Source organism: Pelobates fuscus, chromosome 3, assembly GCF_036172605.1.
Source record: "Pelobates fuscus isolate aPelFus1 chromosome 3, aPelFus1.pri, whole genome shotgun sequence".
In the NCBI taxonomy this organism is placed as follows: Eukaryota; Metazoa; Chordata; class Amphibia; order Anura; family Pelobatidae; genus Pelobates; species Pelobates fuscus.
In genome coordinates, this window is record NC_086319.1 from 353512756 (window position 1) to 353656934 (window position 144179).

Below are 144179 nucleotides of genomic sequence, written 5' to 3' on the forward strand. Positions count from 1 at the left end.
ACACCTGTATAATTGAAAGAAATAAACTTTGGTTTCAGTGAAACATAAATAGTAGAATGGTGTCTGATTGCTGGAAATGTATCTGCAGCTGGTAATATACTTACAATCCTGAAGAGGGCAACATGATGCTACTAGATGATATGCTTAATGGCTGTCTCTCTAAGATGTCTTTAAAACATCAGCTCACATCTTCTGCCTTAGAAACAAATCTTGCTATAAATCCAACAGATTTGCTCACTATGCGAAGACTTTATTTTAAAAGAAAAGCAAGCGCTTTGGAAAAAAAATAAAAAAGAAATTAACAGTTCAGATACTGTTGGTTTCCTCTGTTCAAACCTGGTTGTCTATCACAGAGACTAGCAAAACACAGAGCGCATTTGGAATATATAATGGTCTCATCCATCCAGATAACCATAAGACTGAAATCACAAAAAATACAACATAAACGGTTTTGCATCTCTGCCACCTGTTCCCTTTATTTTCCATGCATGTCAAAGGTTTTAGAGAGTAGCAAAAATGTCTCCAATAGGCTTATGAAATGGTCTGTTCAGACACCTAGAATGCAAGAATTAATCTGTAAATACCTAGTACCAGGTGCGTAGTTTTGTCACATAACTTTTGGAGTTACATCAATCTTTAGTGTTTTTGCGCTGTAGGCCATTCAACTTTTCTTTTAGTTTTGTTTGAACGTCCCAACCCCTAAGAAGCTTAGTGGGCATTGGGAGTAAAAATCATAGGCAGAAATGAATGTGCATTAACCATCATCTCCTGACCCTTTCATCTGTGGGTTGTAAGGTCTAAGGTAAACAGTTTAGTGTGTACCCAGAAAAAATTACAATGTTTAAGGGTTACTACAAGCATTGTGACTGTTTCAGTGATTTGAAGTGGTCATGGTGTCCGGTGTCCGTATGTGCAACGAGTTGCTCCACAACCGGCAGCGTCATTGAGATGTCATTACTACGTATTAAAAAAATTAAACAGAATTATTTTCTCCTGCAATAGTTTCTATAGATATTAGCATCTGTTAGCATAGGTTAGGGTGTTATAATAAATGACACAGAATAAAAAAAGCTGCTGGTAATTTCATAGAATGTTATTTTTATTTTTTTATTCTATTGCAAAAATTATATATATATTTTTAAGTAGAGATATTTTTGGGGGGTTTATGTTTGGTTCAGGCTTATATGTCATCCCATTGTTGGGTATTAAAGAGATTGTCTAGTGCCAGGAAACCAAACCTGTTTTCCTGGCACTAGAGAATCCTGGAGTGCCCCCCTCCCACCATCGCTGTTGTCCCACCCATTAAGACACTTGCCTGAATCCAGCTCCGATATGTCCGCTGGCGGAGACTTCATGCGCATGTGCAGCAATGGCCGCTCACGTTCATTAGACCTCCCCATAGGAGAGCAATATTCAATGCTTTACTATGGGGATTCTGGCGACGCTCTACCAGACAGTCACTAGAGGGACTTCCGGCTTCTGGTCATCTAATCGACGCTGGACATCCTCACACTATGCATGAGGATGTCCAGCATTGTTTAGATGACCAAAAGTGGTGTAAGAAGCCGGAAGTTCCTCTAGTGGAACTAATTATTGCAGTATATAAAAACTACAATAATTACATGCTCAGGGTTAAGAGTGATGGGAGTTAGCACCCAGACCACTTCAATGAGCTGAAGTGATCTGGGTGCCTACAGTGTCCATTTAAGCATTTTGGAGGGATATATAATGTTTTTTTGTACTGTTCCACTTTGAATGTATAGTATTTCAGCCTATAGGTTAATAGGCTGAAACACATAGTTCATATACTAGATAATATATGAACGTCATATAGATTTTCCATTTCCAATATCAAACATTAGGATTACTACCTGAATTGCGTTTTTACATATTAGACACAAGCAATTTGTTTAGTTCCAAAATCACTACCAAATTTGGCAGATTCAGAAATTCAGAAGTGTCAGAATTTTCGTATAAACAAAAAAGTAAATGAAAACAAAAAAATCCGTAATGAATGAAAACACTTAATTTTGGATTTGTTTGCTTTGATAAGGATAGCAAATTATTTAAGTTCTCTACTTAAAGGGGCACTACAGCAAAACAACTTTAGCTTACTGAAGCAGTTTTTGTGTATAGATCATGCCTCTGAAGTTATACTGCTCAGTTCTTACCCATTTAAGCTTTAAATCATTTTGTTTCTGTTTTGCAACCATAACCACACCTCCCCTTGCTGTAATTGACACAGCCTGCATAAAAGAAATGGTTTCATTTTCAGTCATATGGTAACTTATTTTAAAAGTTTTTATCTCCTGCTATGTAAATTGAACTTTAATCACACACAGGAGGTTCCTGCAGGATCTAACAAGCTATTAACAGATCAGGAGAAAATAAATTCTAAATTAAACATAATTTACAATAAAGGAAGTATAAACAGATGACTTTTACAGGAAGTGTTTTGGAAGGCTGTGTAAGTCACATGCAGGGTCGTGTGACTAGGGCTGTGTGATGAAAGCACCTTCGTCACGGGGATTTGGAGAGGGCTCCTTGCCAGTCTCTTGCCCTGTGACTATGGCCCCTGGGATATGTTGCACTTTAAAAACACTATTTGGGCACATTGGATTTTAAAGGCACTGTTTCTGCGCCTTGGACTTATTAAATTGTCTTTAAATTAAATTAAAATTGTAAAGTGTTTTGCCGTCGAGTGTATGGAACTGTTTTGGACATGGGACCATGTGCACAGTGGGGCAAAAATAAGACTTCCAGGAAATTCCTGAACCACCTGAACCAATCTGGGTGATTTTTGGATATGTTGTTCACCCAGATCGGGGCTATCAGGGGGTGACTTTTGTGGGCATATGTTGTATTTTGGGGTACTTTTGGGGGTTAATTTTTTTCTGCTTAGAGTTAATTGAGTTAGTTCATTGTCTTAGTTAATTGTATCACAGGCAGAGAGGAGGGCTTGTGTGCTGTATGTGGAAGTGTTGGACATTGTTGTATTGTTCTGATTAGTTTGTGTGCCTGTGTTCCATCAGGCCCAGGGGGTGTGCCTCTGGCCTGAGGAATTGTATACATTGTGAGTGCTGGCTTGCATTAAACAGACCTGTTCTACCCTTCATGAAGTCTTGGCTCATGTTTGGGGGATTGGAGAACTACACTCTGGGGATTGCTATAATCACTATACTCCCCAGAGTATAATCACTAGCTCTTGTAAGTGCTGTTCCTGTTTCGCTCTCTGGACTAAGGAGAGGTTCTGGAGCCCAGTCTTGGGTCCAGGGTGGGTGGAGGACGGCGAAACCCCAACCAAGCTGCGGCAGTTCGTGGGGTTTGGGGGGGTTATGGTGTAGATTACGGTGCTGATGGTGCTTGGCGAGCACTAGGAGCATCGTTCGATGGAGGCACCCAGTCGGGGTGGCAGGCGGTCCGTTACAAGCTGTATAAGCAAAATGATTCAACTCCTAAATGGCAGAGAATTGAGCTGCGAGACTGCAGGGGCATGATCTATAATGTCTTTAATGTTACATTTTCTCACTATTTCTATACAAAATAAGATTTGTGTAAATTTGCACAATTTTTATTTTTATGTTCAAACCACAATCTATACACATAATTACTATTTTGTCATACATTTCTAGCCAGCCATTTCATGTTTCAGATAAAGGTTGTGATGGAGCTCCTGTACTCTGAGTACCTCCGCCAGGTCAGCTTCCTCTCTACTACAAGGAACTCTGGACGAGTCTAGTCGTTCTCCAGAGGTCTCCAAGTCTGGTTGGCAACAGGGATGTATTTACCACAAGGCAAACAAGGCATTTGCCTAGGGCGGCACTTTCAGGGGGGGCGCCAAAAAATGCCACCCCAAGCTCCCAGACAAATGCCTTGTTTGCCTCGTGTTCTGGGACTGTTCACCTTACTGGGAGTGAGTGTAGCTGTCAGTGTGTGTCGGTGAGTGAGAATGGGTGTGCCTGTGAGTGTGTGTCAGTGTGTGAATGTAATTTTATGTGTAGCTGCCAGTGTGTGTCTGTGAGTGAGTGAAAGTGTGTGTGTGTCTTTCAGTGAGAATGGGTGTGTCAGTGTGTGTGTGTGTGTGCCAATGACTGTGTATCTGTCAGTGAGTGTATATCAGTGCATGTATCAATGAGGGCATATGTCTGTCCGTCAAAAAATGTCCGTGACACGAAATGGGGTGGGGGGGGCAAATTTAGATTTTGGGGGTGCCCGAATTTAGTTGTGCCTAGGGCAGCACAAATCCAAAATACACCACTGGTTGGCAATCACAATAAGCGTCCAGAGCCCCCTATACCCATCCCCACATTGACAGCAGGCCCTTTCAGGGGCTTGTAGGACGAGGTCCATAGTCTGTGGGTAGGGGGCTGGCTTTCAAGCCTCTCTAAAATTCAGTGGCACGGAGGCTTCCATTACAAAGGTAATTCTAAAATTGTATTCAGACTAAATTGCTTGGTAGTGAAAGGGTTAAAAAACAAACCATGGAATTGTTTTTAATTTCGATATTGAATGAATGATACAAAAAGGACTACAAACTGCAGAAACCTAGAACTGTTTAGTGGGTACCAAAGGTTTTGTTTTCGTAAACATCAATTTTTACACATGGAAGGGCTCAAAAACTATGATGATAACGAATCAGTGCAATGATTGGGGGTTGCTTTGATTTTCTAAGGCTGTGTGAAATTTTAATATTGAACACAGCAACAAAAATTAACCTTCTTGAAATAGAACTGCTAAGAAAAAAGTGTTACTTATACTTGCTTTGAAGAATAAACATTTCTGGCATCAAAAGCCACAAAGCTAAAATCGGTTTGTTTTTAGTAATTGGCGGTCAATGCTGGTTCTGTGGAAATTCTCTTCTGATTTGTGCATACAAGTCATATAAGACACTCTGAGATTCATCTGAATTATCATCCTCCATATATCAGAAGATACATACCAGGATACAAAGAGAGATCAGTCAATCCATGAAAAGCTCAAAGGGACCTTGCAACAAAGAAACATTGCGACACTATCAGGGTGGGCCTTGGAATTTGGCTCACAGTTGGCTTCTAGCTGCTCACTATTAAATATTTATGCCCCCACCTACGCCATGGGGTTAAATACACATGGGATGTTTTTGTAACCACCCTATAATTAGTTGGGCGTCAAATTGACCCCCATTGGCTTTTTTACTTTTTATGTTTACATTTTTAAATGTAATGGATAGCAAGCAGGTGCTATCCAGCTTCCGTGTGGTTAACCCTCGCACCACCAAGGTTTTTTTTAATTTTTGTTTTTTGACTATTAATTTGCTGTCAGCACTGCCAAGAGACAAATTGTACTTAGAATTATTGCTCAATTGCAAAGAACAGCTGAATGATAATTTACAAATATGCATCCTACTGGATGCATTCAGTCCTGTTTTTGTTTATAATGAGTGCTTTATTAATGTTATGTATCCAATAGTTTCTATAGGAAGTGGATGTGAAAAGCACTGATTTAAACCAGAAACCAAATGCATCTGGTTGAATAGAGCAGATTTGTACAAGGAATGGTGCAGATTTGTATAGGGCAGGGGTAGGCAACCTTCGGCTCTACAGATGTTGTGGACTACATCTCCCTTGATGCTTTGCCAGCAATATGGCTGTAAAAGCATTATGGGAGATGTAGTCCAAAACATCTGTAGAGCCGAAGGTTGCCTACCCCTGGTATAGGGGGAGCAAATTCCAACCGGATTCCAAGCCTGATTTTAAAACTTACCCAGCCCAGCAAACAACTCAGATCTCCATCAGCTGGTCCAACAGGTAGCCTTCTGGAAAACCAACATTTCATTATATTTTTACAAACCCTGTTGTTATTTTTGGTGTGTGTTTTTATATTTAGTGATTATTTTTTTTTCAATGTATATATTTCCATGTCTTTGTAACTACAGCCTGTGCTAATCATACTTTGCATTATCCTAGCACATTGGTTATTTTATCACCTTTGCCTTGTCCACTATGTTAAAAGTTAGTTTAACCAGCTCAGGCCCATTTATCTTTCTTGTTATTTAATGGTTTTATTTCATTACATGAATATCTATGTCTTATCTCTGTAATTTTCAATCTTTCCCTTTGTTTTTGCTTAAATGACCCTTAAATCAAATGTCTATAAAGCTTATGGCCTCCCAGAGTAATCTCTACCTTATCTCTACCTACCTTACCAGACCCTGTCTCTTGCTCTCTCCTCCAGCTCTGCTTCACTCCTACTTGATATTTCCTGTCCTAATGTTTCTAATACCCCACCTCCTATTGCCTGTAAGCTCATTTGAGCAGGGTCCTCTTCAACCTACTGTTCCTGTAAGTTTTCTTGTAATTGTCCTATTTATTGTTACATCCCCCCCCCTCTCAAAATATTGTAAAGCGCTACGGAATCTGTTGGCGCTATATAAAAGGCAATAATAATAATAATAATAATAAAAGCATCTCCCCATCCTTTAGCCCATCTGACCCTAATATATCTCTCTCCTTAAGCTTTATTTTAAAACTTACCCAGTCCAGCAAACAACGCAGAGCTCCATCAGCTGACCCAGCTGATTGCAACAGGTAGCCCTCTGGAAGACCGTTTTCCACCCACCCCATGCTCATTTCCTCATTTATAGATAGTCTCCCACACAACTTTCATTCTCCTGAAATGACAGGTGCAAACACTGATCAGCACATTCTTCCAACCTCATAACCCTATAGAATACATACCCTTTCTCCCTACAAATAACTATATATAGGGTGAGGTAGAGGCAAAAAATGCCTACAAAATTCAAAATATAAACAAAGAAAAAATTAGACCTGTGCTGCAGATACTCCACACTGAAGTCCAAACAGTGTATATACAGTCAACAAACAAACAAACACGAGTCCTGCGCATCCACTATAGGTGTGCCCACCCAGCTACTACCACAATTTATTTGAGGACAAAGTTAAAGCAGCAGTTATTCTTAATAACACTTTTCTTACTCCAATTTTGTTCACACCACTACCACCATAAGCACACACCTCAAACTGTAAAACAAATGATTGTACACCATGGCCTGCTCTGTTGCTGTAACTTATCTTCTGAGTGCTGGTGGAGAGTTATAAAAAATAACCCTCCTACGCTCACCTCACAAAATTATAAAGGGCAAAGGTTTAACAATTATTTCAGGAAGTATCACTTTACTGAGAGTGTAGTGGACGCATGGAATAGCCTTCCAGCTGAAGTGGTAGAGGTTAACACAGTGAGGGAGTTTAAGCATGCGTGGGATAGGCATAATGCTATCCTATACCTAAGATAAGGCCAGGGACTGATTAAAAGTATTTTGAAATATTGGACAGACTAGATGGGCCGAATGGTTCTTGTCTGCTGTCACATTTTATCCCATTAACTACATGGCCAAACAAAAAATGATGTCCAAATTCCTATTCCTTATGTTACTTGCCCTTGCAAATGATGTGGAGTTTAACCCGGGTCCCCCTGCTAATTCTAGTCCTTATCTCTCCACAAAAAAATGCCTCTCTTATGTGCACTGCAACAGCCGTAGCTTGCTTCCTAAACTGGATGTACTACAAGCCTGGTGTTCCCATTACAAACCAAAAATCATTGTGCTCTCAGAATCATGGTTAACAACTAAAATACCAGACTCTGCCATTGCAATATAGGGTTATTCATGTTTTAAAAATGACAGAGCAGAGAGAGGAGGAGGCATTGTTATTTATGATGACAATCCATAAAATGTACTCCTTTAAAAAAAAAACATAACTCCCTTCTGCCTTTGATTTCCTTTCTAGCACAATTGAGATCTCTTTCAGTAAAACTATCATTGTTGCTGGAATCTACCGCCCACCTTGCTCTCCGGTGGTGCTCAACTACTAAGTGAAACTGTAACTCAAAACCAAAAAAGTGAGCTGCTGGTTTTTGGAGATTTTAATATTGATTGGCTGAATCATCATGTACGCTGTTTAAGACTTTGCAGCTAACAAAATTAATTTCCTCCCCAACTCGCATTAATATTAAAAGCCAGAACCATACCTTGCTAGATTGGATCCTCTCCAGTTGTCCTGACAGAATCTAGGAGATGGGCGTTCTCCCTAACAGTTTCAGTGACCACTAGTGTACTGCATACGCAAAATAAAAGGCACTAAATCCCCTCCCAAGATAATCCCAAGATATAATCACCAGGTCTTTCAAAATTCTTGAATCCCTTTTAAACAATCTGAAGAACATGCCATGGCACTGTCAGGGTACCTGAGGCCTCTACCTCTAAGGGAGGTAGAGACTTGGTGGTTTATCCGTCCAGGCGAGCTGTTTCCTCCGTTCCTCGCGGTTCATCCAGCCACTTAAACACCGGCCGCGAGGAATCCACGTCCTTTTCTAGCAGGACGCTCAATACGTGACGTCATGACGCTATCACGAGCGACCTGTCACTCAAGTGTCCGATATCCAATCGGCACTTGTCAGAGGCGTGCTTACCATCCGGAGCCAGGGTATTTAAGCTTACTTCTCGCTTCTGCTCATTGCCCTGTCGTGGTTCTAGCTTGTCTAGTCACTCAGTGCTCTGGTATTCTAGTTTGCTCTATTTGGTTTTGACTCGGCTTGTTGTACTTCCCTGCTTCTCTGTTCTCCCTTGACCCGGCTTGTCCCTCGCTTATCTGTCTTCCCGTTCCCTCGACCTCGGCTTGTCTCTGACTATTCTCTATTACTCTCGGTACGTTAGTCCGGCCATTCTAAGGCCCGGTATACGTACCTTTCCACTCTTTGTACTCTGCGTGTTGGATCCCTGTCCCGATCCTGACATTACGACAGGGCCAATGGATCCTGCAGGTACAAACAGTCAGCTTGGTTCTTCTGATCCCAGGTTTGACGCCATGGAGCATAGGATGGATCAGATGGCTTTAGCACTACAGGCACTTTTGTCTCGTGCTAGTAACCCACCTGAGGAGACACGTACTCCTTCTATTTCTCCTGCAGTCTCAGGTCTAGAGGTAGCCACTGTAGGTGCTTCTTCCCGTATTACCCCACCAGTACGTTATGGCGGGTCACCGGAGAAGTGCCGTGGTTTTCTGAACCAGATTAGCATCCATTTCGAATTACAACCCCGCTCTTATCCTACAGATAGAGCGAAGGTTGGATTTGTTATTACTTTACTCATTGAGAAAGCTCTGAGATGGGCCAATCCTTTATGGGAGAATGATAATCCACTAGTCTATAATTATAATGCCTTTGTAGCTGCGTTTAGAAGAACTTTTGACCCTCCTGGTAGAAAGGTCAATGCAGCTAGATTACTGTTGCGCCTTAGACAGGACAATCGAACACTTGTGGACTATGCACTAGAGTTCAGGTCCTTGGCGGCAGAAGTTAAGTGGAACGAACAGGCTTATATAGATGTGTTTCTGAATGGGTTATCAGATGTAATTCTTGACGAGGTCGCTACTAGAGAACTACCTGAGAATTTGGAGGATTTAATTTCTTTTATATCTCGTATTGATGAACGCATAAGAGAGAGGCAGAACACTCGAGATAGGACCCGTAGACCCTCCTTTAAACTAGCGCCTACCTTTCAAAATTCTGAGTTCGAGGACTTACGTATTTCTGAACCTATGCAGATAGGCAGTACTCATCTCACAGAGAGAGAGAGACAGTACAGAAGAAGGGAGGGTTTATGTATGTATTGTGGAGTCAGAGGACATTTACGCCTAAATTGTCCTAATCGTTCGGGAAACGCTCGCACCTAAGTTTCTCTAGAGGACAGGCCTTGGGTGTTTCTACTTTGTCCTCTATTCACAACTACAAAGAGTTCAGGCTTCTGTTACCCGTTTCTTTGAGGTGGGAGAAGGGAGTAGTAAAGACTATGGCACTAATCGATTCTGGAGCTGCTGAGAGCTTTATAGATCAGGGTTTTGTTGCCAAGCATACTATCCCATCCCAGTTAAAAGAGACACCACTGGCTGTTGAGGCCATCGATGGTAGACCGTTACTTGAGCCTGTTATTTTCCATGAGACCATACCGATTAACTTAACTGTTGGCATCCTACATAAAGAGGATATATCCTTAATGCTCATTTCTTCTCCGTCTATTCCCATAGTCCTGGGGTACTCCTGGTTGAGGAGACACAACCCTATTATTAATTGGGAGTCAGGGGAGATAGTTTCGTGGGGAAAGAATTGTCAAGAAAAATGCTTGCGGAAGGTCTTACCTCTCGGATTAACTAACACGTCGACTACCTCTGACAATCCTACAGAGACACAAATTCCGCCTCAGTATCTAGATTTAAAGGCAGTATTTGACAAAAAGAAAGCCGATACCTTACCCCCACACAGGTCCTTTGATTGCAAAATTAACCTCCTCCCTGGTACCATGCCTCCCAGAGGTCATGTATACCCATTATCTACTAAAGAGAACTCAGTTCTAGAGGAGTATATTCACGAGAATTTAGACAAGGGATTCATCAGGAGGTCCTCCTCCCCTGCCGGGGCTGGATTTTTTTTTGTTAAAAAGAAAGATGGTTCTTTGAGACCTTGTATTGATTATCGAGGCTTGAATAAGATAACCATTAAAAATGCCTACCCGATTCCCTTGATCACCGAACTCTTCGATCGTTTGAAGGGCTCTACAATTTTCACCAAGTTAGACCTCAGAGGGGCATATAACTTGGTGAGAATCCAGCAGGGACATGAGTGGATGACGGCATTCAATACTCGATATGGTCACTATGAATATACTGTTATGCCTTTTGGGTTATGCAATGCGCCAGCTGTATTCCAGGATCTGATAAATGAGGTTCTTAGGGAATTTCAGCAAGATTGCGTCATTGTATACCTAGATGATATACTCATTCATTCTAGTGAGATTGAGACTCATCACAAGCAAGTCAGGAGGGTTTTGCACAAGCTTCTCCAGCATGGCTTGTACTGCAAGTTGGAGAAATGTAGCTTTGATCAAACCCAGGTAACCTTTCTCGGCTATGTGATCTCTGGGGAGGGATTTAAGATGGATCCGGATAAGCTCCAATCCATTCTAGAGTGGCCTTTACCCAAAGGTCTTAAAGCCGTACAGAGATTTATTGGTTTTTCTAATTATTATAGGCGCTTTATTAAGGGCTATTCTTCCATTATCGCACCTATCACTAATATGACCAAACAGGGGGCTGATACTAAGAATTGGACTACTGAAGCTCTCCTTGCGTTCAAAACTCTCAAGGAGCTTTTCGCTTCCGCTCCAATTTTAGTTCACCCCGACACTTCTCTGCCTTTTCTACTTGAGGTAGACGCATCAGAGACTGGTTTAGGTGCTGTCCTATCTCAAAGGTTGGGGGTTGATAAACCATTACATCCATGTGGATTTTTCTCTAAAAAATTGACCGGTACTGAAAGCAGATATGACATTGGTGACAGAGAATTACTAGCGGTTATCAAGGCTTTGAAAGAGTGGAGACATTTATTGGAAGGTACATTACATCCTGTTACCATTCTAACTGACCACAAAAATTTGTCTTATATCGGAGAGGCTAAGCGGTTGTCCTCCAGGCAGGCTCGTTGGTCGTTGTTTCTTACCCATTTCAATTACGTTCTGACTTACAGACCTGGGTCAAAGAATTCTAAAGCCGATGCGCTATCTCGCCAATATGAGCCCTCTGCTTCAGTTGAACCACTTATGTCCTCCATTGTACCCAAATGCAATATTATTGCTAATACCAGTCTCAAAATTCATTCTCCGCTACTTGACCAGATCTTGAAGTCACAACATCTAGCTCCCGGAAACACTCCTGAGGGAAGAAACTTTGTTCCTCCTGAACTTCAACTGGAGCTCTTACAATGTTTTCACGAAAGTAAAATAGCTGGTCATCCTGGTATTCGCAAGACATACTCTTTGATATCCAAGGATTTCTGGTGGTCTTCACTTCGAAAAGATATTGAGGAGTTCGTCGCAGCTTGTGAAACTTGTGCCAAGACTAAACTACCTCATGCATCTCCATGTGGCCTGTTACACCCCTTGGACATTCCTGAGAAACCTTGGTCCTGTTTGTCCATAGACTTTATCGTTGATTTGCCTGCTTCCAAGAGACAGACTGTTATTCTCACGGTGGTGGATAGATTTACTAAGATGGCTCATTTCGTGCCATTACCTAAACTTCCGTCTTCTCCTGAATTGGCGGAGATTTTTGCAAGAGAGGTTTTTCGCCTACATGGGATTCCTTCGGAGATTGTTTCTGATAGAGGCTCTCAATTTGTCTCACGTTTCTGGAGATCCTTTTGTTCTCAAATGGGCATCAAATTGAACTTCTCCTCGGCCTATCACCCTCAGTCTAACGGAGCTGCTGAACGTACCAATCAAAAGATCGAACAGTATCTGCGTTGCTTTGTTTCCGAACACCAGGACGATTGGGTCGGTCTGATTCCTTGGGCGGAGTTCGCACACAATAACCTTGTTTGCGATTCAACTCGCTCTAGCCCTTTCTTCATGAACTATGGCTTTCATCCTTCGATTTTTCCTTCGGTTTCCTCTTCTCAGGGGATACCGTCGGTTGATGATCATGTCGCCAACCTGAAGAAATTATGGGATCAGACTCGGCAAATTCTGTTACATAGTTCCTCGTTGTTCAAAAAACACGCTGACAAGCATAGAAGAGCGGCTCCTGTTTTTGTTCCTGGGGATAGGGTATGGTTAAGTACTAAGAATATTCGACTAAAAGTTCCATCTATGAAATTTGCTCCCCGCTACATAGGTCCTTACAGGGTTCTCACTCGTATCAATCCGGTTGCGTATCGCCTTGCTCTGCCACCTGCCTTACGCATTCCTAACTCTTTTCATGTCTCCTTGTTGAAACCTCTTATTTGCAACAAATTCTCCTCTAAGGTCTCCTCGCCTCGTCCTGTTCAGGTGGAGGGTCGGGAGGAGTACGAGGTCAGCTCCATCGTTGATTCCAGAATTTCAAGGGGAAAATTGCAATATCTGGTCAACTGGAGGGGATATGGTCCTGAGGAGAGGAGTTGGGTACCTCAGGAGGACGTTCATGCTTCTCGCCTTCGCAGAGCATTTCACCTCCGCTTCCCATCTCGCCCCGGTTCCTTCCGCCCGGTGGGCGTATCTGAGAGGGGGGGTACTGTCAGGGTACCTGAGGCCTCTACCTCTAAGGGAGGTAGAGACTTGGTGGTTTATCCGTCCAGGCGAGCTGTTTCCTCCGTTCCTCGCGGTTCATCCAGCCACTTAAACACCGGCCGCGAGGAATCCACGTCCTTTTCTAGCAGGACGCTCAATACGTGACGTCATGACGCTATCACGAGCGACCTGTCACTCAAGTGTCCGATATCCAATCGGCACTTGTCAGAGGCGTGCTTACCATCCGGAGCCAGGGTATTTAAGCTTACTTCTCGCTTCTGCTCATTGCCCTGTCGTGGTTCTAGCTTGTCTAGTCACTCAGTGCTCTGGTATTCTAGTTTGCTCTATTTGGTTTTGACTCGGCTTGTTGTACTTCCCTGCTTCTCTGTTCTCCCTTGACCCGGCTTGTCCCTCGCTTATCTGTCTTCCCGTTCCCTCGACCTCGGCTTGTCTCTGACTATTCTCTATTACTCTCGGTACGTTAGTCCGGCCATTCTAAGGCCCGGTATACGTACTTTTCCACTCTTTGTACTCTGCGTGTTGGATCCCTGTCCCGATCCTGACAGGCACAGATTAAGTCTAATACCAGATCTAGACTCTGTAATTGCATTTATTCAGTCCGAGCTCTTGCTTGTTTGGAATTTGCATGCCCCTCTGCGTAAAGTGCGACTAAAAGGGCCCTGGGCTACAGCTGACCTCATTCAATTATACCAGGTTAGAGATTCACTGTGGTCAAATTTCAAGTGTACTGGCTCCATGAACGCTCACTGTACCTACAAACAATGGTGAAATGCATGCACAAAACAAAAATAGATGTGAACAACAACCTATCAAACCCAAGAAACTTCTGGAAAATCATAAATAGCATACAAACCCCCACAATCCACTCCCAACCCTCCACTATTTATCCAAAATGGATAACCAAACACTGCAATATCCCCTCGATGTAGCACATGCCTTTAATAATTATTTTGTTGAATGTGCTACCACCCTGGTTGTTAAGATAACAAATGACACTCACTTTCAGAATAAAGATCAGGCCCTGTCAAATCTTCCAAATGCTCATATAGAGAAATTCAATTTTAGACCTGTGTCTGTTAGTGTCGTTTATAAACATCTTAATAATAAAATAAATGAAAAACCAGTGTGGACCAGATCAAATCCCAGCAATGTTGCTGAAGCTCAGTGCGCAAGCAATTGCTAAACCTGTTACTAACTTTATCAATGAATCCCTGGTGTCGGGATACATACCCAAACTTTGGAAGACTGCAAAAGTTGTACATATCCATAAAAGTGGTAACAATACGACGGTATCTTACTATCGCCCGATATCATTGCCCCCTGTATTGTCAAAAATCTTGGAAAAATGCGTCCACACTCAATTATGTGAATATTATCAATGATCAAATTATCTGACCACTGATCAATCAGGTTCTTCCAAATCACTCAACTTCGACTGCCCTCTTAAAAGTTTGCAATGACATCCAAATTGGCATGGACCAAGGAGACTTAACTGCAGTTATTTTCCTTGATTTTGCCAATGCCTTTGCCACAGTAGATCATGGCATTCTTTTGCAAAAACCTAAAAATTAAGGCATTGGTGACAGTCTAACCTGGTTTCAATCGTATGTTTCAGACCGATTGCAATATGTGGCCATTTCTGCTAGCACTTCCCTCCCTCTTCCAGTCACGTGTGGTGTTCTCCAAGGCTCTATACTCGGCCCCTGCTATTCACATTATTTATAAATGATCTGCCTAACGTTTGCAAATCCTCAACTGTACACATGTATGTAAACGACACTGTAATCTATGCTAGTAAACCCAAGCCACTACAGCTTAACGCTGTGCTCCAAAACCACTTCACAGATGTAGAAAAGTGGATAGTGGAAAACAAACTCTTCCTAAACACTGACAAAACAGTTACAATGATCTTTGAAACTGTACCTAAATTACGTAAATTACAAAATCAACAACTGTGTATCAGAACAAATTCAAATAGCACACTGACAGCAGTCTGCGCTTTTAAATATCTAGGTATGTTGCTAGACCCCAATCTATCTTCTGGCTTTCACATTGAAAAAAATCTCTTTAAAACTTTACCCAAAACGAGGTGCCCTGTACAGAAACAAATGCCTAAGCCATACAGTAAGGAAATAGATGCTAATGTTAATGCCGGTCATTGATTATGGGGATGTAGTGTATGCACCCTCACCGCAAACCCTCCTTAATAAACTTAATACATTATATAATTCATTCTGCCGCTTTGTACTAGAATGTACTTACTTTACCCACCACTGTGACATGTTGAAAGAGCTAAACTGGCTATCGCTGGAATCCCAATGCATTCTTTATCTTTCCAGCCTTGTGCATAAGAGCATTTCTGAGAAACTCCCACCCTACCTGAGTAGAATGCCCTCCCAGCTGTTCCCACCTCCTATAACCTCCAATCCAGTACTAGCACGATATTTAGCATACTGCAATACAAAAATAAAGTGGCTCGATCCTCCTTTTCCTACAGAGTACCACAATTATGGAATAACCTCAGGGACACAGTCAAATCTTCATTCAATCTAAAATCTTTTAAGAGCTCTATGGCAATACACCTCAGCACAGGATGCACATATATTGTGTGTATGTGTGTATATAATATATAGTATTTTTGCAATATTGTATCCTATTGTAACAATGCAATGTTTTGTGGACCCAGGACCCAGGACATAGTTGAAAACGAGAGAAATCTCAATGTATCCATCCTTGTAAAATATTTTATAAATAAATACATTTGGATTTAGTAAATGTGAGAATTTGCTAAATGAATTTATCTCCTGTGTTTAGCACGTGTTTAGTACTCAGCCCACTATTCCTTGTTTTCAAACCCATTATTTCTTGAAATTGACTAACTCATTGCCAATGCCAACTGTGTTTAAACTCACATGGTCAACAGGTGGCCAGTTAAAATGTTTGCTCTTTCAACCAGCCAATGCTCTTCCATGCAAATAAACATTTAGGACTGAGCATGGTGTGTCTGTGTCTCAAATGGAACAATTGTAAACTTTCTGAGCAGAATAGATGTAAATGTTCTTCTGTGGAATCTGAGGCATATGTAATACATTAAAGAAGGCAATGCTTGGGAATTTCTTGAGTATATTTTCATTATTCTGTAAAATGAGGACAACTTGTATGCGTTAATGTTCATGGGCCGATGGTTGAAATGTCCCTTTAAGTATGTATCGTATTCCCTGATATGCAAATATATTCTCTGTTCTGAAGGTGGCCTTGTCAGTCACAGAATGGATGACGCATCTACAATAATAGCAGAGCAGAACATTGATGACATCTAAAATTTACAATATGAATCTCTTATGCCAACCTAGTCAAAGGGGCTTGTACTTCTATAACCTTGCTAATTACAGATGTATATAGAAAGCACAAGTATAAGTGTAAAGTTTATAATGCAAAAAGTTAAACTAAACGTCATTTTTTCCTACAGCATCACCCTATTATTGTATACATTTTCTCATTATAACTCTTCAAATTACTCCATAAAAGCCCTTCTATTACTCCATATAGCCTATCCCTACAATACCTCCCACTACTCCATATAACCTATCCGTACAATGTCTCCCACTACTCCATATAACCTGTCATGCCCAGTTGCATTCACTTGTCCCTGTGCACTCGCAGCATCCAGGAGGATGAGTCTGTGACAGATCCCTCTGTCTGAAACTATCTTACTATTTTGTTTATTTAATGTGTATTCGTGGAATTACCTGCCCGTACTCCCCCGTTCGTTTATTTCTTAAACTCCCGAACACTACCGAACGGCCGGCCACCCAGAAGAGAAGTGTGCTGCTGGTTAACCTCTTGGCCTCATTATAACGTTGTGGTTAACCGCAGACATCTCTTAATTGAAACCGTATGCTGGGTGGTCATCATTCGTATGCCGACCACAAGGCGGCGGCCATCTTAGACGCACGAACTGACACTTTCTCCTGAACACCACTGAAACCGCCAACCTCCCTTCTTTGTCATCTAGCATACGAACGCTGGTCTGTTCGGGACTTTTATTTCACGAATGGACTTAACCCAGATAGCCATCCCATGGAGCCATTCGTATACCGAAAGAACAGTGTAAAAAGACTTTGGCTCCATGGTGATTGAACTGTGTGTATTGGATCTGAGCGCCATTCTGTAATAATGTGTGCTCAGATATAGGCTATCTTGGGATACGTTATATGTACTGAATGTATTTGGTAGTTTTCCAGTTATTGATTTTTATGTATTTTTATTGTCTCATGTAAAATGGCGTTTTGCCTCTATCCATGGAGATAATTGGATTTCTTCCCAATTATCTCCAGGATAGAGAGGAGAGGTTTGCTCATACAAAGGGGAGTGTTTATGCCTGAGCCACTGTGATTGGCTACTGTACTATACTTGTCCCAGTCTAACATCTGGTACCCTAGGGGAGTGTCCACCAGGTGGGATACCTGCATAAATACCAGGCATGTAGCCCTTAATAAACCAGATTCCTGTTTGACCCTCAATATGGAGTTTGGTCTCGTGATTGGGGGGATTGCTTCTGTGGAGTATTCTTTTGCCTTTTCCAGGAGAGAAGGATTTTGTATGGTTCTCCATTCGGTGAATTAAAGTGTTCATGAGTTGCTGGTCCCGTATCAAGGGGTGGAGGATTTTGTATGTTTTTCCTGTTCGGTGAATTGAAGGGTTCGTGAATTGCTATTCCCATATCAAGGTGAAGCCCTTATTTGGTATTAAACCACGAAACCCGGGTTATACCTTAACAGGGTCCACCTCCAGTCTTCTCCTAAGGGTTGTGTTAATAAAGGTGTGCTGGTCCCTGCATCTGAGTCACACCCCTCCAGCCAGACCCAGATGGGTCACCACACTCTCCCTATAACCCCTCCCTTCGCATCACGTAATCTCCATCTATTTCTCTTAATATTACTCCATATATCCTATTCTTATATCTCCTCGTATTACTGCATATAACCTGTCCTCATATTTTCTCCTATTACTCCATTTACCCTCTTAATATAACATCCTCTATTATCGCATATATAAGTTTCCTAATACTAGTATTTGTCTGGGATTTTTGTATATGCAAACCCCTTAGTCTAGTGAGTTTAAAGCATCATGCTGCTGCAGTTCTAACTCTCCCTAAATCAGAAATTAAATATATTCTTTGGCAGAGCTATTGCTTCGCTTTTTCTATTTTCCTCCCCATTCAATCATCCATCTAAACATTTTCTGCTTTTTTCTTCTTGACAAACACCTTGCTTTTTCAAATAGATTGTTTCAGCTGTATTCATATTTCCTCAGTATCATTCCACACTAGACATGGAGATTATTTGTTAGGCTTCTATCTCTCTTATTTTCAGAGAAAAAGGAGAAATAAAAAAGAAACATCACATTTCTGAAGAATTTGCTGATTTTCATTACATCTTCACACTTTTTTATTTTTCAGATCTGAATGGTGGAAAGCTCGGTATAGAATCCAAAATGTGTCTGCAAGATGTAAAACTGTCATTTTAGTGTAAGACTAGTCCTGTGTATGACAAAGTAGGCTTAATAACTCATAAATTTAAACAAGAATGCATACAGTGTTGGAGCAATCATTGCACATAATTTTACTATAACCACCGCAGCAGTAACAGAAGTTATTGTAGATTAGATTCCATGCTCATTGGAGCCCAACAATGTACACTTACAGCATATGTAGGCTTATTCCCTAATTTTCAGAAAGGTGCTAGAATGCTCATTTTATAACATGACAGGAGGCTTCCTATTTTGCATTAACTCTCTTTACTAAACTCCACAGCAGTAAAGAAAATGTAAAGAATAACAGTAATTCAATGAGCAGCATAGTATATATAAGGGTCATGCTGCCTAAACACTCCCTCTTTCTTTACTGCTCCATCGCAGACAGGTCAGACTTTTGGCTCTCCCAGAGCCTCATACCTTTATTGTATTTTCTCTGTTATTTTACCTTTCAATAAGTATATTTCTGTTGTATTTACTTTGTTATTTACATTATCTACTGTTACTGCTCTTACTGCAGTGTGTTTATTTAGTTAGGCTTCATAGGGGTTTTCCTCCATCTCCCTGCCACTTATTTTGGCCCTGGGACCCTGGTTTCTACCTCAGTTACTTCCCTTGAGTTTGCCCCATTGCCCTGGGATCTGGGGACTACCTTCTGTACACCCTCATTCTCGTCCGCGATCGTTCGCGGCTCAGGTCGTGCCAGCCTTTTTTACCGCGACCGGGTTTTAATTTAGTCCCCGGCTTTTGCGGCCTACACACGCGGCGGCCATCTTGGATCGTGCATCTTGCGAGATCTGTGCGGCCATCTTGGTTTTGCCGCGTGTGTCCCGCGAATGGATTTCTCACCCTCCCTGTATACCCCTGCTCTCCCTGTAAGGAGCTGAGCTTAATTTCTACTGCCCTACCTTGGTGCTCCTGTGCCTCTGTGCCTACTACAATATCAGAAGTTCCCTGCATTCATTTGGCTAGGTCAGTCAGGTCAGTGCTGCTGCCTGTGTATACTTGTGATCTGCACTTAAGGGTTCCAATCCCTGTGCCCCCATTATATGTACCTAAGTAATGTGCTGCTTATTGGGAGACTTGCTTTTGCAGTTCTCTCTAACTGGATGAGCCCCAGTTTATTAAGGTCACCAACTATACCCTGCTGGGGTTTTATTGGACGGATTTATTCTCTACCATAACCACTACATTAGCGGATCCCACGCCACACTATCTATACCTAAGACCTGGGTGCCATTACTATAGTGCCTATCAGTGACGTGTATCACAAGCCTACCCTATATTATGGAAGACTCCCATATGGACTTCCAAGCTATGATTAATGCAGCTATCGCTGCTTCTGTGGAGAAGGCACTTTCCAAAGTGCGAGCTGCGGCTCCTGATTTACCCAAACCGTCCCGCAGACGCCCTCACCACAAGTCTAACTCCGATGTCTCAGACTACCATACCAGGGAGGATTCACGCCCACATAAACGCCACTGGAAAGGCGAGGGCACTACATCTAAGCCATCCAAGGGTAAGGCGCCTGCCAAACATAATAAATCCTCCAACCCGTGTCAGGACCACTCTTCTGAAGAAGACCAAGCATTGTCACACTCCATGTCAGTTCTGGATGAGTGGCAGTAAGACCCTCCTGGGTGCGGCCCAGATGGAGAGTTGCGAGGATCCTGCGGATGCAGAACCCCCTCTTGACTCAGACACCATTCTGGACCCTATGGGTCAGGCTATGTTTGACCCTCGCAACATATGCCATCATATGGTCACCACCGGAGCACCTCTCTAGGTTCGTGCACCTACAGGGCCGGTGCAAGGATTTTTGCCGCCGTAGGCAAAAAGATTTTTGCCGCCCCCCATATGTCCTGCCCACCATGTGACATCACAATGCCCCGCCCAAATTCTCTGCCATATGGGCCAACGCCAGTCTTCACAAAGTGTCTTTTATCTGAAAAGACTGTGTTTACATTAAAAAGCCTACAGGCACAGGCTATAGACACCAGAACCACTACATTATGCTGTAGTGCTTCTGGTGACTATAGTATCCATTTAATGTGAGGTAAATTAGAGATTAGTGCCAGTAATAATATATTGGATTGCCTACTTACCACCAGATGAGGACAAGAGGCTGATGATGGGCTCAGTCTGGCTCCACAGGTCTGGTGTAGAAGAGGCTCTCTGGAGACTGTTTTTAACAGTGCTCACAACAATTAACGAACAGGAAGCAGCTCAATTTTTTAGGGCCCCTTACACAGCTCAAGGTCTGGGCCCCCAGGGGGCATACGCCTACAATGCCCACCCATAAATGCACCTACATGGCCCATCCATGAGTTGGGGATGTTTTATGTGTGCAATTTGTGTAAGGGATGTAGTGTGTTTATAGGGATATAGTGTGTGTTTGCATGTAAGGAATGCAAGGTTTGTTTCTGTGTATGTAATTGAATGCAGTGTGTGTCTGTAAGGGGTGCATTAATTATGTAAGAGAACGTAAGGGATGCATTGTGTGTTTCGGGTGTGTCTGTGTGTGAGTAGGAATGCATTGTATGTTTCTGTGTGTGTGTGGGGGGGATGCATTGTGTATGTGTGTAGTGTAAAAGGGAGGATAGGGACTGAGAGGGGAACAGCACTTTATTTTTTTTAAAGAAAATTCATAGTGCTCTCCCCTCCGGTCAATTATTGATTTCCCCTTCCCCTCTGTCCCTCCGTGTTCTCCCCTTCTGTCACTTAGTGCTCTACCTTGGCCCCCTGTCCCTCTGCAGTCCCCCCTTGGTGGTCTTCTCACTCCCCCCTCCCCTCCCCTAGTGGTCCTTACTTCCCCCTCCCCTCCCCTAGTGGTCCTTGCTCCCCCCTCCCCACCCCTACTGGTCCTTACCTTCCCCTCCCCTAGGGTCTTTACTCCCCCGTCCCCTGCCCTAGTGGTCCTTATCCCCCCTCCCCTAGTGGTCCTTAGGTCCTTATCCCCACCTCCCTCCCCTAGTGGTCCTTATCCCCCCTCCCTCCCCTAGTGGTCCTTATCCCCCCCCTTCCTCCCCTAGTGGTCCTTATCCCCCCTCCCTCCCCTAGTGGTCCTTATCCCCCCCTCCCTCCCCTAGTGGTCCTTACCCCCCCCTCCCTCCCCTAGTTGTCCTTATCCCCCCCTCCCTCCCCTAGAGGTCCTTATCCACCCCTCCCTCCCCTAGTGGTCCTTATACTCAGTGAGCACTTCCTGTCATTCCGCCGATGGCCGGGTACAGGAAACAAAGATTCCTGTCCCGCGTTCCGTGCCGCCCGGCCACGCTACATGGAGAGACCGGCAGGAGGGAGCGCTCTGCGCCTCCCTCCTGCCGGTCACTCAAACCCGGCTGCCCTCCATGCAGCAGTGCTGCGCCGCCTGGGGCTTGTTAAAGCGCTCAGGCGGCGCAGCATGAGGAGGCGCAGCGGGGACAGGGATCCGGCGCCCCCTGGTAAGTTGCGCCCTAGGTGGCTGCCTAGGTCGCCTTACAGGTGGCGCCGGCCCTGTGCATCTATGGCTCCGTAAACCTCTGGACAAAGAGGTACGTAGCCGACTTAGGTCGGAATGCCCACCCCCTTCCCTTCCAGACAAGATGGCTCAAACCCCTGAGTTTGACAAGATTATGACAACCTTTATGATGCGGAGTGGACGGGACCCTCGCAGTGGGGTGGAGAAAGGTCTGTGGGGCGCTCAAGACAATCTGCTGGACTCCGTAGGCCCCCTTTCCAGCATCATGTACTTGGCGGACGATGCCAAGGCCGACTCCTTTACGGCCGACAACATCAGGGAATGGGCACATGACATGCGTGAGTGGGCACAATGATGCTTTTGTTTAATTGGAAACACTAATGTTACGCTCTCTTCTGAGAGATAAAAAGCAGTAAGTTGGCAGAGCTTGGCACAAAGGAAATAGGGCCCCAGACACAAGGGAAACTGTTTGGCGAACCGTTCCCCAAGGAACTCAACAAACACGGGAATGTGTTTACCTCACTCAACAAGGCGCAGTCATCTATGTGTAGAGTCTTCAGGGGAAACCCCATGAGAGGGTTTTTTGGAAGGGCTGGCCGGCAACGGGGCCGTGCCGCCAGCCGATTCTGGCCTCTAGGTCCCCGCACCCAACCAACATCATTCTACCCATCCAGGTATTACAGGCAACCGCCCTCCTACTCCAGAGGCTCGAACAGAGGCCCCCGGAACTAGACGCTACCTTTCAGCTTGGGCCTTCTGGTCTACTTGGTGCATTTTTAATCCATTTTTCCTGACGACCCGCAGCTCTGTGTGGTTTCTACTCTTCGCAGATACGTCACGGTTACCTCCCCTCTTCGGAACTCGGCGTCTCGGTTACCACACTGGCTCAATGGATTCGCTGGATCCTTCCTCTCGCCGCTATAGACCCCTCATTCGGTGCCCATTCCGTACGCGGGGCAGCGGCCTCCTCAGCCTTCTTGGCGGAAGCTGTGGTAACTTGTCTTCCTTGCATGATCATTTATCTTCCTTTCAGGACTTCCTTAAACAAAGACTAGATGGGAGGGCTAAGAATCTTTCCTTCCCTCCCACAATTGCTAAAGGAAGTGAGGCATGAACAGGATGTGATGTAAAACACATCATCTCAACTAAGGGCATATAACATAAGGCCAGGCAGGAAATCAGTCTATTGCTTCCTTTTCTTCCTTGGTGGATGTGATGTTGGACTTGCAGCAGTGAGCCATTACTAGATGTGAAGGCCTAACCGTGGGTGAGATCAAACGTGTGGGGAAAGGGGTTACTATATAGATAGATAGATTTAAAAGGGTTGTTGCTCTGTGGGTCTGGGCTGTGTGTTATACATTTATAGTATTGTGTGTTGCCTTCTAAATAAATACCTTTTAATGTAGACGAACCTTGTGTAATATTTATATTAATTTGGTGTTACACCACATCTGGCGACCAACGAATTTTAGACTTCTACAAAAGGTTATTTATGAGGTAATAACACATTAATAGATAGTCAGATTTATTTATTTTTGGGGGGGAGAAAAAAAAAAAAAAAAAAAAAAAAAAAAAAAGTACTTTGTTTAATTATCCTCTGCAAGGGAAATCAAGGGCTGATTGTGGTTGGAGTCTAGTTCAGGCCTCCATTTTAATATACTAGCTTAGGCATTAGGCCTCAATTTTGAATACATTGTTTTTAATCCTTTATATTGTGCTAGGTTATTTTGATACATAAAACAAAGGTGTATAAATACAGGTTGTTTTTGTGGGTTTCAAATATCTGAGTTGAGGTATCAGAGTACAGGCCTAGCCCTGCATTTTAATACACTATAGAAGGCTTCCATGCGGCTAATTTTTGCATTCGAATGCTGATTTGATTTTTCTTTGTATCCTAGTGCAGACCTCTATTTTAATATACAAGCTTAGGCATTAGGCCTCAATTTTGAATATATTTGTTTTTTTTGTGTGTTTCAAATATTTGAGATTGTTTTAATACTTTATATTGTGCTAGCTTATTTGTATCCTAGTGCGGACCTCTATTTTAATATACTAGCTTAGGCATTAGGCCTCAATTTTGAATACATTGTTTTTAGTCCTTTATATTGTGCTAGCTTATTTTGATACATAAAACAAGGTGTATAATACAGGTTTTTTTTTGTGGGTTTCAAATATCTGAGTTGAGGTATCAGAGTACAGGCCTAGCCCTGCATTTTAATACACTATAGAAGGCTTCCATGCGGCTAATTTTTGCATTCGAATGCTGATTTGATTTTTCTTTGTATCCTAGTGCAGACCTCTATTTTAATATACAAGCTTAGGCATTAGGCCTCGATTTTGAATATATTTGTTTTTTTGTGTGTTTCAAATATTTGAGATTGTTTTAATACTTTATATTGTGCTAGCTTATTTGTATCCTAGTGCGGACCTCTATTTTAATATACTAGCTTAGGCATTAGGCCTCAATTTTGAATACATTGTTTTTAATCCTTTATATTGTGCTAGCTTATTTTGATACATAAAACAAGGTGTATAATACAGTTTTTTTTTTGTGGGTTTCAAATATCTGAGTTGAGGTATCAGAGTACAGGCCTAGCCCTGCATTTTAATACGCTATAGAAGGCTTCCATGTGGCTAATTTTTGCATTTGAATGCTGATTTGATTTTTCTTTGTATCCTAGTGCAGACCTCTATTTTAATATACTAGCTTAAGCATTAGGCCTCAATTTTGAATACATTGTTTTTAATCCTTTATATTGTGCTAGGTTATTTTGATACATAAAACAAAGGTGTATAAATACAGGTTGTTTTTGTGGGTTTCAAATATCTGAGTTGAGGTATCAGAGTACAGGCCTAGCCCTGCATTTTAATACACTATAGAAGGCTTCCATGCGGCTTATTTTTGCATTTGAATGCTTTGTATCCTAGTGCAGACCTCTATTTTAATATACTAGCTTAGGCATTAGGCCTCAATTTGGAATACATTGTTTTTAATCCTTTATATTGGGCTAGCTTATTTTGATACATAAAACAAGGTGTATAATACAGGTTTTTTTTTGTGGGTTTCAAATATCTGAGTTGAGGTATCAGAGTACAGGCCTAGCCCTGCATTTTAATACACTATAGAAGGCTTCCATGTGGCTAATTTTTGCATTTGAATGCTGATTTGATTTTTCTTTGTATCCTAGTGCAGACCTCTATTTTAATATACTAGCTTAGGCATTAGGCCTCAATTTTGAATATATTTGTTTTTTTTGTGTGTTTCAAATATTTGAGATTGTTTTAATACTTTATATTGTGCTAGCTTATTTGTATCCTAGCGCAGACCTCTATTTTAATATACTAGCTTAGGCATTAGGCCTCAATTTTGAATACATTGTTTTTAATCCTTTATATTGTGCTAGCTTATTTTGATACATAAAACAAAGGTGTATAATACAGGTTGTTTTTGTGGGTTTCAAATATCTGAGTTGAGGTATCAGAGTACAGGCCTAGCCCTGCATTTTAATACACTATAGGCTTCCATACCTTATACTTTTTGGGTGTCTTGCATATCCTAGTTCAGGTATAAATTCTACCCTCCAAGCCTTGCTATTATATTTTAATATGCTAATTTAGGCTAATTTACTGGTTTTGCAGTTAATTAGCAAGTATTACCTTCACCATACTAAGGTAAATATAATTTGCATTGTGGGTACTAGTCTATATTGCTACATATAACAAACTGGCAGTGTGTTTAGGGCATATCCGAAGTCAAGCTTCACAGTAGAGTTGTGGTTATTGTGTTACCCACCCATTGTGTTTAGCATACGAAGGTAATTGAGTTTTGTTTTGTTTTTGTTTGTTTTTTATTTACACCTGGCCTACTGAATAGTCATCAACTATTGTTGGCTATTCAGAAGCGTGCTACTTTAGTCGCAAATTGATTGGATTCTTACTTGGGTGAGTAAAAGAATAGGAATGTCTTTTCAAGGTGCCAAATACTTTTCCACAGAAGTACGTGAGTACTTTAGGAAACATATTCAAAAACATGATGGTCCATATGAGCTTCCAGAGCCAGCAAACCCAGACAGTGAAAAAGAGGAGAGATTAATGGATGTTCTAACACAAATTGTAAATAACAAAAAGTATAGAACAAAGAAAAGAAAAAGTTTGGTCACACAAGCTGTTGTAGCCACAATAGGAGGCCTAATAGACTTAGTTGTAGAATTACGGCAGCATAATTTGGAAACAACAAATAAAATGGAGGAAGCAATGGACAAAAGGGATTGTTTAAAAATTGCAGCTTTGAGAACAACTACAATTGTTGGGGAACTAGAAAAGGAATTAAGAGAAATAGAAGAGCAGAGGGATGCTTATGGAATAAAAATAACAGAACTTCAAAACATAATAATGGACTATAAAAATAAAACAAAGTTAGAAGGGATAAAAGAAGTCAGAGACATTGCCAAAATATATCCAGATCTGGATATGTTCATGGCACAAAATAAAGAACCAGTGCCGAAAATGAGCCAAAATAGAAAAGAGTTCTTATGTTATTCTGTTCCACAAGTAGATACCATACCACAAGCACCAGTTATTGTATCAGAATTATTCAATGCAAGGCAAACACCTACAGGATTTTCTATGCAGACTCGACCGATGTCTATGGCAGATAAAGACAATTTCCAGAAATGGTGGGGAAGTATGCCAACTAACAACTTTAATACGTTTACACATTGGTTTATGAGGGGAGCAGATAGAGCTAAAAAAGGAGGTCTTAACTTAGAGGAATGGACAGAACTGTTAGAATATGCTATGGGTCCTTTGGCTAGTAGACTATTGGGATTCAATAACAGTGTGTCTGATCAGGCAGGAAGGATTGCTGCAACTAGTTTCTATCTACTTAGCATAGAGAAGGAAATATCAAATATTACCATGAGGCCAACAGATGGTCCTAGAGAGGTAGCTCAAAGGATATTTTTCTGGTACACTCTACGCCAACCTCAACAGCCTCTAGTGCTGGGCTCACCAGAACATATAGCAAAAGTAATGGAAGCCCTTCCCCGCGAGTGTCAAGAATTTGTCAGGCTTTTTGATCCAACACCAACAGACTTGGAAATGGTACTAACTAGAGCTGATAAGTGGTGGATCAAGCATCCTTTCACAGAACAGGCCTGCTCTGTTTCAGCCGTAAGAACATTTAAGGTTGAGTCTGGTAGAGATATAGATGGTAAATGGAGAAACCAGACGTGGGATGTACCCCAGAACAAGAAGGATGATCAGAACTGGAGACCAAAACAGAACTTTGACAAAAGATGGCGAGATTCACCGAGGGACTATAGGAATAGGGATGGTAGCAATTGGAGGGCTAATCAGGAGGGAGAGAGAAACGGTAACATAGGCTATTGGGAACTCAGGAGACAGAAGGACAGGACAGAAGAGGAAAATCGCATACTTAAAAACAAGGTAGCTGAGTCAGAGAGGAAATTGAAGGAAAGTGAGGCAAAGATGCAATATAGTGTTATAAAAGAGGGACAGAATACAAGTGAGTCACAATGACAAATCCCAACCCCTGCGCCTCAGCATCTCATTCACTCAGCTAATTTAACCATGGATGAGGCAGGTCGGCCTACCATTTATACAGTCATCGCAGGGGTAGGGAAAAATATGCTGGTAGATACAGGAGCAGCAGTTACAATGACCAATAGGGTCAAAAATGGGGATTCTTCGGTAAGTATTATGGGAGTTACTGGGAATCCACAGGAGGTCAGAGCAGGTCCAATTGATGTAGCAGTTGGAGGAAAAACAATACAAGTAGAAGCAATAGTGGGTTGGCCAGAGGAAATATTGGGAATAGAAGCTTTAAAAAAAGGAAATTTCATTGTAGATCTTGCCAATTTTTGTTTGTGGAAGACAGAAAAGGTTAATCAGGTAAGTACAGAATTGACGAAAGGGGCTGTGCTCCCAATGGCATATATTGTCTCTCCGATAAAAAGTCTGGGAAAAAACAAACTGAAACTAGAAGGACAACCAGAATGGCTGCAGAAGTTAATCCAAGACATACCTGTTTGGGCTACAGATAAACTAGACTGTGGAAGAATGAAAGGAATGGTCTTGTTGGAAGGAGGAGACCCACAATGGCAGAAGCAATATCCAGTCCCAAGAGAATCAGTGGCATCAATCACCGAGATGATAGAAATGCTGGAGAGACGTGGAATAATTAAATCTGGAAATGGGTATGCATGTAACTCGCCATGTTGGCCTGTGAGAAAAGCTGTGTTAAAAGGGAACGGTGATGGAAAAGCAGCCTCATCATGGAGACTCACCATTGATTACAGGGCCGTGAACAAACTTGCAAAAAGAATGGCCCCTGTTGTTTCTGTTTATTGTGAAATGATGTCCAAAATTTCACCAGAAATGAAAGTATTCAGTGTAATAGATGTGGCCAATGGATTTTGGTCAATTCCCCTGGCTGAAGAATGCCACTACCGGACAGCGTTCACCTGGGAGGGGCGACAATATGCTTTCACAGTACTACCACAGGGATATTGTGACTCCCCAGCTATTTTTCACACATACATGAAAAATGCATTGACAGCTTTCCCACGTCCAGATCGCATCATTCAATATGTTGATGATGTCCTTTTACAGTCCCCGAACATGGAAGAACACAAAGAAGACCTGGCAATATTATTACAATGCATACTGGAGGCTGGACTTAGGCTAAATGGGGCAAAGGCACAATTGGCATGCCAGAAAGTCAATTTCTTAGGAGTAACCATATCAGGAGATGGACGATCAATTGATCAAGACAGAGCCAAAGTTATTGCTCAGTTACCCATTCCTACAGACCGTACAGCGCTCCAATCATTGCTTGGAATAATGGGATTTTGTCGTGAATTTTCCCCACGATATGCTCAACTGGCACAACCCCTTTATGAAATCCTGAGAGCACAGAATTGGGATTGGACAGAGGAACACACATTGGCAGTACAAAAACTGAAGGCTGAACTAGGGAGTGCACCAACTCTGGCATCTCCAGACCATGAAAAAGAATTTAGACTATATCCGATTACAATGCCAGATTCACAAGGAGCAGTCATCACTCAACTGTGGGGACATGCAGAACGTCCAGTGGCTTTTGGATCTCAGATGCTGTCTGCCGTAGAGCTGAAATTCGGATGGTGTGAGAGATTGATCTTAGCAGCATACTGGGCAATAAGAAGATTTAAATACCTATTTGGCACACAGACAATAATAATATGTACACATCATACTCCATTGCAGGTCCTCAGACAAGGCAGCCTGGCAATCAGCCACATCAACAATGCCCGCATTCAGAAATGGACTATGGCACTGCTCGCTGATAACATTTCAACTCATGCCTTAAGAGAACCAAAAGAATGGGTGGCTGGAATTTGCATAAAGGGAGAAGCTCATGATTGCCAAATTTATCCTGAATCAACATGCCATGCGGTGTTCAAAGATGCCACCCATCTTGTGATGACCTCAGATCCTGTATGGTATACTGACGGCAGCTGTCACTATGCACAAGGAAAAAGAATATCAGGAATGGCCGGAGTAAAAATGTTGGGTAAAGATATCATAAAAGAATTTGGATTTAGAATCAAAGCATATTCAGCACAATATGCAGAACTGGCTGCAGTCATTGAAGTACTTCAGCAAGAGTCTGGAAGAAGTGACATATTGACAATTGTTTTGGATAGTGACTGGGTGTTCCGAGGCACGTGCCTTCTGCTAAAATGGTGGGATAGTAACCAATTCCTTGCCACAGATGGATCCCCTGTTAAGTTCCAAGATCTATGGCAGATGGTAGAAAAGCTATCGCAAAATTTCAAAAGAATTAACATGATCAAAGTACGGGCACATAAAAAGACAGGGCCACATCGAGAGGGAAACTACCTTGCTGACCGGTATGCAAAAGAGGCAGCTGTCCAAGCAGAAGACTGGAAACCACCCACAAAAAACACATTACAAATAGCTTCTACTACAAGGAGCAAATCTACATCTATTCCAATTAGGATGAAGCAACTACAGGAATTACAAGATCAAGATGAGGAACTAAAAGAGATTCGGGAGAAATTACAAAAGGGAGAAGAAGTGATATACGGGGGCAAAAAAGTGATAGAGGAGCAAGGGCTAATATGTATATCAGAAACCGGGGAACCGATTTGGATTGTACCACAACAAGTAAGAAAAGACTTACTCCGATGGATACATGGATCACAAGCAGGAGGACACCCAAAGATAAGAGAAGCAAAAGAGAGGATTCAACATTTGGGATGGTGGATTGGGCAAAACAAGGATCTTGAAGAGTTTGTGGATAGTTGTATTATATGTGCAAGATTTGACCAGTCCAACAGGAAAAGAAGGGGAGAATTAATGAGACAGACACTTGTTGGCCCATGGGAAAGAATTCAAATTGATTACACCGGACCATTGCCAACAACCACAAGAGGAAATAAATATATTCTCATGATAGTAGATAGCTTCTCAAGATGGATGATCGCAATCCCAACAAGAAACTGTACAGCACTAACCACAGCCAGGAAATTAGTAAGTGATGTACTGACAGTGTGGGGAATTCCAAAAGTCCTTGATTGTGACAATGGAGCTGCATTCATAGGAAATGTAATGAAGGAACTTTGTAAGATGGTGGGTATTGAACTGAAACACCATATCCCATACCATCCACAGGCAGCAGGTCAAGTTGAGCGAATGAATGGCACCATAAAAAGAGAGCTGAAAAAGCTGGTGGCAGAACATGGGCAAGCTTGGGACATATACATACCTTTAGTATGTGCCCGACTTAGATCAAGGCCCTGTAGATCAACAGGATTTTCACCATATGAAATTTTAATGGGTAGACCAATGCCCTCCTGGCAAAACTGGATGACAATACCTCCACCTGTAGCATTACAAACCGCTGCAATCACAGATCAATGGGTAAAAGAGTTGGCCACACACTTGGAAATTGTTCATAAATCTGTGGCTGTGGAAGATGAAGAACAATACCAACATCGAAAGCGATGGTATGATGCCGCAGGGGATCTGACATCATATGAGGCAGGGGACCGAGTTATGGTGCAGAATCAAGATGAACACCTTCCTTGGGGAAGAGCAAAATGGAAGGGTCCATATATTGTAGTAGATAAATTAGGGACTTCTGTATACTTGATTGATCATGCAGAGAAAGGAGAAGTCTGGCTGCATGCATCGCAGCTTAAAAGATTCAGGAAGGACAAAATATGGAATAGAGGTTAAGTACAAATTGAATAAAAAAAAAAAAAAAGAGAAATTCATTTTTATTTTACTATTATTATTATTATTTTTTGTTTTGTTTTGTGTATTTATGTATATGTTTCTAATGATGGAATCTAGTGTTCCCACAGAGCGAGGAAAAGCTGGATAAGAATGAAGATGCGTGTCAACAGAAGATTGTGGTGGATCCTTGTTACAGGATGGATAAGTATAAACTGTATCACAGTAGGAATGGGGAGACAGGCAATAAGGCCAGAAGATACCGCAAATAAGGGAGAGAGTTTAAAAAGATTAGAGTCACATTACGTTCAAGCAGATAGATTTATTTGGCCCAGGGAATTGGAAGTAAAAGAGGGTGGAGGGTTACAAGTAAACATTATTTTGCCACATAATAGTACCAGGGGATTAGCTCTTAGAGCTCCAATAAAAAGTACAGAGGGACATAACTGGGAATGGGTTGTAAGATATGGACAGATAATGAACACAGGAAACTTTAAAGGAAGGACTAAAATAACAACAAAGGTACAAGGGAGGTTTACAAATACTACAGTAATAGTGAGTAACCTCACATTAGAAGAAGGTGGAGAATGGGACGCCGCAGTTATAGCTGCCCAGCCTGACCTAGAGGAATTCTGCAATTTTGATACTGGAAAGGGGTGTGTTCTAACAATAGATGAAGTATTTGTCTCTGTAAAGAAGCTGCAACGTTGTAAAGATCATGAGAGGGTACCATGGCCAATAGGCGGATTGGTGGTGGTACCAACACATGAAACAGTTGTGCAAGGGGTTGGGTGGACTTATTACCCAATAATTCTAAATTTTAATGATTTTTCTATTCCTCCAAAGTGTCCGGAACCACAGCGGCAGTGGTTTAAGCAAAATATACAAGAGACCATCACTGAGTGGACCGGAGCAGGGAGTCGAGAAAAACGGGACACACTTGCAGCCCTTCTAGGAGGAGTCGGAACTGGATTGGGAGTATGGAATTCAGCAGACATCATTGGACTAAACAGCAGGATAAACTCCCTTACTGATGGCATGGGACATGCTATGAAAATAGGTGGAGTAGCTGACTCCCTTATAGTGAGTAGACTGACAGACAATGTTGATGACATACACACCATTGCCAACAACCTGCATCTAGTTGAGGAAAATATTGCTTCCATTGCTAACAGCATTGAGAATGAAATAGTAGGAACTGCCATTTTCTGTTCTATGATTGGAGGAAAGCTGTTGGCAGATTTAAAGGAAACTATTAAAGACATTCAGGAAAACAAGTGGGCAAGACAAATCAATGCAACAAGGATTATCACGTCATTGAAAAGAAAAGGAGTGGACATCACTGAGGACAATCTTAAATACAGCTATATTGAAGGCCCAGATCAATGGATGCCGCATGGACTAGAATCTGGGACAATAGGACTAATCCTGGCAATTCCTCGTTGGGAGGGGCAGGCAGAGCAACTGAACTTTATTCATAGCATTGGCACTTTAAGTGATGGAATCTACAAGCAACACTTCCCATCTAAAAGACTGGCCACTATTACAGGATTGGAGATGGATGAAAGCTGTTGCAGGAAATCTCAACACCGATGGCTGTGTAGTTGTGTTTGGGAGAAAGGAGCCGAGGAGGATGGCTGGGTGCAGTTGATAAAAGCAAACCTGGTGCAAGAGGTGATCCGTATTGGGGATATTGCATGCTTTATAGGCCACTCTAAATATAGGACAGTTGATGAAATATGTTTGGTGGAAGAAGGGTCTTGTGTCATGGTAACCACTACTATACATGTAGGAACTCATACACTATTTCCATCAAGAAACCTTACCACTGAAATGATCAATTTTACTGCAAATGCAGATTGGACAAATTTGACAATGAAGCTTTTTCCCCCAATTCCAAAGCTTACCTTGGAACTTCATGAGTTAGTAAAACGTACCAAACAACAACTACACCCCATCAGCTTACTTCTGGAACAACAGCAAAAGGAAATAGAAATTACTACAAAAAATGTTGAGCATCCCTGGTGGGGAATTCTTACCAATGCAGAGACACATCCAGTCCTACGAACACTGTCGCTAGTACTCATGTTCATTCAATTATTAACGACAGTTACAATAATATACTTTTGTGTGGCAATGAAACAGATGAGGAAGAAACTGGCAAGGAGGATATATAGCAATGAAATTTAAATGTTTTTGTTTTTTTCCTCTATTTTCTCTCTCTCATACATTTACATCTTGCACATACATAAACATTTATCACACACACTCACCTAAATTCTATAAATTCTGTTTTTGTGTAATTTGTGGATTGACAGCCATAGGAAAGTACAGGAGAACTTATGTCGCTGAGGGAACTATTCCGGAGGGACGGTGGGTTGAATTTCTCCTGTATATCAGGTTTTTGCTCCCACTAGGTTCTCCTGTGCTAGAGGGATAACTAGAAAACTGAGCAACATAGAAGAAGAAAAAGTGAGGGAATGTGGTAACTTGTCTTCCTTGCATGATCATTTATCTTCCTTTCAGGACTTCCTTAAACAAAGACTAGATGGGAGGGCTAAGAATCTTTCCTTCCCTCCCACAATTGCTAAAAGAAGTGAGGCATGAACAGGATGTGATGTAAAACACATCATCTCAACTAAGGGCATATAACATAAGGCCAGGCAGGAAATCAGTCTATTGCTTCCTTTTCTTCCTTGGTGGATGTGATGTTGGACTTGCAGCAGTGAGCCATTACTAGATGTGAAGGCCTAACCGTGGGTGAGATCAAACGTGTGGGGAAAGGGGTTACTATATAGATAGATAGATTTAAAAGGGTTGTTGCTCTGTGGGTCTGGGCTGTGTGTTATACATTTATAGTATTGTGTGTTGCCTTCTAAATAAATACCTTTTAATGTAGACGAACCTTGTGTAATATTTATATTAATTTGGTGTTACACCACAGAAGCGCCATTGCCGGATATTCTGCGGGTGGCGGATTGGTCTAGGGAATCTACCTTTCGTACCTTCTATTTCCGCACTCCTCCTTCTGCTGGGTTATCTCTACTTCAGCGTTAAAAGTGCAAAATAGGAAGCCTCCTATCATGCTATAAAATTGAAGATTATGCTAGCTTTAGTGTACTAATAATCTTAATTTTAATAAGGACAGCAGGCGAGTATTTTCCCTCCTTTGTGTTCCCTCCCCTGACGCACCTCAGGGGGGGTGGATCTCGATGTGACGGATGTTTGCTATCACAGGTTAGATTCGTTGTTTTAACCCCTTTTAACATATGGTGGTCTACTCTGGTTCCCGTTTTGGTGCAGATTGTAGGGACCTGAGTTTAAATCGTTTTCAGGAACATGGTTTAGTGTGTAATATCGTTATTGTGGTCTGCTCTGTATTGTATCCATATACTATGCATGCTTATCAAGGCTCATCTGCTTGACCAGTTACGGTTCAGTACCTAACCTGTTTTAATACCTAACCCTCTCCAGGACCTCCAATGGAAGTAATTTAGGGATAACCCACGACTCCGCCTGTTTGGTTGATGACTTTGTTTGTCTCTCATCCTCTTCGTTTCGATGATCGGGAGTCTCCTCAAGTTCAGTGCTCCCCGGAGGATGCTCCTACTGGTTTAGTTTGGTTTTGTTAATTCAGTGTTCAGTCAGGACTTGGATGTCGCTTAAAGAAAGAGGAAGTGTTTAGGCAGCATGACCCTTATATATACTATGCTGCTCATTGATTTACTGTTATTCTTTACTGCTATGGAGTTTAGTAAAGAGAGTTAATGCTAAATATTCGCCTCCTGTCCTTATTAAAATTAAGATTATTAGTACACTAAAGCTAGCATAATCTTCAATTCTGTCAATTTGTATGATTTTCCTGACACGTTTACAGAGATTCTAAAATGGTTGCGATAAGTCCATGGCGGCAGGCTTGAAAGGGGCAGCACAGCCAGTGGGGTGCAGTCTCCTGCAGTGGAGTCAAACCAACAGGGAGAAGATCTCCTTAGTCCTACTCGATCTCCCCTTCCAAACTTGATCTATTGCATCAGAGCATTGCTGCGGATTACTGTGGATTAACATGGCAAGGCTCTGACACATTTCCTGGCACTGGCCGGAAGGACCTGCCTGCATCCGCAGGGGTGCAGAAAGCAACATCTCCCACCAGACCACCAGGGTCAGAATTCCACCCCTCCCTGGTATGGTAAGCCTCAGGAAGGATGGAAGAATATATATATTTTTTTAACTTAACATTCCCATCCCCCCTCCAATACAGCCCTTAAGCCTGTATCCCACCACTTTACTATCAGTATCACCCCTATACCCCACTACAGTCACTACTCCACCTCTGTTGTCCCCATTCCCTCACTACAACCACTATCCCACCCACTAGCCATTATCACCCCACTATAGCCCTTATTCTCCTACTAAATATACTATGATCCCCACCACAGTCTTTATTCCCAATACAGCTTCTACTCCCCAGCAACATCCACTATATCCCCACTATTGCCACTATTCCCCCACTGTTGCCACTATCCCCCCACTATAGCCACTATCATCCCACTGTAGCCACTGTCCCCCCACCTAGTTTAGTCACTATAACCCATCCACTGTAGCCATTATGTCCCCACTACAGTCTCTACCCCCTCACTACAGCCCCTATCTCCCCACTACAGCCCCTATCAATATACCCTATCTGCCACTACAGCCTTTATCCTACAATGCAACCACCTATCCCCCTACCACCCTATCCCTCTCTGCAGCCTCTACACCCCTTATCTATAGTTTCTAACCCACACTACAGTCCCTATCACCCCACTATAGCCCCTACTCCAGACTATGGCAACTTATCCAATACTGTAGCCCAATACTGTATCCACCACAACCCATATTCCTCACACTACGGCACCTTTGTTCTCCTCAATACAAACACTACAGACACTATCACCTGCACATATACACACTGTCCTTATTCCCCCTTACACATACACTACAATTTCTCCACACACACTCTGCAGCCTCACTTTTCTATCTAAACACACACTATAGCCTATATCCAATTGCACCTATCTCCCCATATATATTGTACTCCTCTTATTCCCCAAAACATATCCTGAGCCCATATGCTCATCAACACCCACATTACAGCTCCTATTTACATTTACATTCATCCCCTATTTACATGCATACACACATACTACACCACAAACATACCTACTGACACATACAACCCCACAACAGCCTCTCTCCTTCACATGCAACCCTACAAGCATCATTCCTCCACACCCACACAAGCAATCTCCCCATATACACAACCCTACAAGCATCATTCCTCCACACCCACAACCACGCAAGTAATCTCCCCCATATACACAACAGCAAAAGCAGCATTCCCACTTGTGTACACAACCCCATAAGCAGCATCTCCAGAAACAAGCAACACCACAACTAACCTACCCTCACAAATGCATCACATCAAGCAGCCACCCCCAAACATGCAAACCCTCAAGCAGCATCCCCACAAACATAAAACGCAACCTACAGCATCCCCACAAACATGCAACTTCACAAGCAGCTTCTTGCCACAAATGCAACACCACAAACAATCTTCATGTACTTATACACACACGCGCTGTGACAGACTGAGATGCAATGGACTAGTACATGTCTCCAAACTACCACCTTAACCCCAAAAGAACTACAATCACTTGCCTGATCCTCTTTTCTACTGTGCCTCCCCAGAGTCCCAGGGATCTGCAGAGATTCTGCCTTGGAGGACCATTGAGGCTAGGCAACTCTGATCTGCGCACACTTTTGGGGGGATAGTTTTCTGGAAATGCTACAAGTTTGGGGATGCAAAGGGAGCATATTATTTTAGGATACCTTATTGCTAGGCGCCCAGGTGTCTGATTGTTAATAAAGTTATTCCACTATGCCCAGACACCCAGGTGCTAGGGTTCCAAAATGTATTGTGCAATACCATTGTACCATTGTTCTGTTGTGAACCCTTGTTGGGGACCTGTGTATAAAAAAGTGAAAGTTGCACAATAAAGTATGTGCTGTACCCTTACAAAGCCATGGCTGGTGACTAGTGGTAGAGCTATAATCACTCTAGAGGCTTTCACAGAGGGAAAGGGAATCATTGACAGTGGTACTACAGCTGTCTAGGAGAGGTCCACCACAAACACCCAGCACTTATCATCCACCCACTCACCGGTTACATACATTATCCAATTATACCCCAAACTAGCCGCATTAATGCATATATATAATCTATGGGGAGGTTGCATTGAGGAAACTTGCCTTGAGGCAGCATGGAGTGTAAATATGGCTTCTAGTGCATATTAATTAGTGGTGTACTGCCACACTCATGGGCACAGTTATTTTCTGTGCTTCTAGTGGTGCAGTGCTAAGCTTTTGCGTGTAAACAGGCTCTAGCGACAACATCATGATAAAAATACAGTAAAGCACTGTTTTTTTGTTACTAGTGAAGTTTACTGATCCTGAGCATGTCTAGTCACTTCACCTTGATGCAAAATACAAGGTTAAACATTGTCATTTTGCAGATACTATAATAATAGAGGCACGTCATTATGTCTGCATGTCATTATGAATGTGTGTATGTTTGTTTGTATGAATGTCTGTATGAATGTATGTCTGTATGTCATTATGAATGTGTGTAGGTATGGATGTCAGTGCCTGTATGAATGTATGTCTGTATGTATGTATGTCTGTATGCATGTATGTATGCATGTATGTCTATCTGTATGCATGTCATTATGTATGTCTGCATGTCAGTATGAATGTGTGTATGTCAGTATGAATGTCTGTCTGTATGTCATTATGAATGTGTCTGTGTCTGTATGTCCTTATGCATGTGTGTCTGTATGTATGTTAGTATGTGTCTGTCACTATGTACGCCTGTGTGTCTGTATATGTGTGTATGTCTCAGTATGTGTGTGTCAGTATGTATGCCTATATGGGTATCAGTATGTGTGTCTGTTAGTATGTATCAGTGTGTGTGTGTGTGTGTATCTGTGTCCTTTTGTATCAGTGAATGTGTTTGTGTCTGTGTGTGTATTCCTGTGGGCGGGATTTGGAGGCGGTCTCTGTGGGCGGTTTTGGAGGCGCCCAGAGGGGCCCAGACCCTGAGCTCAGTTAGGGGTCCCAAAATTTCTGGTGGCGGCCCTGGGTAGAACCATTGGGTCTGCACGTTAAGGGGCCAATTGGGTGGCCTATGCTGTTAGGGCCACCCGATGGCAATGAATATCCAGGGGGCCCGGTCAGCACTGGGGCCCTTTAACTGCGTGACAAGGCCCAATGAGATGACGTCAGCCGCTGGGAGGAAGTGACAGCCTCGGTCACTCCTCCCAGCAATCACACAGAGCCTGCCTGCGGAAGGAGGAGGGAGTCAGAGTGGGAACTCTGACTCCCATCTGGCTGAGCCACCAATGGACCCCAGGGAAGTTAAAACATTTTGTATATTTGTTTGTATGTGTGTATGTGTGTCTGTATGTATGTGTGTGTGTATGTCTGTCTATGTGTCTGTATATGTGTGTCTCTGTGTATTTGTATTTGTGTATGCATGTGTGCCTGTATGTGTGTGTCTGTGTGTCTCTGTATATGTGTGTGTATGCGCATGTCTGCATGTGTATCTGTTTGTCTGCATGTGTGGAGAGGGAATGTATGGGAGGGGAAGGATAGAGGTATGGGGGAGTGATGAGGGACGTATCGAAGGGGGAGGATAGAGGTGTGGGGGTGGCGGGGGAGGGAACGTATGGGAGTGGGAGTATAGGGGGGATGGCAGGGGGTAGATGTATGTGGGGGGGGGGGGGGGCAGGGCAACTTTTGGTTTCTAGTTACGTCTCGGATTGCTTCTACTATAATGCTTCTACTATAATAAAGCATGGATTCAATGCTGGGTGTCGGTTCAGCTTGGCCGAATGTTAATTCAGTTCCTGAATTAAAAGAACAAATCAAAAAGGGGTAAAAATAAGCCAATCGGTGTAATGCAAAATATATACATAAAGATTTCCCCATCATTTGGTTCACAGATCAAAGGAGAAAAGTAAACAATAGAATGTAAAACAGGAGGAGCAGTAAGAAAATGAAATCTATATCTATATATTCCATATATTTATCAAATATGTAATATATAAATATCATTTTTTTTTCTTTATAACTCACTTCTCACTTGATCTGTGTAAAATCAACATTTAATGACTGTCGTCTAGCCATCAACATTCTGAATACCAGCAGGAAAGCTCAGAAAAATAGCGCTATCCTTTCCAGGGAACATCTTACCCTTCTAAAGTAACAATTCCAAGTTACAAATGATAAATTCTATATTTACATCTATGCACAAAATAGCAATCTATTGACTGTGTGGACTCATAACCATAACTCCCGTCAGCAAAAAGACAGAAGGTGTTTATGTCTAATTCACAGTGGAAAAGGCTGGAATAGAGAGTCTCAAAATTGATTTATTATTCACATTGCCAATGAGAATATTACTGGAATTTAACCTCAAACAGAACACTGTTTTTATATGTGTAGTGTTAAGTAACACAACGTTTGCTAGTTAATCCGAGTAAATCCTGTGTTTAACATAGGTTAGAGATCTCCAGTAATAAGGAGTAAAACATAAGGTAAGAAGTTATGAAATATTTAATTACCCATGTCTGGCAATGGAGCTGTAAGGTGTATATGAAACTTTAAATCAATTTAAAAATGAATGAGACGGTCATCAAATTCTTAACTATTTATTGGTATTATTGGATTACCAGCCAATATCAAAGGAAATACTACTTAGTCAACCCAAAAAAAAATAAAAAATCTTGATACTAGAAAACTAATCTAGTGAATCGATATGACACAGCTATGAGTGATGGAAGTTATAATATATTGCACTAGGTCATGATGCTAAATGACTCGGTTATGGGTAACATTCTAAATCCCTTAGCTGAAAGTGCCAACAGATACACAATTTTATAGAGTATTGTCAATACTTCAGCTGTGGACAAAAGCAACTCCACAGCCTACTTAACCATGTGAAATTTATACAAGGACTAATGTACTATGATCACTTTTTTTTCCTTTAATCATCCCTTTTTTTGGCGCCTCTGGTGTTTTGTGGTTCGTGTTTTTGGATGAATTAGTTTGTGCTTTAATTTCACAATAACTATTGTGTTAAACTTTCAGGAGCACCACGATGGTTGCCAACTATGTGCTTCAAAGAGCATCAAGATGGCCACCAGTTATGTGTCATTATGTAACCTAGTTAAACTAACAATAGACATCACTTAGTTACATTAACAATAGAGTTAAAGTGGCACTGTCATGCTGAACTTACCTTTCCTCAGTCACTTCCTCTTCTCTCCCTCTCTCAGGATCTGTTCTTCATTTCTACTTGTCTACTCTTGTTTTCTTTAAAACATAAGAAAGTCTTATGTATTTCTGCTACACTTGCCCAGCTTTGACCCAGGGGCAAAGTCTGCTCCATTTCCTGTGGTCAAAGTAATTTCCTACAATTCTCACCTTCCTCCTGCTGCTTCATTCGGCGTTCGAACGCCGGCTAAACTACCGAATTTCATCCTAATAGAATGAGATCAGTTTGTCCATTCTTGTTAAGACGAAATTCTGGACTTTTGTTCGGATCGGAATTTCATTTGAAAGAATGAAACTCCGATACTATTCGTGCCGCGAGTAGATAGCTACCTAATTCCCACAGTATTAAGGAGCTATCTACTAAAAGGCTGAAATACCTAAATTAGTCTTCCAGACAAATTCACTAATACTAAGTAAATATTACTTAGTATTAAATCTGCCCTTACTCGCTATACCACCAAGCTGCGCCTTTTACTGTTGCTGTTCTTGTGATTTTTACAACAAAACTGTAAGTTTGTTTGTTCAGCATACATTGGGCCACACTAGCCTTCTACTAACTATGGTGGCATTTGCAGTTTGGTCCGTATTCATACATAGCATCACAGTGATACCTCAATTCAGTTCATGTATTATTATTACTGTATTAGGGCCTTATTTGGCATATCGTATTTTATCACTTTTAATTCAGGTAGTCACCTTAATGTTAATGTATAATAAACACAATGCCATATTCAGTTTTTTTCATATTTGCAGCTTATTATTGTCAGCCCACACAGCCTTGGTAATACTTCTCAGCTTAGAGAAGATCAGACCTCTTACAGACCTCTTAGAGCCTCAATACATATATGGTGTATATGTATGCCCTCTGGGTATTCTGGCACTCATTGGTATTCTGGCACTACAATGTTTAGTAATTAGGTGTTGCAACTGATGGTCTAAATTTATGCCCGGCTCAAACTTGGGCCTAAACGTAGTTAGCATTTATGGTACTGCTTGTTAAAAATCTGTCTTATTTCACGGTCCGTCACTACTTACAATGTTTTAAGCCCTTTCTGGGCTCCCCAGAGGCCTAGTCAAGCACACAAGCATAAAATTATGTTGATCATATTATGTCTGTTTTATGGTTATACGGCCATATACACAGCCCTTATCTTAGTATGTTATTGTCACACTTCAAATCAAGACATAACAAGAACCAGGTCCGCCACTTGTGTGTTACCAAATTATCTACTCGAATAGAAGAAATATACTAGTAAGGAAAAAAGCCTTATGACACAAGAAGTAAATACAAACGTATTGGGCCGAAAATGACGTTGCGGTGAAATCGAAAATACAGGAAATCGGAAACAGATGAAGAAAATGAACTGTAGATGGACACTGCTATAAAAACACTGGAAGAAGGCTATACTTGCCAAAACGCATTTGCTGCTTATGCACTTTATATTTATTTCTGTTTGGGTTACTAGTAGGTTGTAAGTGTAACCAAATGTGTATTTTTTCACTACCACTCTATTTATAGTACCTAGTTTTATATATATTTTATATATATTATTTACTTGCTTTTCTACTCAAACTAAATTTGGAGATTATTGAGGATCCATCATAGAGTTCTTTTTGGTGATCTTGGGAAACTGGATCGTATAGCCCTTAGTGGCACCTTACAGCATATAATACAGAGCCTGGGACAGCTCTGAGTCATGTGAGTGGAACTACTATCCCACCCTTTTTATTGTATGCTTTTAAACAGTTCACACTATGTTGTGCATTTTCTGTTTTATATGTCTCCTGTGAAAAATATGTTTGTATTTACTTCTTGTGTCATAAGGTTTTTTCCTTATTGGTATATATATTTCTTCTTTTTGATGTTTTATTAGGTGTTTGGGGAAAGCACGTCATATACTAGTTGTTTACACCTATTCACTTTTGAAGCGGCTTACACACTTATCTGTTTTCCATTTATAATCTCAAATATTTTCCACATTCACTAAACCCCATTTAAAAGCTAACAAGACAAAAAAAAGGAACAACATTTCATGCAAAAAAAATATAAAAAATTAATTAATTATATATAATATATATATGTGTACCGAGTGGTACACAATGGCTCCAATAAAGTGTGCAAGTAACTTACTTTATAGCCCACCCTCGGCTCTATGTTTAATACTTAGTAATGGATATGGTGGTCGATCTACATGTAAGGTGAAATTATTAAGTTCCCACAAGCGATGCAGGACATCACACATATATGTTTATGTTAGTCCCTCACCTGGTCTTCCACAATATATGCTTCATACGGCCCTCAGTGGACAGCCTACTACAACCATCATATTAGGACATATATGTGTGTTGTGGTCAGTGTTACCAGGTTACTCAAATGTCTCATCATTATCATCTCTAATAGTCCTGCCATTATGGCCCTGTCACTGGTTAAGTTGGTTATATACATGTTATGATATAGAGCAGGTCTGCCATTTTGCTTCACTATGTGTGAATTGCAACTACTACACAGCTCAAAAACAATTAATCAACCCACATCCTATTTTTTTCATACATCCCTTACGTGGCAACTCCGCTACACATGAATTGCAATGAGCTCTCTCAGTCTTCAACTCGTCTATCTTGACACATAGCCCTCACTAGGCCTTTACTACATACACTTCTTATGCCCCTTGGTTGGCCTATCATACTACATTTACATAAATAAAAAATAAATACATGAAAAAACAAACAAAAAAAAACAGATGGACAAGATCGAACACCAGAGCATCACTACTGTCCATATGCAATTCACAGTCCATTTTACAACTCTTATAACCTACATTTTTTCATTCCATAATCTATACATCTCATACAGCCTATTATCCACCAGGCAGCTAAAGACTTACATTTGACGCTATCGTCCTTCCACTGCAATACCTCCACACACGGACCTCATTATGGCCCTCTGCGGGCAATCCACTAGTACACAATTTCAGCCCTGCATTTGGTCTATTACATATGACATAAGACTTACATTTAGCACTTTCAGCCTTCTGCTGCATTCCTTCTACATGCGGCCCTCAGTAGGCCTTCACTAAATACAGTACGAACGGCACCCTGTGGTCCACTATGACACAATTTCGGCCCATCAGTTAAGCAATAACGTATGACATTTCCTGCTTTACAAGGGTCTACTACAACCATATGATACTATGCTGGACTATTTATCTCTGTCTTGTTAGGCCCATGCAAGTCCTTCCTATTAAATCCTCTCTCTACACTCTTGATAACCTAGAACCCCTTATTACACATTCAACCATATTCAGACTTCCTCAGTCTGTCACGGGTTTACCTAAACCTATAATTCCCAACTCCTGTCACTGGCTATTACATATTTCTCTTCCTGCTAGTAAACTATATATGTTCCTATTTCATACATACTTCAGGTCCTACTTGTGGAAGGATGCACAGTGGGAACTCTTAATTAGCTGCAACACTAAAAGGTATCTCTCTTTCATATCCAAATTGATTGGCCTAGGTTTATGCTCATAATCATAATTTCTATTATTATCTAGGATTCTACTATCCCTGCTTATCATCTTGTTGTTAAAGTTTTAATCCTTAACCACAGGTACATTATACCCTTTTCTCAATTATCACTCTCACCATCTTGGACATATTCCCATTAGTGTTCCCATTGTGTCTTTAGGTTCCACTCTATGATATTGCTTTCTCAAGCTCAACCACACACTAGTAGACATGTGCAATTCGGACATTCGGGTACTTCCTAATACTAATAAGGGGGGGCACCTAATGTCCTCCCCCCTGGCCCCCACCCCTGAGCGGCAGGTGGGGGCCCTAAATACCAATAGGGGGGAACCTATTGTCCTCCCCCCGGCCCCCACCCCTGAGCGGCAGGTGGGGGCCCTAAATAAAAATGTTACCTCCCCCAGGTGACTAGGGGTTCCCAAACCCCTTGTAACCCCCCCACAAAAAAAAATAACCCCCTACCTACCCCCCCTCACCCTAAAAATAATGAGGGGGGGGACCTTTAACTAAGTACCTGTAAAAAAAAATAAAACTTACCATTCAATGCTTTCTTTCTTCTAAAATCTTCTTTTTTCAGCCCCAAAAAAGGGCAAATAAAAAATCCATAATAACCGACGCAAAAAAAAATAAATAAATAAACGAGCGCAAAAAAAAATAATCCATCTTCACCCGGCGAGGGCTCCCCGCAGACTGAGCTCTGCAGGGCGGGGAGCCCTTATTTTTTTTGTCTCACACGTCACTCACATGTACTACCACTACACCTTCCCTTAGCACTCCAGCTGTGACCCAGCCCCTTTGTCTCTTTCTCCCCTTCCCCTGCCCTTCTGTTAGTCTGTTTCCCAGGCTGCAGCACCTGTGTGTTTCTCTTTCCCCACAGCTCCTGTGTGTGTCTCATTCTCCCCTTCCCCAGTCCCTCTGTGTGTCTTTTGTTCGTCTTTCTCAGCCCCTCTGTCTCTTTCTCCACAGACTCTCCATGTGTCTTTTTACTCCCCTGCCCCTCCATGAGTCTCATTAGTACCCTAGGTGTCTCATTAGTCCCCCAGACCCTCAAGCATCCCATTTGTCCCATTAGCTCCCTCCCAGACTTGTATGTGTCTCATTAGCCCTCCCATGTGTTTTAGTATTCCCCTCATTTGTCCCATTAGCTCACTCCCAGCCTTGTATGTGTCTCATTAGCCCTCCCATGTGTTTTAGTAGCCCACCATGTGCACCGTTAGCCTCCCAGCCCTTGATGTGTCCTATTAGCCCTCCCTCCCAGCCCTTCATGTGTCCCTATCCCCCCTCCCGGACCTCCATGAGGGCTAATAAACCCTGTATGTCTTATTAGCCCTCCCATGTGACCCATGAGCCCCCCATGTGTCCCATTAGCACCCAGCCTATGGTAGAGGAGTTTCTGTTCCCTTACCCGGTCTGCCAGGAAGCAGTCATGTGCTCTCTGTGAGCACTTCCTGTCAGACCGGGTAGGGGAACAGAAGCTCCTCTACCACGGTCTGCCTGCTCGGCCACGCTACACTCTGTGACCGGCAGGAGGGGAGCGCATCCCCTCCTGCCGGTTACTGTGTAATTGCAGGCCGGTGCGCACTAGGTGGCCGCGCATGGGCCGATAGTATGCCGGCCCACCTGGAAATTTCCCAGTATCCCGGTGGGCCAGTCCGGCCCTGATTATAGCTGTAGTTGTATCGCCTTTTCCCCCCATACATTAGACGATTGTTAATGCTGGAAGTAGAACTAGTTTATTAACTCACAGTACACACATATACATACATAACGGAGAAATCACAATAGGGGGTCATCAAACAACACAATATAAGTTACTTCCTGGCATCTTGGTGTCTAGGACATAATTAGATTAAGACTCCATAATTGAATTACCATCTGGGCTAGCTACTTTAGGCTGTTCCTTAGCTCCAGCACGCATGGCACGATCAGGTGCCCCTCTACCACCCCTCCCTTTCCCTACCCAGTATTCATGGATAAGGTCTAAAGGTCCTCTCATCTGCCTCCTGGATAACAACTCAAAGGGTTAAAATCCACACCCTTAAATCTCTCATGTGGTCTTCAGCCTTTGTTATTGCCTGTCCCCACCCTGCCTTGTCAGCACAGTACTACATTCACACTAATGTAAACCAGAATGGAAGTTAATCAGGTTATTGTATGATTGTGAAACAATTATTGTGCAACACTTCTTGGTGTCCGGCAGATACTATGATGACTTTGAATTTGAGGTATTTTTAATAATTTGTATTCTTCGTGTCCACTGGGAGTGGTGGGCAGAGCTAAACCAGGAGTAGTGTTGCTATGGGCATGGCCAGGAAATATATATAAGCACACACATTTTGTATATTTGCATTTTGCAGACTGACCAACTCCTATATATATATATCCGAGTTGGTGAGTTGGTCAATCTAGAAAATGTAAACTGCCCCACTCTCTAGCAGATTGAAGAGACTGTCAGGCAGAGTAAGGGAAGTAATAAATCAGGGAGGAGTAGCAGACATTCAGTGGCATATCCTACTGTGCAATGCAGAAGACTGATTAAAGGCTGCAGTGTTTGAGATTGAACATTAAGATAGGTAATTGTTTAAGGAATTGCAGGCAGACCCTTGTGTTTAAGGCTTGCATACAGATGGAGGTGCAGTTCATGTTTTAAGTTGTGTTTTACTGTTAGGATATTAAGATTTGCTACATGTTCAAACATTTGATCATCATATCATTGATTGAAACAAGACACTTTATCGAGATGAACATCTCACTGTTTAGTCAATATAGTTGTATAGGAAAACATCTTGGTTCTTGTCTTGTTTATTTGACCTATTTTCATGGCTCCTTTTGATGAATATAAAATACCACATTTTCAGAACATAGTATATACTGCCATAATGCTTAATTCAGCTAGTCATTTTTAAAAAAAAATTTTAACACCCCTCCAATAAGAATAATGACATGCGCATAGTCACCTTTTTTGGCATATGTCAAAATAAAATTGTGACCATACATTCTCTCCCCCAAAAAGGACACAGTCACCAACATTAAAGTGGAATTAAATATCACAGCTTTAATAATATATATATATATATAACGAACTGTGTCCCCCAAAGAGCGCTCTACCTGGGTTTTTGTGTGTCGGCTTCCTGGTTACCAATAAATAAGGGATGGTTTAGCTAGTATTAGTGTTTGTGTAGCCCATGGACCAGCAAAGCTAAGGGAATGGGCCCTGGCAGAGCAAGGAGGCAGGCATATGTATTTACAAACATGTAAGGGGTGTACTCACTTTTGTGAGATACTGTATGCAAAGTAATTTACACCTGACTTTTGATGTAATTTGTGGCTAGAATAAAAAAAAAAATGTGTCTCTATAATAGTTACAGTTCAGCAAGCCCACATACGCACAATGGATGCTGTCTGGAGAGGCTATTTAGAAGAACCAGAACCAGAAGAATCAGAGTAAAATGATAAGATGTTAGTGGAAAAGTTAGTCTCCTTTAACCCATTCACTAATGAAAACTTTTTGGTTGAAATATATTAGCATAACATTTATTTGAAGCAAGGGATGCATAGCTATCACATCAACATATCACAACACAGCCATTTTGTGTATAGATAGTTAAGCAGACAAAATTAAACATGTAAATTATGTAGATTTACACAATGTTTATTATTCACTTATTCATATATTCGTTATAAAAAAACAAATATTTGGGAAATGAACAGCTAACAGTATATTTCTTATCTTGCAATATTTCACATAGGACCCTGAATGCATTTGTAGCAGTGCAGCTCACTGAAAATAGCAACATAATGGAAATATAGTATCTGCATGCGAGAATAATGTCCAAATACAGTAAAAACTGTTAAATCATATATATCTTAAAAATATTTAAAACGCCTGTATTTATCAATCTCTGGACTGGTATTGTAATGCTAACAGTGAAATGGTAGAGTCTGGTCACTTCTACACCCCCACCCCCCCCACCCCCACTCCCCCCCCCCGTCTTCCACTCACCCCCCCCCTCCCTCCCCAATCTAGTTGGCAATATATCACCCATTTGAACTTCCAGTTTGAAAGCAAGGGATAAGTTTACATTTTCATCAACTGTACATACAATACATCAGTGACTAGAGGCTCCTGGCAGAGAAATATATTCCTTTATAGAATGACAATCATAACTAGGGTATAAATGAGGCTGAATTATGTTTTATGGACTAGATTTCATACTGCAAAATAAATGAAAATAAAAATGTTTATATTTGATTTTCATATTGAAGGGATTAAGAGAGTTCAATCAGTCACCTATTTATTTGCCACAGGGATGTCTGATCCTGATGCTCCAGAATAGAGGAATGCCATAATTGACTCGCAGCAGGACGAAGAAGGTTGAAGGGACTGAGGCTGCAGTTAGTTTTTTTTGTTTTGTTTTTTGGGGGGGGGGGGGGTCTGCATTTTTACACTTTATATTTACTAGTTTAGATAAACCTGGTCAGATGAACATCGCATTGACAAGAACACACTACTCACAGTAACTGAGAAACACTGTACTCTAAAATAAAAAAAAACTCATCCACACTATATTCACTACAAAACCGCAGCACTGGACACATTGCCAGTGGATATTTAGCCCTCATTGAGCATTTAGAGCACTCTTACTGCACTAATACAGTTTACACCCACTGTCATTTCCCAAGCCACAAAGTCAAAGGAGTGCTGCACACAAGTAAGTTTACGTAGGAGGAGCTCTGTGGAGGGGGGTCCGCAGCCCACCAGGAACAACAAGTAGATTTCCACAACGTCACAATGTAGGGTGAAGGCAAAAAAATATTTATTGGAGATCAAAAAAGGACTAAAAAAGATACAAAGTTAGTTTTAGCCTCTAGGCCGAGACGTTGTATCTTTTTTTGATCTCCAATAAATAATTTTTGCCTTCATCCTACATTGTGATGCCTGTGGCACTCTACTTCTTGTTATTTCCCAAGCCATAGCAAGCTTCCTTATAAAGGAATATGCCAAGCACCATAACCAGTACAACCCACTGTAGTGAATATGGTAGTTGGAGTGCTCTGGCACCCTCCTGAGAAAGTAGTCAAATCATTTGTAAATGACCCAACAGCTTACCTGTGGTCTGCCGGTTTCCACTTTCTGCCTTACCTGCTGTAGAAGCACCACTGAGCTAAGCCCTACCAGGCATGACTGGCTCCTCAGCTGAATAGCAGCTCAGTGGTAGCATTTGCAAGTACCTGGTGGATGCTATGTAAATTGGCAAACCACTCTTGTATCATAAAAATGTTGTTTATGGTGCTTGAAGTGTTCCATTAATCAACAAGAAGATGGTTGTTTGAAATTAAGAAAATTAGTATCACTCTGTTTACAGGCAGTGAAAGAAATCCTTTTGCACACATATCTAAAGGGATTTACTTTTCCCTCATTTAAACAGGCAGATCAACATGTCACATGGGGTTTGCAGCAATAGGAATTTAGTCAAATTCTAGGGGGGAGTATAGCTTTCTCCCCATCTTTATAAATTATCACTACATTTGTCAACATACAATCCAGGCTACAGATCCTACAATGTAAATGTATTCAACAATACTATTGCCATCCTTTACTCTAACCTGATAGACAGTGTACAAAGCCAATGAGGAAAGGGTGATGAGAAACAAGAAGAGGCTCTGGGGACTAAGCTAGGCCTCAGCTGTGCTCTCAGACAAAATGTCTACAGCATCTCTGAGATCCATCCTGTACGAAATAGGTGTCCTGATCTGCAGAGATACACAGTATATGGTGCTGTTAAGTTCCAGTATCTGCTACAAATAAAGTCTGTTGACAATAACAGAGCCGAGGAGTGTTGCATTGATGACCAAGAAATCTGATGAGCAAGAGCTATCCTAAGTGACATGTGTAGTCTCATCCTTACTGAGTTACTAGAATAAAGGAAAACATACTTATTTTCCTGGCTTATTGAGGTTTAAATATTTTTTTTTGCCACTAGCAACATAAAATCCAAAGGGTTAGCGCTATCTACACCAATGGTCCCGACATTGTGCACCAACTATCTTGTGGGACACAAGGTATGATTTACAAAAGCGTTTGGTAGGGCGGGGGGGGGGGGGGGGGGTTGGAGGGGGGGTTGTATGCTGAGCATATACAGAATGTTTGTGTTGCAGAAACTACAGACTACAGAGGACTGAGACATTACAGCAGTAGAGTTGATCATGTTACCTCTTATTTTGTCCTGTTTATGTTCATTTGCATTTGTGTATTTATCTTAATTCAATATATTATCTGCTCTTATATATTTTATTTACCCTCTGTGTTTGAGAGATGTTATTTAGAGTGGGATCCCCATCTAGTCAGTAGGGTGTATTTCTTCATATGCAGAATCGCTGCGTTAAGTCATTGATTACAGATTTCGATCTCCAGATTTTGGTGGAAACTCAGACTTCCTGTTAGTGTCAAAGTTAAATGTAGATGCTGCCTATACTTGCCTCCTTCCAAATGCAGGAAATTAAGGGGTTACACCAATATGAAATTTTCACCTTGTGTGGTGGAGCTCCGATACCCCTACTGAGTATCCCCGCCACACAACCCACCTAATCCCACAATGTATTCAATGATTATAGCAGACTCACCCAAACATCAACTGATACTTGATGAAGGGTGAAGATAAGGATTCTTTATTAGAGACACATGCATATTTATACCCTGACTCACAGCATGGGGTTGGTAACTAAAACAGTAGTAATCCCATCCAGACACCTATTTTAGCATGTTAACAGGGAAGGTCCACCTGAGCCTCTCATCATTGCACCGAGCCACTACATAGGTGGTGTCGCTGAGTCCAACCACCTGGTAGGGCCCCTGCCAAGCTGCTTGAAGCTTGTCCTGTTGGGAAGGTTACCTGCAAATACTCACAGATTAATTTCGGTTAAGCCCTGCAGACAGTCTCATAACTCCAGACGATAGGGAATGATCGAGGTCCCCTCCTCGTGGTGGCTGTGGCAGGACCGCTGCCTGTTCGTGCATTGCCTTGTTATTAGCTGTGTGTTTCTCCTGCTATTTCGTATAAATGTACCTGCTCCCAGTTTGGGAGGTTTTCCACAAAGGGAATTCATTCACCTCCCGAACGGGGACCACCCCGATACCTCATTTACAATGTTGGTTTAGAACGTTCGCACCACGTAAGAGGGTGTCAAAACCACAAACTGCAAGGAAAGCCTCGGCGCGTGCCTCCCCTGCATGGCAGCGATTTTGTATAGACAAACGCCATCCAGGAGGAGCACTCGTGGATTGCTTCCCACCTCGTTCGGTCCCCGAACGAGGACCTCCCCCGTGCCCATTGGAATGTTCGCACCAATCAATTAGAACGTTCACAACTCGCAACATAAGTGTGAAACTGCAAGGAAAGTAATTAATGAGTGCTTCCCTGGGTTGCCACCATTCGTATAGACGAACGCCAACCAGGGGGAGCATTCGTATGCCGAAAAGAGACGCTTCCCTTGCCTGGTTTCACACGGGGACCCTGCGAAAGGAGGCTGTGCGAGGCAGGTACCATCACACGGGTCTCTGGGGTTTGGTGTGGACATCCTTTGGTGGCTATGGTGGGTTTGCAGGGGGAAAAGTATAGAGCCGAGTGTGACCAATAAAGGTGTTGTTGTACCCCCTGGAACTGTGTGTCGTCCAGTTACTGGGGGAAGAATGGCTCTCCACATATTTTAACCGGTTCCATTCCAGGTGAATGCAGTATCTTGGCTTAGGTAACCGAACGGGTCATCCCTGGAGCTACACTGGCTCCTTCTCAGTGTTTTCTCACTAAGTCTAGGGGCCCCCTTATCCTTCTCCCTTAAAGCAGTTCTAACAGGGTGATGTCCTTAGGACTTCCCTATAAGCAAATAGTAAGTGAGGAAGGAAGGGCTCCCAGTTCTCACAGGTGGCTGTGAACATCCTAAGCATTTGTTTAACCCCTTAGTGACCAGACCGCTTTTCAATTTTCTTACCGCTTGGGACCAGGGCTGTTTTTACAATTCTGCGGTATTTGTGTTTAGATGTAATTTTCCTCTTACTCATTTACTGTACCCACACATATTATATACTGGTTTTCTCGCCATTAAATGGTCTTTCATCATATCATATAATTTACTATAAATAAATTATAAAATATGATGAAGAATTCAAAAAAACACTTTTTCTAACTTTGACCCCCAGAATCTGTTACGTATCTACAACCGCCAAAAAACACCCATGCTAAATAGTTTCTAAATTTTGTCATGAGTTTACAAATACCCAATTTTAACATGTTCTTAGCTTTTTTTGCAAGTTATAGGGCCATAAGTACAAGTAGCACTTTGCTATTTCCAAACCATTTTTTTTTCAAAATGAACGCAAGTTACATTGTAACACTGATATCGGTCAGAAATCCCTGAATAACCCTTCACATGTATATAATTTTTAAAAGAAGACAACCTGTTGTATTACACTTGGGATATTCTGACTCTTTTCATGCTCTCTTCATTCAACCATTTTACCACAAAGCTATGCCAAATGTAAAAAAATAATAATAATTGTTGAGAACTTTAAGGGTTACTGCCAAAGAACACCCAAATATCTGTTCAGTAACATCTCCTGAGTACAGTGATATACCACCGATGTATAGGTGTGGCCGGTTCTCTGGGGGCTAAAATACCATATTTGGATGGTGCGCATTCCAGTTTTCCAACTTGGAATTTTCACAGCTGGTCATCATGCACCCATGTCCTATTTGGGACATTTTTGAAGCTGGCCAATGTAATTTATCCCCATCAAACCATATATTTTTTTTAAAGTAGACAACCCACGGCATTCAAAATGGGGGTTGCCCATTTATTTTTTTTCATTGAAATTTGCCAAATTGGTTATGTTGCCTTTGAGACCTATGGTAGCCCAGGAATAATAATTACCCCCATGATGGCATACCATTTGCAAAAGTAGACAACCAAGGTATTGCAAATAGGGTATGTCCACTCTTTTTTAGTAGCCACTTAGTCACAAACCCTGGACAAATTTAGCATTTATATATTTTTTTTTGCATCTTTTACACATATACTGCCATTTCACCAATGATATTATCAGTATAATACATTTTACGGCTCTAAAACACTCATATTTGTGTAGAGTAATGTCTCACAAGTAAAACTGTACCCCTCAAGTATAGGTTTGTAAATTGCTTTTTGCCAGATTGGCTATGTTGCCTTTGAGACGGTATGGCTGCCCAGAAATGAAAATAAACCCCACTATGACATACCATTTGAAAAGGTAGACAGCCCAGGGTATTCAAAATGGGGTATGTCCAGTCTTTTGTAGTAGCCACTTAGTCACAAACACTGGCCAAAGTTAGCATTTATATTTGTTTGTGTGTGAAAAAATGCAAAAAACTAATATGAACACTAACTTTGGCCAGTGTTTGTGACTAAGTTGTCCCTTCCCAGTGTGTATAATTATTGAGTGATAACACTTTCCTGCAGAATGTACCGCTGTCTCACCCAAGCACTAGCCGAGCACTAGCCGAGTGAAGGGTGACAATGAACTGGTTTTATTGAGCAAAGCACAAGAATTTATATCCAGATCCCCAGCATGGGGTCTTCAATCATTGTAACACAAGCCCATCCAGGCACCTCTGTGTCTGGGAGATAATTGAGTCAGCTCTCGGACACAGAAAGTGCAATACAAAATATGCCCCAAAACATACATAAAATAACTGAGCACCTCCACATGTCATAGAATTAGATGAAAGTCCAAAGTTCAGGGGGATGTGGTTAGTCTCCGATCCGGAGCAAAGTTCCAGAGGGCTGGGTAGAGTTCCCTGGTCACCTAACAACACAGCTCTTTCCATGGGTACATAGAGCTCCCCTATGTCCATAATTCAATGCATTGCCATTCCTCTGTTAATCCTCCAAAAAATCTCCATGACTGATGTCCTGGGACCGAAAGCGCTCTAGTTAAAGTTTCAGCTTTGGAGTTCCAGGAGAGTTCAGATTTAGAGAGTGTATGAGATAATGTAGGTATGTATTTGCATGGAACCAGGGCTTCCATCAGAAATTTTGGGGCCCCTGACACAGTTCAAGGCCTGGCCCCCCTGGGACCTGCCCCCGAGTTTCCCGAACATAGATTTGATGGATTCCCTGCTCTGGTGAGCTTGTCTATGTTCAGGGAAATTTCCACGAACGTGGAAATAAGAACCAGAGCAGGGAATCCCTCTAATCTATGTTCGGGGAAAATTACCCAAACATAGACCAGCTCTCTAACATGGGGAATCCCTTGAATTCCCACACTAGAGAGCTGGTCGTAAGTGTGAGCTGTCACAAAACACGTAGGTTGCAAAGTGAGGACCACCTGTCTAGCGAAAATCGCTATAAATATATGTGTACATAGGCAATGTGGGGCCCGGAACTCCCAGAGTAGTCTGGGCGCCCCAGGACCGCGACAGCCATCATGATTATCATGCCCTGATGGCTGCCCTGCATGGAACACTGTTGTGTAAGTGTATGTGATTAGTATTGAAGTGTATTTGCATAGAGTTTCAGGATGTGTGTGAATTCAGGATAAATGTTAATGCATGGAGAGTTAATGTGTTTCCCTTTTACTTGTCACAAAACCACCCACTCTAAGGGTTAGCAGTTTGTTTTCTATGATCCTCCCAATAGCCCATTCTCTCCACATCTCTGTAGTCAGTAAGAGTTTATTCTCTCCATGCCGAAGAGTTATTTATCACCCATTGTGATGGAAGCTTCTGTGCTACAGCCTTCTGAAAAGACATACAAGCTTGTCTCCTGCCCACAGACTATGGACCTGGTCCCAAGAGCCACTAAAAGGGGCTGTTGCCTCTGTGGGCCCTGGCCGCTTGTTGTATTTGTAATAGAATCCCCAGGCTCAGAGGCACATGCATGGTCTGCTGTTTTATATTGTGTTATTATGAGTGCCTGTATGTTTCCCCATATGATTTAGTTATACGTATTAAATTGAATGTATTGATTTAATTGCATGTGCCTTTCCCCTTCTCATTTTTCCTGTATTATTGTTTTACCAGCAGAGCATTGTCCCATTGTTCCAAAGACCCTTCTAGACCAGTTTAAACTAGCTGCTCTGTCACTCCTTTAAATCACCTACGTGGGGGTTTTAAAAGCCCTTGTTTCTATCACAATGTTCCAGTCACACTAATTATAATATAATATAATATACTTAAGCTTTGGATTGTAATTGCTATACTGCTATTGGTGGACTTCTGCTCACTCTGCTGTTTCGGATGGCTTATGGTGGAGGACCTGAAGGGGAACTTTGTGTTAAATTGCAACCCTATTGTATGTAAATGAGGATGTTGGAGGTGTAAATGGATGTGCTGTTTTCAATAAAGGTTGTTGTTCGCCGGTCGACTAAGTGTCGTCTAGTGTTTGGGGAGGTGGGCTATAATCACTGAAGTGACATTTCTTCTAGCCTGAAAGGACTCTGCTACACTCATTATCATAATCTCCCCTCAGAGACCGTGACTAGCCTATTATTTTGCTCTTCCCTCTTTATAATCATGAATAGCCCATTATTTCATCCTCCTCTCAGTCAGTTATAACTCTAACTTATGCCTTCCAATTGATTATGAGGCGTACCTGTTTTACTTACATAGGCTGCATTGTGACGTGAGAACAAGTTGCACAAAGTTCACTCTATGAAGTACTGATCAATGTAGTTCCTTGTGGAATGTGCTGTAGGATGATGTCACACAAAGTTACAGTACAATCTGATCAATGCTACATGGAACACACTCCTTGTGGCTCATTTATACCAGCAGTAGTTCTGGTAGTGGAGCTGCTAGGAAGCAACCACTGACTTATTTCAGACCCATCATCACATCTCCCTGCAGACACAATGTAGCCCATTGGACCAGTTTGCCAGGGTTCACTTTCCAGTAGTAGAAAGTTTGAGCCAAAGTTAATCAAGCATGTTTTTTTTTAGAATTGTTTAAGGTTTTTGATGCTAATTAAACTCTGTCCTGGAATGAACTAGGTCAGCACTCTGCCAGCTTTTCAATCAAAATAAAGTAAGTCGATTTTACTACAACAGCGGTAAAAGTTGATGAAATAGGTACTGCAAAAATGAAATTGTATAGGATTTAAAATATGTTTTTGTTTTTTCAATGTTCATGTCAGTAGCATTATCCGTGGTAATGTTGCATGTTTTGCAATAGCAAATGAAATAATGTATTCTGTTTAAAATGCTCAAGAAAAACTAAATTAAATACCGGTATCTTCTTTTTTTACCCTGCTGCACCTGCATCATCTTTTCATTTTGCCTTAATGATGCTCATCTGGACTTATTTATGTAGTAAATTGTTGTCCCTCGAATACAGAGGGTACATCTGTTCTTTAATATTTCTTCCAGCATTGAGATAATGTCTGCAGTAACTATATTACACAAAAGTTCTTTATATATTTTTTTTTTGATCATTTGAAAGGGACACTGTAGATTGATCAGTTCACTAGCTTAGAAACAAAGGCCTTCAAAGCCAAAGCACACCTTAAATAAAAAGAGCATGGAGTTTCACAAATAAATTATTGCAACCTCTCAGTATTTTTTTTTTTAAGAGTAATTTTCTTTCTTAATGACACTTAATTCCGTTCCTATTAACTCTCACCTGTGTTGTGTTTAATTGGTGAAGAAGTCTCAACACTAGTTTAAAAAACAAACACACACACACTAATACATGGACCGGGATAAACACATTAGTGGAACCTGCACGCCAGTTAGACACTCCATGGATGTATCAGGGACTCACCCTAATTATAAAATTGGAAGAAACAAAAAAGGGCACTTTTTCATGTCACAAGGATAGGCGCGACCTGGAATTAACTTAAGTATCCTATACTGGGTGAAACGTAGCAAAGACTCATATATGAAGATATCTGACGGAAGAGAATCTCCATCAGAATAAATCAAATTTCAAAATAATATTACTTACTGTGAAACTAGCTTTATAAGGCTACTCCTAAACCTTACCACCATTTCACCCAGTAGGAAGTATATTAGAGAGTCAACTCTATGTTTAAAATTGCCCAAAAGTACTTTATTAACTAAGCCTATTTTTAGCAATATTGTCGACAAATCAATGCTGTTGATATACTCCCAACTATATTGCTGAAAAAGTCTAGTATTTGCTCAGCAGTGAGAGGGCTAAACAAATCTCTATAAATGAGTAAGTGTTACAATGTTCCTATCCTTATTCCTGATTAAAATAAAAAGTATCTATTTGCAATTATGATGGGGTTATGGAATCACATACATAGGTTATGCAGACATTTCCATATATGTAATGTGTTTTAAAAAATGCATTATAAAGTGATAGAAGAATTTGTGACAAGGAAACGTGCCTTGTTTCCCCTCAACAGTAGTTTAGCCTTGCTTGACAGAAAGTCAGGTTATCATGTCACTCTATACACAAAACAAAAAAACTAAGTTCTATCATGTCAATCCCTGTTATCCTTTGACTTGAAACATTTGCCATCCATTAGTAACCTAATAAAAAAACAATAATTAGGAAAAGTAAAAGACATCTGAGCATATATTACAAAAGAGAAGTGAACTTGATGGTAGACAATTACTTAATGTTGCCTCTGAGATATGTATGAAACTCCTCTAAAGTCAGTTAATGTAATCTAAAGAGCACAAGAATGGATGACAGTTAAGATACACAGAGGAACATTTGAAGAGAAGAGTCAAATATACAGCTCGTAGTAAAGTGACATTGGGAAATAGGAGTCACTCGGCATGAATAATCAGACACGGTTATATATTAATGCTGCTATCCTAGATATATTGTAATGTTTATTGTCTTGAATTACGACAGGGACACACATTAACACATTCAGCTAAGTTTAATGATTCTCCCTCGAAAAGCATAATTTCTCCCACTACTCTGTAAACTTTTGAGAAATGTTGTTGGCAGGCTGGAAACAGTAGGAACCCACAGGCAGATATTAGTAAAGACGCTGTAAAAGTAGTGGTCACTGGGAAAGACGTGTAGTGTCAATTTAACCAATTGTTAGAATCTCGATAACTGAATGAGAGGTTTTCTGGGCTTGTAACACATGAGTGTCAAAGGTTTGTTAGGAATTAAAAGGGAAATGTCACTTCTCTGGAATTTGCACTCTTAAATAAAAAAAATCAAAATCAACAATAACTTGTGTTAACCTTTATTTCATGAGATAAGCCATTCTTTTTCATTTGTATTAGAGATTACATTTCAATCCAATTCTGGAAAAGGCAAGGTCAGAGCAAAAAGCAAATGAAGAGGAGAAATAGATTACATTGTTTTGTTTTTCTACATATCCACTTGTCTGCATGCTTTCTATATACTGACGGCCCTGAGCAAAGCATGGACGGATGTGCTCATCTGCAAGATAACAAAGTGTAGATTTCTATATTTAAATTAATGTAAATGTTAAATATAGAGATAAGTACACATCATAGCAACAACCATGGGAAGTGACAATGGCCCTTTCACAGATCATTATATTTAATTATATTGCTTCCACCTAATTTGGTGCTGTGTTGCCTAGGTGGTACTATTATGCCTTGTTTCCACTGAGCGGTATGGTTTGGTTCGGAAGGTTTAGAATGGTCCAGCCTATTCAGATAAGCATTTCCACTGCAAGTCTGACTGCCAGGGAGCATGCAGGGTTTAGACCAAATGCCTAGTGTGTCATTTGTCGCAAGCATTGACCTTTTCCTGGCCGCCAATCAATGTATTGTACAGTGTGCAGCCAGTAGCTCCACCCTAACCGTACTGTACCATTTCCTATGGACCTACATCTGAAGGGGGCCCAGGAATGGTGCAGTTTGGTTGTATGGGCCACTTTCATAATGGAAACACTCAAAATAGCGTACCAGACCGTACCGACCTGAACCGAACCGCTCAGTGGAAACGGGGCATTAGTAACACTGCATTTAACATCCTGTATTGGGTGTATTATACTGGAGTAAATCTTATTGGGCAAAGTGTGATTCCATGACACATTAAGACATTTTTACAGATGTGATTAAAAATATATAATCAAATGATGTATATAGCTTTAACCCCTTAAGGACCAAACTTCTGGAATAAAAAGGAATCATGACATGTCACACATGTCATGTGTCCTTAAGGGGTTAAACTGTAAACCATAAAAACAAAAGGCAACGTTATATCATAGCAGGTTGCCATTCCAGAACTTACTGATGAGCCAACTTTCGTTCTTTGCTCTTATAGCAAGATGTTTACAGCGGAGGACCTTTTGCTTTCATAATAAGGACTGGAATTGTTTTGAATTGCAGCATTTCTCAAGATTCTCTAAATTGTAAGGTGTATTAAATCTATTGCACATCATATTATGCAAAAGCATCCACATGCACAGTCAGGGCATGCTTGGCTTTGAATGATGGTGTTTGCAGTCCCAAGACTGTGAATGCAAACAAGTGATATTAACATTCACAATCCACTGTGTTTACAGTCAACATTATAGTGAAAACTAAAAACCGACTGTAACCCCTAGCTTAACCCGTAAATCTTTGTAAGCTGGGCCCCCATCTACCTATTGTTCCTGTGTCACTGTGTAATTGTCTCATTTATTGTAAATTTACCCCCCTTTCATAATATTGCTAAGCGCTGCAGAATTAGTTAGCGCTATATAAATATCAATTATAATAATAATAATAATAGTACCCAGCACCTTTCACAGCAGATGGAGTTAAACGTTCCTTATTCTTAATAAAAAATATACATTAAAAGTAACAGTGAAATGCACTGACCTAAAATCATTGTGACATTTCAAAGTGGGCAGTTTGATGCATGAGGTTCAAACATTGACATATGGAAAGAACATGTGTTGACCAGCTAGCTCCTGAGCGGAAAGCTGCTTAAGCAAACTATAGTTTTATGGCAGCAGATTTTAAAGCCAGTTTCAGCTACTTTTTAAGTCACAGTGACTCAGGATATTTAAAAATTGCTCTGTTTTTTTTCTTGGATATAAATGAAACCTAGGTTAGTTGGACCCTGTAGAAGTGGAATTCAGAAAGGTGTCACATCACAGCTTTACTGAAAGACACTTAAATCAAACAACTGCATTAGGGTTCTGAATTATGACTGTTTTGTAAGAATCTATCTGCACATTTCTCTGAATTTTCCTACATGAGATTAACTTCACTCTGGTAGCTGAACGGCAGTTCTCCCAATAATTATCTGTCTGACTCTAAAATGGAGAAACAAACTGTTACCCCATGCATTAACCTTTACATTCTTAAATATTTTCTCTGCGTTTCCAAAAAAGTAAGCACACATTTATAAAATTGGGTGCATTATTTGAAAAAAAAGTCGATGACCTCTTGTCCTTGCATGGACCTATTAATGAACAGACTGCCTGCGAGATTTTTATTCTGGCTGTAGCGGAACCCGGTTACTCAGCTTAAGTACCTCCACTAGCTTCCCTCCTCACTACTGCACAATGCAGTTTAATAATTATAGCCCTTCACCCAAACACCAGTCGAGACTTGATGAAAGGTGAAAACAAGAAAACTTTATTGAGAAAAAAACAAAACATACATATTTACATGTATGTTTATATGCTTAGAATGCTTGTGTACTGAACCTGCAGGAGATTAGGTGAAAAAAAGTGTAAACCCTCACATTTGCAGTCCAGTCCAGGGCTAAAGACATCAATTACTTCAGGAGGTAATGTAATATCTCACCCGCTGGGGCCTCTGGTTTCTGGCACCAGAATTACTTGTTCTACTGCTACACCTTCGTTCACTGAATGCCCATAAATCAACATGCCCCCACACTGTTCACTCTCTCAGCTGCCATCTTCCCAAACAGCACCCTGATAGTCCGTTTTGTGTCCAATCATCACACGGTGGTCAGTTCTCAGTTCTTTTTCGGGAGTCTGTACCAGGATAATTCTACTACTGGGTATGGGTCATATTGGGCACTGTGCTCAGCGAAGCCTGGTAAGGTTAGGGAAGATCTATGGTTGGGGAACATGTTTTTATAATCCTGTTTAGATGTCCTTTGTAATGCTGTCCCTATATATATATATTTGTATATTGAATACAATGTTTATCCCCTCATATGTATCCTCATATGTTCATCCTGCAAATCAACATGCATTTGAGTGCATAACAATATCTTACTCACCTTACCCGCTGCTAACGGACTTCGCGTGTTGCTACCTAGGCTGTTTCCTATAACTATTCCTAAATCCTTTTCCTTTTCAATTATTGTTTCTTCTAATTGCGGATCATTTAGTAAACGTTGCTTGTGAGTACCTCATCTCAAAGTGCAAATCTCATCTGCCACTTTACTGCCCAGTCCTCTAATGTAGCCCAATTCCTTACCCAGTACTGTGTATCAACCGCAAACACTGAATTGTGAAACTTTTTCTACTTCAGAATTCTCTGAATTCATTTCATTTTCCTTGCACGTTGCACTTTGGAGGTTTTAATCAGTGCTACCAAAATGCAACATGATCTGATATTTTCAACTGACAATTCCAGGACACAAATAATATGCCGCTATCACCCACGGCGATCCCGCTAGCAGGCTTCAAACACTGTGTAATTTACACAGCAGCTTCCCACCTGAGGCTCCATTCTTAATAACGTTTGGCACTCTGCATGAGTGGAAGACATGCTGAAAGCATGATGTTTTTATTAAATGCGCAGCTCTTAATACGCATATGCACGCCAACACCCTACGCATGTTTTTATATATCTTCATTTTATACTTTTCACAAGAGTAATTTACAAAGTACAAAACTGTAGTTTTCATGATAATTTGCATCAGATATTGCTACACTATTAGAACATTTAGTAACTATAGGATTTTATTCCTAATCTTTTACAAACACGTTGCGTGAGTCCATTATTTTGTAACAGTTTAATGCTTTTATTTAAGTAAAAAAAAAAACCAGACAAAAACATGTAGCCTTAACATGTACCATAAAATAAAACAGATAGGACATGCACATCAAGTGGACAGGATAAGAGAGCACTATTGGGTCTTTGTGAGTAACCTCTTTATTAAGGTAAAAACAAGTTATTAATCATAGTCAACATTTCAGTCCCTGGGACTTTTGTCTGACTGAATCTTGACTATGATTAATATCTGTACTTTGTCTTAATAAAGATGTGTTACATTTGAAGACTTGTGAGTGCTAACCTATCTACTTTTTGTATCTGTATCTTGTATCTGTATTTTGTATCTGGACTTTGGGGTTAAACTGTTAATGAACATTTTAACCCCTAAAGGAAGCCAACACCACGGACCTCCTGGCACAATAACAATTTCATTCTTGTTAAAGGGACACTCCAGGCACCCAGACCACTTCTGCTCATTGGAGTGGTCTGGGTGCCAACTCCCACTACCCTTAAAGGGAAACTCCAGTGCCAGAAAAACGATCCGTTTTTCTGGCACTGGAGGGTCCCTCCCACCCACCAATCCCCGGTTACTGAAGGAGTGAAAACCCCTTCAGTCACTTACCTGGGACAGCGGCGATGTCCCTCGCCGCTGTCTCCGCCTCCGCGACGCTCCTCCTAGTGATTACGTCGGCCGGTGGGCGAGACTAATCTCGCTCACCGGCCGAGGAGACCTAATGCGCATGCGCGGAAATGCCACGCATGCGCATTACGTCTCCCCATAGGAAAGCATTGAAAAATCATTTCAATGCTTTCCTATGGGGTTTTGAGCGACGCTGGAGGTCCTCACACAGCGTGAGGACGTCCAGCGACGCTCTAGCACAGGAAACCTGTGCTAGAACCCAGGAAGTGACCTCTAGTGGCTGTCTAATAGACAGCCACTAGAGGTGGAGTTAACCCTGCAATGTAAATATTGCAGTTTATGAAAAACTGCAATAATTACACTTGCAGGGTTAAGGGTAGTGGGAGTTGGCACCCAGACCACTCCAATGAGCAGAAGTGGTCTGGGTGCCTGGAGTGTCCCTTTAACCCTGCAAGTGTAATTATTGCAGTTTTTCATAAACTGCAATATTTACATTGCAGGGTTAACTCCACCTCTAGTGGCTGTCTATTAGACAGCCACTAGAGGTCACTTCCTGGTTTCTAGCACAGGAAACCTGTGCTAGAGCGTCGCTGGACGTCCTCACGCTGTGTTTCCGCGCATGCGCATTAGGTCTCCTCGGCCGGTGAGCGAGATTAGTCTCGCCCACCGGCCGACGTAATCATTAGGAGGAGCGTCGCGGAGGCGGAGACAGCGGAGAGGGACATCGCCGCTGTCCCAGGTAAGTGACTGAAGGGGTTTTCACCCCTTCAGTAACCGGGGATTGGTGGGTGGGAGGGAGAGGGACCCTCCAGTGCCAGAAAAATCGTTTTTCTGGCACTGGAGTTTCCCTTTAATTTGGTATGGTGCCCGGAGTGTTCCTTTAATTCTGTGTCTGCTTGTTTTTTTATTTTTTTATGATATACTGGTAGAAAAAATGTGGACCCCTGCTCTTAAAAAGATGCCTCAAATAAATTGCACTGGCTTTGCCCAAAGTATCAAAATGTCTAAAAAAAAAAAATCCTGCTCGAAGCACAGATTTATTGCTCCCCCTTTTTTCCCTTAATAAATCACCATTCTATCTTTAAAGAAAATCTCTTTTAGTTTAAAAAAAAAAAAAACATGCGCGGTTCATATTGTTTTGTGATTGGTCTATGTGGTGGTTCAGAAATTTGGTAATTCAGATGATCACCTGATCGGAGCTTACTCAGATGAATTGCAGTTTATAACAAAAATATTCTCCAAATATGATATAAATAATTATGAGGTGGGTGGAGGGGGCATGAGGCTGAGGTGGGTGGGTGCTGGGGGAGATGGGGGCTGAGGTAGGTGAAGGTGAGGTGGGTGCAGGGGACATGGGTGCTGAGGTAGGTGGAGGAGGCATGGAGCTGAGGTGGAGGTAGAATTGTATGGGGGGTTTACAGACCTGCTGTTTCTGTCAGGCTGCTCCTCAGCTTCAGCCACTCAGCAGATTCAGGAGGAGAGGAGGAATTCTGGAAGTGATGTCACTTCCCCTCTCCCAGGCCCCGCCCCCTCCCCTCACATGGAGCTCCGCACCGAGAGGATGGAGGAGACCTGGCAGCAGCAGGATTGCTGCCAGGTATCACTCAGTAGGTGAGAGGACACATCGGGGCAACAAATCCTTTGTAATTGTGCCGCTCTGGCTGGGGAGATCTCTGATCTCCCCAGCCAGAGTGAGTGCATGGCTGTTTAGCCGGCCGGCCCCCTGACTGCCTAGGGCCCTCGGTCATTGACCGATCTGCCCGAGTGGTCAGTCCGCCCCTGGTTACATAGCTGAAAAGAGACTTGCGTCCATCAAGTTCAGCGTTCCTCACATATGTTTTTACTGTTGATCCAAAAGATGGCAAAAAAACTAGTCTAAAGCGCTTCCAATTTTGCCACAAACTAGGAAAAAATTCCTTCTTGAACCCAAAATAGCAGTCAAGCAACTATTGGATCAAGCAACTATTACCCCACTAATTAGACATTATATCCCTGTATGTTATGTTTTTGCAATTATTTATCCAATTGCAGTTTAAACATCTGTAGTGACTCTGACAAAACCCCCTCTTTGGGCAGAGAATTCCATATCCTTATTGCACTTACTGTAAAAACTTTTCTTTGACTTAGATGAAATCTCCTTTATTCCAGCCTAAATGTGTGACCTTGTGTCCTATGTATAGCCCTGTTTATGAATAGAGTTCTTCCCTATTGTCCTGGATGTCCCAGATTTGTAATGCATCAGAACTTCCAAACACAATCTTCTCCTCAAATACTTCAAACAATAGGCCAGGGCCATCATTGTCCTCACTGTCTGGAAGGTTGTCAAATGCTAGCAACGGGTATTCCTATTGTGCATACCACCTTAAGGCCCAGTTAGCATCATGCAGCCACAATTCCTTCTGGACAGCATCTGTAGTTCAAACATCTATTCAACCAGGGGCTGCTCTCCTAGGAAAGGCATCCGCAAAGCCAGTTGAGCCCAAAATAGCTGCTCTGTGGTTGGGAGGGATTCTCTCTAGAGAACCTGAACTTATTTGAGGACCTATTTCAGAGTTCCTTTCAGGTCACGTCCCTCCAGTCCAGCTTTCCCTCTGCCTAGAAGGGTAATTGAAACTCTTTTGTACTCCGCTATCTGCCACTGCTGGCCAGGAAGATCCACCTCTCCTGGTCCATACCTGTATGCACATGCTCCCATATCTGTTGCATCCATCTCTGCTGAGAGATTTGCTCCTAAGCAATCCAATCTTTCTTATACTCTCCTCTGGAACTCCTCATCGGACAAGGATGCTGCACGGGTGCTTGCTCTATCCCTTTCCATGAGTTTCAGAAGATGTCCAGGGGTCCCAGTCATGGTTTAAATGCTTCCCCAAGAGCTAAGAAGCCCACTGCTCCCACCAAATGTGATGAAGCTCCTATACTCTGACTGAGTACTTACTGTCAGGGTACCTGTGGCCTCTACCTCTAAGGGAGGTAGAGACTTGGTGGTGTATCCGTCCAGGCGAGCTGTTTCCTCCGTTCCTCGCGGTTCATCCAGTCACTTAAACACCGGCCGCGAGGAATCCACGTCCTTTTCTAGCAGGACGCTCAATACGTGACGTCATGACGCTAGCACGAGCAATCTGTCACTCAAGTGTCCGATATCCAATCGGTACTTGTCAGAGGCGTGATTTCCATCCAGAGCCAGGGTATTTAAGCTTACTCCTTACTTCAGCTCATTGCCCTGTCGTGGTTCTAGCTTGTCTAGTCACTCAGTGCTCTGGTATTCTAGTTTACTCTATTGGTTTTGACTCGGCTCGTTGTACTCCCCTGTTTCTCTGTTATCCCTTGACCCGGCTTGTCTCTCGCTTATCTGTCTTCTCGTTCCCTCGACCTCGGCTTGCCTCTGACTATTCTTTACTCTCGGTACGTTAGTCCGGCCATTCTAAGGCCCGGTATACGCACCTTTCCACTCTTTGTACTCTGCGTGTTGGATCCCTGTCCCGATCCTGACATTACGGCAGGGCCAATGGATCCTGCAGGTACAAACAGTCAGCTTGGTTCTTCGGATCCCAGGTTTGACGCCATGGAACATAGGATGGATCAGATGGCTTTGGCACTACAGGCACTTTTGTCTCGTGCTAGTAATCCACCTGAGGAGACACGTACTCCTTCTATCTCTCCTGCAGTCTCAGGTCTAGAGGTAGCCACTGTAGGTGCTTCTTCCCGTATTACCCCACCAGTACGTTATGGCGGGTCACCGGAGAAGTGTCGTGGCTTTCTAAACCAGATTAGCATCCATTTCGAACTACAACCCCGCTCTTATCCTACAGATAGAGCAAAGGTTGGATTTATTATTACTCTGCTCATTGAAAAAGCTTTGAGATGGGCCAATCCTTTATGGGAGAATGATAATCCACTCGTCTATAATTATAATGCCTTTGTAGCTGCGTTTAGAAGAACTTTTGACCCTCCTGGCAGAAAGGTCAATGCAGCTAGATTAATGTTGCGCCTTAAACAGGACAATCGAACACTTGTGGATTATGCACTAGAGTTCAGATCCTTGGCGGCAGAAGTTAAGTGGAACGAACAGGCTTATATAGATGTGTTTCTGAATGGGTTATCAGATGTAATTCTTGACGAGGTCGCTACTAGAGAACTCCCTGAAAATTTGGAGGATTTAATTTCTTTTATATCTCGTATTGATGAACGCTTAAGAGAGAGGCAGAACACTCGAGATAGGACCCGTAGACCCTCCTTTAAACTAGCGCCTACCTTTCAAATCTCTGAGTTCGAAGACTTACGTATTCCTGAACCTATGCAGATAGGCAGTACTCATCTCACTGAAAGGGAGAGACAGTACAGGAGAAGGGAGGGTTTATGTATGTATTGTGGAGTCAGGGGTCATTTACGCCTAAATTGTCCCAATCGTTCGGGAAACGCTCGCACCTAAGTTCCTCTAGAGGACAGGTCTTGGGTGTTTCTACTTTGTCCTCTATTCACAACTACAAGGAGCTCAGGCTTGTGTTACCCGTTTCTTTAAAGTGGGAGAAGGGAGTAGTTAAGACTATGGCACTAATCGATTCTGGAGCTGCTGAGAGCTTTATAGATCAGGGTTTTGCTGCCAAGCATGCTATTCCATCCCAGTTAAAAGAGACACCTCTGGCTGTTGAGGCCATCGATGGTAGACCGTTACTTGAGCCTGTTATTTTTCATGAGACCATACCGATTAACTTGACTGTTGGCATCCTGCATAAAGAGGATATATCCTTGATGCTCATTTCTTATCCGTCTATTCCCATAGTTCTGGGGTACTCCTGGCTGAGGAGACACAACCCTATTATTAATTGGGAATCAGGGGAGATAGTTTCGTGGGGAGAGAATTGTCAAGAAAAATGCTTGCGGAAGGTCTTACCTCTTGGATTAACTAATACATCGAATACCTCTGACAATCCTACAGAGACACAAATTCCGTCTCAGTATTTAGATTTAAAGGCAGTATTTGACAAAAAGAAAGCCGATACCTTACCCCCACACAGGTCCTTTGATTGCAAAATTAACCTACTCCCTGGTACCATGCCTCCCAGAGGTCATGTATACCCATTATCTATAAAGGAGAACTCAGTCCTAGAGGAATATATTCACGAGAATTTAGACAAGGGATTCATCAGGAGGTCCTCCTCCCCTGCCGGGGCTGGATTTTTTTTTGTTAAAAAGAAAGATGGTTCTTTGAGACCTTGTATTGATTATCGAGGCTTGAATAAGATAACCATTAAAAATGCCTACCCGATTCCCTTGATCACCGAACTCTTCGATCGTTTGAAGGGCTCTACAATTTTCACCAAGTTAGACCTCAGAGGGGCATATAACTTGGTGAGAATCCAGCAGGGACATGAGTGGATGACGGCATTCAATACTCGATATGGCCACTATGAATATACTGTCATGCCTTTTGGGTTATGCAATGCGCCAGCAGTATTCCAAGATCTGATTAATGAGGTTCTTAGGGAATTTCAGCAAGAGTGCGTCATTGTATACCTAGATGATATACTCATTCATTCTAGTGACATTGAGATTCATCACAAACAAGTCAGGAGGGTTTTGCACAAGCTTCTCCAGCATGGCTTGTACTGCAAGTTGGAGAAATGTAGCTTTGATCAAACCCAGGTAACCTTTCTCGGCTATGTGATCTCTGGGGAGGGATTTAAGATGGATCCGGATAAGCTCCAATCCATTCTAGAGTGGCCTTTACCCACAGGTCTTAAAGCCATACAGAGATTTATTGGTTTTTCCAATTATTATAGGCGCTTTATTAAGGGCTACTCTTCCATTATTGCACCTATCACTAACATGACCAAACAGGGGGCTGACACTAAGAATTGGACTACTGAAGCTCTCCTTGCGTTCAAGACTCTCAAGGAGCTTTTCGCTTCCGCTCCAATTTTAGTTCACCCTGACACTTCTCTGCCATTTTTGCTCGAGGTAGACGCATCAGAGACTGGTTTAGGTGCTGTTCTATCTCAAAGGTTGGGTGTTGATAAACCATTACATCCATGTGGATTTTTCTCTAAAAAATTGACCGGTACTGAAAGCAGGTATGACATTGGTGACAGAGAATTACTAGCGGTTATCAAGGCTTTGAAAGAATGGAGACATTTATTGGAAGGTACATTACATCCTGTTACCATCCTGACAGACCACAAAAACTTGTCCTATATCGGAGAGGCCAAGCGTCTGTCCTCCAGGCAGGCTCGTTGGTCGTTGTTTCTTACCCATTTCAATTACGTTCTGACTTACAGACCTGGGTCAAAGAATTCTAAAGCCGATGCGCTATCTCGCCAATATGAACCCTCTGCTTCAGTTGAACCACTTTTGTCTTCCATTGTACCCAAATGCAATATTATTGCTAATACCAGTCTCAAAATTCATTCCCCGCTACTTGACCAGATCTTGAAGTCACAACATCTAGCTCCCGGAAACACTCCTGAGGGAAGAAACTTTGTTCCTCCTGAACTTCAACTGGAGCTCTTACAATGTTTTCATGAGAGTAAAATAGCTGGTCATCCTGGTATTCGCAAGACGTACTCTCTGATATCCAAGGATTTCTGGTGGCCTTCACTTCGTAAGGATATTGAGGAGTTCGTCGCAGCTTGTGAGACTTGTGCCAAGACTAAACTATCTCATGCATCCCCATGTGGCCTGTTACACCCCTTGGACATTCCTGAGAAACCTTGGTCCTGTTTGTCCATTGACTTTATCGTTGATTTGCCTGCTTCCAAAAGACAGACTGTTATTCTCACGGTGGTGGATAGATTTACCAAGATGGCCCATTTCGTGCCATTACCTAAACTTCCGACTTCTCCTGAATTGGCGGAGATTTTTGCGAGAGAAGTTTTTCGCCTACATGGGATTCCTTCAGAGATTGTTTCTGATAGAGGTTCTCAATTTGTCTCACGTTTCTGGAGATCCTTTTGTTCTCAAATAGGCATCAAATTGAACTTTTCCTCTGCCTATCACCCTCAGTCTAACGGAACTGCTGAACGTACTAATCAAAAGATCGAACAGTATCTGCGTTGCTTTGTTTCCGAACACCAGGACGATTGGGTCGGTCTGATTCCTTGGGCGGAGTTCGCACACAATAACCTTGTTTGCGATTCAACTCGCTCTAGCCCTTTCTTCATGAACTATGGCTTTCATCCTTCGATTTTTCCTTCGGTTTCCTCTTCTCAGGGGATACCGTCGGTTGATGATCATGTCGCCAACCTGAAGAAATTATGGGATCAGACTCGACAAATTCTATTACATAGTTCCTCGCTGTTCAAGAAACACGCTGACAAACATAGAAGAGCGGCTCCTGTTTTTGTTCCTGGGGATAGGGTATGGTTGAGTACTAAGAATATTCGCCTAAAAGTTCCGTCCATGAAATTTGCTCCTCGTTACATAGGCCCTTACAGGGTTCTCACTCGTATCAATCCGGTTGCGTATCGCCTTGCTCTGCCACCTGCCTTACGCATTCCTAACTCTTTTCATGTCTCCTTGTTGAAACCCCTCATTTGCAACAAATTCTCCTCTAAGGTCTCCTCGCCTCGTCCTGTTCAGGTGGAGGGTCGGGAGGAGTACGAGGTCAGCTCCATCATTGACTCCAGAATTTCAAGGGGAAAATTGCAATATCTGGTCAACTGGAGGGGATATGGTCCTGAGGAGAGGAGTTGGGTACCTCAGGAGGACGTCCATGCTTCTCGCCTTCGCAGAGCATTTCACCTTCGCTTCCCATCTCGCCCCGGTTCATTCCGCCCGGTGGGCGTATCTGAGAGGGGGGGTACTGTCAGGGTACCTGTGGCCTCTACCTCTAAGGGAGGTAGAGACTTGGTGGTGTATCCGTCCAGGCGAGCTGTTTCCTCCGTTCCTCGCGGTTCATCCAGTCACTTAAACACCGGCCGCGAGGAATCCACGTCCTTTTCTAGCAGGACGCTCAATACGTGACGTCATGACGCTAGCACGAGCAATCTGTCACTCAAGTGTCCGATATCCAATCGGTACTTGTCAGAGGCGTGATTTCCATCCAGAGCCAGGGTATTTAAGCTTACTCCTTACTTCAGCTCATTGCCCTGTCGTGGTTCTAGCTTGTCTAGTCACTCAGTGCTCTGGTATTCTAGTTTACTCTATTGGTTTTGACTCGGCTCGTTGTACTCCCCTGTTTCTCTGTTATCCCTTGACCCGGCTTGTCTCTCGCTTATCTGTCTTCTCGTTCCCTCGACCTCGGCTTGCCTCTGACTATTCTTTACTCTCGGTACGTTAGTCCGGCCATTCTAAGGCCCGGTATACGCACCTTTCCACTCTTTGTACTCTGCGTGTTGGATCCCTGTCCCGATCCTGACACTTACACCAGTTCAGCTTCCTCCCTGCTACCAGGGAACTATGGAGTGCTCCAGACCCAGTCGCAGGTTTGACTGGGGTCTCTGAGGACCTCTTCCACCGGGCCAAGCTGCAGCAGTTATACCTCTCTTTCCTCAGAAGACTTTCTCTCCTGTAAAGCAGTAATTATAGCTTTTCACACATGCACATTTCACACATTAGTCAAGACTGAATTTAGGGGATAGAATAATCTGTAGTGCACACAACACAGCTATTTATACAGAGAATTGTGGGTTCTCCCTGCAGGCAGTCCACTATACAATGCTATGCACAGTACAATAGACTCTTCTCAACCTCACTGACTTCAAGGAGATTGCACCTGAGCTACAGCATGTAAAAGTTTAACTGGGTCATGGCTATTCTTCGTCTCACCAGTCCCACATAATGTGAACCCTTTGTTGTGGGGGAGGGGAGAGAGCAACGGAACTGGGGGAAAAGGGAAGAGAGGGAGATTGCACTGGGAATAGAGAGGGGCTATGAGCTGAGGCAGTGGGTGGGGAGTGATATACCGGCACCCGCCGGCTGAAAACTGTGTCACATGCAAAGGGGAAATGTAATAAAGTATCCTATGATTTCACATTTTGGCCAGTGAATAAGCTCATAATAAGATATGTGGGCTATTGGAATTCATTCATAAATTGCAGGATTGTTTCTATATAAACTTTGCATATCTAGCCACACATTTACTTAGATAAATGCAAAGAAGTGGACCAGTTATCTAAATTCCTTTTCCCTTTTAGTGCCGTTGAATAAAAATTAAATTAAAACAAATCAAATTGTGTATGGCTAATGCAGAATTAACATGTTTCAACTGTGAGAGATTTTTCAGGAGAGAGAGAGAGAAAAGAACAGATTATTAGTAGTTTATTGAGATAATGAATAACAACAGAAATGGTGCAATTGTTTATTGTTTGAGAAAAATATTTTCTCTAATCCATACATCGGTTGCATATTTAGCCTCCCTTGAACAAATTTACTAATAATAGCCTGAAGGGTAGAGACTAGCAGGATTATTTTTAAAATCTGAGTGGCCCCTTATCGAATCGGACAGAACCAGTCAGTTCTGTTCAGAGCCATTCGGTCTGCAAATTCCGGACATTGTTGATGGAATTCATCAATGTATGGGTTTTGTAAGTCAAGCTCTGAAGAGACCTACATTTGGACTGAACGACACCTAAGGTGTTAAAAACTGGAGCAACTAAACTTAATCTGTGCCCAGAGGCTTCATTGGGGGGAGGGGAGGAGGATACTATTATTTGAGCAGTGTACAATGGCATGTCTACTCCTCTGATTTATAAGTCATTTGTGCACCCAACTGCCCCCATGGGTGGGAGACAGAAGAGTTACTAGGAGACCCCCTTGTAATATATGGCCACCACCCAAGCAGTACAGCTTACTGAAAATGGCAACAGAATGTAAAATGGGCATTTGTACATAATGCCCACATAAATTAAATATAGCTAGATCATATATTGATAAAACAAAGGTATTTAAAACTGTCATAGCAATCTTTATCAATCTCTGGATTCCTAATGTAATGCTAACAGTGAAACGGTAGAGATCATTCACTCCTCTGCCCTCCCGGACTGTCAGAATGATGTCACTCATTGAAACCTCTTGTACTGTTTGAAAGCAGGAGGTGAGCTTACAGTTTCAGAAACTTTACAGGCATCATATATCAGTGACTAGTGGCCTCTGGCAGACCAATGTGTTCCCCATATAGGCTGGTACTCATAACTAGAGTATAATTGAGGGTCAGTGAGGCTCTATGGACTAGATTTAATACTGCAAAATACATGGAAAAAAATACATTCAAACCCTCATAATCAATAAATGTGAGTGCTTTTAGATGCGTATTATATATTTAAAATTTTAAAAATGAGCTGCTGTATAATAGACACTCATGTAACTATTAATTACAACTGTTTGTTATTAAGCACCTACATGCAGTGTAATTTTTGGGGAGTTGTGATTAGGCTGATTTTTGAAAGGGGTACTATGAATCTCTGTCATTTAACTTATGAAGTGTGGGTGTTACTCTATACCAAGGGTAGGCAACATTTGTCAGTCCAGATCTTATGGACTACATTTCCCATAATGCACATAAAACTGGCAAAGCATCAAGGCAAAAGTAGTTCACAACATCTGAAATCTGCATTTGTCTTTTACTTTTTTTTGTATAGCTGCTTAATGAGTAACTTTTAAAGATATACTTATAAGTGCACAATATACTCTTTGGAAATGGTGGTGAACACATCATTGATTTTTCCATATAATTGCATGTTCAACACATTATACTCTTGTGCAAAACTTGAGTCCTACACCTGCTGTAAACCATTATATTAAAAAGCAGCTATGCAAAAAAAGTAAAAGACAAATGCAGTAAAGCATAGTGTAGTAGACTAATATACTTGCATGCATAACCAATCGAATTGGTCAAATTCACTTTCAACAGAGCCTGATTTTATACCTGCTGAAGTTTTCCTCACTATAAAATAGCCCTCCATATGTAATTAATGGCATCTAACGCATTTCACCTGAGGAGGTGTGCTTTTTCAATCATACAATAACTTCCTTTTATATCCATGTTGTAAGCTTCAAATGTAGAAATTTCTCCTTGACAAAATACCTTTTTCATTGGTTATCAGTGTGGTGGATATCGCCACATACACTGTTCTAAACTTCTTAAAGGACTATATCCCTCCCCTTGCTCTCTGTTCCCTCCCCCCTTCATGAGTTCTGTGAGCAGCCTTTTCTCTGCATCAACCTTAGTCTCTACAATGAGCCTGAGCTTCCCAATCTCGTCAGTGGGACTTGTCTTTGCTTACCCTTGAACTCCGTCTCGGGCGCGGACAGCACATCGGTCCTGATCATATTCACCCATGGTTCTCACCACTTTCCGAGTATCCTATTAGAGTGCTTTTTGGAGGGGAGCTACAGTCCATCAGGGGAACAACCACTACCTATAAGACAGGGCAAGCCATCTTTGCCTTGTCCTCCCAGAGACCCTGTTAAAAATACGCCTTAAAAACAGACCCTGTTAAAATATGCCTTAAAAACGCCTGGAACTAATTTCGTCCAGGACTGTACTAGCGGCCAGTCTAAACTTTAAGGAGTGTGGTTTCCACAGACTTTAACTGATCAAGCTATTTGGACAGATTGGGCGCTCTATCAAGAGCTATCCAGAAATATATGGCTATTGGGGGTTGAAGGTTTTTTTATGTAATTTCGAGGTTTTACTGTATTCGGCTCTCTGTGTCCAGGAGATAATTGATTTAGTGAGAGATGACTCCATTATCTTCCAGACACAGAGGCCCCATGGAGACCCCATGCTGGGGGTCTGGACATAAAAGGCTGCATTCGATTCAATAAAATTAGTTGTTTTTCCCAGCATTATGTGCCGTCTGATGTCCGGGGAATGGAACTATAATCACCGAAGGGTTCCTGTTCCAGCTGAGAGGAGAATCAACCGGAGGTATTCAGTTGGGATACCAGGGTTCTGCTACAATCAGATCCTTCACAAGTAGGGCCTTTGTTCATTGCATAATATAAAGATGTTTTCAAATGATGTAATCAATTTGTATAGTTTCACAAAACAAAGGGTCAATACAGTTAAAGCAATAGTGATACTTTATTAGTTTTAAAGTTATTTTGCTCTTAAGGAAACATTTTCATGCAACATAAAAAATTCCTAAAACATAAAGGACACAATAAAATAAATACATGTAATTAAAAGCACACTTACTAAGCTAATGTAGCCATCATTTTCCCAACAGTTGTATATTTTTATGCAAAAACTAATTTTTCAATCAATAACAAAACAAATCACATACTCACATATAAGGACTTAAAAAAACAATTACTAAAAAAACAAAAAAAACTAAATGTGCTTCCAAATGTCTATCACCAGTTGGTGGTGGTGCTATTTGGATGTATATTTTTTGGGAAGGCAAGTTGTTTATATGCCAATAGGTGATTCACTTTGTTATTAATTATTAATACAATTCACATTCTTGTCCTCTGATATTAAATAATGTCCTTTTCTCATTTTTTTAAAACCTTTAATAAGGTGTTTTTTTTTATTTTATTTTTTAATAAGGCTGTATATTCATTTTCAATGCATTTGTACAAAGTAATGAGATCTCAGTTTAGGCATCTATTTTTCAAGGTAAATTAACCTAGTTCGACCAGATGCTCTTCATAATTGAATTTTCTCATTTCCTTTATCTATTTTAAAGTTGCCGATATTTTATTTATTACAACCACACTGCTGTCAGATGTATGCAGATTTATTATACCTTATACGGTATATACTTCACAAGCATGTTGATGTTAATACAACTGTATGTTAATTGTAGGTGTTTTAGTGTACATTCATCATAATACACAACATAAGAAAAAACACAATTTTATGGAAATATAGTCCACAAAACGTGTAAATAAATTAGAGTAAGCAAATATAACAAGAAAATACATTAAAGAAAACAAATGTAACAATCAGCAACTGTTTTAGATGGGTAGCATACTAAATGCTGTAGGTTACCTGACTGAGCTTGTGATTGGAATAAAACCCGTAGATCAGTTTGACAAATGCATTCAAGTGAAACACAAATTTGAATACGTTCTGCGCTCATGACAGAACAGTGTATGGAGAGAATACAGTAACAAGCAGATATGTTTCAATATGTTATTTTAAGTCTTTCTCGTGATGTTCTCTTACAGCGGGCTGAATTGGGAAGATGACCCTGAGCAATGACCCTTGGGATGGCAATAGATAGAGATAAATGTCCCGTTCATCTTTATATAGCACTGACTTCAAATTCTGTCAATAAATTGAGAGATTAATATTACTTGAGACATTGGTATTTTCACTGTGCTGGAGGATCGGACATTAAAATTAACAGCAACAATGCTGAAATGTGATAATGCTGTACCACCAAAATCATGCAATGTTCTGATGATACAACTTATTTCCCATTGTTATCCATTGCTAGTCGAATGTCTAACTCATTTATTTAACTGATATATGAAAGATCAAGTTATTCTAAATGGTTATTAAATAGGAAAATATTGCAAATGAATCTCCAAATTTAGGCCAAAAAAGCAGCATTGGCAATAATTCCCAAAATATATATTTTTCTGGATTAGCTGTTTAGGTCTATATTAGCAGTTCAGATTTTAGGTGATTACCATTCACTGTGTAGTGAATAAATCCCTTTATTTCTATGAGATAACTTAAGTATAGAAAAGCTTATTTACATCTATATACATTTTAATTAACTCAATGTTTGAAGGGAATTATTGGAAAAAACACAAGTGCAAAAAAGAAAATTACACATGCATTAACCGGTGCCACTGTAGCTTCATTCAATTTTGCAGCACCTAATTGATATACTAGATTCCACATTCTCATCTATAATAGAAGTCCTGCTCATTAAGAAAAGAGTTGCAGAATAGTTTTTAGAACTCTTCATACATAATGATGATATTATTAATAGTCTGCCATTAATTAGTGGGCAATGACCCCCCAATGAACCAAATTCAGACAAACGCACTAAGAAACTATTTCATTAGTAAGGAATCTTTTACTCTGTCTGTATAGCATGGTCTGGTTTTCTATGGCAGCTACACTCATTAACAGATATATTTAGCAGGTTGTCTTTTTAATGCGCTACCTTTTCTATCCCAGTGGATATACTGACAATATTTATGCGCTACCTTTTCTATCCCAGTGGATATACTGACAAAACCTGGACTGTTGAATCATGAAAGCTTGTTTGTACACAACTGCTTTATAGAAACTACCTTAATTATTAGAGAGATATTAGAAAATTACTTTCAATCAATTTTATGACAAGCTTTGTGTTTACAAATCTATTGTGATTTCTACAAGGTTCTTCCTATTCTTTTTCATTGTATTAATACATAGGTCTACTCAATACAGTCAATATATGGTATTAAACTGGATGGTTTGGGTTTATCTTAGTTGTTAGAGAGTTGTTTGAATACTGAAAAATTCTTCTGTAGAAGACCATCATACGAAGGACTATCCCTTTATCTTAGCATGCAGTGGGTTCCTGGTTTTAGAAAGGCAGAGTAGTTTAACCCCTTAAGGAACAAACTTCTGGAATAAAATGGAATCATGACATGTCCCACATGTCGTGTCCTTAAGGGGTTAAGAATGAGATTACGTCCAAAGTATCATGAATCCCCCTACATTTAGATTCCACCATAACAGTCAAATTGATGCAATGCATCACACAGGGATCAGTATAATTGCAGGCCGATTCTGTCCTTTGTGTCTTATATCTCCCTGAACCAGGCTGCTATAGCGGTTTGCGTCATTCTATCAATGCCTCGATCATATGTTTTGGCATCATTTAACACTTGCCAATTACCTCAATACCAGGACTATTTAAGACCATGATTACATTTTTTCCTTGACCTATCATATTTTGTTACCCAAGAGCGCATCCATGATTTGATTTTAATTATGACTTAGCTCTGTTTATTATTTATTCTGATATTTGTGTTCCTGGACTTGGGCTTTGAGTTTTTTTTGTAATCCATGATTCCAACCTGGCTGTGACTATTCTCTGCATAAGAACATTAAACCTGGCAGCTCTAGGGATTAAGAATATGTTTGTCTTGTACTGTTTGCCTGTGTTTGGTTCAGTTTTTTTGACACCAAAAAAACTAAAAGTGGCACCTTAGTTTAACTCCTTAAGGACTCATGATATGTGTGACATGTCATGATTCCCATTTATTTTAGAAGTTTGGTCCTTAAGGGGTTAATCCCATTTTGAGGTTGGATAATTATTCCTTCTGTAGTCCACAGTTTCATGGAGGCAGATACCCCAAGCTATATGTTATTTCTGCACCCCCTTAACCTTAAGTGCCAAACCACAAACACCCTCTACCCTTAAGTACCTCTAAACCTACATAAAAAGGTACAGTATTGTACCTTTGGCCATTACAGCATGAGATACAACAGTATACTTAGTAATTACATCAAATCTGTTAACGGAAATTCCATGCTCATCTTTTTCGACTGTTGAAGAAGTTAAACATGAAGGCTTAAATGGGACAGTGTCTGGAAAAGCATAATGGGAATCTTTTTAGCCTTTTTTTGTATATTTTAGCATTCTAAGATCTATTTTTTGGAAAATATTTTCTTATACTGTAGGCTTGACTAACTAGGAAACATACCATTATTTATATAATTGACAGTTCATCAGCTCTGCAAAGAGATATGATGGTCCTTATTAATAATGATAGCCAATGGCAATCACTAGACACCTTTTTTTTCTCACTAACACTCTTCTTTGAAACTGAGCATTCCAGACATCAACAACAATTCTGTTGGCTCCCCAGGGTCTCACTATATCAGTTAATGTCTCCTTGCTTGCATTCTGACCTGGACCTTTATCAGCTACAACTTTTTGAACATCTATACCCTGAGGCTTCACCTACAGACATTTTATCCCCGTTCTCTCAGTGCTGCCAGAAATTTCCATCTATCCCTTCTGGCCCATACGTGTCTTGGGTCTTTATCACCACTTTTCAAGAGCATGTAATTCATCTTTTATTACATATAAATAGTTATTTCTTCTCTTACTAACCATTCTAAACTCCTCAGCTTCACATGCAAACCATAAAGTCTTTGCTCTTTCTTAACTACATTCTTAATACGGGTTGCCAGGGGGGGGGGGTGGGGGGTAGCGATAAAGGAATACATCTCTTTGTGCTTTTAGCCAGTTCTATTTCTCTTCTTTTCACTCAGCTGTGAAGACGGAAACAGGTCCATGTTGTGAGAGTATGTGATCCTAATGGAGTTGTCATGGAAACCGCCTCCTATCTTCCCAAGATCACGGAAAAGCTTTGATGTGTGTAAGGCAGAAAAGGCAAAAAGGGAGATGACCCTCAGAAATCAACACTACTCAGCTAGTATGTGTCCTGCTGGGACAATAATAATCCCTCCAATGTTACAAATATAAAATTTGTGCACATTTACTTTGTTTTATGCATGCCATTATATGTATATGTATGTTGTTTATGTTGTAGAAGATTTAATAAATCTGTCATCTAGATATGTGCAGCTAGGAATATAAAGGGACAACCCTACCCCACTTTACCTAAATGCTGTTCAAATACGTATCAATTTGCCAGTATTAAAAATACTGAGGGTAATGGGAAATGAATGGAAAGATTATTTTGAAAATCAGAAAGCCAAAATGTCAATTCTTTACTCATAGAAGTATCATTTAGAATCACGTATCTAAATAAACAAGGACGTGTGCGTACAACATAAATGGATGAAGATGGATTATATGGCAAACATAGGGTTAAGCATTCATTAATTAGTCTACACGGTGCAAGCACAGATGTCCCATGAGAAATCTTGCCAAGACTACAAATGTATGTGGGTGGGAAGATAAGGTATTTTGAAGCCAGGGGAAAAAAAAAACCAAAGATTTTTTTTTACTGTTTAATACTAAAGTTAATATCAACTTCACAACAACACATGGACATGAGAATAAAGAGAAAAATTGAATATAAATTTAAATAAAAATAAAGTTATATTCATTGTTTTCATCAGAAAGCACTTTTGCTAGTAGGTGTTAGAAGTTGAGCTACTGAGATGAAGGATATTTTCACTATAAAATGAAACAACACCCATTTGGCCCATTGTAAGCAGTTAAATTAATTTTAAAACAGTTGATTTCTTACCTGGGAGTTGCTGGGCACACTGCTCCCGCCTCGCGCCTCCATTCCAACCTGCAGATAGCCAACAGTGGATAGTTACCTCACTTGTTGCAATTGGGCATTACCTAGTTATTCACTGGGTAATGCTCTGAACACTATTAACAACCAAACTGGTTTCATTCATGCTTATCTGACAGGGCCCAATATATCTTCTTTGCCAACAGTGTTTCCCACTCAAAGTTACATATGTTCCCAAAAGTCCAGTTCTTGCCTCCTTCTATTGTCCATATTTATTAATGACCTTCCTATTCCCTTCCTTTCATGCCATCAGTTGTGCTTACAGGATTTCCATGGTATGCAGCCACACTCTGCAATTGTGTATACACGAATGTAAACATTGAAAATGTATTTTCTTTTTAGCGAACTAATTTCATTTGTAATGGCTGTGCTGACAGCAGAGCCAGTGGTACCATTCAAGCATTGATTCTGTTGAAACCCCTTGTGGGCGCCCAGCTAGTGGGATGGGGGGGGGGGGGGGGGGGGAGATCTACAGAACAGCTAGAACAAACTATTCAGAGGGTCCTGCACACATTTGAAGGTGTAGATCCCACTGACAGCCCCTGGACCACCAGAGTAAGAAATAGAGTTACTCTCACTGCTGAAAAAGTAAGCAGGAGGAGGACTCAGCTATAATAAAAAAAGACAGAAAAATACAAGCAGCAATGTGTAGGGATGCTGTACAGAGAGCCTTCTCATCACATACAATCTATTCCCCCCAACTCAACTTGTCACATCACCATCCATGTAGTCATCAGTACTTGTGTGTGTATATGTGTGAATGCATCATAATGTATCAGAGTATTTATGTGCATGCCTAAATCAGTGTGTGTGCATGCGTTTGTGTGCATGTCTATTGAAGTCGCAATATTGCTGCAATGGGAGGGAGATATGGTATCGGCAATGTCATAGTAACGTTTTTTTCGTCCAACCAATGTTTTAGTTTCCATTCAATAATATGCTATCTATGCATACTGAAACAAAAATACAATTTTAATATTACTTTCTATCAAACCCAAAATACACAGACTTTGTGTATAGTATATATTAAGCACAAAATGTTATGGCGATGTAGTGCATACTGAAGGAATATTAAACATTAATCTGTCAGTATTGTATAAATTGAATTATTTTGTAAATGTATTAGCAAGCTCTTTTTGCAGAACCGCTTACAAAACATAACTGAAAGGAAGTCACAAGCTATAACAGTTCCTATGTAACAGGATACGCTTAAACCACAATGTACATGTGATATTTTGTAAGAATAGATTATTGAATATTGAACGTAACAGCAGAAACTACTTCCTCTTGTATGTATCTCGTGTAACCTTTTTGTAACCTTTTGTGACCAATGTTCGTGACAAGTATAGTATAAATATAGAGCATCTTGAATAAATGATTAGAAGATTTTGGAAAGCAAAGAGTGTGTGTCTGGTTAATACGCTTCCATAAATCTTCCCTTAATATTCAGCTGACAATCGAGGGTTGGAGAATAGTGACCAGAGGGACCGAGTCACCAGAGTAGCAGATTTACCTTTCACATACAACTGTGAATATATCTCACTAAACTCATTACTGCATAATTCATTACGTTGCTTTGTCAGTGTAACTAAAGTACCCATCATTGTAATATGTTACTGTAAGTAAATTAAATGAACTAATTCTATAATCCTGATTTAGTATGCATCTTTCTTGGCAAGTTCATAACTATTTTTCTGACAATTTCTCACACTACCTTCGCATTAGATTCTCTCATCTTCCCTGTCCTCGCTTTGACTTTGTGCTCGGTACTTTGCATCCTTCGTCCCACATTGTAGTTTCACCAGACTGTGATATCTCATGGGGCATATCTCTTTAAAAAAATTAAGCCATTTTATATCAGGTGAGCATTGTTTTAATATTGCAGCCTGGGTGTTGTTGCTCATCGTTATATCCCTTTATGAGTACAGTCTAGCATATTCTAATTTTATTTTTCTGTATGATAATACATCACGTTTTAAAACACACACTATCACTGGCTATTTCTTCAAAAGTGGCAATGAGTGCAGCATACTCCAACGGCCTCCATGGTCATCCGAATCCATAACATTACCTTTAGGATATGGTGGAACTAGCATTTCATAGCAAGTAAATATGCAATTCTACAACAACAGTGCGATGCGGTCAAAATCTCTAAGCAATGTTTCCAAAACCTTGTTGAATTCACACCATGAAGAGTTCAGGCTGATCCAGAGCCCAACTGAATTTTAGAAGGGTGTACCTAATCAAGTGGTTACTGAGTTAGTGTATAAGCTAAGAATGGATTACCGAGCTGTGCAAATTAAAACACTCATTGTATCTCCAGATATCCACTCCTCTCAGTGGCAGAGAAAGTAAAGAATTTCTCTTTAAATGCGAATATTCCTTTAAAAACAAATCCTTCTCTTGTGGGCAGACTTAAATAGCTTCACACAAAGATGCACTTGTTATAACATGTGCTAAAATGATCAGTCATAATGTACGTCACTCTCGCAGCCTGATAAAACAGCTGTTAAATCAGAACACTGGCTTTTCTTAAATGCAACCTATTAGTCAGATTAACGCTGATATGCAAGATATATACAAGATAGATGTAAGTTTCGAACTGCCATGAGAAATTTGAATGGTTATATATTTAAAGAAACAATATATTCTCACTGTATTAGAAGCAAATATTAGATGCTGTCTGCACAATCTAAAACTGACATGTAACTAACTCCCTTACAGATATATTCTGAATGTTACCTTACAGCTAATCACACAGGATGTAATGAGACACTACAGGTGTGCTGAGCTACCTTGCATGCTTCACACATAAACACAATGTATACTGACAGGAGATAAAGCAGCATGTGCATGACCTTTAAAAACAGATTACAAAATTAGAATTGTCTTTTTTCTCTACTCACTGGGATTTTTGTGTGTGCTTCATGTAACTTAGTCAATAGCTACACTGATTATTACACAGAATATAAACATGTATAATGTTTTCTGGCCAATAGTCTTCCAGGCATGGGCTAAATCCGAGCTAGGCAACTTTCAGCCCTCAGGCTCCAGATATTGTAGACTACATCTCCCATGATGCTCTTATACCCATAATGCTTGCAAAGCATCAGGGGAGCTGTAGTCCACAACATCTAGAGTGCGGAGGGTTGCCTTGCCCTGGGCTAAGCCATAACATATCCATCAAACGTTCATGTATTTTTCAAACCAATAAACCTGTAAGAAGAAATAAAATATATATAAATATATTTATTTATTTTTGACACATGGAGTAAAGCCGATTTTTAAATTTTGATACCAAAAGTCCGTGAGTGCAGCCTCTATTTTTCTATTTTCTCTCTCTCTCTCTCTCTCTCTCTCTCTCTCTATATATATATATATATATATATATATATATATATATATATTTCCTGACCAATTCTACATGGCAGCATTTACTCTTGGGTAGCTCCTCCCCTCACAGCAGAAAGGACAGGAAACAGAACTCTGAAACTGGTATATATAGATCCTCCCCCTACCCATCAGGCAGTCTTTTTTCCTGTCCTTCACAAGCAGTTTGGAAGGAGTCTGCTTATGCAGGCCAAGGTTTTCTTTTATGCTCACCAGGCTATATTTTTGTAGCCATGCCAGGGTTCAGCCTCTAAGCCCTGAAGACCCAGCAATACGCACTAAGATGAAAAGCTGCTACCCTGGGTACCCCCTTTAGTGACCGGGGGTTGGACCCAAACTCTCCCTGAAGGGGATGAAATGGTCCACTGCATGCCAGGGTTCAGCCTCTTATCCCTGAAGACCCAGCAACAGGCCAGCTTGGGTACCCCCTAAAGGGATGTATGTGATCTACTGTATACATGAAGCCCAGCAAACAGCATACCGGTAAGAGTTTCCAGCCTGGGTACTTGCTTCAGCATCCAGGGGTCTGTCCTATCTCTCTTGGAAGTAATGACAGTTGTCCACTGCATATATGAGGCCCAGTTGAGTCTAAGCCTTTATCCCTGATGACCCAGCAAACGGTACATGTGTAGGAGTTACCAGCCTGGGTACCTCCTTCAGCAATCAGGAGTCTAACCCATAACTCTCCCTGAAGGGTTGACAGCGGTACACTGCTTACATGAGGCCCAACAGAGTTGTGACTGCCGGGGTATACCTATTATTTGTGTTCCATCTTGTATGGTGATGATGAATGGCATATGGGGTACAGATGGAAGCCTATAGTTTAAACAGTTTAGGCTGTCAGTTGTTCAAATCCCATTTTTTCCGCTGAAACTCAGTCCTGCAACGGTTCAGGTGAGTGCATTAGTAGTTTGGATTAAAACTAGTATAGGCACCTGGGTCTCTGTTCTTTCAGTCCCTCCCAGCTGCTTATTTTAGGCTTCCTTCTAACAAATCGGTCACATTTAGGAGATTTGTGTGGTGAGCATTTTAGGTAAGTTTATATTGTTTGGTGCAGGTATATGTACCCAAAAGAGTGCTGATGATACAAGTATGCTTTGGGCAAAGTAGTGCTGATAATGCAAAAAGAGTGCTGATAATACAAGGAGGCATTGTGCAAAGGAGTGCTGATAATGCAATGAGACGCTATAAAAAAGAGTGCTAATAATGGATATCCTGGCTGTACAAAGTCTGCTGGAATTCCACAGCCTGGGGTCAGAGGAATATCCAAGGTAAGAGAACCTTCCTGGGTGTCTGTTTGAAGTACACATATGTATATGACAGGTTTTGAAAAACCTAGCTGCAAGGCCACACACACACACTTGTTTCTATCAAGGTATGTGGCATTGATTGCTGTTATCTGTGCATTATCACAAATAAGCAGGCTTTTGCAGACATTGGAAGAATATGCTGCACAGGAGACCACCGGGCCTCAGTATCTGTACATGAACTGGTGGTGATACAGCATCGGTATGTTTCCACTACATGCTCTAATGTATGAACAGTGTGTGTCCGGTATATGCTCTAGGTATGAGTTGCTATGAGGACACGGCCTCAGTATTTGTATCCACTATATGCTCTAGGTATGGGTTACTGTGGGGACATAGCCTCAGTGTATGTGTCCGCTATATGCTCTGTGTATGAGTTACTGTGAGGACACTGCCTCAGTATATTTATCCACTATATGCTCTATGTATGAGTTACTGTGAGGACACTGCCTCAGTATATTTATCCACTATATGCTCTATGTATGAGTTACTGTGAGGACACTCTCAGTATATTTATCCACTATATGCTCTCTATAGGAGTTACTATGAGAACACAGCCTCAGTGTATGTATCCACTATATGCTCTATGTATGAGTTACTGTGAGAACACAGCCTCAGTGTATGTATCCACTATATGCTCTATGTATGAGTTACTGTGAGAACACAGCCTCAGTGTATGTATCCTCTATATGCTCTATGTATGAGTTACTATTAGAACACAGCCTAAGTATATGTATCCACTATATGCTCTATGTATGAGTTACTGTGTGTACACAGCCTCAGTATAGGCACGGCATCAGTGTATGTATCCACTATATGCTCTGTCAGGGGTAGGCGGCCTTCGGCGCTCCGGGTGTTGTGGACTGCATCCCCCATAGTGCTCTTACACCCATAATGCTGGCAGAGCATCGTGAAGGGTGTGGTCCGGGATGGCTGGGGTGCCGGGGGTTGCCTATGCCTGCTCTATGTGTTAGTTGCTGTGCGAGCACAGCCTAGGTATATGTACCCACTATAGGCTCTGTGTGAGTTACTATAAAGATGCTCTGTGTGTGAGTTGCTGTGGGGACACAGCCTTAGTATTTGTACCCACTATATTGGCTGTGTATGAGTTGATCTGAAGACTCTGCCTCAGTGTGTGTTCTTTATATGCTCTAAGTCGCTGTGAAAACTCAGCCTCAGTATATGTCCTCTACATGCTCTGTATGAGACATTGCTTCAGTGTATCTGTTCCCTATGTGATTGATGTATTAGTGGAAACACAATATGTGTGAATGATATAGGGCACATCCGCTATATGAATCCAAGCTAATACTGGTTCTATGTCAGTTGTGAGTCGCAACCTCAGTATATATGACTGGTGTAATATGTGCATGAAGTTCGGTTAGAACACAGCCTCAATTTAGCTCATTCATATAATCTTAATATGTGTACAGGCATAGTGTCACTGTATATAGCAGAGGTAGGCTTTGTATGATTTCTGTTTAAACAGACTCCGTATATGTAACTGATATATCTGTGCATAAGGTGCTGTTAGTAACTCTCACAATGTATGTGATTCATATAATCTGTATGCAGGTTGGTATTATTATATAACCCCAATTTATATAAGGCATTGGTAGATTTAGTATATACGAATGATCGAAGGTCTGTTTTGGGCTGAAATGTAGCTCTGCCCAGTTTTAGCAAATACTAATGCACTAGTAACTGAATTTTTTAAATGAAGTAAATAAGGGAACATACTGCTGTTGGCTTTGTATTAGATTCCTTCTCCCACAGGTGTTTCAGGATAAGCAATTAACACATTTTTATCACTTCAGGTAGAGTGCAGGTGTTACTGAACCTGTCTGAGTGCCTCTCCCAGGAGAGAAGGAGACCTGATTTTCCAAAATGAAGCATGGTACTGTTTCACAGAATCAATGTTAATTAATTTTTTTTTATTTTTTTTTTGGGGGTGCACATCTATGTAATTATTCATGAGACAATAGATTTTCTATTACCAGGTATCCTCTCCTCTCTGTCCAAGATAGGGAATGTTTTTTTTTAATTGGTGACAGTGTTTTACCTTTAGATATCTGCTGATTACTAATTCACAGCTAAGTAGATCATACTAGTTGCAAGAGTACAAATTGGGCTAATAATTGATCTCACAAGTAGGTAACGCTGAAGCCATTACCTGATTTAAAAGCTGTTAATATTGTTTTTTTCTCTCACCTGGTCATAACCTTTTAGTCTTTAAATCTGAATTCATTTCCTTAAAGCATAAATCTTATTATCTTTTATCCCTTGGGGTCCTGAAAGATTGGCAATCCCTTTCGTATATGTCAGGAGTGTCATGCTTCTGGTTCTTAATGTGTTAATGATCAGAATCTTCTGACCAATTCCCCTGTTGTGAAGGAGAACATTATAAATTCCTTTCTGCAATAATGGTATTATTTTAGGCTCATATGCTCAGGTAACTTTGATGCTGTGAATTGCACGTATTTTAAGGTCTTTCCAGTCCCCAGTCCTTCCTACCAGGTTTTCTATTTTAGGTAAAAATTCACCTGCTACCTGAACAATAGTGGAAATCCCTAAACAGGTTCTGTAATTGCGACCAACCTGTGGATTATATGTTTGGATTGGGGTTGATATCTTGCAGATATAACAAGCTGCTTATTATCACCATAGGCTCTGCCATAAGTCCTTCTTCACTGTCTGAGGATAAGGTAAGAGGAAGTATGTGGTTGTTCTCCTAGGGATAATTGAATATCTTCTACTGCCCTGCTTATTGTGTGTCTGTTGCCACAATGTATAATGTGCCTCTGGTTACCACCTTCCCATCAGTATCTTGCCTAATATGTGTGTGTATATTTTCTATTACCATGTATTACCATGTATATCTTACTTATGTTGCACAACAGTCTCTAGTAAATGTGATTAAACTGTTTGGCATAACCTGTACTATTTTACAAATATAGGTACTGACATGGTTAGCCTCCTTATTGATTATTAGTTGCCACAAATTCTATGGTTCATACCGATATTTCTTTATTTTCCTCAACTAATCTGTATATGGTTCTTCTTGCCTTTTTGCCTAGTAATGTGATTAGTTTATCTCCTGTGGCTGATCATTGCTGTATCAATTCGTCCACTGTGTGAGGTTGTGAATCTGAATTTAGCAACATCGGGTAATTGTTGCAGTGTTTTAATGACCGACTCTTATTTCTCTACTAGGCTCTGCCCCTTTCTGACAGGCAGGTATTGATTTGTTCCTGTTGCTTCAGGTAAGTAGTTCACAAGGCAAGAGGAAGCGGTGTGAATCGTCTTTATTAAATACATCCAGAAAGTAGTAAGATTCTCAGTGTTATTCTCCCCATGTTTAATAGCATGGGGTCTCCGTTCTCATCCAACATTTATCTGCGTGTTACAATATGATCACTGGAAGTTATGCCTTTGTTGAGGTTTTGATTTGATGATATCAATTTGGTTTTATATCAGTAACATTTTTCTGGTATTGAATGCCAGGAGGTTGCTGACCTTGCAGCCTCTAGGGGAAATTTGTCTTGTCTGAGCAGATTTTTATGACAATTTCCTATTGATTCTTGTTTGGCTTTGTAAAGTCTTCTACGATTTATACAGCTCAATCATGGTTTTATAGCTATTGGCTGTTTTTGAACTCTGTCCCTCCCTCTATGTATTGCTTGGGTATTCCCCAAGAGTAAATGCTGCCGTGTAGAATTGGTCAGGAAAATGGAAAATTCCTTCATACTTACCGTAATTTTCATTTCCTGATAATTATACATGGCAGCATTACGGTCCCACCCATATACTATAGGAGGTGAAGCTAGTTACAAAGACTGCCTGATGGGTAGGGGGAGGATCTATATATACCAGTTTCAGAGTTCTGTTTCCTGTCCTTTCTGCTGTGAGGGGAGGAGCTACCCAAGAGTAAATGCTGCCATGTATAATTATCAGGAAATGAAAATTACGGTAAGTATGAAGGAATTTTCCATTATATATTCGCATGTTAGATTTGTTTTTAAGATTTCCAGAGAACACAAATTTCACCAATGTCTGGTATTATTCTTGCAATGTTTCCTCAAGACTGATTGCCTTAAATTAAACTGTAGGCGGTATTGATTTTATTGGGCAGTAAGAAAAATCTGATTAGGTAATCTTAATGCATAAAAGAAAAGCTTGCCAGACTCTAGGGAAATGTATCATTTGGGGCGCCTGAGATCTCACATGTGATTTTAAGCTACGTTTCCAGCAAATATCTACAGGGTTATTTAAATAACTGAGAATTGAAAATGAGTTCCAAGTAAATTTCGAATTTAAGGCCAGAGTAGCTGACTTAGAGAATTTTTCTGTTTTGGCTATTTGCACATAAAATTTTAAATTCACTTTCAGTTCTCACGTTAGTGAATGCAGTCATAACATCTTTAAATTAGCCGTCTCCAACCCAGTAAAAACAAATATATATATATATATATATATATATATACACTTTAAACAGCTAGCAGAAGATTATTTGAAGCAATACTTAAATTATGTAGATGGTACTAAAACCACTCCTGCTAAAATATTAAAATATGCTCAGTTAATTTATCCTGGTCCAGGCAGAAATTTCATATAAAAACAGCCATCAGTTGGCAGAGTAAAATATTTTGAGTCCAATTAGATTAACTTTGGTCTACATAAAACCTTCAATTTTGCATGATCCTCGGCTTGCCATAAAGGACTGCTCCACAATCATTAAGTACAATTAAGTACAATGCAGAAGTGTTTTATGGGTGAGGGGTATCCTATTTTAATTCCATTTTATGAAAGTGCAGATTTCTATGAAAAACTGGAATTTTTATGGTTAAATTATGAAAAGGGAGGTTTGCTTCCTCCTTCCGTTATCTCCTCAACTTATAGGTAGTGTTGCCTTCTCTACCATGGTTTCCTGGACACACATTATTATTATTATTATTATTATTATTATTATTATTGCCATTATTGCCATTTATATAGCGCCAACAGATTCCGTAGCGCTTTACAATATTTTGAGAGGGGGGATGTAACAATAAATAGAGCAATTACAAGAAAACTTACAAGAACAATAGGCTGAAGAGGACCCTGCTCAAATGAGCTTACAGTCTATAGGAGGTGGGGTATTAGAAACATTAGGATAGGAAATATCAAGTAGGAGTGAAGCAGAGCTGGAGGAGAGAGCAAAGCACTGTCCCATAGGAGAGCAAGAGACAGGTATGTAAGGGAGAGATTACACTGGGAGGCCATACGCTTTCCTGAAGCTTTTAAGGCCCTTCTTAAATGATGGGTTTTATGGCCCTTCTTAAATGATTGAAGACTAGGGGAGAGTCTGATGGCAGTAGGCAAGTTATTCCATAGGAGAGGAGCCGCCCGTGAGAAGTCCTGCAAGCGCGAGTTGGCTGTACGGGTGCGAGCAGCGGTCAGGAGGTGGTCGCAGGCAGAGCGGAGGGTACGAGGAGGGGCATACTTCTGGATCAGTGAAGAGATATAAGAGGGGCTGGAATTGTTCAGTGCTTTGAATGTATGGGTTAGCACTTTGAATTGACTCCTATAGGATACAGGGAGCCAATGTAAGGACTGGCAGAGGGGTGAGGTGTGAGAGGACCGACTGGAGAGGAAAATCAGTCTAGCTGCAGCATTCATTACAGACTGTAGCGGGGCAATACGGCTTTTGGGGAGACCAATCAGGAGAGGGTTACAGTAATCCATGCGGGAAATTACTAGAGCATGGACAAGCTCCTTGGTAGCATCTTGCGTAAGAAAGGGGCGGATGCGGGCTATGTTTCTGAGTTGGAACCTACAGGACTTGGCAATAAACTGGATGTGAGACTCAAAGGTTAGACCAGAATCAAGTATGACGCCAAGACAGCACGCTTGTAGGGATGGACTTATGTGGATATCACTGACTTGAAGGGAGAGCGAGAGAGGAGGATCAGTATTAGGAGGAAAGACAAGGAGTTCAGTTTTAGAGAGGTTAAGTTTGAGAAAGCGTGACGACATCCAGTCAGAGATGGAAGAGAGGCAAGCAGTGACACGTTGCAGGACGGCAAGGGAGAGGTCCGGTGAGGAGAGGTATATCTGAGTGTCATCAGCGTACAGGTGGTAGTTGAATCCAAAAGAGGCAATACGTTTTCCAAGAGAGGCAGTATAAAGAGAAAATAGAAGGGGACCAAGGACAGAGCCTTGGGGAACTCCAACCGAGACAGGGCGAGGGGAGGAGGTATCCTTGGAAAAGGAGACACTAAATGAGCGTTGGGAGAGATAGGAGGAAAACCAAAAGAGGACAGAGTCACAGAGACCGAGTGATTGAAGAGTTTCAAGGAGGAGAGCATGATCAACTGTGTCAAAGGCAGCAGAGAGGTCAAGGAGAATTAATATGGAGTAGTGACCTTTTGGATTTAGCGGAGATTAGGTCATTAGTCACTTTGATAAGAGCGGTCTCAGTAGAGTGGAGAGGGCGGAAGCCAGACTGAAGAGGGTCAAGGAGAGAGTTGGAATTAAGGAAGTGAGACACACGGGTAAAGACAAGTCTTTCCAAAAGCTTTGATGAGTAAGGGAGCAGGGATATGGGACGATAGTTAGAGGGGGAGGACGGGTCAAGATATGTTTTTTTCAGGATAGGTATTACAGTGGCATGTTTAAGGTCAGCAGGAACAGTGCCAGAAGAGAGAGAGAGCAGTTAAAGATGTGTGTTAGGATAGGCACAAGACAAGGGGAAAGAGATCTGATGAGGTGAGATGGGACAGGATCGAGTGGGCAAGTGGTGGGGCGAGAGGAATGGAGAAGCGCAGCCACCTCTTCAGTAGCTGGGGAGAAAGTCTGAAGGGTAGGGAAGGCATTAATTATGTGTGGTTGAGAAAGAGAACGGCAAGGAGGGGAGAATTGTTTCCTTAGCTGTTCAATCTTGTCAGTAAAGTAACATGCAAAGCTATCAGCTGTAAGGTTAGTTTGGGGGGTGGCCACAGCAGGGCGGAGAAGGGAATTAAAAGTGTCAAAGAGACGTCTGGGATTGCGGGAGCATGAACTAATGAGAGAGGAAAAGTAGGAATGTTTGGCAAGGGCAAGGGCTGCGCTGTATGAAAGCAACATGAATCTATAATGAAGATAATCTGCCTGGGTGCGGGACTTCCTCCAGGAGCGTTCAGCACAGCGGGAGCAACTCTGCAGATAGCGTGTTGATTTATTATGCCAAGGTTGGGGTCGTGTTCTCCTCGAGGTGCATGTTTGGAGTGTAGCTGCAGTGTTCAAGGCAGATGTGAGTGTAGTGTTATATGTGGAGATGGCCAGTGAGGGACAGGAGAGGGAAGGGATGGATAGCAATTGTGAATCAATGTCAGCCAACAGCTGCTGGAGGTCAATAGAGTTAAGGTTCCTCCTGAGCTGAGGGGGATAAGGCTGAGGTTGTTGGGTGAGGGGGTAATTGAGAGCAAACAATAAGAGGTGGTGATCAGAGAGAGGAAATGGAGTGTTGCAGATATTAGATAATGTACATGAATAGGAGAAAATAAGGTATTGCCAGCTACATGAGTGGGAGAATTAGCCCACTGCAATAGTCCAAGGGAGGAAGTAATTGAAAGTAGTTTAGAGGCTGCTGAGGTTAAAGGTGGGTTAATGGGAATATTGAAGTCTCCAAGAATTAGGGATGGAATGTTGGAAGAGAGGAAGTAGGGTAGCCAGGCAGCAAAGTGGTCAAGGAAGAGGAGAGGGGAACCAGGGGGACGATAGATAATGGCAATGTTAGCAGAGAAGGGTTTGAAAAGGCGAATTGAATGAATTTCAAATGATGGGAAAGAGAGGGAAGAGGGGGTGGGCAGGGTTTTAAAGGAGCAGTGGGGTGAGAGAAGAGAACCTACACCGCCACCTTTAATCTCCGCTTGTCTTGGATTGTGGGTAAAGTGAAGACCACCAAAGGACAGTGAGGCAGGGGTAGCAGTATCTGAGGGAGAGAGCTTCTGTTAGTGCAAGTAGGTTTAGGGAGTGTGAGATAAATAGGTCATGGATGGAAGTAGATTTAAAGGTGCTGCACACAGAGCGTGCATTCCAGAGGGCAGCTTTAAAAGAGGAATTATAGTGAGAATTACATGGAATGGGTATTATGTTGTTGGGGTTTCTGGTGTTTGTACCAGGTGGATGAGTAGTGGAGGGACCAGGGTTTTGAGAGACATCACCTGCTGCTAGGAGTAGTAGGATGGAAAGGAAGAGAAGGTGCGAGTAAGATTTAAATGTTGGGGATGAGACCTTGTATTTAAGGTATTTAGGAGGGGTGTGTGGAGAAAGCCTGGATAAATATGAGTAAAGTGCATGTGATGAATACAGAGATGAGGGAAACAGGGAGGGAGCAATGAAGATGATGTAAGTGAAATGATAGAGAGAACAGGAACAGGTAAGTGAAATGATAGAGAGATTTTTTTTTTTTTTTAATTCTTTATTTTTGTTGTGCAAGTTATACATTTTGCTTGGATAGCCACAACAGCTAGGTCAAGCGTGACTTTAACAAGTGTAACATTAGTATGACATTTGCTTTTACGGCACATTTTAAGATATGTAAATTAGACATTGAGGAAAAACTTGAGCTTGTAGAGTGAGTGTGTTACAATAGCTGTGTCAGGTGTGTTTACTACCTTTATGTAATGTCTATGTGGTATTGATAAGAACTATCGTTAAGTGCGTATTAGTGGGAGGACTTAGAGTAGGACAGTGGCCAGGAGGTTTCTATGAAGGCTCTAGTTCCACCTGGCTGGTGGCGTTGTCTAAGGCGGTGGTGCCGCGGTGAGCGCTATACGCTGAGTGAGCCTTGTCAATAACCGCTATCAGAGAGTGTGTTATCTTAAGGTAGGGAGGGAAGTACCCATGTTAGGTCGGGTGTGTGGGCCGTACTGTCGGAGGGGTCGATATGCTGGGATTTGAGAGAGGCCGTGACCCGGCCTAGTCCCACATAGGTACTTAGTCAGGGGCGTAGTGTCTAGGACGGCGTCTAGTACAACTCCTCGTCGTAGAGCTAAAGCCTGCCGTGTGCTGTTTGGAGTTGGGGGGGTGGGTGAAGTATTGGAGCCAGCTTTCCGGGCAATCCCGGTATTAGTATTGTTAAAAATAAGAATGAAAAAGTAAAACATAAACATAATAAGCAAAACATATTAAACTTGTGAGTCTTTTCAAACTGGCGGTGGTGGTTCGCGGACTTTCCTTCCTCTGTGTGCCCCCTGAGCTGGAACGAACGGAACGATGTTGGCTGGGTCCCAGGTTGTTGAGGCTGGAGGGGGGTTGTGGAGGCCCAGTTTCGCCATCACAGTGTCCATCTCTGTTATGGCGTTGACTCTGTATTCAGCGCCCTGGTGTTGTATTATAAGTACATGGGCAGGTCCCCAGCGGTATGTCGTCCCTCTGGCTGCCAGTGCAGTCGTCAGTGGTCGAAGGGATTTCCGCCATTGCAGAGTGGTGCGGGATAGGTCCGCATAAAATGTGATGTCCATTCCCTCGAAGCTATAGGGATTTTTTCCTTTGATGGCGCCCATGAGAGCAGCTTTGTCTTGCCCGTTCAGTAGTTTGACCAGGAGGTCCCCGGTAGCGGTGCCAGTGAGTTGTGGTGGCTTGGGTAACCGAAACATGCCCTCCAGCTGTATCCCTTTTGCTTGCTTGGCGGGTAGCAGGGTTGCAAACAGCCTACGTAGAAAGTGAGGTAGCTCTGCCTGGGTCAGTGAGTCAGCTATGCCTCGGATTTTAATGTGTTTCCATCTGCGTTTGTCCTCCATGGCAGCTAGTTGGTGGGACAGTGCTGTGTGGGCTGTGGTAAGTTCCCTCACCTGTGTCTGGAGGTCTGCCACCTGGGTTGTGTGAGCTTGGGTGAGTTGTTCAACGGTTGTTAAACGGGCGGTGAACTCTCTGACGTCCTCTCTCACTTGTGAGATTTCTGCCGATAGTGACTGGCGCAAGCCTGAGAGGAGCGAGGTGAGAATCTCCGTGGTCACCGGGTGTCCCCCTGCCGGCTGGCTTGGCTTTGCCGGCTCTCGGTATTCTAGGGCCTCTGTGCAGTGCAGCGGGGAATCGTCCGTGCTGTCGGAGTATTCGTCCATGTCGGCCGCCATCTTGGGCCCCACTGCTCCATGCGGCCGTCGGAAAAGTTCACTGATATCCGCGGATTGCCGTGGCCGATCCGGTCGCAGTTTTTTTGTTTTCTTCCCCATTGGTGTTGGGGTGCTGTAGTGCTGCTTGCAAAGCAGTAGGCAGCTAGTTTGGTCGGTTTTTTGGGGTGTTTAGTCGTCCGATTGTCGGAGCACTGCGGGCATGCGACTGATCGGGCTGAGTGCTGGCTCCGCCCCCCATGATAGAGAGATTTTAATGATGAGGGAAGTGAGAGAGAAAGTGAAAAATAGAAGTGAGAACATTTGTAGGAGAGTAGGTGCTGTGTTTTTAAGGGTTAAAGAGGTATTGTGTGAGTATAGCTATTTTGGGTGTGGAGGGCTTGGTGGACATAATTGGTTTAACAGGAAAGCTAGGTAATTTGAGCTATCTATAAATGTAATGATTACCATGGGGGGTGTGGGGTAGGGTGGGAAGCGATCATCTGATCTGCTTATGGCAAGTCCTGCAGGGTTGTGTGCTGTGAGTCCTGGGTGTAGCTGTGATAATTTCATCATGATGATTGGCAGTGCATGAAAATGCGGCCACATATTATGGATAATGCAAAAATACACCCTGAACTGAAAAAGCAGAAAAAAACACATTAGAAAATCCGATAAGAAATAAATAAATTATTATTGAAAGTACAGTAACACCAAGTTAGTACATTCCTCCAGAAATACCAAAAGAATGTCTGGGTTTATTCGCTAAACAAAGAATTGTTGGGAATTCAAAGTCAAAATAGCCCAAATTGGAAACATTTTGGAAATTAGCCAGAGATGTTTTAACCAAAAACATAAGATCATGATTAAAAACCCAGTAGTTTAGGTTTTATTCTATAATGCAACATTTACATTTCCTAATTTACTTTTGGTTAACCCAATTCCCGGTATTGTTGTATACACGTTGAAGTCGAGCTGTTTGAGTATTCTCTACATGGCTAGTAGCTCAGTGATTCCCAATTTGTGTCCATTACGTTTTGGATGGATCCGGGCCTGTGCTTACAGTGTGCATGCAATTCAAGCTTTGGCCATTTTGTGTGGTTTCAATGTGCCTGTATTACCACCTACGGCCACACATGAATTACCATTCTGGTGCTTATACAAGATCTGTGTGGTAATCGTCAGGCATTGAAATAAACCCAGCTGCTTCACGCCCGTGCCTGAGCATTGAATATCAGCCAGTTACACTCAGTTGGGGGCGTTTGACTGCTTATTTCCTGGTCTCTGAGTTGGCCTTGTTGTTGTATTATTTCTGATTGCAGCTTGTATTTTTAGCTACTGTGATCTGACCTTGGCCTTGGTCATCCAAAGTACTCTTTCACCAGATATCAGTTTTCATTTTCTAGGAGTTTTCTGCGTTTCTGCTAAGCCCAGTCACTCTAAGGTCTGGTAATACGTCTTTCTATCCCTGTCATTTCATTATAGGTCCCTGCAGACTGGATTAAATTAACTCTCACAGTACAGTCGTGAAGGTTTCCTTTAAGTGAAAAATTCTGCCATGACACATGTTGCAAATAAGTAATAAAAAAATCAACGTAAAACACCAATTTAAATGTTTCAACAAAAATGGTGATTATTCACTAAACAGCAATTTGAAAAACAAATAATGAAATGTCAGTAACAGCCCAGCAGGGACTATAGCTGTGTTAGTCTAAATCTTTCCAGTTGGCTTTTCTATTTACTCCAAATCTGAGTAAACGACACTTTTTCAGTTAACACTGACAATTTTATTTACGTATATATTGCTGAAGAAATTATGGCTATTGGGAAAACTCCTTTCTTGGGAAAACCACACACAACTAATGTTAGCATTGTGGACCACTAGAGGTCACCATGGCCCATGCTAATCAAAATTAGCAATTCATTAATGTGATAATGTTTGTTTCAAAGACAATAGTGTGTGCAGTAGTATAAACTATCCAGTAGAGGTCTCCTGTAGCAATACCCAAACCCCACTGTTAGTAAGTCAAATCTAAGTCTGAAAACTTAGTTTGGAGATATCTAATGAAAAAGCTTAAAGGTTGCACAATCTTGTTACATAATTCATAGTCTCTCAACCTTACAAATTAGAAATAACAAATTTTAAATCATGGGGTAAAATAGCCAAATGCATTATCTGTTAAGTACCTACATAGTATTGTCCTAGCACTTGACATGCTTTTCGCTCATAGCATCGGCATCATCAGAAGAAGCCATGTTATACAACACAGTTGTAGCAGAGCACAAATACTTCAAGCGAGTATTTAGGACCGCATAATAGATTTAAAGGAGTGGAAGGGCAGTCGGTTTGAATTGGTCTGGAAATGTCCCTGAAACAGACAAAGGCCCAATTTTGGCACTGAAACATGCGTTGGGCTCTTTTGCGTCTCATTTATTTCACTTATGACTTGAGCACTTTTTTGATTCACTAGATGGTTCCTGGTGGGGTAACTCCTTGGGAACATTTAAGGGAGGTTGGAGGGTCACCCCTATTAATAATCACCCTGTTACTGAGAGAAAAGATGAATGGAACTTGCTGGGGCAGACTAACTAAACCACTTTCTAGTCCCTCTTACCTATCCTCATATCTAGAGTATTCGTTAATCAAATATTGTTCTAGCAAATTCTCAAAGCAGTCTTTTTAGTGTTATGCCTAGTAATTGATTTCTGGACATCTAGCCGTATATCAGGCAGGATTTATTTTAAACTACTTTGGGGGCATATTATCTAAATATGTCTGGGGCCTGATTTCTATCTTTTGTGGTTATACATTTGCACACAAGTAAGTTGTTTTATATATATTTTTACTCCACCATTTCCACCTGGCATATCACCAGAAGAGCAGTCTCTAGCGGGAGTTTTTTCAAATAAATTCAAAATCCATTTTTGTGAGACCTATTGTCTGGCTCTTTGTGGCATCAGGGATATTCCTGTCTAAGACCCTACTGAATTGCTCCTTCTGTGAAATGGTTGGTTTATATGAACCGTCTTAAATATAAACCCAGTGTTCAACCCCCATCATGCATCATGCACCACAGCCTCATGGCTTTTTTTTTTAATGTAAATGAATAGGGGGGGAAGGTTGCGCCAAAACAATATTATTCTAATGTGTGTCAGCAACACGAAAAGCTATTGCAACAGGATATAGTAAATATATAAAAACAATGATTAAAGTTTAAAAACAGTTGGTATTATTAAAAAATGTGGAACGACAATACCAAGAACTATCCTCCGCTCAGGGGGACCTGTCCCAACAACTACAGACCCTGCAAAGTCAAATGGCGCACATGGAAGCCCGAGTAGCCGACCAAGAAGACAGGGATCGGCGCAACAATCTAAGACTGCGGGGAGTACCGGAGACCATCCTCCCAGACAACCTGCCAATACATGTACAGGGCCTACTCCGTGCCTATGCCCCGGACATACCGACGGATATGCTCTTAGTAGACAGAGTCCATCGTGTGGCTAAACCAAGCCACCTACCTGACTCCACGCCCCGAGACGTCCTCCTAAGGGTCCACTTCTACCATATCAAAAAATTAATCCTTCGGACACATCGCAGCAAGGCTAAACCCCACGAAGATTACCCCTCAGTCCGCATTATGGCAAGCATTTCAGCGGCTACCCTCAGGCGCAGACGAGAATTCCTCCACATCACCACGGAGCTACGATCCCATGGAATAAGATACCGGTGGGGCTTCCCGGCAAAGATCATACTCACCAGGAATGGGAAAACAGCCCAGATATATACTCCAGAGGAAGGGAAGAAGATGCTCGCTGACTGGGGTCTTGACCGCAATCCCGACACGGAGGCTCGACCTAAATCTCCCAGAGCAAGCCGCAACGCAAACATGGACTAACCAAACCACTTAAGATCTTACGAACTAAATAACTAACCGAGGAACGAATACTGCAAGTATAGATAAACTGCATGATGTTGTTATATACTTATCAATGTTGTATAATACGTATACACCCCACACACGAGTTAAACTGAATTGTGGTTATATCCCCAACACCTTCCACACTGCATTCATAACATGCCCAGCTGAGCATAAAACGCCTGCATTCTTCCAGATACATCCCCAGGGGCCCCTACCCCGGGCTGCAGCTAATTAAGCACCCGACGGCAAGCACCCCTTGCATTCGCAAAATGCGAACATACACACCGATACGCTATGTCAGCTTAGCACTAAGACCCCCTTCCGATACTACTTGATGGCCTTAGACTAGCACATAATGCTTTTAATGCTTGAAACCGACCGTCTCACCACCTAGCTGGGCAGCCCTCCCTCCATGCACCCAACGGACAAAAACCATGATGTCAGGCTTAGATTAAATATGTGGGGTCAACACTAAGGACACCCATCCAACATCACCCACCTGGGTAACCCCCCACCCCAAGGCAATAGAGTACGGCATCCGCACATTGAACCCCCTATACTCAGATCTGCACGATTCAGCCTCCTGCCTGACCCGCCTGGGAGGTACAACACCACCAGCAAAGGCATTACACTCCCACAGGAGGTTGGGGCTACATGTGGCCAGATGAAGGCACGGACACTACACCGCAGGGAACAACCACACGTCCCACCACCGTAGGAGCGGTCAGAAGACGCTCAAATGCCTAAAGTAAGGTAACAGACCAACAATACTAACAGGGTGGACGCTCCAGAGACTGGCCCACCTAAAATAGCTATTGAATCAGTACCACTAATAAACCTACACCCGAAATTAGGCACTACCAATACTTACATGCACCGAGAACCAGTGTAGAAATTGTGGGTGGTGAACACGCCCTCAGGCTCGCTACAAGCGAAATGAGGGGAAGACACAGGGGGGACAGGGGTACCCCAGGTACTACACCATCTTGATAGCGATCCCACTACCACTGAACAGAGAGGCTAGATCTCGCACTACTCCCCGAGATCCAGTGGAAGGTTTAATACTAATCCAGCACAGCCTAAGACAGTTAAAGGCGAAATGTTACCTTAAATATCTTGAATGCACAAAAACAACACATTGTAATGCAAATCTGAACGATGTACATGTCTTTAGCCTGTTGTGAGCGGACAAAGTGAGATATAAGCCGAATACGTAACTTAGAGGTTAAGATACTAAGATATATAATGTACAATAGCAGCACGGCGCCTGATCTATGTAATGGAAATGTTGGATGTTACCGCAGAAATAGTTAAATCACCAATACCATCATGTATGCATGTTTAGATATTACTTGTAGGCCTCCTAATACCGGGAAAGTAAGGATCTATGTTTGAAACTGTTATAATTGTTCATGTTCAAATGTTTGATATCGGTTTTAACTCCAATCAGTTCTCTCCATTGGAGCCCAATTAGCCACACACTTGGAAACTCACTTCCATACCCCCACTGCACAACTGAAGTGCCAGACCTATTGGTCTTCTGTAAATACACTCCACAAACCTATACCTACTCCCCTCCCCCCTCATCCCCCACCCCTCTAGCCGGTGGACGACACCTACAAACCAACCCCACCCAATATCGACAAAAGCTGCTTCAGCTGACTCAACACTCTACATACGCTACCAGCACCATGCTCATCTACTCAAACAATACCAAAGGGCTAAACACGCCACACAAACGACGATTACTCTTAGAGGATTTAAAACGACTCAAAGCAGACATAGTCTGTGTGCAAGAAACCCACTTTGTCACAAATAGAATCCCCACGTTTGCTACAAGAGACTACCCATTGCAATATCATGCAACGCACACCTCCAAATCCAAGGGGGTCTCTATTCTATTGCACAACTCCCTAACAGTAGAAACACTTTGGGTCAAAAAGGACAACCAGGGCAGATATGTGATCCTGCAGTGTATAATCAACAATAACCCAATCATATTAGTATGCCTTTACGGCCCAAACGACCAACAACGTAACTATCTACATAAAGTTCTTAACAAAATACCGACAGAGGCGACAATCCCCGTGATCATATGCGGAGATCTCAACCACACCATGGACTCACGTATAGATTCAGCAACACCAAGCGACTCCACCAGACATGCTAGGCTTCAAAATGCAAACAAAGCACTGGTAAAACTCACACAAGAATACGGCCTGTATGATGTATGGAGAACCACCCACCCCTCGGCAAGGGAATATACGTTCCTATCACAGACACACAAAACCTATTCCAGAATTGACCATATACTCGTATCGGGTACACTGCTCCCGCAAGTGGAAGAATGCACCATTGGAAATATAGTGTGGTCAGATCACGCACCGGTGACCTTAACTCTGCAAAACAAATACCAACACAGAGGGAAACCACCATGGCGCCTCAACGACACACTACTCTGCGACGAAATATACGCAACAAAACTGATGGAAAACCTAAAAGACTACTTCCAGCTGAACGACAATCCAGAAACCTCAATAATATCAGTCTGGCAAGCCCATAAAACAGTAATAAGGGGACAATTGATCAGTCGAGCCTCATATCTCCACCGCCAGCGCAACAAATCTTATATAGACCTACTCAGAAGCCTGAGAGACACCACAACGGCACATCTCCTATAACCCACAGATGCTGCTGGAGAAACCATCAAGAACATTACTGAACAACTTAACAACAAGGCGCTTGAAAAAACGGCATATAACCTTACAAAATTGAAACTAAACTCATACACCCAAGGCAACAGAGCAGGCAAACATTTAGCTAACATACTCAGACGGAAACAAGCAAACTCAAAAATTCCGTTCCTCATTGCCAACACGGGAGAAAAAATCCACAACCCACAAGACATTAATGACACCATGGCAGACTATTATCACTCTCTCTACAACCTCAATGCAGACCCGACACTTCACTTTGCCCCTATCATAGCCCCCTACCTCCAAAGGGTCTTCCACTATGCTCTACAGACGGGGGCACTACCAAAGGAGATGCTTATGGCACATGTCGCCACCCTCCCCAAACCAGGAAAACCCCCAAACAAATGCCAGAATCTGAGACCCATATCTCTGCTGAACACAGATGTAAAGATACTGGCAAAAATTTTCACTAACAGGTTAACACACATAATCCCCACAATAATTGGCCATGATCAAGTAGGGTTCGTAGGAGGCAGGCAAGGAGCGGATGGCACGAGAAAAACCCTAAACTTGATACATGAAATACAGAATAGAAAAATCCCCGGAGTCTTACTATCATTGGACGCAGAAAAGGCCTTTGACAGGCTACACTGGCCATTCTTACGAGCAGTCCTACAGAAATTCCAATTCCCAGACCAGTTCCTACAACTAGTTAAAGCCCTGTACTCAGCACCAACAGCCCGGGTAGTAAACGGGGGATTTATATCAAAACCATTCGCCATCTCCAACGGCTCTAGACAGGGCTGCCCACTCTCCCCGCTGCTCTACATTCTAGCGCTGGAACCCCTCACCCACCTTATACGTCAACACCCGGACATACACGGTATCACAGTGAACGGACGGGAACATAAATTGTCCCTGTTCGCTGATGACATTCTATTAACCCTTGAACAACCGCATGTATCACTGCCATACTTCCACACACTCCTCTCCCAATACAGTAACTGTTCTTACTATAAACTAAATATCACTAAAACTCTAGCGCTAGGAATGAACATCCCACACACAGACCTGACGAATCTGACTGGAGAACAGACCACATCAAATTCCTAGGAGTCAACTTCACTCCCAAGACACAGGCGCTATATAAAGCAAACTATGCCAAGCTGCAAACAGAAATCCAAAACATTTTACAAAGCTGGAAAGGCAAATATGTATCATGGACAGGCCGAATAGCATCGGTGAAAATGATAATTCTACCAAAGATCCAATATTTATTCCGTACCCTGCCAATCACACTCCCGAAAAGATCTGTTAGAACTGCAGAACATTTTAAATAACTATGTCTGGGACTATAAAAAACTAGAGTCGCAAAGTCCACACTATACAGGCCGCCGGCCCAGGGGGGAATGGGACTCCCTGATATTGTGGGATACTACAGAGCCGCCCAGATAACTCCTCTGGTGACAATCTCACACAGACAAGAACTCACTTCCTGGACTGAAATAGAGAGACCACGTGCAGGGACTCCCGCTCCCTCTCCTAGCATGGCTACCAAAAACTCACAGACCGAAAGCCTCTGAACTACTACCTACGACCGCATTAACCCTATTGATTTGGGATACATATCGGAAAAATATGGGGGCGACAGCAACACTCTCTCCAGCGCTCCCACTGGACGAGTTCCAAATATTAATACCAGACTTCAATCATAAGCTTTGGACAAGACACGGCGTGCACACTATATCTCAAGTAATGCAAGACAACAAACTTAAACCACTACCAGACCTCCAGACAGAATTTCAGCTGTCTGCTACAGCTATCTTTTCCTACAGACAATTGAGATCATGGATACTCGCCCAACAGACATCACAAAAGACACGCACACCAAATGCTTATTGGACAACTATAATCAAAACATGCACGAAGACAAAACCTGCAATGAAACTCATCTCTACAATCTACGCCTCAGAACACACTCAGAAAATGACCACACCACCCTCCTTCATGTCAGCATGGGAGCGGGACATAGGGCATCAGCTGACTGCGGAACAATGGCGGTCCATCTACTGTGCAAATAAACAGATGATGCTCTCCACGTCACATATAGAGCTGACACGTAAGATACTATACCGATGGTACCTAGTACCCACAAGACTCAAACACAGCTTCCTGAACACCTCAGACTTGTGCTGGAGATGCACAGCAGGCAGAGGCACCATGGTGCACATCTGGTGGCATTGCCCATCACTCCGACACTTCTGGTCCCAAGTCACAACACTGATAACAAAATGCACGACAGTGAGACTACCCAACACGCCAGAAACGTTTCTACTCCTACTACTCCCATGCATACCACACATGCACATGCGGTACTTGGTGTACCATATTATACTCGCAGCTCTTACCATTATTAGCAGACGATGGAAGAAGACCTCCCCTCCCACAATCAACCAATGCATAGAAACAATTGAATCCACCAAAACCTATGAATTTATGGCAAGAAAAAAACAAGACAGGGAAAACCCTATTGGCGCGAAGCATGGGACCTATGGAACAAACACAAGCATAAAATCTCCGAACCCAACATACAAACGTGAAGTACAAAACACCACTGGCTAAACACTCCCTAGAGAGGAGGCATCACATCCACATAATAACCTACGCAGAGACACCCACAGGTACCACCCATTACAACAACAGCTACACTAGCAGCTCCCCCTCCCCACCCACGCACCACCCTGCCCCCCCCGACCCGTACCCCCCCATCGCCACGCCCCACAGAGTAACCACAAAACCAGATAACAGCCTAGACCATACCAACAACACCCACCATGCCCACTAGTGCCACACCCAAATAGGCACCACTCACCAAATGACACTGAAAAGTTGAAAGCACTAAGTTGCTGCAGGGTTTAACACAGGTGGTATGGCCCGCACGACCAAGCATGTGAAATTCCAAATATGCACGACAACGGTACTTACTGTCTAACAATGTTCAATGCTGTATCTGACAAATTATATTTCCCCTGCTTCCTTTCTGTATCCCACAACCCGTTTACTTTCCTCTCCTGCAAAAAATAAAAATTGTCAAATTCAAAAAAAAAAAAAAATGATAAAAGGAACAATAGTGCTCAATGTATTAAAACTCCAGGAGAATATATTGCACTATTAGTCTCTCTTTGTTTTTATATACGAATTCTAAGATTTCTTCTGACCTTAATCTCCTGGCGGAAGAATACTCTCTGAAGAACCCCATAGTAATTTCTTCTGGCAAGTTTATATGTCAACACTGGATATAATAATACCAACTGTTTTTTAAACTTTAATCATTCTATTTATATATATATATATATATATATATATATATATATATATATATATATTTACTATACCCTGTTGCAATAGCTTTTCGTGTTGCACACATTAGAAAAATATTGTTTTGGTGCAACCCCCTCACCCCCATTTTTTACTATTGTACTTATTGTGTAGGGCTAAGAGGGAGCCCTACATTTTAAAGTGTGCTGCCTACATATCTAATATTTGTTTGACTATTTGGTTTGCTTAAACAGTGCTGATCGTTTTGTCTGTATCTTTTTTTAATGTGCATATATACTGTCTCTTACTCTAATTTTTCAAAAAAGGGCATATTCTAATAAAGTTGTTCTACCATTATTTTATATTTTGGAGGGATCTCCATCTTTGGACTAATATGCCCCTTTGGGCCTATTTGTCTATTCTGTAATCTAATTGAATTATTGTGGGTTACCCCCACTTGGAGCCTTTCAGGCATGTTTATTTGGTTCCCTTGTGAACCATTTTTGTTATTTTCTACCCTGAAACAACTCCCTGCTGGAAGAACAGTAAGACCGGAAAAGGAGGGAGGGAAAAGAACATACAACCTGGACAATCAATACATGCTATTTTAGTACATAGGACCAAATCATATGGGGAAATATATAGGCACTTACAATGAAAAATAAAATAGACCATGGGTCTCTGGGCCATTGAAATTTGCAGACTCTGCCACAACCATGTTTAGCGTTCTTAGGTTGCCATATGTATTGTAATCCTTTTAGGGTTAGGAGTTCTCGGGTTCTGCTACATATAATAAGTAAATCACCCTCTGAGTGTGAAAGATGAAACATAAACAAGCTCAAACACCTAGGTGGAAATCCCCCAAACCACACTCAAAATAAAACATATATACATACATAAGGTGGAGCGAGTTTCTTTTGAATATATCCTGTAAGGGAGATATAAAGAGAGTGCAATAAAAGTTAACAAAAATGGTAAAGCATGGGGCGGGGCCGGACCGCCGACGGGATCAGACGCTTCTGTCTGAGCTCCCGCTTCGGAGCCGAGAAAACGGCGCAAACTGGAGGCAGAACCTCCCCAGCCACCCACAACGGCGCCCACCTTGATCCCCAGATCCCGAGGTACGAGGGGATACTAATTAAGCTGCCATCCGTAACCCGACTAAGGCCCAAGGCATGAGGAGCTTGAGCCGGGATGAGACGGCCGCTCTCCCGGGTCTCCGGCCGGGGTCCGGCATCCCCCCCCCCCCTCTGGACCGGGGGGGTTATCCCGGTCTGCACACGCACAAGCAGGGACCCCTATCAAGCCACAACACGCGGGTCGGTAAACGGCTACCCTGCTACAGGAAACTATCCCGCGGCGGTCCTCAAAATGGCCGCCACACGCCAGCCGCATGTGCACCTCACTGCAGGATAATAAAGCTCATCAGTCCAACTGTCGGATTAAGCACCAGCCGTCTAGCCTTACGGTAACTGAACTAAACAGCGTAAACACGACCACACCACAGCAGACTCACAGCTATACCAGTGATGTCGATATGGAGACGGTTTTGCAGCAACCTCATCCACTGGCTTACTAAACGGCAGCTCAAAGAAGGAACATCCTTTGGAAGGTGGCACTGAAATGGAAGTTGGCACGTCCCAAGTCAGACGGCAGCTGTGTGGAGGGAGCCAGGCTGCAGCTGAACAAATGACCTGCATGAACTGAGAGGTTTAACCCTCCATCACCTGTGTGTAGCCCCATGCGGTGCAATATCAGATTAATATTTATCCACTCACATGTGGCACAAATTTGTACTATTCTACTGCCACTGCCTAAAGTGTATCGGTTTTGCTGTTAGGCCCGTTAAGACGCAAGCGCTATGACAAACATCATTTTATTAACATTATAGCATTACTACATGTTTCAATCCTGAGGCACATAGCTTATTTACCTGCACCTCTAAGCGTAGTAACCCCACTCTTAAACTAAGCCTGTATTCGATAGCTATAGCTTAAACTAAGTTTAAATATATGTATTTGTGGCCTGCCTACCGCAGCGTGACACACTAGATTATATGCAATTCAAGCCTGTTAATTCTATGTTATAGCACGGTTACTACTAAGTGCAGTAAATCCACCAAGCAAAGTTAGAACTTAAATGACTTTCTATTTAATGCTAACACCTGTTATTGCTGACTAAACTCATGTGAATTGTCTTTAGGCTTATGTTTGCTATACAATGCTCAACTGCTCTTGTTTATCTTCTTAAAATAAATGCATAGGCAACAAGCGAGATTTAACACTAATAACCCAATAGTTAGAATGCTCTTGTATGTACGTTCTCTGCACGAGCCATGTTTTTCCTCTTTTGTCCCTCTCCTACCTATTTCTGCATGGCATGTGCATTATGCTAACATCTTGAAAACTAAACGACTATAATAACTATAAAAATGTGCCTGTATAACGTATGCCATGACTTGTACTACCTATGTCTACCTATTTTACTGGATGTCGCTGTTGTGGCGCATGCCGGCTACCTGTTTATTCTGTGCACACCCAAAATAAAGAATAAAAAAAAAAAATGGTAAAGCATAAATTAAAGTGGTATCAACTCATTTGGCTCTGATGGTGTAAGCTGATGGATACTTTTTTAAACTCCTGTTTTCTGTGGCTGGATATGTCCTTCTTCCCCAATGAAGAGATGGCACACCTTGCATCCAGTTCAGGGTTCCTTTATTTCCATGTCATTAAAAACAATAAAAATAATATATAATAATGCTTTGTGCATCAAAGTGCTAAAAAGCATATTAATCGAAATGGTAATCCATAGTCTTTGTTTAGAGTTCAAAACGTGTTTTGCCCACTCCGTTGAGTTTCTTCAGCTGGTATAATGTTTCTACGGTTTTCTTTTCCTTTTTCCTAAACTGCCCACTTTCATGTACTTCCAGGTTTTGGGACCTTAACCCTCCACTTCCGATTCCGGGTTGTTCTTATATGTCTACTTTACTTACGCTGGGTTTCTCACCCATGGAATGCATCACCATGTGAGTCCCAGCATGTATTTTGGTATGCAACGATTTTTACGGGGGAGGGGGGGGAGGTCTTTCAGTCTTCCTTGTAGCCTTCTTAGTGGAACGCAAGTTGCGTCCCAGAGTTCTAAAAGTGGCTGGAACGCAACCTGGCTCCCTCTGGCTGTAAGACTCTACAGGACCTAAAAATGTACTGGGGGAACAAGTTATCTTATTTATAAAAATGATAATCGTTGATTTTTTTTTTCCAACATTTATGGCACTAATTCAACATTCATAGTATATAAAGTACATATCGACAAAAACGTATATATATTTATATTTTTAACATTAAAAAAATATGACTTGAATGAGTTGATTAAGGGCTAAAAGAAAATTGTGCTCATAAAAATGGCTAGTATAAAGATTTTAAAATTTACACTTATGTCTAGGATCATAAAATTTGCACAAAAAGTTAAACATAGATAACTTAAGCTGTTTAATTAGTTTTTCTCTATGAACTATACACAATAGATAAAAGGATAAAATGGCTTTAATTCTCAATGTTCATAAAAAGTGACAAATTTCAAAATCTTGGTTTAGACCATAGGGGGTAACAGTATTAAAATTATATATGAATTTCATCTCTTCTATACTTATTTTCTTCATATAGTTTCCTCCCCTTCAGTCTTTCTTAATAGATTTAAGTGCAAAAAAAAGTTAAACCTTCTGGATTTAGGTTGTGATGTATTTTTAAAATGATTTGAAACGTTGTGTCTCCAGTGCTTTATTTTTTTTTTATATATATATATATATATATATATATATATATATATTTCTATGTTCAGCTACTCTGACATTCATATTTCTGATGGTTCTCCCTATATATATATAAAATAGGTTACAGGGACATTTTAGCATATATATTACCCCTTTTTGAGGAGCAAGTCAGATGGTCTCGTATAGTGAAACCTCTAGTAGTCAGTTGTTCTATATCTGTCACATGTCGTTTTTTTTTTTTTTTTTTTTTTTTTACTTTTTCGTGGATCTGCATGCTAAGCATGTTCCACAATCAAAGAAGCCGGTCAATTTGGTTTCGTCCTTTTGTTTAGAATTTTAAGTTGCTTTTTACTTCTGTTTAAGGTTTTTTGACCCTCTAAAATAGTCTTTGGTTGTAGGGGTAAAATCTCTTTTAAAATGGGATCATCTCTTAATATAGGCCAGTATTTTTTTCAAAATTCTACACACTTTTATTGTTTCCATTAAAGTTACAAATGAATGCTATATCGTCAGATGTTTTTTTTTTCTGTTTATACATACGTAAACACTGTTTCTAGGAATCTGTTTTACCTATTCCAAAATAACTTGTAGGTTTTCTTCCTTATATCCTTTATCAAGGAATTGATTTTTGATCCTTGTGTCTTGTTCCACATAGTCCTGATCGTCTGTACAGTTTTGCCTGATTTTTAAGAACTGGCTTCTCGAAGCACTCTTAAGCCATGGTTTGTGATGGTAACTGTCTTCTTCAATAAACCCGTTTGCATCCACATCTTTAAAATAGTTTTTTGTTTTAATATTATCGATGTATATGTTGAGATCTAAAAAAATAATTTCAACTGCATTTATAGTAGAGGATTATCCCCCAAATATTGCTGTTTAAATAGATTTAAAAATTGGTCAACTCTATTTGTGGACCTGCCCTATCTGCAATAGGTTACTAAGTTCGCAACCCAGGCATGTCCCTGGTAAACTAACATCTCTTTCCAGTATGCCATAAACAAATTTGCATAACTGGGTGCGAACTTGGTGCCCATAGCACTCCCACAGATTTTTAGATAGTGTCATTGCATTCCACGGGTGAGAGACCCGGCGGAAGTAAAGTAGGCATATAAGAACAACCTGGACCCGGAAGTGGAGGGTTAAGTTCCCGAAACCCAGAAGTAACAAAGTGGGCAGTTTAGAAAGGGAAAGAAAACCGGAGAGACATTATACGGAGTAGGCGAAACGCGTTTTGGACTCTAAACAAAGACTGTGGATTACCATTTAGAATAATATTAGATGCACTTTTTAGCACTTTGATGCACAAAGCATTATTATATATTATTATTATTTTTAATGACGTGGAAATAAGGGAACTCTGAACTGGATGCAAGGTGTGCCATCTCATCATTGTGGAAGAAGGACATATCCAGCACAAAAAACAGGAGTTGTACATCCTGTTAAAGTGTGTGTGTGTGTGTGTGTGTGTGTGTGTGTGTATATATGTATGTATTGTAGCAGGCTGGCCGGGTCTTGGGTCCTAAATAGCATAAACAGTTCTTTCTTCCAATATGAGGAAAGCTTTATTTAGCAAGCAGGCCCCAATTGAGCCACAGCAAAACATGAAAAACATAAATAAACTCCTACTCCACACTGGAGAGTAACATACATAGATTACCCTTTCTATGCTACTGGGCAGCTAAGCTGACCCCAGTAGTTTAACAAATAAAAATAAAGGCTTGCAAAATACCTTTTTGTTCCCACACAGTTTCAGCAGTCTTTTTGACTCACAGTCTCTCTGTCTCCGCCCCAGCTCTTCACAGGAGAGACTGATTTCCCTCTGCATAGGGTTTATGTAGCTCCCTAATAACTCAACTAGAGCAATCTGATTTTTAACCCCCTCTATTCAGGGAACACTGAAAGTGCCATTCTGGGGCTTATATAACAGTGTTCCCTCACACTGCCACATATCCTTCCCCCCCCCCCCAGCGGAACGCAACAGGGTGGAGCGGCCGTGACATAGCGACTATGCACTCTAGACAATGCATTTGCGTTAGCATGCAGGAGGCCGGCTCTATATTTCACTACAAATTTAAAGGGCTGAAGGGAAAGGAACCATAGGGTGACCCATGCTTTTTTTTCCCCTGTTCCTCTGCATCCATTGTAAAGGAACATGGTCCGTCACTAGAGTAAATGAACGACCCAACAAATAATACTTTAAGGACTCCACAGCCCACTTGATGGATAGGCATTCTCTCTCTACCACAGCGTAATTCTGTTCCCTAGGAAGCAGTTTACAACTAAGGTAGAGCACAGGATGTTGCTCCAAGACCCACCTCTGAAGCATCAGACTGTAGAAAGAATTGCTAATTTAAGTTTGGGGCTATCAAAACCGGATGACAGCATAGGGCAGTCCTCAAATTCGTAAATGCCATTTCGGCTTCCTGACTCCACGGAACTATTTCCGGTCCCCTTGCTCTTGTCAACTCAGTCAAGGGGGAAGCTAGGGTGGCAAAATGGGGTATAAATCTCCTGTAGTATCCGACAATACCAAGAAAAGCCCTAACCTGTTTTTTATTCAAGGGACGCGGCCATTTTTCAATGGCAGCTATTTTATTGATTTGAGGTTTTACCATGCCTCGTCCTATAGTATCCCCCAAGTAGTTAACTTCTGGACATGCAGTGAGACCTGCAACCCCCAATGTATCCAGTACGGCTTAAACTTTGTCTAAGTGGGTTTCCCAATCCTGAATGTAGATGACTAGATCATCTAAATAAGCAGAGGCATAACCAGAATGGGGTCTCAACAGCTTATTCATCAACCTTTGGAAGGTTGCAGGGGCCCCATGTAAGCCAAATGGCAACACCGTATATTGATAAAGACCCTCCGGGGTCACAAAAGCAGTTTTTTCCTTAGCAGATTCAGACAGGGGAATCTGCCAATAACCTTTTGTAAGGTCTAGACAACTCAGATACCTAGCTGGGGCCAATTTCTCAACAAGTTCGTCTACCCTAGGTAAAGGATATGCATCAAATTTAGTACACTCATTGAGTTTCCTGAAGTCGTTACAAAACCGTAGTGAGCTATCTAGTTTTGGTACCAGGACAATGGGGCTCGACCACTGACTATTAGACTCTTCAATAACCCCTAATTTCAAATTTTTGCAACTTCAGCTGCTATTGCCTCCCTTTTTGCTTCTGGAACTCTATACAGTTTTGACTTTGCAATTATTCCAGAGTCTGTTAAAATCTCATGTACTATTGCATTGGTCCTACCTGGGATGGTAGAGAATATGTCTGCATTCCTTAATAGCAGCTCTCTGACCTCACTCTGCTGCTCAGGAGTGAGATCAGTAATCATTTTTACTTCTGGAACAAGTGTGTGGACCTCTACGGTGGGTGTCCCAAATAATACACAGGTCTCTCTAGCTTGTTCCCAAAATTTAAACAACTGCGCATGAGTTCAGTCTGCTGTTCCACATCTTTCTCTGTTGGAGGTTGGAGGTGTAGCGTCAGCACTAGTGCCTGGGATCTCATCTTGATCATTAATCAGGACCTCACGCAAACTATTTGTACCCCTGTACCTATTTCTCCTTCCTCTCTTTGACTTGCGTATTTTACTTTCTTTAACAAAGAAGTCAGGATGAGTAAATGGGAAAGCACTACAGGGGCTGTCACTTGCCAACTCAAATGGCTTGGGGGTTACCTGCCGCGGCACCAAGGTTCTAAAGCCAGGGAAATCATGACCCAACTCCAAGGAGTAGGGTAACTTTGGGACTACTGGGCCTTCAGTCCTTATGGACCAACCTTGCAATGATATGTCAACTATTGTCTTGGCATATTCCTTAGTAGAACCATGAACACAACATACTCCCACTTTTTCCCTGGATAACAATTGATCAGGTTCTATCAGACTCCCTGCAATTAAGGTAATATCACTCCCTGAATCCACAATATCCTCTACAATCTTCCCATTTAGGATAATCTGTAAATGAAAACCACTGGTTTCTCCTGAAACTCCCACTAAACACCCAAGTCCACAAAAGGTCTTGTATGCAGTAGCATTTCCATATTCCATTGGTTCCTGTAGTTGTGGACAGTGAGCCTTTTGTCAGGATTACAGTATGATCCAGCACGTAGAATTGTGTAACACAGAAGACTGATAGGTAACGTATACCGGACCTTAGAATGGCCGGACTAACGTACCAAAGAATAGTCAGGAATAGCCGAGGTCAAGGGATACAGAAAGAGACACAACGATAAGGAAAAGCCAGGAGTCAGGGATACCAGAAAACAGGGAAGTCAAAAACAATGCCAAAGTCAAATAACCAGAATTACCAGAATAAATAACACGCTCTCGGACAACCACAAGGGAAACCACGACAGGGCACTGAGCAGGATTAGAACTGGGCCTAAATACCCCTCCTCTAGATCTGATATGCTGTGACCGGCCTTTGACCCCAAAGTCAGTTACCAGGTTTTCATTTGCATAATTGCTGCTCACCATTAACACTTCTGTGGATTAGGTTGCTGCTCGGCACAACTTTTCCTGTGTGGACAGTAAATGTCATTAACCACATTTTTGTAAGCGGATGAATACCTGACACCTTTACATGTCCAAGCTGCCCACACTCAAAGCAGATTATGGGAACAGTGTGATGCTGCAGGTCTTTGAGAGTCTGGGATTCCTTGAAGCTATGTCAGAGTTCATTGGGACGCAAAGTTCCATTTCCAGAATGTGGTGATTGATCTGACCTCCATACCTTTTTGGGTACCTTCAACTTCTGGTTTCTGGCCTGAGGTGGAGCCTTTAGTGCTGTTACAGCTATATAGCGTTCCACTATGGTCACCATCTCGTCATAGCTGGTAGGATGGCCCTGCCCCACCCACTGGAGTAATTCAAGTGGTAAAGCTCGCATAAATGTGTCCAGGACCAGGGTCTCCATTATTTGTGCTGGTGTAGAGCTTTCTGGGGTAATCCATTTGTTCGCCAAATGTATTAGGTCAAACAGTTGGGTTCTTGGGGCCTTTTGATCCTGATATGTCCAACTGTGATATATTTGGGCCCTGACTGCAGGTGTCACACCAATTCTGGCTAGAATCTCAGCCTTAAGACAGTCATAGTCATCGGAAACCTCTTCCCCCAGATCAGTATATCCTTTTTGTGCTTCTCCCAGTAGAAAGGGTGCAAGGATACCAGCCCATTTTCCCCTGGGCCACCGTTCCCTTGCTGCAGTCCTCTTAAAAGCAAGAAGGTAAGCTTCCACATCATCATGGGGAGTCATCTTTTGTATATACTGGTTTGCCTGGAGAGACTTTGAGACACCGCTGGGCTCTTCTTTGTCACGTTTTGAGAGACTGTGTACTATCTCTTTAAGTATATAAAGGTCAGCATGTTGTCAATCTACCACTGCAGTAAGCTGTGCTGACAGCAAGCAGTTGCTTTCTTGCAGGGCTTGATTGGTTTCTTGTTGCACAGCAGTAGCTTGTAATAAGCCTTTTAATACGTCCTCCATTGCAGCAATAACAGTTCCTCAGGGTACACAAACATACCACTTCTGACACCACTTGTAGCAGCCTGGCCGGTTCTTGGGTCATAAATAGCATAAACAGTTCTTTCTTCCAATATGAGGAAAGCTTTATTTAGCAAGCCGGCCCCAATTGAGCCACAGCAAACCATGAAGACCAAAAACTCCTACTCCACACTGGAGAGTAACTAACATAGAGTACCCTTTCTATGCTACTGGGCAGCTAAGATGACCCCAGTAGTTTAACAAATAAAAATAAAGGTGTGCAAAGTACCTCCCCAGCTCTTCACAGGAGAGACCTGATTTCCCTCTTCATAGGGTTTATGTAGCTCCCTAATTAATCTACTAGAGCAACTTGATTTTTAACCCCCTCTAGTCAGGGAACACTGAAAGTACCATTCTGGGGCTAATATAGCAGTGTTCCCTCACACTGCCACAGTGTGTGTGCATGTGTGTGTGTGTGTGTATGTATTTATGTATTGTGGGGATATTTATGGGATGATAATAGTAAACAGTCGAGAATTGCCCACTTTTTCAATTCTCTCAGATCGTTATCATGTAAGTGAAATGTATTCCATATAAATAAAATCACAATTTGTTATAAAAATAGATACAATTTATTGTGACAATTTAAATAACAATATGTAACATGCGTGATAATAATCAATTAATATTTAGTATAACATGACTATGCAATACAAATGGCAATACACATTCCAATGGTTAACACAGTCAATTGTCAAGACAAGATTTATTATGGGCTTCACAGAGAACAAAAGTGAAACTTACACACACAGAAAAGCTTTCTTTCACACAGCTTGCAGCGTAAGGCCATAAAACTTTAGCTAGCAGTTAACTGAATAACTGAGTAACCCTTTCAATGCTGGTTAGCTCTTTCTGGACATATAAGATCTATTCTCATGTAATTTTAAATAACATAACATTTAAACCAGCTCATTAGTCATTTCCTGGAGCCATCCAATAAAAGTAATCTACCATGTACTATAAGCAGAATTTTAACTTGCCTAAACAGATATTTTATCTTATTTTAGAGCAAATCAATACACCTGGATAAATATCACGATATGCTAATATGTGATATGTCACATTAATACATAATTATTCTAATTCCATCTGCAGAATGGAATGGTTATAACTATATATTTCTTAGTTAACTAAGATTTCTAAATATCAAAATCTGACCGTGATTTATCCAGTCATATATCATGCTATTAGAAAAATGTTAATTAAATTATATTAATTAAACGAAACCAGTATAATTACCAGTTAAAGAGATGTTCTCATCAGATGTTCTCAGGTAGCTAAGTGTCAAGGAATGTTTGTCATGGGTCTCTTTCTCACTCTGACTCACTTGCTTCTTACTGACTCCTTCTGCTTACTCCTTTGCTTACTTCTTTGACTTAGCCCCCCTCTTCCCTTTGTCTTATCTTTTTAAAGGGAAAAATTCTCTGTTCGTCACTAGGTGATAGACTAATAGAAAACTGGAGGTGTGGTTACCTTCCAGATAGCAATTTAAGTGTTTGGTCTATAGAGGGCAGTCTCGTCCCACTAAACATTCCTATCCAGGAAAGAGTTCACTTTTCTTGGTGGCTATTCTGACGTTATTTAGCTTATCTATATGACTACCTATAACTTAAGTTTTCTGTCAGTTCAAAGCGTTTCTTTGGGTTTTCTTCAGACAGTGTGTCTCCAATTCCTGCTGTAATTTCTAAACCTGACAGTTTAAACTTAATTTCAACTTTTACTTTACAATGAGACCTTGTTAAATTTAGAAAGTAAAATGAATTACTAATCTTCTCTGTCACTAATGTCTGGGTTTAGAATTAATTATATTCCATTAACATCTAGGCAGAGCATCCATCCCCCTATTTTACTGCATATCACTTGGTTTGTTTATACAATGCATTCTTTAGCTCCGGCTAGGTTAGTCACAGAAAGGATAGAAATATTTTTTTTTGTGTGTCTTTTTCAGTTTGAAGATAGCAAAATGGAGTCTGCTCTGTTCAGAGTGATTCAGGCAATATACACTTTTAATTTCTATCATAGCACAAAATGTCTGCCGATATAAATATCCTGACAGTATGTGTGTATATATATATATATATATATATATATATATATATATATATATATATATATAACAATATGGCAAAGTGGGGGATGCAACATACACTGCACCCCCCCACTTTGCCATATTGTTTTATCATTGTTTGTTAGTGTCTTTGAGTGATTTTAGACACTGGGTGATTTTAGACACTCTGTAGACAGCGCCAATCCACCTGTATTTATTCCCACCTTTCGAGGGAATTTTGTTTTGTTTATATATATATATATATATATATATACCGTATAAGCCGAGTTTTTCAGCACATTTTTTGTGCTGAAAAACCACCACCTCGGCTTATACTCGAGTCAATAGTCTGTATTATGGCAATTTGCATTGCCATAATACAGACAGGGGGCTGTGGGGGCTGCAGAGATCTTACTTACCTGTCCTGCAGCTCCTGTCAGCTCTCTTCTCCTCTGCGCCATCCGTTCAGCACCTCGGTCAGCTCCCAGTGTAAGTCTCGCGAGAGCCGCGGCTCTCGCGAGACTTACAGTGTGAGCTGACAGAAGAGCTGAACGGACGGTGCGGAGGAGGAGAGAGCTGACAGGAGCTGCAGGACAGGTAAGTAAACTCTCTGCAGCCCCCACAGCCCCCCCCCACTGAACTGCCAATGCCACTGGACCACCAGGGAAGGAGAGCCACCCTCCCTGCCATGTATCAAGCAGGGAGGGGGGACGAAAATAAAAAAAATCGAAATAATAAAATATTAATAAGTAAAAAAAAATAATATTACAAATAAAATAAAATAATAAAAAAATAACAATAAAAAAATATTAAAATAATAAATAATAATAATTAAATAAAATAAAATAATAAAAAATAATAAAATAAAATATTAAAATAATTAAAAATAATAATAAAATTGCCCACCCCCCACAAAGGCTCTGCAACACACACACACACACACTGCACACATACTCACACACACACTGCACACATACTCATACACACACTGCACACATACTCATACACACACTGCACACATACACGCTGCACTCATACACACACGCTGCATTCATACACACACTGCATTCATACACACACTGCATTCATACACACGCTGCACTCATACACACGCTGCACTCATACACACGCTGCACTCATACACACGCTGCACTCATACACACGCTGCACTCATACACACACTGCATACACACACTGCACACACACTGCATTTACACACACTGCACTCATATACACACGCTGCACTCATATACACACGCTGCACTCATACACACACGCTGCACTCATACACACACGCTGCACTCATACACACGCTGCACTCATACACACACTGTATTCATACACACACTGTATTCATACACACACTGTATTCATACACACACTGTATTCATACACACACAGCACTCATACACACACAGCACTCATACACACAGCACTCATACACACACTGCATTTACACACACTGCACTCATATACACACGCTGCACTCATATACACACGCTGCACTCATATACACACGCTGCACTCATATACACACGCTGCACTCATATACACACGCTGCACTCATATACACACGCTGCACTCATACACACACGCTGCACTCATACACACACGCTGCACTCATACACACACGCTGCACTCATACACACACGCTGCACTCATACACACACGCTGCACTCATACACACACGCTGCACTCATACACACACGCTGCACTCATACACACACGCTGCACTCATACACACACGCTGCACTCATACACACACGCTGCACTCATACACACACTGTAAATAAATATTCAATTAATATAATTTTTTTAGGATCTAATTTTATTTAGAAATTTACCAGTAGCTGCTGCATTTCCCACCCTAGTCTTATATTCGAGTCAATAAGTTTTCAGTTTTTTGGGGTAAAATTAGGGGCCTCTGCTTATATTCGGGTCGGCTTATACTCGAGTATATACGGTGTATATATATTTTAAAAGCACCTTGATCGTGTTGGCTGCTAATAGTAACATTTTACTTTACATATATTTTTTAATTACTATATTTTGGTTACACTATCTGGTATAGGACTCTATTCTATGGTTAAAAGTTAATTGTATCCATAAAACAATAAAATTGCTATGGATATCATCCACTGGTTACCATTTTGCATTTAATTGGTATAGTAGAGCTCTGCTGCACAACATGAGTATCTCCACTTGTCTCCCTCCATTTACCTGCAGAATACATAGACTAGAGCAGCTCTATCGCAGCCCACACAAAATCAGTCGAGATTGAAGGAAGGCTGAAACAAGTACAATTTATTAGTGAAACATACATTTATACACAATGTATCTTCACCTTCCAGGGACATTACAAAGGAAAGATCCCTCCCCTGTCCCATTCTTGCTTGACTGATAAGTCAATCACCTGCTGAGTTCCTTGCAGAATGAGCACTGAGAGATTGGGACCCCTAACTCCCCACCTAGAACAAGTAACCCCACAAACAATGTGTTCTCAGACAGCTTCTCCTATCAGCTATCCCCAGTCCCAAAAAAATGCCTTGATAGCATATTATGTGTGATAATCACCAGGTTAAAGGGTTGCCAGGCAATGGATGACTTACAATCAAGTGAGGATGCCAGACAGTCTGCGCTAGTCTTCCTCTTGTTTGGCTTTATGTGTTCTAGTACCACCGGGTGGCCAAAATCGGACTGCTCTCTAGGTTGTATCAAAACACAACATTCAAACACACTCCCCATAACAGTTCAGTGCTAAAATACAATGAAGTATTTACCCTTTCAAAATATATATTGTAGAACACCAAAAAGTTCCTCAGAAATATGACAAAGACAAGTATCTGCAATAAATAAAAAAAAAAAATAGGATCCCACATAGAGTAGTTGAGTCAAACAGAAAAAGGGTGATATTCAATGTTTAACTCACAAACATATTTGGAATTTAGGCGCATTTGATTTATCGATGTATTCTTTGGTAAATCCGTTTGTGGTGAATCTGGTTACCTTGAATTCTCAAATATCCATGCAAGTGACATAGTGCATAACTGTATAAAAGTATAACAAATAACTTTTATTGGACACACTTACAAAATCTTTAAAAATCAAAAGCCCATCATCAAATCTTTGAAGAAACTGGAAACGGTGAAAAGTGCAAATGCATATAATTGTCCAATCTCACTCTATGCGTTTTATCTCCCAGGAGACTTCCTCAGGGATATCAATATTAATTATTGGCAAAGATCTGTTATAAAAAAGCATGCAGACATATCAGAGTTATAAATGAAATATAGATCCACCTCCAGCCAACCTGAACGGGATTTCCCAGCTGTTCTTTTTAGTAATAATTGGAGCAATTCCCGCCGTCAAAATTCTTTTTAAATTGGTCCTTTTCTCCTTGGAACGCATATGCGTTACACTGACATCCGTGGCACCTCTTCCGGCTTCCTTCTATGCAACGTCACATCCGGTGGAACGCTTATGCTTATGCGTTCCACCCTCGAAAATGTCCCAGAAGTGGCTCAAAGTTCAGAAAGGACATAACAAATAAGAAAAAATAAATGATCATTATATCAAGCAGAAGTCTATACAAATAGGAATCCATATATATGAAATAGTGAAAAACCAGGAACAGAAATAAGGGGTCACCACTACATACACATACTATACAAATGTTAGTACATATAATTATTAATCAATAAAATGAGTCTCTCGCTCTCGCTCTCGCTCTCTCTCTCTCTCTATATATATATATATATATATATATATATATATATATATATATATATAAATTCCCCTATGTGATGAAGTTAAGAGGAATGAGTTAATATAAAATGTCAATAATAAGTTGTATATAAAAAAATCAAATGTATAAAAAGATCAGATATATATAAAAATGTGTGAAAAAGATGAATGAATGAATAGGTAACAAATCTTCGTATTTATAAAACTAGACTTTAACCCACTACAAATAACATACTATATCAAATTCTACATTCACACCTTTGTAGCGTTTGTAATTTTAAAATCCAATAACCCTCGCCCCGTCTTAAAATAATTATCAAATCGCCCCCTGCTTTTATCAAATTTCACTTGCTCTATAATCAGGAATATAAATTAGTTTGATTTAAAATTGGGGCATCTATTCCAATAAAGTGGGACCGAATGTGTTGTCAAACCCTTTCTATTATTTTGGTGTTCCAGGAAACAAACTTTGGCATGTCTGCCCATTCTACCCATGCACAGTAAACCGCAACTACAGGTAACTAAATACATTACGTGGGTAGAAGAACAGGTCAGACTGCCTTTTATCTTAAGTCTCCTGGGTCACCTTGCTTCTAAAACGAGAAGTATGTCCAAGTAAAAACCTGCAGGTCTTACATTGTCCGCATGAATAGAAACCTTCTCTATTATGACAATTGTTTATTTTTATGGTTATTGTTTCTAAAAGTGCTTGGTGCTAGAAGATTCTTTAAATTCTTGTTTTTTCTCTATATTATGTTAGGTCTTTGAGGTAGTACGGGACCGAGAAATTCATATTTTTTTACATCCTGTAAAGTAGGCCAATACTTTCTGATGCGTTTTATTGATTCGAAAGGCCTGAAAGCTGTAATTGGTACTGAAGGAGAATTAAAATCTCTTGTCCATTTGTTTTTTCTAGGATTCTTTTCCTTATCCAAAAGGAGAGAGCCTCTTTAACTCTTTAACCTATCCTATCCTATAAACTTCTATCTGTAAATCTCTCCTCGAATACCCTTTTTTCTATGAATTTGTTAGAAAAGATGCTTGTTTGCAGAATTTCTCTGTCTGATGTATTGACTTCTAGGTACCCCATATAGCCGTCTAGGATGATGGCCACTGGTTGCATCTATGAAACTGTTAGCGTTTGTAGGTTTGAAGTATGTAATCGTTTTTAATATTGGAATGTTCAGTATAAATGGACAAGTCTAAAAAAAAATTATTTTTGTTTTGTAGACTTCGGGGGTAAATATTAACAAAAAAGCATTGTCATTAATACAATAAAAGTAGTAAAAATATCTTCTGAACCTTTCCAAATGACTAAAATATCATCAATATAGAGCACCAGGTTCGCCCCATATAGATTGTTGTTCCAAATGAATTGTCTCTCCCAACTGTCCATATAAATGTTAGCATAACTTGGGGCGAACTTGGTGCCCAATTAAAAAAAAATTGTGATGTAAAATAAAATGTATGGACTGTATTCAAACTTGACTAAAATACTTGTCTAAACTAGTATCCTCGTCTAAATTATCTTTAACTGCCGATAGGCCCAATTGATGGTCTATTACGGTGTATAAAGAGCTAACATCAAAAGTAGCCCATATATACTCATTTTTTCCACTCTGTGTCACTGCTTACCTTAGTTGGGATTTCGGTAGGCAGAGATATATGCTCACCCTTGCAAATAGACACAGACCAAGATGGTCAGGTAAGAATTCACCTGGCTTGTGAGTCTGTGCATGGGGGCTGTGCAGGGATATAAGTCGCATTATAGGCAAGGGCAAGCAGAAGAGTAGTCAGGGGAAGCCAGAGGTCAGAGAAATCGAATAGAAGAGCCGAGGTCAGGAGCCAGGAACAAACTGGAAAACACACGATCTGGATACTAAGAAACCGGAACCAGACAGCGGAACCAGAGTCCATGAACTGACAAAGTTCCCAGGGCAAGGCAGTGTCTAAATACCCAGCTAATACTGATCTGATTCAGGTGTGTTTAGATAGGCAGGTGAGAGCCACTGGTGAAGTCCAGCCCTCTAGTGCTGCAGATAAGACAAGATCGGGCTTCAGGCAGATACAGAAGCTGAAATAGTGGCTTAGAGGCAGGAATGCAGGCTTGGGATGCATAAGGACTCGTGTTTAAATCCCCTGTTGGGCACTTCTGGGGTGACCACGTCTGGATGTCACGGTGAGAGCCGTGACAGTATCCCCCCTTTAAGAATGCACTTCGGGCGTGAATTGGCTCCTCACAGTGGCGTACTAAGGGGGGGGCGGGGGGGGCGGTCCGCCCCGGGTGCCATCCAGTAGGGGGGTGCCACACTCTGTCCCTCCTGCTTGTCGTCCTCTCCCTCGCGGCTCATGCGCTCAGTGAGTGAGTCAGAGCACAGGGAGGGGATTCCCAGCCTGTGTTCTGAGTCATCACTGAGCACCAGGGATGCTGTTATGGAGTGTGCCAGCAGGGGGCGCAGAGCGTGCATTCTGCAAGATTTCTCCCCTGCGGCCACTCTGCCTGCACCTCCTGCACTGCCTGGGCTGGGATGGAGAGAGACAGCCCCTGAATCATGGTAAGAAACATTATTGTAAATTCACCCTCACCCCCTCCCTCAGTCACCCTCTCACCCCCTCCCTCAGTCACCCTGTCACCCCCTCAATCACCCTGTCACCCCCTCCCTCAGTCACCCTGTCACCCCCTCAATCACCCTGTCACCCCCTCCCTCAGTCACCCTGTCACCCCCTCAATCACCCTGTCACCTCCTCCCTCAGTCACCCTCTCACCCCCTCCCTCAGTCACCCTCTCACCCCCTCCCTCAGTCACCCTGTCACCCCCTCCCTCAGTCACCCTCTCACCCCCTCCCTCAGTCACCCTGTCACCAATCACCCCCTCAGTCACCCTGTCACCCCCCTCAGTCACCCTGTCACCCCCCCTCAGTCAACCTGTCATCAGTCACCCCCCAGTCACCCAGTCACCCCCCCAGTCACCCTGTCACCCCCCTCAGTCACCCTGTCACCAATCACCCCCTCAGTCACCCTGTCACCCCCCTCACCCTGTCACCCCCTCACCCTCCTCAATCACCCTGTCACCCCCTCACCCTCCTCAATCACCCTGTCACCCCCTCCCTCAGTCACCCTGTCACCCCCCCCTCAGTCACCCTGTCACCCCCTCCCTCAGTCACCCTGTCACCCCCTCCCTCAGTCACCCTGTCACCCCCTCCCTCAGTCACCCTGTCACCCCCTCCCTCAGTCACCCTGTCACCCCCTCCCTCAGTCACCAGTCACCCCCCCACTCAGTCACCCTGTCACCCCCCCCTCACCCTGTCACCCCCCTCAGTCACCCTGTCACCAGTCACCCTGTCACCAGTCACCCTGTCACCAGTCACCCTGTCACCAGTCACCCTGTCACCCCCTCAGTCACCCTGTCATCCCCCTCAGTCACTCTGTCACCAATCACCCCCTCAGTCACCCTGTCACCCCCTCAGTCACCCTGTCACCCCCTCAGTCACCCTGTCACCCCCTCAGTCACCCTGTCACCCCCTCCCTCAGTCACCCTGTCACCCCCTCCCTCAGTCACCAGTCACCCCCCCACTCAGTCACCCTGTCACCCCCCCTCACCCTGTCACCCCCTCCCTCAGTCACTCTGTCACCCCCTCACCCTGTCACCCCCCTCAGTCACCCTGTCACCAGTCACCCTGTCACCCCCCTCAGTCACCCTGTCACCAGTCACCCTGTCACCAGTCACCCTGTCACCCCCTCCCTCAGTCACCCTGTCATCCCCCCATAGCCACTCAGTCACCCTGTCACACCCTCAGTCACCCTGTCACCCCCCTCAGTCACTCTGTCACCAGTCACCCCCTCCCCAGTCACCCTGTCACCAGTCACCCCGTCACTCTGTCACCAGTCACCCCCTCCCTCAGTCACCCTGTCAACCCCTCCCTCAGTCACCCTGTCAACCCCTCCCTCAGTCACCAGTCAACCCCTCCCTCAGTCACCCTGTCACCCCCTCCCTCAGTCACCCCCTCCCTCAGTCACCAGTCAACCCCTCCTTCAGTCACCCTGTCACCCCCTTCCTCAGTCACTCTGTCACCCCCTCCCTCAGTCACCCTGTCACCCAGTCACCCCCTCCCTCAGTCACTCTGTTACCCCCTCACTCTGCCACCAGTCACCCCCTCCCTCAGTCACCAGTCACCCCCTCCCTCAGTCACCAGTCACCCCCCCTCAGTCACCCTGTCACCCCCTCCCTCAGTCTCCCTGTCACCCCCTCTTTCAACACCCCTGCCCTCTCTGCCATATACACCACCGCCATATACACCCCTGCCTTGTCATAATATCCTCCCTGCTATAAACCCACTACCTGGTCATAATTCCCACCCTGGCATATACCCCTTTAACATGTCATATAATACCCACACTGCCATAATCCCCTCCCTGCTATATACCTCCACCGTATCATAATACACACCCTGCCATACACCCTGGCCCTGCCTTGACATAATATCCTCTCTTCCATATAACACCCAATCCCATTGTTCCCACCCGTGACATAAAACACCATATACTCACCACCTCACCTGCAGTCACCTCCTTCAATCCACTGTGTGCAATGGCACACACTGACATAGTATCCACCACACTGTCCCACCCTGCCATATACCTTTCTCCTGATCGTAATACTCACCCACTTACATATACATCCACGTTGTCACATTCCCCCAGACAGATAGGACAGATATATACTGGAAGGCAGTGAGATTAAACATTTTTATGGACCATATAGGAGCTTGTGTACGCCCTGCAGTAAGCCGGCAGCCGGGGTATGACGTCATCCTGGCATCGGCATCACTACTGGTCGTGCAAGTGAGCTGTGAAGGAAGAGCACAGAGATCCCAGCAGCAACCGCTTGTCACTCCCAGAGTAAGGTAGGGAGGTTGGTTGGACCTCTTAATAACTAAATGCGTGTGTATATCTGTGGTTGTGTATATGTTTAGTAGATAGCTCCCTAATTTGGTGTCCTTAAATATGTCAATCCCACATAAGGATAACAAATAAGTGAGTTATCTACTAAACAACCTAAATATTAAAATTAAGAAAAAGGCTTTTAAAATGTAGATCTTTTAGCTATTTAGTAGAGAATTCCCTAAATTGGTGCCCTTATGTGAGATTCCATATGTAAAGATACCAAATTAGGGTGCTGTTTAGCAGATAGCTCCCTTATTTGGTGTCCTTAAATATGGCAATCCCACATCTCAGCATCTTGCCAACACTACACACAAACACATCCCTGCATTCCAGTGCAAACACTACATACAAACACACCTCTGTATTAAAACATCACCATTATATATAACCACACCACTGCATCTCGCCAACACTACACACAAAAGCATGCCTGCATTAAAATGCCAACACTACATACAAACACACCCATTCATTCACTCACACTTACTCCATACAAAAGCATGCTTACATTGAAACATGGAAGCACTGCTCAATGCTACATACATTAAAAAAAATTGTGGGTGTTTTGTACATTTTAAAGTGCGGGGGGGGGGGGGTGCCAAAACTAGGACCCGCCCCGGGTGCCATATGCTCTAGGTACGCCCCTGGCTCCTCATAACACTCCTCATCAGGTTCACTATCAGAATCAAGAAATTCCTTGTAGTTATAGTACCCAGTGTGGAGTCCCTTTTTAACGTTGGGCTCCTTAGTATCAGCTTTTGGTACAGCTGGATATCAGTCAAGATCTTCTTTAATCCACAGGTATGTCTTCCTTGGGCTGGCAGGAAGTAGTGATGGTCTTAATAGAAGTATTTACAGGTTGAGGTGCAGAAGTTTCAAGAACAGAAGGCATGTCATCTGGCCGTCTGGATATCACGGTGAGCCGTGACACTATATACTCTACTTCTTGTAAAAGATGTTTCGTATCTATAAGATATGATTTTGCAGACTGTGCATACTTTTGTAAGAAATGGTCAATGAATTCAGAAAGTTGGGATGTTAATGATTCAATACCACTTATAATTGGACGACATGGTGAATCCTTTTTAATCTTGTTGATTTTAGGGAGAAAATAGAAAGTGGCAATCCTAAGAAATTCTTGAAAAAAAACAAAAAAAAATTGTCTGTCAATCACCTTTTTTTGTTTGGCTTCTGTTAGCAATAATTTTAATTTCTCATTGAATTTCTTATTAGTTTAGTAGGGAGTTTGTGGTAAGTACTTTGGTCGCTGAGCAATCTATGGGCTTCCTTTAGATAATATTCTCTGGACATTGGAACAATGCCGCCACCTTTATAAGCATTCCACCGGATACAGGATGTGACATTGCATAAAAGGAAGCCAGAAATAGTGCCGTAGACGTCAGTGGAACGCATATGCGTTGCAAGGAGAAAAAGACCAATTAAAAGAAATTGGGAATTTTTCCAATTATTACTAAAAAGATAACAGCTGGGAAATCCCGTTCGGGTTGGCTGAAGGCGATCTGGAGGTGGATCAATATTTCATTTATAACTCGGATATGTCTGTATGCTCTTTTATAACCAATCTTTGCTAATAATTAATATTGATATCCCTGAGGAAGTCTCCTGGGAGATAAAACGCATAGAGTGAGATTGGACAATTATATGCATTTGCACTTTTCACCGTTTCCAGTTTCTTCAAAGATTTAATGATGGGCTTTTGATTTTTAAAGATTTTGTGTGACCAATAAAAGTTATTTGTTATACTTGTATACAGTGTTTCACTATGTCGCTTTTATGTTTCTTTTGCATGGACATTTGAGAATTCAAGGTAACCAGATTCACCACAACAGGATTTACCAAAGAATACATCTATTAGTCAGATGAGCCTGATTTTCCCATACTTTTATGAGTCAAACGTTGTGAGTTAAACATTGAATATCACCCTTTTTCTGTGTTTGACTCTACTCTTTTTTTTATTGTAGATACTTGTCTTTGTGCTTAATCAGTTAAATGGTGAATGCAATCCACAGTTATGCTATTGAGTGTTTCTATTTAATATTATGTAGAAGAGAACAAGAGTTAGATTGTTAAAATGTCCTTGCTATGTCTTGCTAAGCCAAGGGTAGACAGCCTTTGGCACTCCAGATTTTGTGGATTACATCTCCTGTGCTCCTTTAGCAGCAGTATGGATGTAAGAATATTATGGAGATGGGATCTACAACCTCTGAAATGCTGACAGTTGCCTGCCCCTGTACCAGGTCTTTGGGGTTTGCAGCCCCTGTCATAGAAACTATTGTCAAACATAAGCCTAGTTTTGCTACTCCATGTATAATATAAAATATGTGTGTGTGTGTACATTTGTATATGTATGTGTATATAATATGTAAATATACAGTGTGAAATTGAAGACTAAGAGTGTCAATGAGCAGGAACCCATACATGATATGATGGGTTTTGAGCATAGGCAAGGATACCCTCTTTCCCACGCAGAGTTATTGCCGTGGTGGTTTGGATCAGACTTGTAAGACCTACTTCATAGAAAAATAGGTATTCTGCTTTCAACAAATTATCCTGAATGGTAATGTCTCTATGCCCTATAATGAAACATCTGTCCAGGTTTAGAGATGAATGACAGTTGAAGACCAAGGCAAATGTACTTTTCCTAATGAGTGAAGTCAAGAATTACCATGTTTCAGACTTCAAGCCCAGACAAGAAGTTTTGGTTTGTATCTGATTTGCTTTGGGTTTGTATTGATTGTGAATGCACAGACAATAGGAAAGACAGTCTGTTCCATTGAGAAACTCAAACTAGAAATCAATTATTTTTGCTATACTCCTTAAAACAATTCTATATTTTCAATGTTAATGAGTCCTAGAAGATAATTCTTATATCGTATGATATGGCATCACCAAAATATAACAGTTTTTTTATTACAGCTGTGTATCTCATTTATTTATTTTTTTTGTAATTACAATCTAAAGGCAAACACTAGGAAACTTGCTTTGCAAATACAAAATGTTTTTCTTTACCTTTTTATCTATTTATTTCTATGTTCCAATGATTTAACACTGAATGCAGATATGCCACCTGTTGTGAGAGTCTGCCTGCACTCTAGAGTCTGATATAGCTGATAATTATGGCTCCTTTGTGGGTAGTTTCTCTCTGTTCAGGGAATGATGTGAAAACAAACCGGTCTGGCAAGGCTGTTAAATTGTAATTTTAATATCCAAGGCCAGAAGTGCCCATAAAATCTAACAAGGGCACAGCATACAAATAATAAAATACATAAAATACATACTGAGGAAAGAACAAAGCAGACAAAGGGGCATAGTCTTTATTGTAATATGTATAAACAAAACATTGTGGGGGTAGAAAAAAAAAAGAGGGGTATGATTTATTTCTTCCCCCGGATAGACACATAGTCAAGTAAAGGATTCCACGTTCTCTAAAGCCTATCTTCTCAATTCATGGTACCCCAGGGGGTATGTGCACCAAATGCAGGATGTATGCCAAGAGTTCTTGACTGGCCATCTTTGCACCCCCAAGATGTGGCTAGCTGGAGGAGAATGGAGATAATGAGGGAGCTGTAATCTTAATGATCTTCCAGCATGGTTTCCTCATGCACCCTGCGGTGATGCCAGGAGCTGGGTTATTACATCACTGTGGCATCCCTAAATAGCGTGCATGAGCAAGCAGTGCAGGAAGATTACACAAGCTCCACTCTGGACCCCAGGGAAATGATCCAATGAAGCTATGGAGGTTGGGTGGACTTAATTAAAAATAATTTGTGAGAGAATGTGTGTCAAATCGGTGTCCTCTGTGTATAGGGTATATTATACCCTAGGTATATTATATTTTCATTTTGTGACTTTTTTTAAACTTCAGATTAATAGTTCATACATTCCTTCTTGCATACACAATATTTACATTGTTATATTTATTCAAAATATTCTTTGCTACCTTTTAAGGAACGCAGACCTATATTCCTGACAATATAGTGGTAAAATGATTATTTAGGTCCCATGTCCCCTGTCTTTACTTTAAAAAGGTGATATTCTCTTCTATGCAGTGCAGCTGGACCCGTCATGCTCTGCCTCTGTCTGAGATTATCAAATTTGATAATCTCAGGCAATCCAATGCTATCCCATAGGAAAACATTGGGAAGTTATTGTGCAAGGGCAGCAAAATGCTGCTGTGGTGGACTTGTAGGTGTTCTGAGTGTTCCTGCCAAGGACCCCCTTTGCCCCTTAGTGAAAACCCCTGGGTGTTTATAGCCCTCCCCTACTCTTTTGACAAGGCTTGATGTAAGGCTAAAACAAGCACACCTTATTGAAGTGAATGTTGCTATTTTTTACCTGGGTACCCAACAGGTGGTCACCAGGAGAACAATAGGATTACACCGTACCTGGCCCTGGGTGTCTGTACCTGACGAGTTAACTTTAACGGTCAGACACCTCAGCATTGAACAATAGTATGCCCCCAAAACCACAAGTTCCAGTGCCAACACTCCCATGTGGCTGGTGTAATGCTTGGATAGCTCTCACCTAGACAGGTGTTTTGGCCAAAAAGTGCTTGGATTAGAAGTGCCTAGCCGAATAGTTCAGATATGTGTTGTCTGGGCCACAAGCATTGTCCAATCCAGTGTAGAGGACCAGAGCATTAGGTGGAAAGACCCGGTCACTTTTCATGTCTGTATCAGTATATAGAGCTCCCTTAAGTCCTTGGTGTTAGTTCAATGCCTCTCCACTGTCAGGAATAGCTGATGGCCAACACGCAGAACTTAAGTAGATATAAAGGAAAATCCTAAAACGTATTACCGGGTCTTAGAATGGCCGGATTTATTGTATAAAGGAAAAAAAACACAAGACAGGATTAAGACAAGAACGCAGAATACACGGAATCAATGAACAAGAAATACAGAGATCAGATAGTCAGATGGGAAGCCAAGGTCAAATACACTAGAATCAATACCAGGAACGCACTCTCGGATAACCAAAATGGAAACCACGACAGGGCACACAGAAATGGACAAAACAGGTTTAAATAGTCTAAGACACTCCCTGATTGACTGCAGGGAAGCATGTGTTCGTGGTGTGTGTGTGTGTGTGGCACACCCACAGATCAATAATGATATGTTACTTTAAGGGTCAACTAAAAAACCCTTAAATCTAACAAAGCTAATGTTTACAGACCCGGTTGCTGTGAGAGGAGGAAGAGCCATCACCGGAGTGATGGGCAAACCATAACCATGATGGAATGCTGCCGGACCGAGACGTGCCCGCCTTTCCAGACCGCTCCCGGGCATGAGCGGACCCGGCGGGCGTCGGCCAGAAAGGTAAGAGACCAGCGGCATTCCCCTTAGCATTTGGGAATGCCGCCTCAATGATACGCAGGAGCGGACCCGGCGAGCGGCGTGACATCCACCTCCTGTATCACACCTCCAAATAGCACCCTGTTTGGTGGTCCTGTGGTCGAGAGCAACCTTGAAGTTTGGCCCACACTGACTCTGCAGAGACAGGTTATAAACACCAGAACAACTACATTAAGCTGCAGTGGTGTCCCTTTTTAATCAGGCTTGTTCTCCAATACAGGATTAACTTCAATATCTGTGTCTACACGTTTCATTGGGACTTTAAATCAATAGAAATTACTTTTGCGAGGCAGGGGTACTTAGGAATTCTGTTGTGAGCTGCAGGGGTAATTTCTGAACCAGAAAAACAGTTGTCTAAAGTGTTTGCTCAGTCATGAAATACATTTCAAGTGACATTTTTATCTATAAGAATATTACTGGTTATCAAGATTTTTTTTTTAAAAAAAGGAAAAGTATATAACCCCCTATGAATTTTTGCTGTGAAACAATAAAAAAATAATTCTACCTGTATTTTAGCATGTGTTTTGTCTTTTGACGAGTAAGCATATGCTTTGAGCAGCTCATACTCAAGAGAACTACTGGCAGTAGTGGTAGATCATAATTTAACATTTAGAATTTAAAATTGCCACAAACATCAATGCCATTCTATTTGAATGGGAGAGCAGCTCTCATCCGCTAGCTAGTGACACATAAAATAATTTTTGTTATGGAAACTTGACAGGCAGTCAAATGGAAGTAAAGTGAGAGCCTGATTCTTGATTATATAGGAACTGGAATATCAACGATTCTAACACACAGCTTGATAAAGAAAGATGATTGCATCAAGAGCACTTGATAGGTACAGCCTGGAAGAAAGGCTGAGTGTACGTGCTTTAACAAGGAACTGATTATTACCTTAAACAGGTTACTGCATTAAGGAAGCTTTTTACAGCCGTACTGTCACTTTGCAATTTTCTTTTAAAAATATCTTTTCACCTCATTTGTTTTATTTTTTAAATTGTAAGCTAATTTACCCACAATCCATCGGTCACTAGAACTTTAGAGAAAGGCAAACTGCCAACATCACTGGGCAGGGTTGAGTAGAAGCAATGGTTTTGAGTCCAGGGTAAGGTTGAACACCTAATATAAATGCAATTGGCAAAGGGGTAGACTATAATCTTGAACCCCCTAAGGACAACATGGCATGCAGTTCAGTTTTAAGGTTTAAGCATGGTGTAGTCAAGCTCGGGTACACCAAACCGATACCTCTGCTGTTTTATTCTCCCCCTAGCCGCAGACTACAGAGATAGTTGTAGCGAAGCCCCAATATTCCTAATGGGTAACTCTGCACAATTTTCCCTTGAGCTGAAAGTAGCGCTTCTTTCAGTGTTTCTAACCCAAGTCCCTAAACACCAGATGATACATAGTGCAAGGGAGAACATTAACCTTTATCTGAAACACACAAGTTTTTATACACAAACGTATAGGCGATCGCGCCCTGGCATCTGTGTCTGGGAGAGGATTACAACAGACACTGCTTAATTTAATTATCTCCCAGACACAGAGATGCATAACACAAAATATCCCCAAAATAGTTTAATTACAAAAAACCCACACATCATATAGCCCAATCTAAGAAAATATCTAAAAAATGTTTTGTCCCCTTTGTTTACTGACTGTGCTATTCTCTCTTCTGTGTGTGCTTTGGAGGCTCGTATAACTTGCTTAGCCTCTTTCTGCCTAATCTTATGCATCTATCTATCTTCCTTTTTTTTTAGAATTACTAAATGCTAACTTTGTTTTTTACTATTTTGGCCACTTATGTGAAGTACCACAGTGGTTTCTTCACTTTTTTTGCTGTTACTGACAAGCCTAATGCAATTTTCTATTGCCTTCAGTAGTGCAACTTTTAAATAATCCCATTCTCCTGGATTCCATTTAAACTACACCAGTCTGAAAATGACTCCCTTACACATTCTAATTTTAGAAAAGTCTGTTTTTCTAAACTTGAAAACTTTTCAATAATCCCTTGGACTTGGTATCTCAGATCGGATTAATATTTGGACAGTGCACTTAGGGAATCAAGACCTGTCTGGGAAAGAATAATTCATAATGTGTGACTATATGTATTTTAGGTTGTTGCATAGTTATGGAAGAACCAGACCTTAAATGCCCTGACTGCAAGCCACTCAGCACCTTAATCATATCGACTGCAGAATCTCTAGCGCTACTTTCTGAGTCAATGTCAAAACTTTAACCAAGTGGCATTTTTCTCAAAGCACTCATTGTGTTAGATTGGGCTATATGATGTGTGATTTCTTTGTAATTAAACTGCTATTTTGGGGATATTTTGTCTTATGCATCTCTGTGTCTGGGAGATAAATTAAGCAGTGTCTGTTGCAATCCTCTCCCAGACACACATGCCAGGGTGGGATCGCCTATACGTTTGTGTATGAAAACCTGTGTGTTTTTGATAAAGGTTATTGTTCTCCCTTGCACTATGTATCATCTGGTGTTTGGGGAATTGGACTACAAACACTGAAAGCAGCGCTACTTCTGATATCTTAATTGATTTACCTTATGCCCGCATTGCTTAAAATGCTGCGGTACCGGTGCCATACAATTCCCAGTTTGCAGTGCCTCCCCAATTACTCCTCTTGTGTTCGGCAATACGAACCTTCAACGGTCTGGTGATCTTTCCCACATAGACCAATCTACATGGACATTTCAGGATATAGATTAAAAAATCCAAATTGCACATGTAATAATCATTAATATGGTCCTTTTTACCTGTATGTGGGTGCATAAAATGTTCCTCATTGATTATATTATTGCAGTTTGAACACCCTAAGCACAGGAAAGTACCCTTCTTGCGTTGTTTTTTGTTTTTTAGAACTACCTACATTTTTAGAACTACCTACATCAGAGGTTTCTCCCTCTCGGATAGGAAAAAAGAGGGGGACTATGAACTCCGATGGTATATTCATATCTCCTTGAAAGACATTCCATTGTTTGAGTACTATCTTTTTGATGTCTGAGCTCAAGGGGGTATAAGGGAGAATAAATTGTATGCATTCCATCTTTTGCTCTATAGTAGTATACCACTTTTGTTCCCTTGAAAGTCCCTGAACCTTATCTTTTCTAGTCAAGACGGTGGATATTCTCTCTCCAAAACATTTTACACATGTAATCCAAACCAGTGTCTACTTCTGTCTCTTGAGATACTATCCTCTTAACACGTAGGAGTTGACTAGACAGCAAGCCATCTTTAACCCCTTAAGGACACATGACGTGTGTGGCACGTCATGATTCCCTTTTATTCCAGAAGTTTGGTCCTTAAGGGGTTAAGGTGTTCTGGATGAAAGCTGTCATATCAAATTAGGTTGTTTCTATCTGTTGGTTTAGAATAAATATAGCTACAGAGTTCATTATTAACTCTAGTAACCTGAACATCCAAGAACGGTATCATGTCCCTGTCACTTGTAAGTGCAAATTTGATATTTGCATCCAAAGTGTTCAGTTGGTGAAAAAAGTCATCCAATTGGGCTCTAGTGCCCCCCCAACACACGAAAACATCATCAATGAACTGCTTCCATATTAAACACTTAGAGAAAAGTTCAAGTGTATAAATACCAGTCACTTAATTGAATATTTGTTTTATATGACCTCTTTCACTTTGTTTCTATTTCTCTAGCAAGCACAATGTGCTAGGGCAGTGGGGCGGGGCACCACAAGATATTTTCCCGGTGCTATGATGATAGCACCAGGATCCATGCCTTCCTCTCCCCTGAATGCTCTGCAGGACCGGAAGGGAGTTTAGAGATCTCCCTTTCCGGCCTGCTGGCACTGTAATGCTGGCAGCCGGCAGGAGAGCGAGAGAGGACCTGGGGGAGCTCTAACTTGCAGCTCCTGAGGCTGCTAGAGCTCACTCTCCCCACTTGGACCACCAGGGCTTTTCCACTGGACCACCAGGGATTGCTTTGTACTGCCCCCTCCCAGGCAAAGGTAAGCAGGGAGGGGGGATATCAAAATAATATTTGTATTTAATTAAAAAAAAAAGCATATATTTATCTTCCCTCCTACCCCCACAGACCCACAATAACTCCCGCTATACACACAATTACACCCCCCACACACTGCCCCCTCACACACAAACTGCACCCCTCTCACACACACACTACATCCTTCACAGTGCACCCCCATACACTCACTGCACCCCACTCACACCTAAGCACACATTGCACCCCTCACACACACACACACACACACACACACACACACACACTGCACTCCTCATACCCACTACTGCCCCTATCCTCTTCTACAGCCCCTATCCTGGCAAATCCCAGGTAAGTTGTCAAACTGTTCTTAAACAGTTTGACTACTTACTCTGGGAGGGCACTACAGGCACCATAACCACTACAAAGTGCTGTAGTGGTTATTGTGCCTGGATAGTTTCTTTAAATAATCTACCAGTGCCCCTCCCAAGATTAGGTTCTGGGTCTGCCCTTGAATGGCAAGCATTTCTGCCAAATAGGGGTCCAGTATATGCACCTGCGCTGTACATAGATACAACCTAGGAAATTCTTTTAACTTGGTGTGCCTTGGAAAAATATTGAAATATTAAGGGTGTCTTGAACCTACAAAGTTTGGGAACCACTGTGCTAGAGGAATAATCACAGTAACTACAGCAAATGCAACTACTACATATGGGATGTGGGGATACAAACAGTAGACGGTCAATGTTTTGCAGAGTTTAGACATTTTAGATTAGAGAGGAGGTAATAAATGGACTTACAGAAAACTTGTGTAAGTGATTTTGAACCTAAATTATTAAGTTTGCCAGACACCAGAATAGTCTATGATAATAGTGGCAATGTTCGTACCGACCCAGAACTGTTAAATCCTTCTTCAAACGCCAGATTTAGAGAACAGATAATCCAATAGTTGCATATATTAAAATAGCATTCTGTTGTGCATGATTGTGTTTATTATTCTAAAAATGTGTTCCGGTGTATGATAAATTAATAAATACTAAGGCAATTTCACAAGCCAACTACAGATGATTTCTATTTATTTCCGAACACTGGTGCCAAATAGTGTAGCTTTATTGCACTTTCTTTTATTTTGCGAGGATCTTGTTTATTTTCACAGATGAGTATATATATATTTTTAGGAGCTTGTACCTTTTTGTCGGTACATAAATTCATATCTGGATTGCACACTACTTAGAATTCATAGAGGGTTTATATTTGATAGCACTGAGGAATCCTGAAGTGTTGAATAAATCATGATATTTCGAGAGATTTGATGCAACAATAATTCCACAATGATTTGTTTAGAAAGAAACCGATGGGTGAAGAAAAAAAAATAAAGGAAAGAAAAATTAATACTGTCATTAGAAAAAGAACATGTAAAATTATTTTCTAAAGCTTCTGAAAAAAATATATCTTACTTTATTTAGGCTTTAGATTCTAACAGGCAGAAGCACAGAAAATCATTTTCCTGGAAGCTAGATGTTGCAACGATAGTTACAATCATTTGCATTCTTCTCTATTTTTGGATTTAAATAAACTTTTCACAAAGTAGCTATGAATCAAATTTTCTTCTTACAATCTCAATTCTTTGAGGCAATAAGAATTAGGGTGGCGTTATGAGGTGCTAGAAAAAGAAAAAAGAAGATTATTTACAAAAATCCAACAAAATGAATGGTGTCACAGCAAAGTTCCTCCAGAAGTGGCATAACTTTGCCAACAGTAAAACCAGTGCACAGGAGCTACAAAGAAAACCATTAGACATGTGCGATTTGTTTAGCTTCCGAATGTACAAGGTGCCGAATTTCGGAAGTGCCGAAGTGCTTCGTATTTCTGTGAAGTGTCAAAACAGGAGAGGGAGGGAAAATTAAGGTAACGATGACAGGAATCTAACCCTACCCCAAACCTAGTAGGGGGGTTTAGGGAATTCCCGAAGTGCCGAACCGAACAAAATTATTTGCCCATGCACATCCCTAAAAACCATATAATGGCCATTTGCTATTTACTAAATGGCAACATTGCTTCACAGGCAAAAAAGAAGCCCTTTGATTTGTGATAGAAATTCTATGCTGAGTTCGACCAGACACATGATCTCAGGGGTCATGCAAATTAACCCTTTCATTGCATGTGTTGTCTGCCCTCGACTATGGCAATAAAAGTCAAAGCAGATTCATAATTTAATATATACAGAAGTACATGAGATTTACAGCATGTGACTAGAGAGATGATCGGCTTCTGAATACGTCAAGAAAAAGTTTAACTAAAGCATTGACAAATATTCGCTATACCGTATGTATGTAATAAAGCAGAGAATTCACAGTGCACTTTTTCTTGGAGGATATTGTTATGGACATTTTCAAATATTATTATTTTTTTTAGGATGATTAGTTGCATTTTATAAACGGTGTACTTTATCTTTAAGATATTTTGCAAACTGACAAGTTGTTAGAAATGTAAAATATTGTTTTTCATACAATGTTCCTTTCTTTATCAAACTGACTTCTTACCCAGAAACGTAAAGAAGATGTTTAGATTTTAAGATGCCATTTTGTCCTAGGTTAATGTGACAGCAAGTCAGGGACTTGTATACATCATGTTTAACACTAAGATTTAGTCCAAACCAATTAGGATGTCTGCCATGAGACTGATTTAAGATGTTCCCATGTGACATAAACAAGTTAAGGTGTGAGGGGATCTCAGCTAGGTCCTAAATTTAGTAGGCCTAAAATCTCTACATGGCATATAAAAGCACATGAATCTGTTAGTTAGTAACACGTAGTCAGGAAACTGTCATCAATGTACTGAGCATGTGCAAGAACTGAAACTACATTCCATTCTCTAAGGTCCAAACTGCCTGTCCATTTAAGGTAATCCTGTGTATACTGTTTGCTGACTGGTGTAAGGGTACAGATGGGGGATGTATAGTCTATAAAAAGCCTGTACTCCATGTGATCACGGCTCAGACATTTTGGACATGAGTTCAGCTGAGACCTGCTTGGTGAAAATAAAGACCTTTCCTTACTGAACTGACTCGCGTCCGGACTCTCTGTGCGTGGCTTCTTCAGAGCTCCCCTATAACATTTCTGGTGCTTATTGGCCGGGAAGTCATCACATTTTACCCACCTCTCCACGGCAACACCCCTGGACCGATACTGCGTGGACCTCCTTTTGTCTCGGCGCCACTGGCTTTTTTTGTCCAGGAGACCATCGACTTCTGTGCAGTGGGTATCGGGGTGTCCTGTTAAAGAATTCCGAACCCCGGGTCAAGGAACTAAAGTTAACCCACTAGGGTAAAATCTTTTATGGCCTTTCCCACAGGAAATAAGAAGGGCCTAACACCTCTTTAGCTAAACACGCTGTAGCTAGACCAGTGGTTCCCAAACCAGTCCTCAAGGAACCCCTTCCAGTCCAGTATTTAGAGATTACTCTATTGTGTCAAGGTGTTTTTTCTTCTTTTTTTCTAAAAACACCTTAGATACAACTGGGTAAACCCTAAATCCTGGACTGGTAGGGGTTCCATGAGGACTGGGTTGGGAACCACTGAACTAGACTGTTTCGGCTGTAGGGTCTGTTCTGGTTTTGGAAACATATGACTAATTGAACTTGGTATGAAATCTAGTTCAGTTAGATTAGAATAGGGTCTGTTTAGAATTTGGGCTGTATAGAATAGTTTAGAATAGGGGCTGATTTAGAATAGGGTCTGGTTTCCAAAGTTCTGGTCTGGATTGAATTCCGGTATCTGGACTAGTTTAGCTTAAATGTCGTTCAACCAGATTGCGAATCTTTGAGTTAGTAGAAAAGGCTGGGCTTTGTGTACATTTTGTACAGCTATATCAACGTTTCTGAAGATTATTGTTTGGCTGGACTCTGGCGCATATATATATTTATATATATTATTTATCTAAACTCTGGCATATACATTTCTATATATATTGTTTAGCCGAATTCTAATCCGAAAAGTTAATGTCTGCCTAACTTCTGGTGTAAATATTGGTTAGCAGACCATTGAAGTGTATTGTTTAACTAGATTCTGGTGTAAATATTGTCTAGCTAAGCTCCGGTTTATAATGTGTATGTTTTTGCTAAATTTTGATGTATATGCTGTTTAGCAGACTTTTGAAGTGTAGATAGCTTTTTGCACTTTATATAAATCACATGTTGCACAGCACTTGTGGCACTTTATGAAACTTTGTTTTAAAGGCACAGCGCACGTAATTTGAGTCTTTTTATAAGTGTAGATAGTGTTTAATTACACATGACGATATAATCACTGACACTATAACCACTGACTATTGATACAGGGTTGTAGTAATATTAGGTGATCGGGTGGTTTAGATGTTAATTAAATAAAAAACAGAGATAAAAGATGGCGCTAAAACTATTAAAATATCATATATAAGACCAGTGCAGCATATAGAAAATCACCAAAGTGTATAGTCACTGAATAACACTTACATACAGAAATAAAACAGGAAATATGGTGATTGCGCACACGGTAGATGATATCCTTGTATTAAGTGAGATCCCTAGGTTCTGTGGGTATAAAAAACCATCATAGGGTAATTCATCTCAATACAAATACAATAATATAAAACTTGGAAAAACTCACAATATTTAGAGCCTTTCTGAGTTGGCTCTTAAAGTTTAGAGCCAACTCAGAAAGGTTCTAAATATTGTGAGTTTTTCCAAGTTTTATATTATTGTATTTGTATTGCATAATTGTAATGCTTTGAACCAGACAATCTGTTGCAACAATGGGTACTGCTGATTCTAAAATTGTTAATTCATTAACATGTATGTTAAGAAATTTTGCTAAGGTGTATGCTATTTATGATTATGGCATCTCTGCACCCACTAGTTCTCTGTACCCTGAATTAGTGCCGTTTTTAGTTACTGGACAAGCCTCTCACAGCCTTGTCCGAGATATTCCATTAACTAAGCTACCAACTGATATGCCTGATTTGCCTTCCTCTGCCCATCTGACAACCCCCAACCGGAACTTGTGAGATCACAGTGTTCTAGAAATGTCCGTAGTCCAGTTTTAACACATATGACGACTGGTGCCCTCCAACCCCGGCACTCACAAATGCCCTTCTGACTCACTCCTGGCCCAACACATATTGATGGCAATGGCCAGTTGCAATTGGGAGACCCTGTATTTGTTTCCTTTACTACTACCGATTTGTTTAATTGGAAGGACCATAACCCTTCATATACGGACAAACCACAAGCTATGACTGATTTGGTTACATCAATCATTCAAACCCATAATCTTACATGGGCCGATTGTCAGCAGTTAGTATTGACTTTATTCAGTTCCGAGGAAAGGACCGTATTAATCAAGTGTCCCTTAAAGCTCTTGAGGAAAATGCCCGTACCCAGAACCAAGCGAACCCTTCGGCTTGGGCTGCTGCCCATTTCCCCGAGCTGTCAGGCAGTCCCCCAGGCTGCAAAAAAAGTAAATACATTATACATATATTATATATGTATAATATATTATAAAATAATGAAAGCATTTTACAATGTATTATACATATATAATGCATATATATGATTTCATTATCAGTGTACTTTGAGATATATACACATATATCTCAAAATACACTTATAATGAAATGATATATATGCATTATATATGTATAATATAAAATGCTTTAATTATAAGATTACATAATATAGGAAATGTGTGTGTGTGTGTGTGTGTATATATGTGTGTGTGTATATATGTGTGTGTGTATATATGTGTGTGTGTATATATGTGTGTGTGTATATATGTATGTATACATATATATATATATATATATATATATATATATATATATATATGTGTGGTCAGGACAATAAAAAGCTGTCAGTATAATTGATACCTTCTCATACCAGTAGGAGTATGACTAATTCAGTTGAGGTGTGTCAAAACTGACTTATTGGTAGACCTGTAAATAAAGTGGGCCCACCAAGGAAGGTAGTTTTAAGTGAAATAATAATTTTAAAAAAGGTGGAGTGGTGGGAGGGACTCAAAAACGGAGCTGAGGGTGAGTATTTATATCAGCACTAGCCCCTCCCACAACTCCAGGCTCCACCTTTACATTTGTGGTCAGAACAATAAAAAGTCGTCCGTATAATTGATACCTTCTCATACCAGTAGGAGTATGACTAATTCGGTTGAGGTGTGCCGAAACCAACGTACTGGTAGACCTGTAAATAAAGTGGGCAAAAGATGTATGCCAAAAGATTTATTCAATCAACAATAACTTAGTACAACATAACATTATAATGCCAAATGTTGGAAAACTTGTCTGATTTCTCTCTCAGGTTGTGGTATGTACCTACAGTACACTGTAGAGTTCCAACGCCCCAGTGACTTGATAATATGAGTAGGTATGTTCCTGTGTGAGGCTGCTGAAGCTGCTCCAATATGGGAAGAATGCCCCAAGTAGTGTGAGGGGTTAAGGCCTAACTTCGTCAACAAGATTCTAATATAAAGCATGAATTTGCTAGTCATGAGGATGGTGCCTTGTAAGGTGAGTAACGGGTGATTTGTAGGTGCTTGTAAATTAGTCAGATAGGTATAATTTTTACGGGACACCATTTACCAAAGGTGGGGTAATAAGGTATTGTGACGGTTGCCCCGGTTGCGTTGTTTAGTATGTAACAGTGAGAGGAGATAATGGTCTTCCTGTTTAATTAGCTGGCCAACGTTAAGACAGGACTTAGCGTCGGTAGTATGGATTGTAGTAAATTCTCTGGGCCTAAGGAACCAGTAAAAAACTAAATATTTAGCGACTTTTAAGGTCTGATTGGTTTTGGGTTCAAAAGGGAGAGTTATCCAAAAAGTCTGATAGTGATCTGAACACCTTCCCAGTGGTGCTAGTGTCGTACTGTTCCTCTGAATTCCTTTTAATAAGGTCTTAATTTGGTAGGAGGACAAGAAGGTCTGTCTTTTTGGAAATAAAGTTAACATGTGGTGTTGTAAGGCTGTGAGGTAGAGTTTAATTGTGTTGTAAGACAAATGTAAATTGAGGTGGCAAAAAGAGGCAAATGTTACCAAATTTTCCATAGCGAATACGTCTGCCACCTGGAAGTCCCTAGTAAACTTTACAAACATTAAGAGCACTGTTGTATGTACGCCTTGAGTTGTCGGACAGAGCTCTTTGTGACAGTATTCTGCCATGCTCTAGGAGTTGACTGAATCCAATATGAGGTCTTGAAACTGGGGGGGCGGAGTTGCTACCAAGGAGGCATTGGGATGGAGTAGGCAAAATTCCTGAAAACGAAAGCAGGACAAATGGTCAGCAGCTACGTTCTGAACCCCCGGTACGTGTGTGCAATACAAAAGACCCGATGAGTTGCCACGAGCCAAGTTAATGGCCTCATGAAACTCATAATGACTAGAGAGGGGGACCGGCCTTTGTTAATAATGTGGCATGTTGCTTGGTTATCTGAGTAACAATGGACCGTGTGTCCTGACCAGGAGTGTCCCCAAGTTGCTGCTGCAGCCACGATGGGGTATATTTCTAGTAATGCTGAAGTATGAACAAAGGCCTCCAATGTTCTGGTCTCAGGCAGCCAACTTCCCCATAACCCTTGGTCACCATAGATGGCCGCGAAGGAGAAGCTACTGCATCCGACTACAGTTCTGGGGAATCGGGGGACAGTGGAGGTATGTACATGGACTATCCATTCCACTGGAATAAGAAATCCTGCCACATGCGTAAATCAGCTGTGGCCTGGGCATCCAGGGAAACCATGCTGTCCTTGGAGGGGAGGTTAGGCAATAGACATAAAAGTCTAGAACTAAAAGACCTGCCCTGTGGGATGATTCTCATGGCAAAATTCAACGACCCCAACAATGACTAACTCCTTCCGACTACAGCAGCCCCGTCGCAAGTAGTCACTTATGTATGTTAGGATACGACGAATTTTGTCATGCGGCAAGCTGGCCTCCATGGCTACCGAGTCCAGTTCAATACCCAGAAAGTTGACCATAGTATCCGGACCTATAGTTTTGGAGAGGGAAATAGGGACACCCAACCTCCCAAACAGCTGTTTGGCGACCTAAAGACTTGAAGGTGGGTTATGATTACTCACTATAAAGAGGAAGTCATCCAGATAGTGGTGTACTGATGGACATCTACATGAATTTAAGAGTAACCAGCATAAGGTGTTGAATATCCTTGGGACACTTTTAGACCCAAACGTTAGCCTGTTGAAAAATAATACTGGTTTCTCCATTTAATGCCATGCAGATGCTACAGCGACGGGTGAATAGGAAGCAGTTTAAAGGCATTAACTATCTGTTTTGCTTAACCATGCTCCTACCCCCGCCGCTATGATGGTTTGCACTGCGTCATCTATCATGGTGTACTACAATGAGAACACTTCTGAAGGGATTAATGAATTTAAACTGGGAATGGTGGAGGAGTGAGGTGCATTATTTTTTTTTTTTTTTTTTTGAAGAGTGTTTCCTAGTTACAATACCAATCAGGTTTGTATGCCAACTAGAGAATGGGGGTGTGGAAAAGGGGCCTATGACAAAATCTGGATTCAGTTCTTGTGGTAACAGTGAATCAACTGCACTTGGGTCGTTGACAGCAGATAGTAATTTTTTTACTTTCGGTAATACTGGATGGTAACACTACAATACCCGTGTGAAAGCCCTCTGAAAATCCCGAAACCAAGAAGTTAGTGAACTGTGGTGAAGGGTGAGATGCTAATAGTTGAGACAACTGGATACTATCAACAGATGTGAAATACTGTTTAGAATTCAGTTTATTAGGGCACATGGTTTTGGAGTGAGTACAGAAACATTGAGTACACACATGTAGCAACCTACCAGCACTAGACCCGCAGGCCCCAGCATTGAAATTGTTACAAATCTGGGATTTCCCGATAAATAAAATAGGCCTGCCAAGCTTATCCTTTATGACTCTCTCTGATCTTACAGGCAATCCAGGGTTTTGCTGAACTGCAACCGAGGTGTCATCGGGACAGAAATGGGTACTATGGGAGGCACAAGTTGGCGCACAAGTTGGCGTCCTGAGGCCGGCGAAATTCCTGCAAAACAACTCTGTATCCAGCTTACTCCAATTAATCACTGTATTGAACTGGGCCAGAGTTGCTGCCGCCTTAGCTAAAATGACGTATGATAATCATAGAAAGCATAACCGCCATATTTGTGCCCTAAGTCAACCAGCTTGTGTATGTATGTATCCTCTTGTTCTCCACTATATCTTGAGAAGTGATAAGGAGTGATATCAGATTCACACCTTCACCCTCCAGGATGCCTTGCGTGTTTGAGGAGGCACCATATAAGCAGGTGTGATCAATAGTGTATCTATCTGAGATACCGAGGCCACAACATTACCCTCCCGAATTGCTGTAGCTGCTGCAAGGGAGGTAGCACTGGACAATGGTGGGTTAGTAGCAAAATGGGCCGATTCTAATTTTTAAATTCTGCCTCTGATCTGGCCCATGGAGGATAAGAGAGAGAGTTCATCATGGTCTGTAAGTCGGCAATGTTGATGGTACCATTAGACCCCTCCCCTGCTTCAGAGTTATCGGTGTTCGTGTGCATCAATCTGAACAATTCTGCTTTCCTGGCAGTAGCCAGGAATGGAATGTTACATCTCCTTAGTTCCGCCCGTATGCGTGGTATGGTACATGACCTAATCGATGAAGGTCTGGCAGATTTTCGTCCTCCAGAAGGTGAACCAGACCTAGCTGGAGTGCAAGGGAGTGAAAGTTCATCTCCCACTTCTGGAGCTTGTGACATACCAAAAGGAAAATTCGAGATTTAGAATGTTTACCTGTAGGGTACTGGCTGCTGACTAGTGCCAAGTGGTGAAGATATTGCTTAATTGGTGATGGATGAGGCCCTACTAGTGCCAAGCGGCTTGAGAGGCTCTATCTATGCGTTGGACTGAGGGGCTATACCACGGAACGAAGTGATGTGATGTTGACCTCTCCGTGAGGTGTAAAAGAAGATCGAATTGGCCGTGACCAGTGAGGGCCTCTCTATGTAACTTGCGAGGCAGCTAACTATGC